Below are 144,179 nucleotides of genomic sequence, written 5' to 3' on the forward strand. Positions count from 1 at the left end.
TTTCTCTTGTTGGAAATGGCCATTGCCTGGCACTTGAGTGGCACGTCTGTTGCTTGCCATTGATCAGCCCAAGCCTGAATATGGTCCGGGTCTTTCTGCATTTGGACACGGATTGCATCAGTATCTGAAGAGTTGTGAATGGTGTTGAACATTTTGCAATTAATTGACCTTATGATGGAGGAAGGTCATTGATGAAGCAGCTGAAGATGTTTGGACCTTGGACACTACCCTGAGGAACTCCTGCAGTGATGCTCCAGGACTGAGATGATTGACCTCTACCAACCACAACCATCTTCCTTGTGCTAGGTATGACTACAGGTACTAGAGAGTTTTCACTCTGATTCCCATTGACTCCAGTTTTGATCGGGCTCCTTGATACCAAATTTTGCCTTGATGTCAAAGGCAGTCATTCTCACCTCACCTCCTGTGTTCAGCTCTTCTGTCCGCATTTGGACCAAGGCTGTAATGAGGTCAGGAACTGAGTGACCCTGGTGGAACTCAAACTGAGCAGGTTATTGTTGAGTAAGCACCGCTTGATGGCACTGTCAACAACCCCTTCCAACACTTTGCTAATGATCGAGAGTAGGCTGGTGGGGCTGTAATTGCCGGGTTGGAATTGTCTGAATTTTTGTGGACAGGACATACCTGGGCAATTTTCCACATTGCCGGGTAGATGCCAGCGTTGTAGCTGTAATGAAAAAGCTTGGCACGAGGCGCAACTCATTCTAGAGCACATCTTCAGCACTGTTGCCAGAATGGTGTCAGGCCCCATTACCTTTGCAGTATCCAGTGCCTTCAGCTGTTTCTTCTTCACATAGTGTGAATCAAAGTCTGGCACCTGTGATGCTGGGGACCTCAGGAGGAGGTTGAGATGGATCATCCAACTGGCACTTCTGACTGAAAGTGGTTGCAAAAGCTTCAGCCTTAGGCATGGATGAAACAAAGTGCAGGTAAAGGTACTACATGTTCCTCAAAGGGAGGGAAGCAAAATCAAAGAGAAGTCATTCATCCTAGGCCTGCCTTCTATTAGTCCTAGCAGTTTGCTTCAGAACTGAGTTGGTGGAAGTCTGGAAGTGAGGTCTCCCCAGAGCAATACACAACAATTAGAGACTCAGGAAAAGTAATTCCCGGAAAAAGGGGATGTCTCTTTCTAAATACACACGACAGGCTCTGTATAATGTCATTGCAGCAATTGCCACTTTGAGAGAGCACCTATCTAACCTAACATACAGGCCCATTTCATTGGATTGTAAAGTGGTCTATGTAGCTGATACTGCAGAAGTTTTCCTAACCCAAAATAAGGGCAAATAATTTCAAGTGAAAAAACCCTTCAGATTTCATCAGATATTCTCAGTACAACTAGCACTGAGTGCGACTTCAACAGAGTGTGAGTGTTTGTTGAGCTGAGGGGGTTTGGTGAGGAGGGGAGTGAGGTGCTCCTTTGTTTTTTCTTACTTTTTCACCCTGTAGGAACTGGTTCTTGCTCTACTACTAGGGGAAGAAGTTGGCTGTCTGGTGAGTATCTGGTAAATTATCAAGGTCTATTCGATTCCTAAGGTTTGAAATAGTACAGGAATTTATGATAAGATTAATAAATATATAAAATAATTGAATAAAATAATTATGCAATTAATTAAAGCAGATAAGTATGGAAGGACAGATGATGTGTCATGGCTGCAGCATGTGGGAGCTCCTGGATACCAGTGTTATCCAGGACAAGAATGTCTGCAGTAAGCGGCTTGAGGAGCTTCGGCTCAGAGTTACTGAGCTGGAGGCTGAGCTGCAGACACATCAGGGATGGCGAGAGCTACCTGGATGCTTTGTACTAGGAGGCGGTCACATCCTTTGGGATAGGGCCTTCTGATTTGGAAGGTGATCGGACAGGAGGGTGTGACTGCAGCTGAGGCAGGTAAGGGGACCCAGAGGGCAGGAGTGCAGGAATGCCAGCCACTGCAATTGTTCAACAGGTTTCAGGTTCTTTCAGCTTGTTTGGATGGGAGTGGGGGTTGCAGGGCGGATGAGCTGGGACAGAGAGTACAAGTCTAACACTAAACCAACAGATAAGGCTAGACGCTACAAAAATAATAAAAGGACAAAACTAAAGGCTCTGTATATAAACGCATGTAGCATTTGAAACAAAACAGATGAACTGATAGTGCAAATAGAAATAAATAAGTATGACCTGATAGTCATGAGAGACATGGCTAGAGGATGACATAGATTGGGACCTGAATATTGAAGGGTACGTGACATTTAGGAAGGACAGGAAGTTAGGAAAAGGTGGAGAGGTAGTTCTGTTAATTAATGATGGTATTAGCACATTAGAGAGGAATGACCTAAGTTCAGGAAACCAGGATGTAGAAGCAGTTTGGGTTGAGATGAGAAATGATAGAGTCAAGAAGTTGCTTGTGGGAGTGGTGTACAGGCTCCCTAATTGTAACTACATGGTAGGACAGAGTATAAAGGAAGAGATAAGGGGCCCTTGTCAGAAAGCTACAGTGATAATCATGGGGGATTTTAATCTACATATAAACCGGAAAAAATCAGATGGGCAAAGATAGCGGACATTGAGGAGCTCATAGAATGTTTTTGGGATAGCTTCTTAGAGCAACACATTCTGGAGCCAGACAGTAGGCTGTACAACACTTTAGATATCATGAGGTTAGGCTGTGGAAGGTGCTACATTAATATCAGTTCTTCCTTTCTTTGAAAGGCAACTGTGAATAAATCTCTTTGAACATGGTGCAGTTGCCTCCTTAAGAAATTTCCAGTGTAGCTTGTGTAAATTTAAAAGTTGAGTTCGGTCCTAACGAGGAATGTAATGTCATGACAACTAAACCAGCTGTAATATGGAAGTTACTTCCTCGCCTAATGAGCAATAGTATCTGAAATAAGCAGGGAAGGCTATAGAAGCGAAGAAAACAAAGTGAATCAAAGACAGTTACCAGCAAAAAGGAAAGAGATTATAGTCAATGGTGAGAATGCAGAACAGATGGGAGTCGATCCATGAAAAGGGGAGGATTTCTTAAACTGAAAGCCTGGTCCTAAAATCTCTTCCACACCTGAATGTTGGAAATAACTGCCTGGGAGTGAGATATTTGTCAGGTGTTGCCCTTCTGTACTGTCAGTGTGGTTCCGGAATGCAGGTACAGCCCAAGGATCCTTCACTGAGAAACATTCCAGTGTGGATGATGCAGTGAACCATGCAGTGACAAAAGGCAGGGCAAGTCTGACATTATGGATGCCTGACAACTTGAGGGCTAATCACCCTAGACAGAAATGCAATTAGGCTTTCAAAATATGCACATTTTCGAATTCTTCTGACCATGGTCATAAAAACATTCTCTGGATCAGCATTATTCACATGCTGATGAAAATGTACTTCAGGGGGGAAAAATGCATGGAATTTTGAAAGAATGGTTCATGTTGGATGCAGTAGTTCTGTAAAAGAAAGCAACAAAAGTGATTACAGGCTTTTGTTGTTTAAACTTAGCTTTGTGAATTGTGAAATGTTCAAACATCTATCAATAAACATTTTAGACTGCTATTGCAACATTATTCTGGAACATGCTCTGATAATAATATTAGTTAACAATATTGTGTGGCTTATTTATCTTCCAGCACAGAAAGGGTTTATGCCCATTAATATTCCCCCTCCATGCCCCCACCATCAGCCCACCCCCCCCCCGCCCCCAACCCAGTGGCTTAGATATATCTGCACCATCTAGTATGGCAATGAGAAGCATGGTCGACAAAAGATCCCAAGTCCTAACAACAGGCTGTGACAAGTTAGCTGACTTCCGTTGGGGTAGGATTTGGATGCTACAGTTACGTGCCTGGGGGCTGTTCTCACTCTTGGTTGCTGTTGCCAAGTGTCTACGTGTGAATATCATCAGATAGGTAAAGGAGTAGGCTCCTTGGTGAAATAGGCTATCAACATTCACCATTCTGGGTCTTGGAAAAGGTTGTCATTGCTCCTAGCAGGGTCATTACACTCCAGGAGATAATGGGAGAGAATACTGACTATGTTGGTGATTAGGGATCTAGTACTAGGAATCGTACAAATCTTTCTTCTAATCATATGGTAAACATGTTATCTTCAAAGGACTTTCTGAGAGTTACTCCTGTAGCTTCACTGAACTTCAGTCAAACATTAAAAAAAACTTAAATAATCTTTATTAAATAATCTTTATGAAACATGGGTTGCAGTGTTTATATTTGTTATACAACTGCTGTCTCTACTAATTTATTTTGTTGCAGCAAAAATATTTTAGTTAATCTTTAACAATAATATTTTAGTTAATCTTTAACATTAATATTTTAGTTAATCTTTAACAATAATGAAAGCCCATTTATTGACAACTCAAAGGTAACATTACAATCTCCTCTTTTACCTACTTACTTAATGCTAGTGACTGGTTTAGAGGCAGGTAAGTGAGTGTGACACTTAGCCAATGAAGAGTTAAGTGAAGAGACTTGATGAGTGATGGTAGTTTCATTGGCACTTCTTCATATGTTTTCTCTTGGAAAAAGTTGTTACTGCACCAGCTGAGGTTGTCATACTGCAGTAAGAGTCTGCTTTCAGTAGATGTGGGGAGGAAATAAGAAACGATAACAGTTCCATTTACACATCTATCTACGAAAGCATGCTTGTGTGAAAATTGTATGCATTTTTACAGTGCACAACTATGTTTAGTATATCGTAAACTGACCTAGTATCGACCTAGTATCTTTTGCATTGCTGCCAATGTTTTAAAGGGGAAATGCCCATTTATAAGGTACCCTCTAAAGATACTTCACTGATGTTTGTGAATAGAGATGGCTACAATGCCTGACGACACAGTGACATGACTGGTGCTGCAATGTGACTTTTTATTTTATTTATTCACTGGCTAGGCCAGAATTTATTGCCCATCCCTAATTGCCCTTGAGAAAATGATGGTGAGCTGCCTTCTTGAATCGCTGCAGTCCATATTTTGTAGGTACATCCACAGTGCTGTTAGGAAGGAAGTTCCAAGATTTTGACCCAGTGACAGTGAAGAAATGCCGATATAGTTCCAAGTCAGGATGGTGAGTGACTTGGAGGGGAACTTGCAGGCGGTGGTGTTCCCCTGCGTCTGCTGCCCTTGTCCTTCTAGGTGGTAAAGGTTGCGGGTTTGGAAGGTGCTATTGAAGGAGCCTTCGTGAGTTTCTGTAATGCACCTTGTAGATGGTACACACCGCTACCACTGTGCGTCGGTGGGGGATGGAATGCCAATCAAACGTGCTGCTTTGTCCTGGATTGTATCGAGCTTCTTGAGTGTTGTTGTAGCTGCACTCATCCAGGCAAGTGGGGAGTATTCCATCACACTCCTGACTTGTACCTTCTAGATGGTGGACAGACTTTGGGGAGTCAGAAGATGAGTTACTCTTTGCAAAGTTCCCAATCTTTGACTTGCTCTTGTATCCACAGTATTTATATGGCCAGTCCCGCTCAGTTTCTAATCAATGGTAACCCCCCAGCCTGTTAATGACCATTGATACAAGATATGACTGATAGTTCAGTGTTGTAACTGGTGGTATATTGGTATAACAGGGTGGCGTAATGATAGACTCAGCTGCTAAAGGAGGAATATTCCCTAATAACTAATAAACTGACACAGAAATATAGTTTTCACAGTGTCTGATTCTAGCTATCCAGGAATGTAGCCTCCCTAAATTCATATTCATTGAAATGACAAGATCCCTTTAATTATTGAAATATAATGTTATGTCACTTTGATAACTAGTCTGAGCAAAATTAAAATAAAACTGAAACATATGTTTCAAAATCACTTCACCACAACCACAGCTGAATGCATGTGTGTTACCAAGACTGGTGGGTGAAGAGATTCAGTCTGAAAATCTGTAATTATTATTCTTTACAATTCTGAGCCCGGTTTCGATAAACATTTATAATCTTTTAACCCCAAACAAAGTGCTGCATAAAAATAAATGTAGTCCACTTCAGGTATCTGTGTTTGGGAGGTGATGACATTCATTAATTCTTAACAGCAGTCTCAAACTGTAACATCACACCTAAAATTGAGAAACTTCAACAAACAGCTTACAGGAATAAAATTCCAGTGAATTCCAACTACAGAGGGAGTAGTTCCTCTGTAGAAGAAGTGGTTCAGCATAAAGGCCGAATAGCATGCTTAACCTAATGTACTTAGACTTACAGCAACCCCAATCTCCAGTACTCTGTACCTTAGCTTTTCTTGCTTCTGATTCAGAGGATTGATGTGTGGATTCATGCTCTGCAATAGAACATAACAACGAAACTAAGTTAATGTTCCATTGCAGAACTGAATTGACAGGAGCTCCTTCTTTCAAATGTGAAATTGAGACCCTGTTTGTTTTAACGGTAGGTGTTAAAGCTGAAGTTGGAGTACAATAAGGTCTGTGTTCTGGAACATACAAACATATGAATTAAGAGCAGGAGTAGGCCATTCAGCCCCTCAAGCCTGCCCTGCCATGAAATAAGATCTTGGCTGATCTGATTGTAACCTCAACCCCACATTCCTGCCTACCCCTAATAATATTTCATCCTCTTGTTAATCAAGAATCTATTTAACTCCGCCTTAAAAATATTCAAAGACTCTGCTTCCACTGCCTTTTGAAGAAGAGAGTTCCAAAACTCAAGATGCTCTGAAAGAAAAAATTCTCCTCATCTCGGTCTTAAATGAGCAACTCCTTATTTTTAATAAGTGACCCCTGGTTTTGGATTCTCCCCCAAGAGAAAATATCCTCTGCACATCCGCCCTGTCAGGACTGTTCTAAACTCCAGTGGATACAAGCCTAACCTGTTCAACCTTTCCTCAAAAGACAACCTGCTCATTCCTGGTATTAGTCTAGTAAACCTTCTCTGAACTGCTTCTAATGCATTTACATCTTTCCTACTGTGCAAATACTCCAGGTGTGGTCTCACCAGTGCCCTGTACAACTGAAGCATAACTTTTGCAATCAATTCCTCTCACAATATATTAGCTTTCCTAATTATTTGCTGTACTAGCTTTTTGTGATTCATGCACTAGACCCCCCCTGAATCTCAGATTTCTGCAATCTCTCACCAATTAGATAATAAGCTTCTTTTTTATTCTTCCTGCCAAAATGGACAATTCCACATTTGCCCACATTACACACCATTTGCCAGATCTTTGCCCATTCAATTAACCTACTGATGTCCCTTTGTAGTCCTGCTCTTCATCCTAAATCTCTTACATTTAACCATTTGTGTCTCTTTATTCTAGACCTCTAAAACGACACTGCCCCATCCTTTCATAATTATAAACATCTCTATCAAAACATATCTTAATCTTCTTTGTTCTGATGAAAACAGTCCCATTTCTTCATGTATTACCCATATATTAAATGCCATAAATTAAAGAAATGAACAATTCTGGAATGACATTAAAGAACCAGTGTACAATGTGCAGTGTTTTTTTTTGCAATTTAGTTTGTGATGTATAAGTTATTTTGCTGTGAGCTGTTTTAGTAATATTTAGATCTTGTAATATATGCCTTTCAGATTTGAGAATTGGAACAATATTTCCTCAGAACCTGCAGTGTAAATATTCCCTGACATAGAAGGTTTTGAAAAGTGTTCAAAACAATGTGATGTATCATTTATAATATATTAATCCAGTACATGTCAGCTTGATTCAGAAGAGTGTGCATTCAAACTCCAGACTATAACTAGGCAAGCACTGACGCCATGATGAAGGAGTGCTATATTGTTGATGGTGCTGTCTTTCAGTTAAATATAAAACTGAGGTGGTTTGAGTGGATGTCAAATATCCCCTAGCATTATGTTGCTTGTGGAAAATAGCAGCTGTGTTTGTCTGCCCAACAATTAATTATGTGAAACACCTTCTGATGTTTGAACTTGATAAGACACTGTATAAATACAAGTATTATTTTTCTTTTTATATGCCCTGTCATAGGTTGCTGTTACAACATTATTGAATCATATTTTATTTATTTGCAGCTTAACTAGAAGCAAACCACTCCTGTTTTTATATTGCCTTCATGGATTAATTAAGCAAGAGAATCAACACAGAATAAATAAAAACAGTCGTTTGGTCATCCAGAACTTGAGTATTGCTGAAAAAAGAGACTTGTTGAAGCTTTTCGTCTTGCACTCGTTAAGACACTCGCAAGAGTACCAATATTAGGGGAAAACAACAATTTATACTCTATGTGAAGAGAGTGCCAATTGGTTGGCAAGTGGACGCTGACTGGTCTGAGGAATGAGTCAGTGAACGGCTGTCACTTCCTTTGTTTAGCTGAAAGCTACATATTTTTAATACACAGGGCCCTGTACTTTGCAGACAGAAAGAACATTTATACACATTGTGCCTGTTTCAGCTAAGCAAAATAAGTGACAGCCATTCATTCCTTGGGGCAATGCCTTGACCAATCAGGGTTAAGCTGGGTTTAAATTTCAAACAATAGTTGGCAGTTAACTGTCAGTCAACATCACTGGTGCGTTCTCCATGGTAACGCCTCTACCAATCAGAGTCCACTTGCCAACCAATCAGCACTCTCTTGCATATAGTATAAATTGTTCTTTTCCCCAGATACTGGTATTCTTGCAAGTGTCCTGAAAACTTGGACATGTGTCTTTGTTCAGCAATAGTTACCAGTTAAACAAAATACAGATTATTTCAGAAATAATAAGGGTAAAAATGTAAAACAAATTAATTGGGAGAAGGGCAAGACCTCAGAAATATAATTTTAAGCATCATTCAAAGGTGTTATATAAATGTAATACATTCGTTATATTCATTAATTAGCTGGAGGCGAAACCACAATTTACTAGTGTTCATTAAAAATGCACAAGGTGAAAGGATGAATGAATTAACGAATAGCTTAATAAAATGTATGCAATTAAGTAATTAACTGAAATTAATTTTAAAAGCCTCAATAACATATCTTAACGCATTCCCAGCAACACATAATAAACAAAATTCACGAGTTAGTCGAATTAGTAATTGAAATAATAGATTGAACAGAGGAACAGCGAAATAAATAAATAGAACACTCTATTGAGGAACGGGTGTGAAATTAAACTTATAGGCGAGCAATGGAAGGAGAGAGGGAAGGAAGAATTAAGAGAGAGAGAGAGAGAGAGAATTGCGAGAAAGGAAGCAGAGGAAACGCTCCTTATTTATATTTTTGTCCCTGTTGCCTGTCCGTAGCTTTATCGGGGCTAAGGTGAAGGTTGTACTTTTGTTTTGCTTCTGGTCTGGGTTCGGGCTCGGGTCCGGGGTCCGTCCCTACCTGCGAACCCGGAGCTGCCGCCCCCTCCGCAGTGTGGGCTGGACGAGCTGCTGGGATTTTGGTACATGGAGCCACAGAAACTGAAACAACTCGAATTCCCAATGAGGGGATGAGGACTGAGTCAATGCTGTCAACCAGGAGAGGAGAGAGAGGGAGAATATTGACTGCACACTGTGTGGTGGAATAAAGACCCTTACAAACACCCTCGAGGGTGCAGTTTTGAAGGCTATTCAGGGAACGCCACATCTACCTGACTTGGGACCATATCACCATTCCTTCACTGTCGTTGGGGTCAACCCCCTAGGAGCACTGTGGGTGGACCTACGCCACATGGGCAGTGGTTCGAGGAGGTGGCCGCATTTAGGGAATGAGCCCCACAGACCAAGGGGATCCCAGCCAGCTCAGTCTCTCTTCCGGAACAAAAACAGAATTATCTGGAAAAACTCAGCAGGTCTGGCAGCATCGGCGGAGAAGAAAAGAGTTGACGTTTCGTGTCCTCATGACCCTTCGACAGAACTTGAGTTCGAGTCTCGAACTCAAGTTCTATCGAAGGGTCATGAGGACTCGAAACGTCAACTCTTTTCTTCTCCGCCGATGCTGCCAGACCTGCTGAGTTTTTCCAGGTAATTCTGTTTTTGTTTTGGATTTCCAGCATCCGCAGTTTTTTTGTTTTTATCCTTGTTTTTGTCTCTCTTCCGGATTGATTTCCACCAGAGCAGGCATTTTGGGTGCTATGTTTATGCTTGTTCATCCTTGGACCAGGGAGGGAGAAAAGAATGGAAGCTTGTGTGGATAGGGTTGAGGGATAGGAGGACACTCCCATGGGCTTGTTGCACCGAATGGCCTGATTTTTTTTTGTGCTGTATATTATGTGTAAGAGTATAATGTACGAGGCTCCCATTAGCCTATAGGTAAACTGTGATTGAACTTTGGGTAAACACAGTGCTGTGCCAGGTTGTGATGTCTCCACATTCAAATAGTTTGCTTGTGATTCACTGTCCAGATTTGCATATGGAAATATTTTAAGGTTTATTTTTGTTGAAATCATTAGAATTTTTTTTAACAAAGTGATGTTAACTACTTTGGACGGTAGTGAAAATAAGGCAAAAAAATGACTTCAGAGAGTTGGTTTGTATTTTGGGTTGTTAGAAATATGTCCTTACAGCAGCAAATGACTTCTTTCTTCATGTTGCAGAGATGTCAGCTGCTCAGTACCTCATGAGGCTGTCTTTACCTCGTTTGGCCTATCACAGAATTTCTGCGCAGAGCCCTGGAGTTGTGTATCTGTCAGGATTCAAGTCCAGTATGAATGGAGAGAAAGCACTGGCTTTGGAAGACTTCTGTCGTTCAGCTGGGTACTCCTTTGTCAGGTGCTGTCTCAAAGTTATAAACACACAAAGATGTTAAATAAAGACCACTTCTTGGAATGGGCTTCTGAATAGGGTGGTGAAGCAAAAGCTAATCATTGAAGTGGCAGTTAGATATTGTGCTGAGGGCTTTTATGGAAGGATCAGCTGGTGCATCAAACCTACCCCTACCCACTTTGAGACAGTTTGTAACCCCTTTGGCCTCTTGGGAGAGGCAGGAAACCAGGGGAAAAACCCAGGGCCAATATGGATCAAAAGAACTCTGGAAAGTTTCTTTGACTTGCTGAGCCATTTAAAGCAGTGTGAGAAATTACATGAAACATGGATGAAATAGATGGGCTGAATGGCATCCCTCATCAGTACTTTATTTTCATTTGTTTGTGGGATGATATAGGCATCACTGGCCAGGCCAGCATTTATAGCCCATCCCTAATTGCCCATGTTCAGAGGGCAATTTTAAGAGTCAAGCACATTGCTGTGGGTCACATGTAGACCAGGTGAGGACAGCAGATTTCCTTCCCCAAAGGACATTAGTGAACCAGATGGGTTTCTAATGACAGTCAACAATGGTTTCATGGTCATCGTTAGACTTTTCATTCCAGATATCCATTGAATTCAGAGTCCACTGTTTGCTGTGGTGGGATTCAAACCCAAGAGCATTACCCTGGGCCTCTGGATTACCAGTCCAGTGACAATACCACTACACCACCACCAAATCTATAATGAACAGATCAGGATTATAAAAATATAAATTATAGTGGAATTATTGGCCAAATGGAGGAACCTCCACTTCATTCCCATTCCCTCAGGGTGTAAGCTGCTATAATTGCTGTTTGCAATAGGAGCTTGATTTGTACTGTGAAATCACTGAAGTTTTAGACAGTATTTTTAACGACCAGATTACTTATTAAAAATTACTAGAAAAAATGATAAGTTGTATCTCAAAGTTTAGCTTCCAAATTCCCGTATGCAGCTGGTCACATCCTCTGGCCTCAGCTTCCCCCTCCGATGTTAAGCCCACCCACACAAGGTTGCAAATCTCTCCATTATCACCAGCGCAGTGAGAATGACCCCCATTGGCATTGCATTCCAATATCTGGGGCTGTAAGGCATGAAAGAGGCCTCGAGATACACGACTAACAAAATAGGTTTCCGATATATTTAATTGCTGGAAATGCAAAGCAAGGAAGAAAATAAATGACTTGAAATAGTGTAGAACGATAAAATCATTGGTGCAGCATATTGTTAACTCTGCTTGCTGAGCTGAAACGTTGACATTCAAATGTTGCAGCCGACTAACTTAGTTAATCAAAATGACCAATTATGTAAATAAAATAGAACAGCAAGGAGAGGGGCAGACAGTTCACATAATGTCCTGTTGACCTACTCTGCAAAATGTTCTGCATTTCAATAGTGGGCAATCTATTCAGCTGCTTTTCACTCATTGATCACAATATTTGGCCATTGGACTAAATGTGTTCTGTTGAATCTGTTACTAAGCACTCACAGAAAATACATTTGCCCAATAAATAATCCTAATTAGCATATGAATTTTTAAAGTGAAATTTATTCTCGATTGAAATTAATATCAGCTATTTCTTCAGATTTTAATTGGTTCCCTTTTATTTGTACAGTGAAATCACAATCACTTCATAAAGTGTGCAAACCTCACCTCAAAACATTCAACATTTTGAGATTCCAAAGCTGTTGCTGGTATCCACCGTGCTTGATGGCCCATTCCGCTGGTGTTGGAATGAAAGAAAGAATTTGCTTTGAAAGAGCTGTTCAAGGGCTGAGGACACTTCAAAGCACTTCACAGCCAATGATTTATAGTCACAATGATGTATTGTCCTAGAAGGACAATGGCAGCAGGTGTTAGGAACACCACTACCTGCAAGTCCCCCTTCAAGTCACACGCACCATCCTGATTTGGAAATATATCGGCTATTCCTTCATTGTCGCTGGGTCAAAATCCTGGAACTCCCTCCCTAACAGCACTGTGGGTATACCTACACCACATGGACTGCAGCGGTTCAAGAAGGCGGCTCCACCACCACCTTCGCAAGGGCAATTAGGAGTGGGCAATAAATGCTGGCCTAGCCAGCAACATGTACATCCCATGGGTGAATTAAAACAAAATACTGCAAAAATAATGAAATAATCTGTTTGTGATGGTGTTGGTTGAGAGATAAATATTGGTCAAGGACATCAGGAAAGCTCCCTCTGGATTTGAAGAATGACACTAGATCATTTATATCCACCTAATGGGGCATGGTCAGGACTTCAGTTTAAAGTCTCAATTAGAAGTGGGAATTTCCAACAGCGTATCAGTGAAGTGTCAGACGAGGTTAGGTAGTTAGGTCTCTGGAATAGGGCTAGAACTTACAGCTTTCTGAGCCAGAAGTAAGTGCTGCTACTGAGCTGAGGCTGACATTTTGTTTCACAGAGGATGGTTGCGTGGGTGGCTTTAAGTGTTTTTAAGGTTACGATGTTTCATATTTAAATACCACTATGTATTTGGTAGCTATGTTTACATTTAACTCTGATAAAGGGTTATTATATTTATACCATGCCCTATGCCTAGGTATGTGGGATTATTACGTTACCAAAGGGAGTACTTCACAGGAGGAATGCATTTTGAATTACATTTGCAATGTTCAAAGTATGGCCAAAGAAATTGATGAGGCTTGAAACATTTGTGAGAGTGCACTGCTCTATGAACTGAAGGACTAACTAGTGCTGAGTGATGAGTAGGAGAGGCTGACCTTTGCACTGCTTGACTGTTGGGTCTTCATTGTTCATCATTTCAACTCCTTGTGAGAGATACTTGAGACCTTGAAGAGTACGCAATTCCTCTTTTCAAGAAAAGCGGGGGTTTGTCTGTATTTCTCCCTGATTTCTAACATTCCTGTGCATGAAGAAGGACAGGAAGACAGGCTGGCCCATCTAGCCTGCCTTACTTTGCCCCAGTCAGACCCCCAATCATGGGAATGTCCAGGTTTGTAATTTGCACTTTGCAGGGATAGTGAACTTGCTAATTATGGGGTGAAATATACGCTGCAGGTTTTTTTGCTGTGAGGAACTTCACCCCCTTGTACTTGGGCTGCAGCCAAAGTTGATGCTTTCAAAACATGTAATTTGCATGTGCTTATAAAGACTTCAAATTAAAACAATGACATCTGCAAGCTTTATTAATACCAGACTCTTCTACATCTGTTTGTTTCCTTTTGTGATTTGAATGATTTACTACAATTTCCATGGGAACAAATAAATAACTGCTTAATAATAGTACAAAGCTGTCCCCACCATGCACTTAATCACATGTCTCATTAATTGATAAAACATGACAGAATTAATAGTTTGAGGGCTCTCACATGTAAAGAAGGAGTTTGACAGTCTTTCCAGGCAAAGTGCTGGAGTTTGAAATAATCAAAAATGCTGGAAAAGCTCAGGTCAGGCAGCATCTGTGGAGGGAAACAGAGTTAATCTGGAACCTTCTGCTCCCTCAGGGGATGAGGAAAGATGCGGGAGAGCTTGAAAATTTAGGTGGGTTGGCGTCGAGATCGATAACCGATGCCTTCCCACCTCTGGCAGAAGTAAGTTCCGGGCGGGAAGGCCCTTGGTTGACCTTCTAGTATTTTGTGTAATTATTGGAGATTTAAGGGGTGGTCAGACACAGGCTTGTGCTCACGATCTCTGCATGTTGTGTTTCCAAACGTAACCCAAGAGGGAAGCCAATAGTATTCAGGCATTTTCCCATCAAAGACAAGCAAGATCAGATGGTAAGTCACCCCAGGTCATTTTCTTACTCCTCTTGCCCATTTCAGGGAGCGTTTCTGTTCCCTTTTATTGTTTGTACAAACGTTACCTTGATGCTCACATGACTTGTCATGCTGGATTGAATTCATTATAGACTGAAATTCCTGACTTTTGCTTTCTGCCTACTGTCACGGTGATGTGACATGTGCATCTGTGATATTAATCTTTCATTTCATCAGCTGGTTAAGTATATGTTGAACTGCTTTTAAAGGGCTTTTAAAAAACAAGCGAAGACACGGACTTAAAATGGCTGCCACGAGTCACCTGACACTTGGTATTACAAGGTAACCAGTTTCTGGAAGGTTCCTATGTGAATTACAATTAAGACATGACAAGACAGCCTCTTATGGAATTTTGCACCTGCTGATGTTAAGAACTACTACAAAAGATGAACTTAAACTGTAGGGAACTACCATTTGCATTTCTAATAAGCTACCTTTCAAGTGGAGACAGAAAGTCTACTGGGACAATACTATATGGAAGGTGTCCTTCCTATCTCATCAAGCTAGAAGATGGATCATTCAAGAGTTAATGGCTGGAACATTACAGAATCTAATCACTTAAATCATAAAACAATAGTCACAGTCTGTTAGAAATGAGCTAATCAGTTACCTCCTGTAAACATTATGGGGAGATAAGTCATGTGACTAAAATAACCATTTTTGGATGTCTTTTATAACAACACCTAAGCTGGAGTCCAGAAGAAATCTGCCAATGGAGCAGTAATCATTTCTCTCCCCCTCCTCTCTCAAATTCAAGACCTTGTCTCTATTACAGCTTGAAATCCAACATAGAGAAAGATATCAATTTTCAAATCAAAGGAGCATCAGGTGCAAAAATCGTCAACTTTAGGAAAAGATAGATTAAGTTTAAAAAAAAAGACTGCCTTCAGAAAATGCACTTTACATTGGCTTTAACCGCATTGAAATTTCAAGACTGCTGTGGAAAAATTCTGCTCTGGCCACAGATGCCAGTGAAGGACTCAAACGGTGAACTCTTTTTTTTGTTTACCTTTTTGTCAGTGAATTTTAATCTGGCCAGAAAGTAACTTCCTGCCATATAACATAATTTTGTGTGTGTGCATCAAATGTCAAGACGCATTTTAAACATCTTTTATCTTTACCTGGGTGGGTTTTTAACTCAATAAAAAAAAGAGCCCCTTTTGTTTAAACTCAAGAAAGCCTTTCTTTGCATTCAATGGTTAAGCATAGCCATTGATTTATTACTTTCATGCCTAAGCTTCTCACCTGGCGTGGATCAGGACACCCACAAGAATACCAATATGAGGGGGAAAACAACAATTTATACTATATGTGAAGAGAGTGCTGATTGGTTGGCAAGTGGCATTGCCAACTCATGGCAACTGACAGTTAACTGCCAAGCATTGTTTGAAACTTAAACCAGGCAGCTTGACCCTGATTGGTCAAGGCATTGCCCTGAGGAATGAGTCAGCAAATGGCTATCACTTGTTTTGTTTAGCTGAAGCAGACATAGTGTATGTACGTGTTCTTTCTGTCTGCGAAGAACAGGGCCGTGTATTAATATTTGTAGCTTCCAGTACATACAAGCACCGCATTGTGAGCCCGACTGACAATCTTAAATTGGTTGTCAGCGTAATTCTTAGCACATTGGCCAACATTTGCTAAATATTCTTCAGTGTGCTAAGAATAGGCTGACAACCAATTTAAGATTGTAGTTGGGCTGGCAATGTGGCGCGTTTGTGGAAGCTACATATATTAATACACAGGGCCCTGTTCTTTGCAGACAAAGAATATGTACATATATTGTTCTGTTTCAGCTAAACAAAATAAGTGATAGCCATTCGCTGACTCATTCCTCAGGGCAATGCCTTGACCAATCAGGGTCAAGCTGCCTGGTTTAAGTTTCAAACAATGCTTGGCAGTTAACTGTCAGCCACAACCAGTGGTGCATTCCCCATGACATTCTCTTCACATACAGTATAAATTGTTGTTTTCCCCCTTATATAGGTATTCTTGCGAGTGTCCTGATGAGTGCAAGACTAAAAGCTTAGACAAGTCTATTTTTTTCAGCAATACTCAAGTTCTGTACTACCAAACAACACTTTAATACCTTCATCTTTATAAATTCACAAAAACACTATTATGATTAGAACTGGAGTGATAGAATAGCAGAGCCATTTCACCCCTTCTCATGTAGTCATAACACTAGCAGAATTAAGATAGCCTGGGTCTAACAATTAACACTGATTGCAAAGATTCTGACTATGTCTTGCTAGTCGGCAAATCCCAAAAATTTAAGCAGAATTACTAAACCCAGAAAAATCCTCTTTTTCGATGCCCTTCGTTCCTTTTGAATAAAGGACTATTAATTAAACATGGCTAAAGTAACAATATGTTTTCATATGTGACTGCTGATTTTTTTACTCTTTTCTTAAGCTTGTACCACGTATATCACAAAGAAATGCACAATGAACAAGTAAACACACGTTGCCTGAAACTTTAGCTTGTTCAACATTATCTCCAGACTGGGAATCATAACGTTAATTGCTTATATAATTTAAGATACATAATCTAATTCACACACAGAAGAAAGAGTTCTGTGCTTCTACAAAAGAAGTGTCTCTGAACAGTCATTTTATATTTCAGTAAAATGAGTGGAGATCTAAAGTTCCAGTGCTCCATAGCAGCCTTTACAAAGCCACAGTGATTTAAAATCACGGTGATATAACTGAACATTTGAAGCGAAGAGATATAGGCGCCCTTTGTTCTCCTGGGCTGATTTGGAAAAAAATGCCTTTGATGATTGATTTATCTATCTAGCTAAGATTAAAAACAACTTGACAATGGGAATTGCCAAGAGGCCAGGGAACCAGATTTGTGGTCTGTCCAAAGATGTTCCTTGATGTTATTCAAAGGCATTGATGAAACTATAAGTCCGGCACCCTCCCTCCTGCGCTGAAAGTCCAGTATTGTACTGTTATTGAACTGTTAGGCCACCCACACATTGTAACCTTAATACCATTACATATCTGATAAAGTAGAATAACTTATCACAGCTGCTTTGTAGTAACTCCCATATCTTTACTGATGGAAAATTAACACTTGGAGTGTAAAATGTAGAAGTTCTGAGGTCATGATGTAGATTATGCTCATAGAGTATTAATTTAGGTCGACATTTTTTTTGAATAGTTAATCTGGACTAGTCTATGCTTCTTTGTCTAGGTTCGATTACACAGGCTGTGGCAGCTCTGAAGGAAATTCCGACGATTGTATGTTAAGAGATTGGAAGAATGATGTGCTAACAGTTTTGGACAATCTCACCACAGGACCTCAGGTCAGCACTGGAAATCCATGTGCTATATCTAAATTATTATCTTTGCTCTTTTACCAAGTTGGATCTAATTTCCTTTTGCCTACGTTCATTGTGGTAAAGCAATCATTTGTTTATTCTTTACCACCCCCTCCACACCCTTTAGCTTCCCCTCTCTTTTCCCCTGAAGTGGTCATTCGTGGTCAGTTCCAAGAGTACTGACAGCTCTCTAATACTTGGCTAAAGCCTGAATAGTGAGCGTTAACATTCAACTGTAGGCTGTTGCGATTCTTATTCTTGTGTTCAAATCGTTCCATGGCCTCACTCCCCACCCCCATCCCAATCTCTGTAACCTATTCCAACCCTTCAAGAACTCTGCGTTCCTCCAATTCTTGGGCATCTCTGATTTTCCTTCATTGAACAATGGCGGCCAACCTTTCATCCATCTAAGTCCTAAGCTCTGCAATTCCCTTCCTAAACCTCACCACTTCTCTACTGCATGCTCCTGTTTTAGGATACCCCTTAAAACCTACCTCTTTGACCAAGGTTTTGGTCAGTTGTCCTAATAATTTTACGTGGTTCAGTGTCAAACCTTGCCTGATTACATTCCTGTGAAGCGACTCGGAGATATTTTACTACATTAAAGGTGCTATGTAAATGCGACTAGTTGGTGCTGTAGCAGCCCTACTGGCACCTCCACTGATATCAGACAACTCAGTAGTATCAAAGGGTTGAAACTGGGATCTTGCAACTCCGTGTGAACTCTGTAAGACATTAATGTTATTACCTGTAGAGTCATTATGGATGCTGATGGTTTGTTCAAAAGTCATCTGCTATCTAGATATGTACTTAACTCTATTTTCAAACTAAACTGCTGCCTACATTGGCATCGGAGAATAGGACACTGGATTACCAATGCATTGTGCCACGTCATGGGTGAATGACGCCCATGGTTCCCCATTATGGGACAATTAACCTTGGCTAGAGACTAAGCGCAGTGTTGTCATGAGAGAAACTTGGAGACCTTCCAGTAGTTATAGCTTGGAAGATTAACGAAAAAGGCCTTGCATTTGCTTTCAGATACAATCTGATCCATACAAAAAAGATGGTCATCTTTTATGTGTGAACCTTACCAGTGACCGTCGGCAGTGTTTTAACCACTGGCCTGTCAGAGCCAAGCATGCTCCAGCCCTCACCTGATGCCTGCGCCTGTACATTGCATGCGCTGACCTCTGCCACACAATCAGGCTTATCTTAACCCTCCCCCTAACTCAGAGGGGTATGTGGGCAATGAATAACAGCCCTGCCACAGACAGGAAGCATTTTTTTCTTAATTCTTTTCATGGAACGTGGGCCAGTATTTGTTGCCCATCCCTAATTGCCCTTGAAATGAGTGGCTTGCTAGGCAATTTCAGAGGGCAGTTAAGAGTCAACCACATTGCCCTGGGTCTGGAGTCACATGACCAGGCAAGGCCAGCAGATTTCCTTCACTGAAGGACATGAGTGAACCAGATGAGCTTTTTACAACAGTCAATGATAGCTTCATGGTCACCATTACTGAGACTAGCTTTCAATTCCAGATTTCTAATATTTTAATTTAAATTTCACCAGCTGCCGTGGTGGGATTTGAACCCATGCCCACAGGGCATATTGGCCTGGGCCTCAGGGTTACTAGTTCAGTGACATTAGCACTACACCACCTTCTTCCCTTAAAATCCATTGGTCTGTACTCTTCAGAAGTGGAGACTTAGAAAATAATACTTGTTATGCATTTGAAACATTTGTTTTATGGTGTACACTAATGGAAACAATTTTTAGACATTTCTCTATGTTGTTCATCCTCCTTTAGGCATCCACAACTATGTAGAGAGGCAAAGAGATTTTCTTTGGATACAGAAATTTTAGGTATTCCCTCCCCCATGCAAACCCATAACTCCAAAGCTGGGAGGGGTAAAAGATGGCTTGTTCCTTGGTGTCTAACAGTGTCATGCTATCAGAAAACAGCAAAGACCCTATCCCCGCTTCCCCCCAACCTACCAATGTTCACCTTGTCACCTCCTCCATAAGCCCATTCAAGATGCGTCGGGGTTGGGGGGAGGGGTGGGGAGGTGGCGAGGGAGGTGGCGGGTAGCGAGTTTACCAGACAAGAATGCTTCTTCACTAAGATATCCTGATATTACTTGTTAATAGCAGGCTGTACATTTGGCAGAAATATAATCCCAAAGGGGTGAAATGCAATTAGAGAAATAATATGAATAAAACTCATGAGGTGTTCGGAATCATGTGCAGTAGATAAGGTGCAACCGTTTCCCCTGGCAGGAGGTTCGATGACCAGAGGGAACAGATCTAAGGCAATTTGCAAAAGAGCAGAGGCGGTATTGGGAAAAGCATTCTTACACAGCGAGCTATTATGATCTAGAATGCACAACTGAAAGGATGGTGGAAGCATATTCAGTAAGAACTTTCAAAAGACAATTGGATTATTCATGAAAGTGATAAATTTTCAGGGCTATGGAGTAAAGTCAGGTTCACTCTTATTTTTGTATTCAGCCTATCAAATTTGAATAGGCATTTCAGCATAACAGTCACCTGTTTTGAGAACACGAGAATTTTTCACCATGCAGATTAAAGAACAACATTGCAGCGAAACCTCAGCTTCAGGTTCTGGCTCATAATTCACAGGGGCAGAAACGTCCCTTTACGAAATACAGATTCTGCAAACAGACAGGTCAAGATATTTTCGCAGAGTGACACAGCACAGAAGGAGGCCAGTTGGCCCATGGGAAAGATTGCAAAATAGCGATCAGGAGTAGGAGTAATGCCCTCTGAAATGGCTGAACAAGCCACTCTATCAGGAAAGCGGATCACCACCACCTTTTCAAGGGTAATTAGTGATGGGCAATAAACGTTGGTCTTGCCAATGACGAGGATGTGTCATTGGCAAGGCCAACCTTTATTGCCCATCACTAATTACCCTTGAAATGGTGCTGGTGATCCGCCTTCTTGATAGAGTGGCTTGTTCGGCCATTTCAGAGGGCTTCAAGAGTCAACCACATTGCTGTGGGTCTGGAGTCAAATGTAGACCAGACCAGGTAAGGATGGCAGATTTCCTTCCCTAAAGGACATTAGTGAACCGGATGGGTTTTTCCAACAAATGATGATCGTTTCATGATCATTACTGATGAGATTAGCTTTACATTCCAGATTTATTAACTAATTGAATTTAAATCCCGCCAGCAGTTGTGATTTTAGCCTGGAATTCTGGATTACTAGTCCAGTAACGTTACCAGCATGCTACTGCCTCTAATATGCAGAGCAAAAAGATCCCTGGTTGTACCTAATTCATGCTGAGTTAGCTGCTATCAGCTGGGGCAGCTCAGGCCCACTCCAACTGACTTCAATACACTTGTGCTAAAGTAAGGAGAAATCACCGTGGGCTCCTAGTCCGGGCTGCTATTCTGCAATCTTTCCCATAAAGTGCACTTGTCTGGATGTCATCTGGGACTGAATCAGGCTTGGTCACCTAGCTGGACAGCAACTAACTATTCGGGCTCTTGTGTGTAGAGGGCAACCTGAGTGATGTGCTGGAGGGCAACCAGCGTCTCCAGAATTAAAGGGATGGTGCTTTGAGGAGGAAAGGGTTTGGGGGTGGGTGTGTGGGCAGGTGGTGGGTGCAGTTGGCGGGGGATGCCGGAGGGGTGGGTGGGGGTTGTGCAGTTGTGGGGGTGCGGGAGGTGGGACATTAGCAAATGTCCAATCGCAACATTTTTTTTTTAAGAAATTGTCTTCATTGGATGTTGGAATTTGTCATCTAAAAAAGACCTTGTTAGATTTCGGGCAGCACTCAAGATTGTAAGGCCTCCATGTTTTCTCTTCTGCGTTGTGCACACCAGTGATCAGAAGGTTAATTTTTAATAGCTGCAGACTCCAGGACAATCCTGGAAGATTGACAACCCCGATAAGGAAGGCAATAGTGAGTGAATACATGTAACGAGATAGTCTAGATAGAATTGGCTGTACTAGGCTAGTGGTATTATTTGACCTTGTACACTTTCCTCCAAAATTGGCATATTTTAGAAAATGTAGAGATTACATTTGAGGGGGCCAACATAGCTATCCTTCATTTAACACTCCTGAAAAATAGCGTTAAACAAAAAGGTGCCAAATGAAAATCACTGTTCTGTAAGAAAGCGTGTTATAAGAGTGGGTTACATTCCTGACCTGCAATTTTTACATTAAAAACCTATTGACTGCCTCGAACTTAACTGGCTTACTAACTCTTACAACCTTACTAACTCTTACGAGCTTACTAACTCTTAAGACCTTACTAACTCTTGTTACTTACCTCACTCACCACTTCCCTCCCCCGACCCCCTCCCCGACTCACCATCCTCTTCTGTCTCGTGTTCTCTCCCTCCCACTCGTTCCCTCCCTTGCTCGCTTTCCTTTTCCTCGTCACTGCTCTTCCAAGCCCTCGCTCACGGGGAAGGGCCCTCGGTTACGGGGAGGGCTCAGGAGGGGTGTGGCGAGCAGGACAAAGCAGCGAAAGGGAGGGAAGTGGCAAACGTGAGTGTCGGGGGAAGGTCGCTGCAAGAGGGAGGGACAGAAGCAGCGAGCGGAATGGTCTGGGATGGGAAGTGGTGGTTTGTTTTTTAAAAGAAAATGACTGAACGCGTGCAGTAACCACGCTAAAAAGAAATTGGAGGCTGCGTTATTCAGAGAACTTCCCTAGTTTATAAATAAGGCTGAAACGAAAACAAATTTTTAGTATGCTCTTTAATCAGGGGATACCTGTATTGCTTTTCTCACTGTTCTATATACCATCCCCAAACTTGGAGATGTTAAGATGTTATGTTCATGCCTTGGCCGACTGACCCTCCTCCTTCTAACCTCAATATTTCAGATTCTTGTTGGCTCGAGCATGGGAGGTTGGCTCATGTTGTTGGCTTCCCTTGCGAGGCCAGAGAGAGTGGCTGGAATGGTTGGCGTAGCAACAGCAGCTGATGGCTTTGTATCTGCTTTCAAGCAGCTCCCCTCTGAGGTAGGAGATTGAAAATGCACGAACATTTAAATTGTTGAGTGAATAAAAATGGGGGAAAAATATTGCAAAGTGCCGTGTATCTGAAATAAAGGCAGAAATTGCTGAAATTATACAGTCTCTGTAAAGAGACAAGGCAGATGAACCTTTAGAATTTGTGACAAAGGCTACGTACTCAAACAGTGTCTTTTCTTTTCAAAGACACTATATTTGCTAACATTTCTGTTTATTTTTTACGGATAATTACATACCCAGTCTAAGTATAGATTGTCAGTGCACTGGCCCCATTCAGTCCCCCAACACTTTTTCTAGACGTACAATTTCAGTATATAATTCACATTATACACGCTCAAGGTATTAAGATTTTATGGCAGCTTACTTATTTACCAGGACTGAGCAGTGCAGAAGCATTCAAGCTTTGGCCTGAGCGTTACAGGATTCATTTTATATATTATGAAGTTTTTGACACTCCCTGCCATTTATTAAAACCTTGTACATTTATTGCAACTATAGTTTTGTTTGGATGTTCAAAAATGCCTTCCCAGTCTTCAGGAAGTTAAGATCACCCCACACCACATTTGCTCTCAGTTGCCAGGTGTTTTTATTCCAAGTACTGTACTCCCCAATTTATATTGGGGTGGGGGCGGGGAAGATGGGCATAAAAATGTATCATGCCCTGTTTTTATGCTGTCCCAGAGTTGCAGTATTAAGAGCAATGAATGCCAGGGCTGGCTAGTTTAAGCTAACGATACTCCCTCCTAAGCTATACTTTCCTTTAAGTTGTATTTAAGTGTTTCCACAGTGCTAGTGCACGTCAAGTGATGCAGGTGAATGGAATGTGTCACAAAGCCCTTGTAATGTTTGTAATAAATGGGAGAGATTACCAATGCTCCTCACTTCACGTATGTGCCCAATTTTGGTGTTTACTTTTCCTCCCTCCTTGCATTGTCAGCTGAGACTGGAAGCTGCGAAGACAGGCGAGTATAAGATGCCGTCTAAGTATAGTGCTAGCGGCTTCTACATGGTGAAGTATAACTTTATAAAGGAGGCAGAGGAGCACTGTGTGCTACAAAGCAGCATCGACATCTCCTGCCCGGTGAGGCTCATCCATGGCATGAAGGATGAGGTCGTCCCCTGGCAGAATTCCATCAAGGTCGCGGAAAGACTCACAAGTGACGACGTGGATGTCATCCTCCGAAGGACTGGTGACCACCGCATGTCGCAGAGTGATGACATCAAGCTGCTGATTACTGTTGTTAGTGACCTACTGCACAAATTAACCCAAAAAGATCTGAAATGAAAAATGTTGAGTTGGATCTATTGTTGGTTAGTATTAATTAAAATGATTAACCAGAGCTTCACCTGTGTTCTTGTTATATGTAGTTGGGGGGGGTGGTGGGGGATAAAATTAAACAGCTGCAGCTGGCAAATTAGATGTAACATTCTTAGATTACAGGAGATGCAGTTAGACAAAAGAACTGCAGCAAATAAGAACTTTGAATAACTGCCCATAAATCCTCACGTTAAAAACAGTTTTGCCACTGAACTACTTCACCAGTGGAAAGGCAACTTCAACCCGATTAGCAAGGATATAGAATATATACAGGGCTCTCAAAGTTCCCTGATTGATTTGTTTTATGGCACTTTCCAGGGAATTCTCTACCACGGTTTACCGCAAGCCTACCTTCACTGGTCAATATACGTGTTGAGATTCCTACAGTTCCACACACTATAAGATTGGTCTTATTGGCAACCTTGTAAATAGGGCCCGAGCCATTTGTTCACCATTCCAGCTTCATGCTGAAATAGGAGGCATTAAAGGCATCCTGCAGGATAGTGGCTACCCTGCTCAAATCGCTTTGCACTGTGTATCACGCCATCTCAGGAACTGGCCTTAGGCTGTCACTTTCAGCCCTGAAAAGCACCCAGTCTACCTCAGATTACGCTGGAAGACTAAGGTATCTCAAAAAATTTGAACTACAGGTGAAGCTAGCTGTTTCACGCTGCTACTATGCAGCAGCCACACAAGTGGCATTTTTTTAATATTCATTCACGGGATGTGGGTTTCGCTGGCTGGGCCAGCATTTATTGCCCATCCCAAGTTCCCCTTGAGAAGGGGATGGTGAGCTGCCTTCTTGAACCACTGCAGTCCATATGGTGTAGGTACACCCACAGTGCTGATAGGAAGGGAGTTCCAGGATTTTGACCCAGCAACAGTGAAGGAACGGCGATACATTTCCAAGTCAGGATGGTGAGTAGCTTGGAGGGGAACTTGCAGGGGGTAGTGCTCCCCATGTGTCTGCTGTCCTTGTCCTTCTAGATGGTAGTGGTCATAGGTTTGGAAGGTGCTATCGAAGGAGCCTTGGTGAATCCTGCAGTTCATTTTGTAAATGGTACACACCTCTGCCAGTGTTCGTTGATGGTGGAGGGAGTGAATGTTTGTGGATGTGGTGCCAATCAAGTGGGTTGCTTTGTCCTGGATGATGTCAAGCTTCTTGATGTTGTGGGAGCTGCACTCATCCAGGCAAGTGGGAAGTATTCCACCACTCTCCTGACTTGCACCTTGTAGATGATGGACAGGCTTTGGGGAGTCAGGAGGTGAGTTACTCATCACAGGATTCCTCGCCTCTGACTTGCTCTTGTAGCTGGTCTAGTCCAGTTCAGTTTCTGGTCAATGGTAACCCCCAGGATGTTGATAGTGGAGATTCAGTGATGATAATGCCATTGAACATCAAGGGGTGATGGTTGGATTCTATCTTGTTGGAGATGGTCATTGTCTGATATCTGTGTGGTGCAAATGTTACTTGCCACTTGTCAGCCCAAGCCTGGATATTGCCCAGGTCTTGCTGCGTTTGGACATGGACTGCTTCAGTACCTGAGGAGTTGCGAATGGTGCTGAACATTGTGCAATCATCAGCGAACATCCCCACTTCTGACCTTACGATGGAAGGTCATTGATGAAGCAGCTGAAGATGATTGGGCCTAGGACATTACCCTGAGGAACTCCTGCAGTGATGTCCTGGAACTGAGATGACTGACCTCCAAAAACCACAACCACCTTCCTTTGTGCTAGGTATGACTAATCAGTGGAGAGTTTTCCCCCTGATTCCTATTGAATCCAGTTTTGCTAGTGCTCCTTGATGCCACACTTGGTCAAATGTGGCCTTGATGTCAAGGGCAGTCACTCACACTTCACCTCGGGAGTTCAGCTCTTTTGTCCACGTTTGAACCAAGGCTGTAATAAGGTCAGGAGCTGACTGGCCCTGGCGGAATCCAAACTGGGCATCAGTGAGCAGGTTATTGCTAAGCAAGTGCCACTTGATAGCACTGCTGATGACCTCTTCCATTACTTTACTGACGGTCGGGAGTAGATTGATGGAGCAGTAATTGGCCGGGCTGGATTTGTCCTTTTTGTGGGCAGGACATACCTGGGCAATTTTCCACATAACTGGGTAGATGCAAGTGTTGTAGTTGTACTGGAACAGCTTGGCTAGGGACACGGCAAGTTCAGTACTATTGCCGGAAAATTGTCTGGGCCCATATCCAGTGCTTTAAACTGTTTGTTGATATCATGTGGAGTGAATCGAATTGGCTGAAGACTGGCACCTGTAGTGCTGGGGACCTCCGGAGGAGGCCGAGTTGGATCATCCACTCCGCACTTCTGGCTGAAGATTGTAGCAAATGCCTTATCTTTTGCACTAATATGCTGGGCTCCCCCATCATTGAAGACGGGGATGTTTGCGGAGCCTCCTCCTCCAGTGAGCTGTTTATTGTCCACCGCCGTTCGTGACTGGATGTGGCAGGACTGCAGAGTTTAGATCTGATGTGTTGGTTGTGGGATCGCTTAGCTCTATCACTTGCTGCTTAGCACGCAAGTAGTCCTGTGTTGTCGCTTCATCAAGTTAGCATCTCATTTTTAGATATGCCTGGTGCTGCTCCTGACATTCCCTCCTGCACTCTTCATTGATTCAGGGTTTCTAATTGCCCTTGAACTGAGTGGCTTGCCGGGTCAGTTAAGAGTCAACCACATTGCTGTGTGTCTGGAGTCACATGTGGGTCGACGGATTTCCTTCTCTAAAGGACATTATTGAGCCAGATGGGTTTTTACAACAATCGACAATGGTTTCATGGTCATCATAAGACTTTTTAATTCCAGGTTTTTTTTCCATTGAATTTAAATTCCACCATCTGCCGTGGATTTGAACCCAGGTGCCCTGAGCATTACCCTGGGTCTCTGGATTACTAGTCCAGCGACAATACCACCACGCCCTCGACACTTATTTGCCACTAACAGGATTCTGCCATCGAGCCAAAAAGGCTTTTTGCCTATCACACAAATGAGTAATGTGGTATACGAATTTCAGTGCCAGTGTGATGCTAGGTACGTAGGCCGTGGGTCATATCAAATAGCATGTCCCAGCCGCTGTTCGCAACGGGCAGGGTACAGACCATACTCAACCAGCTCGTGCTTGCAAAACTCAAAACACAGTGTCCAACGTTAGATGTTAAATTTCAAACAATGCTTGGCAGCTGTCAGCCACCATCAGTGGTGCATTCTCCATGGCAATACCACTTGCCAGCCAATCAGCACTCTTCACATACAATAAAAATAGTTGTTTTCCCCCTTATATTGGTATTCTTGGGAGTGTCCTGATAATTGCAAGACGAAATGCTTAGACAGATCTCTTTTTTTCAAACAATATTCAAGTTCTCTACCACCAAACGACCGCTTTCCACGTGTAATACTTTACAGCAGTGACATTTTAGAGTACTTAATTGGCCATCAAGTGCTTTGAGATTACCTGAGGTTCTGAAAGGTGCTATATAAATGCATGTTCTTCCATTCTGAGATGGATTTGAGTTCAATCCCTGCATCTACACTCTTAGCTGATCCCAGGCAGGGTAGAATGTGGGGGTAATTTGTTCATGAATATGTAGAGGATCATATGCCAGTGTTTTCTCTGAGGATCCTCCCAATCTCCTGCTGTATCTTCAGAAGTCTCAGCTGTCTCCTTGGAGCAAAGGCTAAGTGGGAATTTCAACCAAAGTTACAGAGATTGGGGACTGTTGCTGAAAGGCTACTCATAGAATTTTACAGGCTGTAAGATTCCTGTGCTCGGAAAGAAGGTAGTCCCATTCCCCATACCATTTAAGACTTTTCATTCGTAAATATCGATAATTTTCCTGTCAAAAACTATAAACAGTTATTTACAGAGCACTTGATAGTGATGGTCCACCGATATTCCCAATGTGTTATTCATGATTCCTCAGATACGACGTCCCCAATCACAAGCTGAGGCTGTTCTTACACTTGTCCCCTCCTTGGTGCCAGAGAACCTAGGTTAAAGAAAATGAATTGGGGTTTCTGCTCTTGATCACCGTCCAATAATCTGTCGATCAGGCGAGGGTGGGTTTGGGATCGGATGTGATTTCACTTCAAGATCAAGTTTCTTGCCAAAATTTACACTCCGTCTTCACAGATAAAGAATGATTACTTGGAGAGGACCCAGAAAGTGACCACTGCTTGTGGAGTTTTAACAGCAACACCCAGAAGAGGGGTGAAATTCAGAAAGCTAAAGATATAGTCTCATAGACACAAAGTAAGTAGGTTCTGGACTTTATTATATTTGAACGGTTTTCTGTTACAACAGAAACAAAGCTGTACAGTAAGTAATAAAATTACATAAAAGTAAACAAAACAATTTTTAATAAAGGCCCCGAAACTGTGAACCACTGCTACACAAACAAAGGCAGAATCTTCATTCTTTACGAGTTTTGTAAACATAAATGAACCCTTCAACCCTTTTGCATTCACAAAACTTTTTAAACAGAAAGTATGCGGAGGACAATTGGTTACAGACAGTCCTGGTATTTGGATGATGTGTACACACCAGATTGCTGACACAATTAACACAACTGAAGCCTGAAACCCATGCATGGACAATTCACAGAATCACATAAGCACAGAAGGAAGCCATTCACCCCACTGTGTCTGTGCTGGCTGTCTGAATGAGCAATGCACCTAGTGTCATTACCCTGCCTTCTCCCTGTAACCATGCACATTCTTCCTTTTCAGATGTGACAAATATCCAGTTCATGGTTTGGGTTAATATTTTAAGAGGTAATGTTCTGGGAAGACTATTGTTGCAAAACATTAAGGTAATCATTCCTTGGATACATTGGACATATAATTTTTTTGATTCGGAGTTAGTGACATGTTAAAATTGTTAAGATAAGTTTTCAGATGTCTGAATAAGGAGTAATCAAATACTAGCCTAGATCAACTCAAACCTATACCTTCTCCCACATTGCCACAATAATGGAGTTCTCTACTCGCACCACTGATATACCAGGCATACATTCCCTGCTGCAACAGACAACATTAGCAATAATCCACAAATTCACCCTAAAGTTCTCTAAATTACTTTGATCTGGTAAGCCAACTGACCGTTATAGAAATATGTAGAATATGAAGTACTCAGATGCAGCAATGGACTTACAATTCTTTGTCTTTGCTGAGGGATATTGGTCTTCAGCAACCGTCTCAAGCTGGGATTTCAATTCAAATCTTCGCCCAGTGTTTTACATATATATACATATATATATAAATTCAGACAGTCCTTCATGCTCAAGAACAGCGCCACAGAACAGAATTATCCAGTGACAATCTAAATTAAACTATTAAACTGATTAGACAATTAAACTAATTGTGTTGGTAAGACCTGAACTGCACTTTATCTTCAACCCAACAGAGGATTTGTAGTTCAGTAAGGTATAAGAGAAATGGAATAATAAGATACTAAAGGTTTTCATCTTCTAGTGTCCCTTTTGGTGATATCTGAATGAAGTTGAGCAATGGCCATTTGGCATATCCTTTGTGATGAAACGTTGGGAGTTAACCATCATTGGTACATTTGGCCCTGGCTTTCAGATGTTGCCACAAGATTAAAAAACTACAAGTCTTGGAGGGGGGGATTAAAGGGGAGAGGGGCTGTAGTTGCACTGCCACATCCACATTGATGCAGAGAGGTAGTAGGCGAATGCCAGTGCCAAAATGATATAGAATACATAACGGTATAGAATATATAACATAGAAACAGGCCATTCAGCCCATCCAGTCCCTGCCTGCATTTATGCTGGAGTCTCCTTCCACCGTTCTCATTTAACTTGGTCAGCATAACCCTCTATTCCCTTCTCCCTCATGTGCTTATCTGGATTTCCCTTAAGTGCATCAATATTGTTCATCTTAACTACACTGTGTGGTCACAAGTTCCACATTCTGACCACACTCTGGGTAAAGAAGATGTTTTTTTGAATCCCCCATTTGATTTGTCAAAACCTTTCATACTTTAAGACCTTTTCCTTTCAAGAAAGATAAAGTGACCCAGCCTCTTTGTCCTTTCCTGGTAGATATAACACTACAGTTCTGGTGTCATCTTTGATAGTCATTTTTGCATCCTCTCCAATGCCTCTATATCATTTTAACAACATGGCGAACTATACCCAGAGCTCCATGTGTTTCCGAATTAGATTTGGCTGCACCATGGAATCTAAATCTCCAACATTGCAATCCAAGGGGTGAAGGACAGTGCAGAAATTACTGAGGTCACAAGTAGTCAAAAGCTGGGAAATCAGTTTGGGCTATGATATACAGCACTATTTGGCCCCTGGTAAATCTCATGAAGGTGATAAGGGATAATCTTCATCTGGCAGTGGAACATTATAATGTGCAATCTAACAAAGGTCAGCATGCTGGGAGTGTTAGGAGGTCTGCAGCACTGCGTATGTGTGTTCTATCCCCTTTCAGTCTTCTAATAGAGCGCATTTCCATTGCAAACAAACCAGTACATTTTTTTTTGCCAGTTTCGTGCAGGTCCCTCAGCCGATCATCAAAGCGGGGAAAAAAAGCTTCATACTCAACCCTACAGCAGTTAAATGCTTCAAATGACCAAACAGTGTTAGGCAGAGAGTATTGCAACAAACAGTTCTATGGTTGCAAGATAAATATTGGGTGTATGCTAACACTTCGCTGGGTCAGATCATGGGATTTGTGCAAAATGGTTTGCCAAATAAAGCGTAAAGTTAGGTGGTGCTGTGTCAATGTTGTTTGTCATTTATTAACACAACAAATTATGGATTTCTCCCTGATGGTCAAAAGGAATTAGATGGCAAAAATTCAGCATATTAAACTATTATTACAACATTTGCTGTACAAACCGGACGAACTGCATTCCATGGATGGAAGTCCCATGGTCTTGGGTCAAATCCCAGCCAGGATCACTCAGTCTTCCTTCCTTTGAGCTGTGCAAAGTCAGCCCCATTGTTTAGGATGTGGAAATTGAGCAGGAGACTGAGTCCTGTACTTGCTTCACTGGCACAGTATCAGTTTTCCAATAGATCTGGCTGTTTCAACTATAACTGGAGATCGGTACCATAGCCCAAACGGTAACCTTTGAAGAGGAAATTTATCATTACCATTGCAGGGGCCATAAATATCACTTTGATAGGACAGCAATGTGCTGATTTGATATATAGAGACTAAAGGGAGAATAAACCTACATTCTAGTCACCATCACCAATATTGCTCAGTAGCTGGCCAACTACCATTCAATCTGGTTAATGTGACTAATCTGATGATGGAAGCATCTACCTTGATTTTTCTCCACTGCGTTTTGTAAATCAGTTTTCAACCATTTTAAAAGCAAACTCTAGATTAATATAGTTCTCATGTACTCCCAGACCTGAGCTTGCTTCATTGCAAACATCAGAAATAACACAACACACCAGTCTGCCAAAGGAATTCTGGCACTATCTGATGACTGGAGCCACGCCAAAACCCCAGTGCACACACCGGAACCTCAGAAGACATCGCCTTAAAGTAACTCATGGACCCACCCTCCCCCTGACCAGCTCTAGTTGCAACAAGTTACGACCCTCGCTCTGTCGACTCTCTGTATGTCGTGCTAACGAAATGAAGATTGCTTTGAAGATCCCCAGTGTGTCCCTGCAAATATCATCGACTAGTATCTATAAAATATTCCAAGGAATTGTTTAAATTTTACTGAAATCAAGAGGAAAAATTTTAAAAAGTTTATCAAAAATTTGTGCTGTCAAATTCCTTGAATCGACCTTATTGTTGAGCAGTTAGACACTTTACACTTTACAGCAGGATGGAGCAGTTAATACAGCAGCATTCAATTATAGCAGCATTTACCATTCATTTCTTTAAAAAGGCAAAGTCTAGCTATCTGATTTATGATTAGCCTTATTCTTCCCTTCTGGTAACAATATAGCAACTTTGTAAGAATCAGTCATTAACACTCTGAACCTTTGTGTTCTGTATATTATGAATGTACTATGTGACAATGGATAGAGCAAGCAAGCAAGAGATCCGAAAACTGATACAGGCATTTGCGTTGTCTTAGGGGCAGTTTCTGTAAACTTGCACCTTCGAACAATACATCATACGGCACTCGGTAAGTGTAGAAGTTTGTGGGATCTCGTGCCAAACCAGATTGCTTGCCCTACTTAGAGTGCAACAATAAAAGGATGTGTACATCCAAAACACTACTGGAGCCTTCAGTCACATTTCCTAGTGGGTGGGCTCCCTAAAGGGGCATTGTCATCACCATCAATACCTCTATTTGAAGTGGATATCCTCACTAAGCTGAGTAAACCCACTGATGCGGACTTGTTTCAAGTCTTTCTGAAAGCTGGACTCTGAGTTATGTGCCCATGCCTATAGTATACAACACATTATGAAACGATACCTGCCATTACAGAGAATTATGGATACTAAGCAGCTGCAGCAAGCACCTTATATACATGGATGCACAGATGTTGTGGGTCTAACATGTGTATGTACCTAACATATCCACTGCCTGTTACTATACTAATCTGTGAGGCCATCAGTATCTCTAGGTCAGGTTGTGGGGAGGTCAATCTCCCTTTGAGAACTAATCTGAGGATATTAAAGAGTGCACAGTGATGAGTCATGGATTAATAATGTGCTTGCTACAATGCAGATTGTGCCTCAGTATAAGTCATAATGGATCTTACAATGCAGAATGTACAGACCCTCCAGGGGGAACTTCCCCAACTAGACTACAGTATAACATTAAGATTAGTGAGGGAATATTTTCACATGTTACACCCAGCGATAGCACCAAATATTCCCATATCACACACAAATCGATATATTGTAAAGGAGCTTACAGGGTCTGCCAGCTGAACTTGGTGTTTCGATTACAGTGAACCCCAGTTTCAAACTTTATCTTCATGGCAGGACAGCACCAGTGAATGTTTTTTGCTTATTATGAATCATTGTTTCATTATTCCTTTTGGCAAGATTGAGAATTGATTTTGCATTAGAGTCTCGATTCAAGTGTTTCATTTTAGTTATGACCCTGTAACAACCAACAGAGAGGTAAAACTCATCGCCTCCGCCTGAGGCTATGTTTTTGTGAATTTACTTTCCTTAACATTAGTTTTCCACCTTCCACCCCTCATCCGTACCTAAACTAAACCTCAAAACCTCTGGGCCAAGGTACTGGCCACAGCTCCCTCCACCATTTCTAAAGCCAATGGTTCCCCACAGATTGGTTAACAGTAGGAGTTCAATGCTGACTGAGTTCCAATGAACAGGCCTGTCAATCTATCACCTGATGGATGCGCTCAACACAACAGCAGGGCGTAGTGCCAATCTACCATCAAGACAATGCCCGCAAACACAGGAACAGCTGTAACTTTCCAATACCGACTGTGCAGCAAAGCACAAAAAAACAATTTTGCTTTTGAAGCCAGGGATGCCTTCATTTTCTAGTACCGCACTCTTCCCCCATTAACAGTGTTGGTTAGGACTGGCAAAACGAAACAAGTGCGGATAAATGTTTTTCCACTGAAGGGTATCCATTTCCCCTTATCGCCAAGACCTGATTTTATTCCAAAAATTGTGCATAAAACGAATCTCTTCAAACACAAAAGCCACTTCTTAAGAGTAACCTGGAAAAGGAGATAGTGACGATGTTGTGTCCTGCAAAGTAAGAGACTGATCAACGCAAAAGAAGCCAGCGGTCATCATCACGTCAGCAGCACAATGTCTTAAGCTGAAGACCAGTGCAGTGGCACAATGATCTCCAACAAAAAACTTCGCTTTAAGTGCAAGAGCTGGCAGCTCAAGGGCTAGTGTAATGTGGCTGGCTCTTGAGATCCCGATCGCCTCCAAAGCTCACTCGCTGGCAGCTGCAATGTGAGCACCGTTTCTCCTCTTGTCGCTCCAGAGGAACAGGCCTCAGGTACGAAGGTAGAAAGTCTGCTGTGCAGTCGGTGTTTCTATGCCGGGGATTAGAATACGTAGATTTTGTCTCTTTGCACATGATCCAGGTCTTCATCCAGAGTCAGCAGGATCTGAAGAAGGAAGCGAGAGGCACTTGTTAAGATTAGCAAGAATGATGCCAGAACAGAGTGGTTATAAATACCTAGGGTTGCCAACTGCAACTAAATGCATCCCTGGAGATTTCATCACATGATTTTCCCCCACACTCCAGCCATTAGTCACATGGCCTACACATCCATCCTTGTGACATGTTGCCTTACCATGTCAATTGGAAAGCAAAAAGATTCATTACCCAGTTGGATGATATCGGACTGTCAGCCAAACAACTTTTTTTTTCCATTTTCAATATTTTTATATCTGGTAAAGAGAAATGTTCAAAGAAAATGAAAAAGAACAATCTTTTTTAATGCCCCGATGATTTTTCTCCAAGGTTGCACACAGCAGTGTCCTGGAGATTGATCTTCCATTGCTGGAGACTCCAGACTAAGCCTGGAGGGTTGGTAACCCTACAACCACTAGGAAAGGCTGAACAGGCTGAGCCACATTTGACTAAAAAAGAGAAAACCGGGAAGTGAACTGATATGAAAGGGTTTGATGGGCTGGATGTAGAGAAGATGTTTTCACTTGTGGGAGAGACCAGCACCAGGGGTCATAGTATAAGAAATACACAAAAAAAAACTCCAATAGGGCATTTAGGAGAAACTTCTTTGCCCAGAGACTGGCGAGAATGTGGAACGTGCTACTACAGAGATTAGCTTGAGGCGAATAACAAGAGATCCATTTAAGGGAAGCTGGATAAACACATGAGGGAGAAAGGAATAGATGGTCACGCCGATAAAGTTACAGTAAAAGTGGTGTGTCAAGGCTCTTGTGGAACATACGTAACAGCATGGACCAGTTTGGCCAAATGGCCTATTTCTGAGCTGTTCATTCTGTGTAAATAAAAGAGGAATTGAAGGCTAAATGATCTAAGTACAGGGCTAAAATCACCAATCCCACACTCTGACTGGAACTGTATTTAAGCAAAGCACAGGTTAGGGAACCTGAGCTTGTGTTCGATCTGTATTCCCTTTGAGCACAGCTCCCAACTAGTGAATGGGCGAGGAGTAATTTTGTTTTACAACTCCAAACACACCAAAGAGAAAATATCTAGCAACATTACAAATTGTCAGAGTCGGGCAGTCTCAGCTGAATAAGCCCTCTGATCCAACACTAATTACCAATCTCAGTTTGACAGGAGACAGGATGGTAGGGAGGGAAATAGGAAGTATCAGACTGGTGCAGTAAAGGGTGATCTTCTGGGCTGGGGTAGAACAGGAAGATTTTACAATGAAACCAGCCTATGTGGTGCCTGAACTGGGGATGCTTGATTTTGAGAGTGGTGCCAGAATTGAAAGGAGTTCCAGTGATCAGCACTATCATCCTTAAACTTGATGGGTTGGATAGCCACCTGGCGATAGAGAAGGCAACATGTCGCAAATCACAAACTCTTGATGAGGCGTTGCCTCTGAGTGACTGATGGTGATACAGGGGCTTGTTGGTAAAACCAAGTACTCTGTATCTCAACTTGCATCACTGCCCTGCTTTAGCGTGGCTGTTCCCTGATAATTTTCTCCTTTTTAATCGATGAGCTGCCTCACTCACTCAAACTTGGCTTTTTATATCTTCCTAGTTCTAGAATTAGCTTTGTTGCATTAACCAAAGTGGCTTCGCGCAGCTACCCAAACTGAAACAGTGACTGCAAAAGTAAAGAACTGGTTGGGAAACACTCAGGGACACTGGGACAAAAATAAGCGCTTTAAAAAGATGGATGAGAATCGGCTCTGAAACAGATCGCACCAAATAAGCATTGAGCTTAGTGCAATCCCGGAAGTCCATTTTTGGCTGTATCTGGGCAAGTAGCCAATTTACAACAACAACAACAAGCAATTAGATAGCGCCTTTAACGCAAATGTCCCTCAGGAGCTTTATCAAACAAGATTTGGTGCCAAGTCACACAAGCACATATTATTAACCATGCAAAATACTGCAGATTCTGAAACTCTGAAATAAAAACAGAAAATGCTGGAAATACTCAGCAGGTCAGGTAGCATCTGTGGAGAAAGGAACAGAGTTAAAATTTCAGGTCAATGATCTTTCATCAGGTCAGTTCGATCTGAAACGCTAACTCCGTTTTTCTCTCGCTACAGATGCTGCCTGAGCTGCTGAGTATATCCGACATTTTTTGTTTTGATTTGAGGAGGTAATTACAGGTGGACCTAAAGCTCCCCAAGGAGTTTCTTAAAGGAGAGAGGGGTAGAGAGGCGGAGTAGGTTACTCACCAGAAAAGAGCCGAATAGCGCTATGGAGGACAAAAAATGCCAAATGTCATGATCATCAAAGAAGTCAAGCAAGATACATTCTCTGTTGTGTTCTCTGGACTCGGCTGGAGTTTTCTGTAAAATGGTAAAGAAAACAAATATCTATTCCGCATGTTAAATTATATGCTCAGCCCTATTTAGCAGGGACTGCTAAAAAAAAAAGGGCAACGTTACATCATTGATCCGATAAATAATGCCAAATAATGACCCAGAAAATGCTGGAAACTCTCAGCAGGTCAAGTGGCTTCTGCAGAGGCTGAAAGGTGGTGCTAAAGCATCAGGTCAAAGACCTTTCCTCAGAATCGGGTTCCAACAACGTCCATGAGGAAGAACGGTTCCTGAGCACTAATAGGAAAATAAGCACACATTGAATCTCAACCTACTGGGTTAACGGAGGATGTGCTTACCTGCCACGTGCTGAGACCCTGAAAGAAGAAAAAGAGAGCGAAGGCCCAGACTACAGCTGTACAGATAATACAGATCAGGGGGATGGGTTTGATCTTTTCACCGCTCCGTAACTAGGGCAACAGAGAAAACAGCAGGCAGGTATAAAATGTTCAATAACACAGAAAAACAGCAGCCAATTAAATTTATTGTAATGCAACTCCACTTAAAAAAACAACTCTGTAATATTGTTTACTGACGTGCTCAGCCTCCACATTAGATACTTGATTACCAGGGAGGTAATCATCAACTGGAGGTCTTGTGGAGGAGTGAGCAGCGTCTCTGCCTCTGAGCTAGAAGCTCTGGGCTCAAGTCCCACCCCAGGACTTGATGGCCAAGGGCATCAATGCAGCCAAACAGGTTAAGTATCAATAAGATAGAAGCAAAATACCATGGATGCTGGAAGTGTTAAATAAAAATAGAAAATGCTGGAAAAACCCAGCAGGTCTGGCAGTATCTGTGCAGGCAGAAACCCCTCTTCGAACAGATTCGAAACATTAGCTCTGTTTCTCTCTCCACAGATCTTGCTGAACTTTTCCAGCATTTTCTGTTTTTATTTCAGGTTAAGTATCAACCTGCAAATCCTTCCAACACACGTCAATGGCAGGCTGTAAGAACAGGAGAGATTCCTGGTCAGTCATGTGATGAAAGGAATGTCAAAGCATCTACCATCACTATCCATAGCTCCAGACTAAAATATGCATATAAAAGCGCATATTGTCACTGCAACTCAGACTCCCTATACCACCACCAATCGTCAACTTTGATAGGAGGTGCCAGGTTGATAGACTGCCCATTATATCTCCCTATTGAAATGACCACTTTTGTTTTAAAAAACCCACGCTTCCTCCCAATCCTTAGGTTTTCCTGGGTCCTGAACCATTCCAATAGGCTCCTTGGCCTCTATCAAATCCTACTCGGTCTCTCACTGGTGTACCAAGGCAGTCAGGGGTGTTTCATGCACTGACCTTTCCTCCCCAGCTCTCTATAGAGACACATCTGGCATCTGCTTGGTGCCTCCCTTTCATGAAGAGGGTAAATGAGAAACCAATGGGTCACAGGCCTAAACTTTCTGCCTACCTATAGTTTCCAAGAGCAAGCAGGCTTGGGGCAGTTTTAACCCAGCAAGAAAATGGACAGGATGAGAAAAGCCTCATGATTTTATATCCCATTGACTTAGACGGCCTATCTGACCCCATCAGTTTCTCAACTGAATGGGTTGAGTCAGCATTACCCTCACTGCATCATTTCAGAACAAAAATTAACTTAGAATGGTAATCAGCAAAATATTAAAACTAAACAAATATAAACAAGTCATGAGTATAATTGTTTAATCTAATTGATTTGAAAAGTACAGCTAATGGTAGCACTAATTCTTATAAAGTAAAGGCTGTGACAGTCAAACACAGGGGCATTCAGTACAGGCATTGGATATATAATGGGAGAACATACTATCTCCCAAGCAGTCCATGTCCAAATGCAGCAAAATCTGGACAATATTCAGGCTTGGGCTGACCAGTGGCAAGTAAAATTCGTGCCACACAATTGCCAGGCAATGACCATCTCCAACAAGAGAGAATCTAACTATCGCCCCTTGACATTCAATGGCATTACCATCGCTGAATACCCCACTATCAACATCCTTGGGGTTACCATTGACCAGAAACTGAATTGGACTAGCCATATAAATACTGTGGCTACAAGAGCAGGTCAGAGGCTAGGACTTCCTGACTCCCCAAAGCTTGTCTGGGTCATAAGTGTAAGATAAACACTGTTATATCCAATAGCGAATTCAAGAGAAACTTCTTTATCAGAGGGTGGTTAGAATGTGAGACTCTCTGCCAAATATTTGGGGATGAATAGCATAGATACAGTTAAGGGGAAGCTAGATAAACACATGAAGGAAAAAGGAATAGGAGGAGATGTTGATGAGGTTAGTGAGAGGGCGGGAGAAGGTTCATGTGGAGCGTAAACATAGCATGGACCAGATGGGCTGAATGGCCTATCTCTGTGCTGTAAACACATTGTAATCCATCATTCGCTTACCTTCATGATGATGTAAAAAGCAAAGTAGAGTAACAAGTTGCAGATCCCTATTGCCAGCAGGTAGGATGCAAAATCTTTGGGTCTCAGGATAATCCCATACGCAGCTCTGAAAAGTAAAACGCAACTCAATTTTACACATACTCATGTTGGGTGATGAAAGCAGGCACTGTGATATAACACATACAACAGCCAGTGGCACAGAGTTTGTACAATTTCCTCACACAATCACATTCCTGGTACCAAGATGAAAATAGGGGCACCGTCCAGAGGCCAGAGGTTGACCCATGAGCTATCATCCACTATTCAGTAGGTGGCTACAGAACAGGACTGGCATGGGTGGTCAGAGAAGCGCTTCATTTCAAGTTCCCCGTTTTAGCTGCTGACCATGGCTCTCTCGGCTCAGAGTGACTAGTTCATGCATTAAAGTTGCGCTCCAGACACTTGAGCACAAAATCTAGGCTGCAACACAGAGAGGGCTGCACTGTCAGAGGTGCTGTTTTTCAGACATTGAGCCCTATCTGCCTCATCAGGTGGATGCAGGCAACCCCATAGCACTATTTTGGGAAAAAAGGGAGAAGTTTGCCCTTGGTATCCTGGACAGTTTTATCCCTCAAGCAACATCACTAAAACAGATCATCTGATTATCGATTTCTCAGTGTTTGAGAGAGTGCTGTGTGTAAAAGTGGCTGCTGTGTTTCCTACATGACAACAGTTACTACACTTCAAAAGAATTTACTTAGCTGTGAAATGCACTTCCAGAGGTTGTGAATGCACTTTATAAATCAATTCCTTCTTTTCTTTCTAAGTGTAATATTCACCCTTACTTCGGTTATCCTGTTCACAAATTGCCCTCCAGAGCCAACATGGGGCTTAGCTCTGAAGTAGAGTCATACGGACTCGAAACATTAGCTCTGTTTCTCTCTCCACAGATGCTGCCAGACCCGCTGAGTTTTACTATCATTTTCTGTTTAAAGTTCAGATCTCCAGCATCCGCAGTACTTTGTTTTTATCATTGGGTCAGGCGAGTTGCTCTAGAAGCCTCTGCTTGTATTGCTTACTAAGAAGCTGCAGGAGAGAATCTCACTTCCTTTCTGCGTCTCCCAACCATGATCAGTTTGAAATTGTAAAATCAACATTTAGAAAACCTGAGATGCAAGGCTCCCTCCTACCAATGAGAGGTTAAAAATATTCCAGATTTAAGTGAGACGTCCCTGTGTTTGCATGTAGACCCTGCCAATTTGGCAATATCACAGTAAACACTGCAATGAAACATCACAGAAAGGGTCCAAAGTCTGTATAAGACTAAAGGTCAACTGGTTTTGATATCCCACCAGTGTTTGTCACGTGCACTTTTAGAAAATAGTATGGATTCCATTTTAGAGTTTAGCACTCCCAGCAAGGGAACAGCAGAGCACGATTTCAGACAGTGATATCAGTGAACATGATTCATCACCGCAACAACTTCATTTATTCATTTGATTCGTGGGAGCTTGCTGTGCACAAATTGGCTACATCACAATGGTGATTACACTTCACAACTAATTCATTGTAAAGCACTTCAGGTCATCCTGAGGTCTTGGAAGATGGTATTTCTTTATCTGTTTATTTCTTTTTAGCTCTGAGCACCAATAGGTCAATGCTTATTGCACCCTCCCAATCAGCACCATCTGAGCTACTACAATGTTTATATTCAAATTAAACGTCAAACTGGAATCATTCCTATAAAACCTTTTGGAGTCCACTGGAATAATCACTAAGTGTAAAAGACAATTAAATTAACATTACCCCATCCCAAAAACACCCTGATTCAATCTGTTGCCCAAGGCCCCAATGAAAATTTCAAGCTAAACCTTAATGTGACAGAGGCCTGAATTCAATGTGTGCGACTCACCCATTGGTTGGAGAGCCTGTGGAAGAAACATGCAATGATGATGTTAAGTGCCAGCATAGGATTTAGGACTCTGGGGGCAGAAATCCCCTCCCCCAGGAGCTGCCGGTCCTCTGCATTCCCGGAAGTGCCACCCGGAGTGGTGGCTGCTGCTGGTAATCCTCAATGGATTCCACAGGGATTGGTTGCTGGATCCCTGGACCTTGGTGAGTGAGTGAGTGAGTGAGTGAGTGAGGGAGGGATGGGGGGTCATGGGGAAGGGTACATCAGAGAGGGAGGGACAGAGTGAGTGGCTTTCACTAGCCCCCACGCCCCCCCACCACCGACCCTCCTAATGCTGCCACCCTCTAATGGCCACTGAGTGCCTGTGAATGAGGGACACTTCCCCGCACCAGCCCCACCCCTATGGGGCCACAGGCAAAACTGACCGGGTTTTCTGGGCAGCAAGGGAGAACCGTGCGTCTCCCGTTTAATCCTTGAGCCACCACTAAATTCCATTGGGCTTAGACATAATTGGTGGCAAGTGGCTCATAGGTGAGCCTAATTGACATCCCACCATGAACAGGAAGTTGCACGTGTCAGCCCCTTCTGGCCTCTGACTTAATCATGGCAGGTTTCCCCACTGCCTGCTGACAGACTTGCTGCTTCCTGCCTGAAGTGGGCCCAGTTGTCATGCTCACTGCCACGATGAGCTGGATTACATTCTGCCGGTGGTATTTATAGCACAGAAACAGGCCATTCAGCCCAAAAGGTGCATGTTTAATCTCCGCATGAGTCTCCTCCTACCCTTCTTCATCTAACCCCATCAACACGTCCGTCTATTCCTTTCTCCTTTATGTGCTTATCTAGTTTCCCCTAAATGTATCTATGCAAGTTACCTCAACTATGCCTTGTGGTAGAGAGTTCCACATTTTAATCACTCTCTGGATTCCTCCTGAATTCTCTATTGCATTTATTGGTGAGTATCTCACATTGATGGCCCCTAGTTCTTCTCTCCCCTGCAATCTTCTCTACATCTACCCTTTCAAACCCTTTCCTATTTGTAAGTGCCTCTATTGAGTCACCCCCTCATTCTTCTCTTTTCTAGAGAAAAGAGTCCAAACTTGATCAGTTTTTCCTGATTGCTAGAAGCTCTCAGTCTGGTATCATTCCAGTAAATCTTCTTTGGTGAATATTTTCAAACCCAATAGAATATATTTAGAGATTCCAATGATAATAATGAGCAAGATGGACATTGATCAGGAGAGGCACAGAAGTCTATTACTTACAGTGACCAGTTCACGATATTCCCCATAATGAGTAATACCATCCGATCCTGAGAACAAAAGATAAGCGATTTTAGCAGGACGAACATGAGTCAAAATCGAGGATCAAAGCCTTTATGACTGGAATGGCTTAGAATATGCAAGATCTGCCTCTCACCAGCCACTGTGGTTGGGGACAGTGATTTTACCTCATCATTTCTGTTTCCCATTTGCTTCTGTAGCACCCCTCTCCCCTTTTACGCTGTTGTTGAATTCAAAGGCCGACTAAGGATGGAATCTTCTCAGCCCCACGGAGGTGGGAGCCAGGAGCAAACCTGCAGATTATGATGTCAGGTCAGTGGGCTGATTTCCCACCAACTGGCCGGTCTTGCTGGGAGCGGGTGAACAACGACAGCGTCTACCCACCCAGCAGTGGTGAGTAGCCATGAATTATCAATTTAGGATCTAATGAGGGGAGAATTCCACTGGTGTCTTTCTGGCATCGGAGTGGACTACGGCTGAGTGCGGAGTTAGGCAGCTCCTTAGAGGAAGCCCATAGCAGCCATCAGAGCTGAAGGCTCCACGCTCTAGTGATGGGGCCGCAGGAAGGAAAGACTGCACCCACGGAGAAACAAATCCTCCAGAGGGGGGGTTCCCCTCCTCTTCGATGGCCCTACTGGCTTCGTGCCTCTTTTTTAATGAAATTTTATGAATGCTTCCGCCTTCCAACTGAGCTGCACCCACTTTTCCCAGTGGGACTGCCGGTCTTCCAGAGTTGCAGGTCCTTGGATTGGGTCTGCAACCTCAGCCGTCCGTCTGCTGTCTTTAACTGGAGCCCATTTCTTGGCCCACAGAAACGAGAGGCCTCAATCTGGCAGTGCCCACTTCTCCATGGATTTACAATGTCATCAGTTCCCTGCAGATAATTTAGCAGTGGAGGCAGCCGGAGAAACCGGTGTCTGCCTTTGGTTGTACATTCTAGTGTAAAAGCATTTTTAATGTTTTGTATTTCATATACAAGATTGTATTTCACTGAATATCAGCAGCAGTCAGACATCAGGGTGGTAAGTGAGGTCCAAAGTGACTGCTAAATGAGCATTGTGAGTCTTGCTGGCTGATATGTCATTGAACTTTTTTTTTATTCATTCATGGAGTGCAGGCATCACTGGCTAGGCCAGCATTTATTGCCCATCCCTAATTGCCCTTGTTCAGAGGGCATTTTAAGAGGCAACCACATTACATGGGACTGGAATCACATGTAGATCAGGCCAGGTAAGGACAGCAGATTTCCTTCCCTAAAGGGCATTAGTGAACCAGATGGGTTTTTACAACAATCGACAATGGCTTCATGGTCATCATTAGATCTTTAATTCCACATTTTTATTGAATTCAAATTCCACCATCTGCCGTGGCAGGATTCGAACCCAGGTCCCCAGAGCATTACCCTGGGTCTCTGGATTACTAGTCTAGTGACAATATCACTACAGAATCACAGAATAGCACAGTGCAGAAAGAGGCCATTTGGCCCAACAAATCTACACTAGCTTTTTTGAAGAGAAATCTAGTCAGTCCCACTCTCTCTTCTATTTACATAGTCCTGCAACTTTTTTCTGCTTCAAGTATTTACCACTTTCCTTTTGAAGACCTCTGTTGTATCTGTATTCACCAACTGCATATGATTGAGAAGCTTCAGGACTTCATTCAAAGTGCTTGATGGGCTGTATTGTAATCTACATAGCCCAGCATTGTGATCAAGGCTTTGCCGAGCACAGAGCATCATTTGTGTCAACAGTTCTCTTTCATCACTTGCCGTCCAATTTTCTTCCTCCACTTTCTTGAAGTCATTGACTCATTGAGGCTCAGCTTCAAGAGAATCTCACTCAAGTGGCCTTGTAAGTTACTTCACCAAGTGTACATCACAGCCAAAAGAGAGAAATCCCTTTGCCTGCAATTGTGAATATAGAACATGTAATGGGCACTTACTATATAGGCAGGTCCACTACACTGTCTGATATGGTCAGTGTAAATCACATGAATTATCCTTCTGCAGATCCCAGTGTCTGAAAAAGTAAAAATCCAACATTTAATATGTTCCTTGACAATGGGACATAAATAGACAATACATACAGGAATATGGCCAATTACTGTTGAGTCAGGTGGTCCATGATAGTGACAACCTTGGGGGAATTATACCCATCCCTGGTTAACCCTTGTAACTCAACAATTTGCATCTATAGGCGTAAATGTTCCCAAGGTGACTGACAGAGGCAGAACAGAACGATAGAACAATTAGAGGCAAATGATCATATGGGGGAAAGAAGCTGTTTTTGAGAACGGTTTGAAGAGGGATTTAGGGAAGAGAGTTTTGGAATCTCAATGTTCACGGGTGGGATAGGGCGGAATTACCAGAGAGGTTTTTCCCACTCTGACATTAATTGTGGCAGAAATCCTGTTTGTGTGTGTAAATAGCATTTCCAATGAAGTTAACGTCAGTGGTGCGAGGAAAACCAGATGGAACTTCAGCCCTCTGGTGTGTTATACTTATGGGCAGGATTTTCTGCTTGGCGTGTGGGCACACGCCCGACATACCCGAGTGTGAAATAACGTGATGATGTCAGGTGAGCGTCCCGACGTCATTGCGCACTCTCGTGATATTTCGGTTAGCAGGCGCGCATGAGAGTCGGCAGCATGCTGGCTGAAAATTAAGGAGCCTATTAAGGCCATTAAAGTATTAATTAAGTGCTATTTTACGCTGCCCGTCCAACCTTATGGTTGGCTGGTGGACAAATCGGCCAGGCGTCCTTTGGATTCTTTCGGAAACCTCAACCACGGGAAGGACGAGGCTTCCGTAATTAAATTTAAAAAAATAAAAATTTTTGGGCAGCATTTTTCAAATATACACGTTAGGGTGAGTGAGTCCGCTGTGTGTACGTTTGTTCCGGATTTTTAAATACTTTATTCATTGGTTTAAAATTCTTCAGCTCCCTGCCTTCAGGGAGCTTTCAGTGCGCGCTCCCCCGAGCTTGCGCAGACTTTTGTGCTCGTTCTCCTCCCACCCACCCAGCTCAGCAGCAGTGAGCTTCTCAGCGCGTCTTTCATACTGGCTGCCCGTTAATCGGCCAGTGAGTGTGAAATCGCGGTCAGGGGCCGATCGCAGGTGGTGGGCCGTGTCCTGGCTGCTCCCGCCCGACAACCAGAAAATCCTGCCCTATGGAACACGTCATCCTTTCTGAGTGCCGGTTGGATAATTTCATGAGATGTTTTTTGGCCCATCACTGAACGATCTATGAGCTGGCACAGCCTTAAGTCGGGTTCATTTCTGTGAACCAGACACATTTCATACAAAGTCCATTTAATGCTGCACCTGGACCTTGCACAGGGCTCAGATTACACATGATTCTGCTGGGTCACATGTCCTTGGAACGAGAGATTACCAAAATACCAAAGTCCACAGCTCACTATCTCCTCGACTGAGTAGCACTCTAGTCAGTCTCAGTTGGTTGCACCCTCACCTCTGGCTCAGAGGTCTGAACTCCACAGCTAGACACCAATCCAGGCTGGCATTCCAATGCAGTGCCGTGGAAGTGACATGTTTAGGATGGGGTGTTAAAATAAAGTCCTCTTTGCCAATTTTGGTGGCTTAATGAATGTTAAAGGTCAGAAAGAATTCTTTAAAAAGCAGGGCGAATTCTGGCTCCTGACCAATGTTCCTCCTTCAACCAACACTATCAAACACTTATCGTCTGGGCAGGTCATTCTGTGGTGCCCTATAAGGCATTTCAAGTGGCAATAGCTTTTACATTTGTTTATGCAACATCAGTAACAGCATTTATAAAAGTAGTTCCTTGTGTTTTGAGGAAATTTGACAATGTTGTAAGATGTTAAATAACTGGAAGTATTTCTTTCTAAATAAAATCATTTTTTGTGCATAAAACGGTGTCATCCAGGTAACATGCTCTGCTCAGGAGCACTCGAGCTCAATGGGAGCCTGCGATTCCTGGCTTAGTCTGGAAAACTCGGGGGAACGATGGTGCCGTAGTGGTAATGTCACTAGACTAGTAACCCCGAGACCCAGGCTAATGCTCTAGGGACATGAGGTCAAATCGCCCCACAGCAGCTGGTGGTATTTTAATTCAATTAATAAAAAAACACTGCAGTTGAAACCCTGTCTCATTGATAGTGACCATGAAACTATCATTCATTGTTGTAAAAACCTATCTGCTTCACTAATTTCCTCCCTTACTAGGTCTGGCCTACACGTAATGCCAGATCTACCACAATATGGTTGACTCTTAACTGCCCTCTGAAATGGCGTAGTGAGCCACTCATTTCAAGGGCAGTTAGGGATGGGCAACAACTACTGGCCTTAAGAGCGATGCACACATCCCATGAAAGAATAAAAGAAATCAGTCTTGAACGGAAGTGCTGACTGGTTTAATGACAACCCAGCCATTTATTTTACACTCAAATCAATATTTTCCAGTTAAAATCCAATAGAAATAAAACTGATAGAGTGCAGAACAGGTGGTTGTGAAGGTTACTACACATGATAAGTTCATACCCCATGTGCTTACAATTCTCAGAGGACAGCTCAGGTTACAGCTCAGGTTAGGGTCTGACTCTGCCAAATAAGAGGCAGCGAGAACGGGCAGATAAAGAAAAGATTTATTTTTTGAACATTCCCAGAAAAATCCCAGGAGCTGAAGAGATAATAATTACCAAGTTTCCAGCGGCCCATATAGTAGAGTTGTATACTGAGCAAGAGGGTCGCCAAAATGTGAATAGAGGAGAAAATAGCCCAGAAAACGATGTAATCCTTCCCAAAGACCTGCACAGAAAGAAGCAAAAATAAAGAGAATACCTTAACATTAAAAACAAATCTCTTGACTTCTCCTTCTTGTCAATCTCTGACTCAAATGCACAGCTAGGATTGACTGCTCTTCCTCTGCCCCGGCTCCCCTGAACTAGAGGGAACCTGTCCCCAATCTGTTGGTGTTAGTCTGGACAAATCAAAGATCCTTCCACACACTCTTGCTGGATTGCTTCGTTAGCCATTGTACCTCTAAAGTTGGAAAGCCTGGTGCAATTGAGAGTTACTGGACTAGTAATCCAGAGACCAAGGCTAATGCACAGGGCACATGGGTTCAAATCCCACCATAGCAGGTAGTGGAATTGAAATTCAATTAATAAATCTGGAATTGAAAGCTAGTCTCAGTAATGATGGCCATGAAATTATATTGATTGTTGTAAAAACCCAACTGGTTCACTAATGTCCTTTAGGGAAGGAAATCTGCCATCCTTACCTGGTCTGACCTACTGTGACTTCAGTCCCACAGCAATGTAGCTGACTCCTAGCTGCCCCCTGAAATGGACTAGCAATCCACTTAGTTCACAGGCAATTAGAGATGTGCCACAAATGCTGGCCTTGCCAGTGATACCCATATCCCAAGGAAGAATAAAGAGAAAAAAAGGGTTAGCCTTGGGGATGTGTGGTGGGGAACCTACTGGCTTTTTAATCCAGTTTCAGTGCCCTGTTCTGCTATGTTACAATCATTACTTATCAGGGGGAGTGTGGAAAGATGGTGGTATAATAGTAATGACACAGGACTAGTAATCCAGGAGCCCAATACCCAGGGGACATGGGTTCAAATCCCAAATTGGCAGCTGGTGGAATTTGAATTAAATTGATAAAATCTGGAATTTTAAAGCTAGTCTCAGTAATGGTGACCATTAGGGAAGGAAATCTGCCATTCTTACCTGGTGTGACTCCAGATCCATGGCAATGTGATTGACCCTTAACTGCCCTCTGAAATGGCCAAGCAGCCCATTCAGCTCAAGGGCAATTAAGGATGGGCAACAAATGCTGGCCTTGCCAGCGATGCCCACATCCCATGAAAGAATAAAATAAAACAAAAACTTTTCCACCCAACATTCCCCCTCTCCTTACATCTACAACTTGCTCACAAGCCTCTGCCAATGTTTCACTTTAACCGGCCACAAGTAGGTGAGATTCCTCCCTCCCGGTTACTGCTCCGTAGGAAGTCCCTGCCTTTTGATTGGTGCCAACCCAAAATGACCCAGGTGGGGATGAGAATGTGTTTTGATAAGGAATTGCAGTGATTCCAGCACCATGGAGCCTCATAGTGTCATGCCCAGTAAAGGCTTGAGCTATCCATAACTTTAAACAAAGACAGTATTCAGTGTAGAATTTCTGGAACAGCCTTTTCATTTTAAAATGGACATTAAAAGGCTGCTAAGATGGTTACCCAGGGTCAGGTGACTTTTGAAATTTCTGCATTATCTCAGAACTACCTTAAATCTCTGGCAAATTCCTAATTGAGTGACCATGAGTGGGGTCCCCTCCTTGAATAGACATACCAAGACAAAACTATTTGTAGAATTGACACCTCCTACTGTTTGTGGACTTATCCAGAACCATAAACCTATGGACTCTTTGGCCTGGATTTTCACAGCGATGGAGAACCTCTTCGTCATCGCAAAAATGGCAGAAGAGGCTCGAATCCAGAAGTCCTGCCCCAAACCCAAACCTACCATTTTTGTGGGGACGGGAAAGGGTATAGGTCAGGATTCGATCATGCACATTTCACGGAAGTAGCTGCCCATAGGAATCTGCAGCTGCCTTCACTCATATGATTTTGGTTTGAGAGATGTCTGGAAATCCAATGTGTGCAGGTTAGACCTGGTAGGAGCAGGTCTGAACCTTGTGAATTTGTTTGGATAGCCAGGGTATTCTTTTAGAGAGAGCTAAGGTACCCCTCTGGATACCTGGGACACTTTTGGGGGAATGTCAGGTGCTCTCCAGGGGGCATCAGGTGCCCTTTGAGGGAGGTAAGGTGCCCTTTGGGATTTCTAAAATTAGGCATGAATGTGTGTAAGAAGTGCATAAACTCATTGGAACTGTCAAAAACAACTGTCAAAAGTGCCAATATGAAACATCAAAGGGAGCTATTAAGCTATCAAGGCCTTTAAAACTCCTGCTCTTTAACTCTTTGAAAAAAATCTGTCCGGAGTGTTAAAAAATGATTGCTTGCCATTTCACTTTGTTGCTGACATAAGCCTTAGATCTACCATTACTGCATTAGTGTGTGTGACTGATTTCACAATGGTGCATTTCACAGTTTGAATGACAGGTTATGGACTCTTTGAAGTGAGAATATGAATTCCAATGCTTGTTTCCATAAGGGATTATGCAATTGAATGAAGTGTTTGTTGTTATAAGGAATAATATAGTTGAAGGAATAGAAATACAGTAAATGATTTTTATGAATGAGAGTGTTTGTTTTAAATGAAGTCTGCAATAGACACTTTATTTAATCTCAGCATGGGTCCTGAGATCTGCCCATGATGGGTACAGGGTGAATTATCATGGTAAGTCTGGCAAATGGTGGTGGGTGGAGGGCATGGGTTGGCATGAGTAGATACTAAGTTGGCACCAGGGCTATAAAGAGACATGGCGTTGGCTAGAGGGCATAGTTGGCAGGAGGGTATGAGGGGACATGGGGTAGGTGGGGCATAGGTTGAAATGAAGTGTAACAGGGGTCTTCGGGGATTGGTGGGGGCATGAGGTGGCATGGATAGAGCATGCAGAGTGTATGTGGTGTGGGGGGGGGAGATGAGGGCTGTTTTATGTTTTTTTTAAACCAATACAGTGTTGGTGCTCAACCTGCCTCCACACCCGGCATCCTCCGCACTCGTTCTGGGGATGCCCGGCCCGACTACCAGGGATCCTCACTGTGAGTTAAGACACAGGCAGAGTTTTGGATGACCTCAGGTCAGAATCAGAAGTGCTTCTCAGTGAAAAGCTATACTCACCACCCCCAACACGGAGAAGAATATGACTAAGGCAAGACAGGCATAAGCAGAATAGGCACTGGCATTGATGTCCGGGTGACGCTTCTGGTATAGCTTCAGCATACAGAGACCTGCTATCATGTACATGAAAGATGTGTCTATGTGCCAAACAGAAACAAGCATCAGGACATAAGAAGTAACACATTCCTATCTCAATACTTATTCACTGTAAAATGAGCCTGCAGTGGTCATTGTTGTGTTTCATGCCTTGAAGATAAGCAGAGATGATACAGTAGCTTCTACGTGGTAACAAGAGTTTTATTCAATGCTTTAAAATGTCTGCTCACTCATGCTTACAGCAGCTTGCCTCCTTTTAGTTTCTTTTTTTCTAAGTGACCACATCCAGGCTTAAGTAATAACACACAGATATCAAACACACATAATCAAACACCAAACAATTGACCACTACAGTAATTAAACAGATTCTCTAAGAAAAGGTCCTTTTCTGAGCGAACAGCACTTTAACAGGTTAGGATGCTGCAACAATTCCTTTCGTGGGATAGTGGGGTGTGGAAAACATTAAGGCAAGAACCAAAATATTGGAAGCGTTTAATTAAAGGCTGTGTGCCTTGGAAATCACACATGGATTATGGTCCAAACAAGTAGAAGCCAGAGACAGTGTGGAAAGATTTTTAAATGCTTTACATGTGTCAGCCATTGCTCAGTTAGAAGCACTCTCACCTCTGAGTCAGAAGGTTGTTGGTTCAAATCCCAGTTCAGAGTTAAGCAAAACAATTCAGGCTGACACTCTGATGCAGTACTGAGGGAGTGCTGCACTGTCTTTTGCATAAAATGTTAAACCAAGGCCACATCTTCCCTCTCAAGTGGAGTTATCCCCAGTGTCCTGTCCTCAATTGGCATCACGAAAGCAGATCGCCTGCTCATTAATCAGATTGCTGTTTGCGGGAGCTTGCTGTGCGCAAATTAGCTGCCATATTTCCTAAAATACAACAATGACTACACTCCAAAAGAACTTAAGTGACTGTAAAGTGTTTTGTGATGTCTGGTGGTCATGAAGGCGCTACATAAACGAAAGTCTTTCTTTGCCTACTTTGAAAGATATGACAGACCTTTCCCTGGCTATTGCTTTGTTCGAATATATGGAGCCAGGGAAAGATCTGCTGTTATGCAGAGATCGTCAGGGTTAATTTCATACATTATTACTGAATTTTAATATCTTGTCCCTTTTCTTCTTTTATTTGGACCCTTTAATCTCTGGGTGGTGTTGTCTGTTCTGGGCCTCTTGCAGGACAGTTCTGTGACAGCTGAGGGAGTGACGAAGCAGCCCAGAGTGATTCATAGTCCAATTTTCCCTTTCTCACTCTGGAGAACTTGTCATCATTCCCTTCCCCCTCTCGGTGACACACTGCACTGTACTTCCAACGTATTTTGCCATGGAAACATGTTAAGATTGACATCTGAGTTTTAAAAAGGAGGTTCACTCACTTTTCCACTCATTTCTGAGTTGCATGCTGTGCAGTTGTTGGGTTATGATTACTCTTAAGGGACTTTCAGCATCAGCAAAGCAACAGCCTGAGCACAAGTCCAGATTCCCTCTTGCTCCAGGACCTATGATGACATGGCGATTCTTAGCTACATTAGAAGTAACAGCAAACTCACCAAACTGGAAGTTAGTGTAGTTTGGACACACATGGTAACAGGCGCTGAGCAGCCCTTCCATCATGAGAGCAGTCCCCATTGCATAAAACAAACCAAAATGCTTAGGGATTCCACATTCCTGCAAAGACAATCAGAGAGACAGACAGATCAAATATTGCTCAGTGTTATGTTAAGTGCAGCTACTGGATGCTTCTTCGTTTAAGTTTACACTGCAGGGCTGGTTGGATCAGGTGTCTCCTAGATGCACAGCCAGTCTCTGATTAGATCAATGAGATCAGGTTCAATCCCTTCAGGCCCAAATTAGCTTGGCTAGATCTAACAGTCAGCATCAGAAAGGGAGATGTAGGTTAACCTATGGGTGGGATGCTTCTTCATTAGTGATTAAGGGTCGCAGCCAAGACAATAACTCACCTTTCCAGAATATCAACCATGCCCCCTCAGTGGTGTCACTCTTGTCTCATAGTCAGATGGATGTGAAAGATTCCATTGTAGGGAAACTTCTGCGATTTCCTGACCAATACCTCTTTCTAAAATAAACCAGCTGGTCATTCATCTCATTGCTGTTCAGGAGTTTAAAATTCTCATCCTCACTTTCAAATCCCTCCATAGACTTGTACCCCTGTTTCCTATTTCTGTAATTTCCTCCAATCCCACAGCTCTGAGATATCTGTGCTACTCTAATTCTGGCCTCTTGATCATTCTCGATTTTAATTGCTCTACAATTGTTGGCCATGCCTTCAGCTGCCAAGGCCCTCAAATTCTCCCCTAAAACCTCCCCACATCTATATGTCTTTTTTTCTCTCTGAAGACGCTCCTTAAACCCTAGCTCTTTGGTCATCTGCTATACTGTCTCCTTATGTGACTCGGTGTCAAGTGTTCTTTTATCATACTGCTGTGAAAGACCTGATGATGTTTTATTATATGAAAGAAGCTATATAAACATAAGCTGCTGTTGCTGGGAGATTTTACTAAGAGCCTGTTGGTTGCTGTGTTCCTCTATATTACAACAGTGACAATTTGACAGTAATTCACTGGCTGTGAAATGCTTTGAGACACTCTGAGGTATGTAAGGTACCACACAAATGCCAGTTCTTTCTTTCCATTGTATTAAATCGTAACACCTTCATGAACTTCCTTGTCTATTAGTTTAAAAACAGGTGCTAACCTATGTAGTTTAAAATGACAGCCAAAATAATTTAGCACAAATACATGAAGCCTTTGCTTGATAATATCATACAGCATCATTTCATGGATTATTCCTTCATGCCTTAATTATTACTAGCTTTGACTGTTCCAACGCATTCCTGGCTGGTCTCCCACCATAAACACTGCATCCCATGTCTTAACTCGCAGCATGTCCTGTTCCCCTGTACCCATTGTACTCACTGACCTATATGGGGTCCCGGTCAAGCTATGCCTTCATTTTAAAATTCTCATCCTTGTTTTCAAATCCCTCCATGTCCTCACCCTCCCTATCTCTGTACTTTCCTCCAGCCCCTCAACCTTCTAACATACCCACGTTCCTCTAATTCTAGCCTTTTGATCATCCTGATTTTAAACTGCCCCACCATTGGTGGCCGCATCTTCAATTGCCTAGGCCCTAAGTTCTGGAATTCCATCCCTACACCTCCACCTCTCTACCTCACTTTCCTCCTTTAAGACAGTCCCTAAACCCTGCCTCTATGACACAGTTTTAGGTCATCTGACCTAATATCTCTTTGTCTGCATCAGTATCATACTTTGCTTTATAATGCCCCTGTGAAGCCCCCTGGTGACATTTTGTTACATTAAAGGTGCCATATAAGTTACTGTTATTAAAATTGATTTAATGCGTGTGATATGCCCTCGCCTGCCCCACCACCACTCCAACATGTTACAAACACTTTTAGCCATCTCCAATATCATTAATACAAACCCGATAGCTAAAGCAAACAGGAAGGAGGTTTGTACCAATGCACAGATGTCATTCCTCATTAGGGCCCGTTTGTGCAGAATCTCACGCTGCAAGACAATGAGCAGGAAAAGCAAGCCCAGCATCAGGTATCCAAGGTTACTCAGGATATTGTTAAATGCACTGTCAGAGGAAAAACACACAATTAATTCTGAATACTGTACCAGAAGAAAGCAATAAATAAACAGACTAAGGTCGGCTAACAGCCAGCTCCCATGCTGCATCAGATCGTGTTGTGCATGAAAACTTATAATGCTCCCAAACCCGCAACCCCCATCACCACCTGGAGGGGGAACTGTGGCAGGTACATGGGAACATCATCATCTCAAATTCCCCTTCAAGTTACACACCATTTCTTCTTGGAAATACATCACTAGTCCTTCAGCATCACTGGGTTAAAATCCTGGAACCCCCTACCTAACAGCTGTGGGAGCAGATTCACAAGGACTGCGGTGCGGTTTTGTAAGAAGTATCACCACCTCCTTCTGAAGGGCAGTTTAGGGGGAGGTAGTGGTGTTGTCACTGGATAATTAGTCAGAGACCCAGGGTAATGCTCTGGGGAACCGGGTTTGAATCCCACCATGGCAGATGGTGAAATTTGAATCTAATAAAAATCTGAAATTAAAAGTCTGATGATGACCATGAAACCATTGTCAACTGTTGTAAAAAAAACCCATCTGGTTCACTAATGCCCCTTAGGGAGGGAAATCTGCCGTCTTTACCTGGTCTGGCCTACATGTGACTCCAGACCCTTAGCAATGTCGTTGACTCTTAAATGCCCTCTGAACAAGAGTAATTAAGGATGAGCAATAAATGCTGGCCTAGCCAGCGACATCCATGTCCCATAAACGAATATAAAATAAATTAGGGATGGGCAATAATGGTTTTGCTAGCGATGCCCATAAGAGAGAATGAAAATAAAATATTGTACGCTATAAAGGTACTATTCCCTGCGACATGCAGCAGAACAAAGATCAGGGAGAACAGATTCAAACAGGAGAATATGTTTTTAGTCATCCATCTGCCTTAACACCATTATATCAGCATGATCACTACATTAATGATGTCTATGTAGCAGCACAGGCATGGTCACTGACCTGAGGACCCCCAGTGGGTGAGCACACATGAAATTGTAGTAACAAATGTCTTGATTTCCCGTGATATTGAAAACCTGTTGGACAAGAATGAGGAATAAATCTGTCAATAATTTCCTGTTGACAATGACATTGGGTCAACTGATATTTTGATTTTTTTTATGGTGAAGGCTCTTCTGCTTCCCAATCTTTTTTGGAGACTTTCACAGGTTTTGATGAGGCAAGGTCATTTATCAATTAAGCTCTTTGTAAATTATTTGGGTAACAATTCAGCATCTATTGGTGGAGTGTTGCCTGATTCAACTCTCTCTCCGCCAATTACATTTGCGTACAGTGCCCTTAATGTAATAAAATGTCTCCAGACATCTCACATTGGACAGTCTGGATATCAAGCAGGGGGTAGTAGGAGAGCTGACTAAAAGCAAGGTGAGGAAGATGGGTTTTCAGGAGACTCCTAAAGGCAGAGAGATGAAGAGGTCGAGGGAGTGCATTCTAGAGGGCAGGGCTGAGGTGGCTGAAGGGTAAGTGACTCTGGATGATCAGTGGGAGGGGAAGAGACACAAGAATCCAGAGCAGGCGGAGGTACAGCTAGAAGAATGGGGCACAAAGCATGGGAATAAAGGTGGATAAATGTGATGCAAAAGATGGAGCTTTGAACAGGTTGGAGTTGGCGAGAGCAATGGTGAAGAAGTTGAGTCTGGAGATGAAAGCATGGAGTCTACCAGATCCTTACTGAGTGAATAGTCAGTATGGTAGTGTAAAATTAATGCTGCAGGTCAGTGTGATACAGCTTTGCATCTTAGATATCAAATAGCAAACAGTAATAAGCCATTTCTAACACAGGCACCCTAATTGGCAGTGCTCTGTAGCACAATTGTGATGGAATCTCTTTAAGCTGACATTTCAGCCTGTAAATTTACAAGGCCTCTGTGCTAGTGCAGATGCATTCTGAGATTATCTGGACTGTGTGTAGCCAGCCTGGGCTGAGGCTTTGTTGAGCCATTCTAATTCCACAGTTTCTTGTTTCCTGCTCTTGTATTGATTCTGGACCAGCAAGAAGGACCCACAGTTGCAAAGCCCAGTCCATAGCTGTTGAATTCCTATCATTGAAAAACACAGTTTGTTCAGGCATGGAAATCCACAAAACCAATTCATTGTATTCCCAAATTTCTGGCCATTAAAACTGTTTGCTTTAAAAATTGCAGGAGGACCATTGTTGGGCACACTGACCTCCAAGACTAGTTCTCCTGGTTAAGCTTCTTTGCACTAGCACTGGGGTCTCGCAAATGTACAGGCTGAAATGTCAACTTTTAGTCTTACACTCCCAGAGTGATGCCACCAGACAGTCCTCAGTCAGTTGAGTGATGGACTTGGGATCAGAATTGTATACAATCAGTTTAAATCACAAAAGAATTCATTCAGACTTTCACCCTTCTGCATTGGATTAAGTGAAGTTAATTTCTGACTTTTTCTACATTGTGTGTGGAAAAAATCATGAGATTAAGCAAGCATTTTTCACACTGTGATTATAGCAGCATATATGATGGAAGTCAACGACAATTAATCCTTTCCCGACTCCTTTGGTAGCCTCTCCTGCCACAGCAGCTTCCAAACCTACGACCTCTATCATCTAGAAGAACAAGGGCAGCAGACACACGGGAACACCACCACATGCAAGTTCCCCTCTAAGTCACACACCATCCTGACTTGGAAATATGCCGCCGTTCCTTCACTGTCGTTGGGTCCAAATCCTGGAATTCCCTCCCTAACAGCACTGTGGGTGTACCTACACTACGTGTACTGCAGCGGTTCAAGAAGGCAGCTCACCACCACCTTCTCAGGGGCAATGAGGGATGGGCAACAGATGCTGGCCTAGTCAGCAATGTCCACATCCCATGAAATATAAAAAAAAAATGTTGAAACTGTGGCACTGCAATGCTCAACATCAGTGTATATTCAGCCCTTGTCTCAATGTCATTGAGCATGTTTCCGGTTCAGATGCAGGCACCGTGTACAAACACACCAGATTTGTCTGCTATTTCTCGCTGGTTGTTAACCATTTACAGAGGATTGTGACGTGACCTTCACCAATTGGCAAGTACATCTGGCACATTACCCACAGAGCATTGTTCAGACTCTTCAAATGTCCACAAACCCATGATTGTGCATGATTCATATGCTTGATTGTACGAATGTTCAAGTAGTGTGGAATCAGCGTGAATAATTCAACTTCTTACCGTCTGATATGTGATAACCAGCTGAATCACTGGCAGTGCGTAGAAAACTGCTATTGTCGCGATATTCCTGATAAATGAAAAAATTATAAAGTTAATTCTTAAATAACCAAAATATTCTTTAACCGCTGGAAATTTAACTGAGAAAAAAGGTTACACAAACGGGAGATGTTTGCTCTCAGACTTCCACATCCATCCCTAAAATATGCTCAGGGCTTGCAATCCCCCTGAGATATTTTGTGAAATAAACCTCAACAGAATGACACGTGGAATCACACAAAGATACAACATTGAAATAGGCCATTCAGCCCATTATGTCTGTCACAGCTCTGTGGTACAGCTATCCGATTAATCCCCCTTTCTTTCCCCATAGCCCTGCAAACATTTGCCCTTCAAGTATTTATCCAATTATCTTTTAAATGTTACAACTGAATCTGCTTCTACCACCCTTTCAGGCAGTGCTATCCAGGTCACAACAATTCACTGTGTAAAAAATTGTTTCCTTATGTCACCTCTGGTTGCTTTGCCAATCATCTTAAATCTGCCCCCTCTGGTTCCTGACCCTTGTGCCAGTGAAAACAGTTCCACCTTATTTACTCTGTCAAATTCCTTTATGATTTTAAATACCTCAATCAAATCTCCTCTTCACCTTTTCTGTTCTAAGCAGAACAATCCCAGCTTCTCCAGTCTTTCCACATAACTGAAGTCCCTCATCCCCAACACTATTCTAGTAACATGGTACAGGGTCACTAGAATGTATACATGGTACTCAATCCCTACATTATGAGTCATTTGGGCTAGCACAAGCCTCTAGCTACCCATTGAAAGGTGATATTTCTCACCAAGGTTTTGTAATATCAGAAACCCTTATTAGTAACATCAATAGGGAGTGTGCAAAGAGCCTGTGGTCCCTCTTATGAAGAGAAGGTTGTAACAGCCCTATTTCCCACCCCATGTGTCACTCATACTGTTCATTTAAAGTTCTGGTAATCAGTTAATGAATGCTCCAATCAGTTCAGAAATAATTTTTTTCATATTTGTTTTTAGGATGTGGGTGTCACAGGCAAGGTCAGCATTTATTGCCCATCCCTAATTACCTTTGAGAGGGCGGTAGTGAGCTACCGTCTTGAACCGCTGCAGTCCACATGTCGTAGGTAAACCCACAAGTGCTGTCAGGGAGGGAGTGCTAGGATTTTGACCCAGTGATGGTGAAGGAATGGCAATGTATTTCCAAGTCAGGATGGTGAGTGACTTGGAAGGGAACTTGCAGATGGTGGTGTTCCCATGTCTCTGAGAGGTGAAAGAGGTTGCAGGTTTGGAAGGTGCTGTCGAAGGAGCCTTAACATGTTGCCACAGTGCATCCTGTAGGTGGTACACGCTGTTGTCACAGTGCAGGGGTGGTGCAGGGAATGAATGTTTAAGATGGTGGATGGGCTGCCAATCAAGCAGACTGCTTTGCCCTGGATGGTGTCAAGTTTCTTGACTGTTGTTGACGCTGCATTCATCCAGGCTACTGGAGAGTATTCCATCACACTCCTGACTTGCACAAGATGGTGGACAGGCTTTGGGGAGTCAGGGGGTAAGTTACTTGTTGCAGAATTCTCAGCCTCAGACCTTGTAGCCACTGTATTTATATGGCTAATTCATTTGTTTGTGGTCAGTGGTAACCTCCAGGAAGCTGATGATGTTGATTCAGCAATGATAATACCATTGAACGTCAAGGGGAGATGGTTAGGTTCTCTCTTGTTGGAGATGGTCATTGCCTAGCACTTGTGTGGCGTGAATGCCATTTGCAACTTATTAGAATGTCACTTGCTACTTATTAGCCCAAATCTGAATGTTATCCCATGTCCTATTAGTACATCTTTAAATAGCCTGTCATCCACTTCCAATAAACAATTATGAAGCTAGGAACAGCACAAGTTCCACATCTGTTGTGCCATTTCGCTGTGTAGCATACATGTCTGTTCATGGCCAACTGGTTTTATTAACTCCCTGCACAAGGGTTTAATTGGTAAATTCAATGCACAGTGAAAACCCAAGCTCTATTCCAGTCTTTGCCAGTTATCTAATCTCAACCTGAGCTGTGTTAGGAGCAGCATAACTGGCACAGTCGAGCCAGGGAGCTCAGAGTCCTTAACTCTCATCACAGGAAATTCTACATCACTGGAAATTGCAGAGATATTGAGGCGCAGAAAGCTGGTGGGAAGATGGTAAAAACTGGTGCCATACAATGAAAATGAACAACTTCAAACAAACTCAGCAAGTCCCTTGTATTAGAAACTTGACTAACCAGAAATAGATTTTGTATTTTTTGCTGAGAACTCTCTTGTCCTTCCGGGCGAGGTCAGAGACATACAGAAACTTCTGCAAAGACAGAAAGAAAGAGGCTTTTAGAGAGGGTCTGCTGCTCTTTTCCTGCCAGTGGTGTTGTCCAGGGAATGGTGAGTGACAAATAGTCACCTGACAGTCTGAAAAATATAAAGCAAACACCATGAGGCACAAACCACTTTCCGTCAATTAGAAGTGGATTCGTTGTCCCACGACTTACCTTCCTGGTTTACACTGAGTTCTATTTGGAATGTTGTGGTACTTCAGGCAGGTGGGAGAGGAAATTTCCATGAAAACCTTTGCGAAGCGCGTGAGCGGGCATTATGATTTATGGAATTCCAGGTGATAGAACTGAAGAAATTAAATACTAGGCATGGCTGACTGGATAGCACACACTTTTCTGAGTTAGGTGGTCATGGGTTTAATCCAGAGATTTATGTGCCTCTATGCTGTTCTTCCAGGGCAGTTCTGAGGGGATGTCACGTAGTTGGAGATGCCGTCTTTCAGATGTGCTGTTAAACTGAGGCCCTATCTCAGGTGACTGTAATAGATCCTATGGCACTTTTTGCAATAGAGCAGATGAGTTCTCCCAATAACCTGGGCAACATTAACCCCTCAATCTACAAACAGATTATCTGGTCTTTCATCACATCGCTGCTTGTGGGAGCTTGCTGTGCACAAATTGGTTCTCTACATTGCAAGCAAGACCATACTTCAAAAAGTACTTAATTGACTTATTTGGGATGTCCTGAGGTCGTGAAAGGCACTAATTGCGAGTTGTTTCTTTAACTAAAGTTGTCAAGTGTTCTTAAAATCACTTTTACAGCACTTTATTTTAAATGGGTTAGCACCTCAGCTGAATAGTAAAGGACGGTGTTTCAGAGGAACGCAATAAGGCCTGGTATTTTCCTGTCTGATGTCATAGAACTTTGAGCACTAATAAACAAAAGTAATGTTTAGCACTATTTTGCTAATGGCTGAACACAGCACTAACATGATCTTGGCTCTAAATCCAAAGTCTGGAAATAAGGAAACCAACATTATACTGAGCACAACAACATTGGGGGGGTGCAGTAGTGTACAGGTTATGTTACCAGAGCAGTCACCCAAGACAATGGATTAATTATCTAATGTAGAATGTTAGTTCAAATGCCCACTGTGGCAATTTGAGACAGTAAAAAGAATCTCAAAATAAAAAACTGGTGCCAGTAAAAGTGTCAGATTGTTGTAAAAACCCAACTAGCTTACTCATGTCCTTAAGGAAGGAAACCAGTTACCAGCCGCATGCCAATGTGATTGACTATTAACTGCCTTCTGAAGCAGCCTAATAATTCACTCAGCTGTGTTATGGAGCGGGCAACATTGTCAGCCTTTCTAGTGATGGCCACATCTCAAGAATATTTTTAACAAAAAAAAAACTGTATCGTGAATTTAAGGACACGCACCTTGGTTCTGATGACATTTTTATCGGAATCGATGTCTGCCAGGGTATCGTATTCATCTTCCTCAATGGAGCTGAGGGAATCGAGACGTGGCCGGATCAAGTTTTCTAGTGGTCGCTCTGTGAAGGGGCACGGAAGGTTAACAAAAGGTTAGCTCAACAAGCCTTAGTCACAAAGTGCTCCAGTCACAAGGGAAGACAGAACAAACATCTTCAACAAAAACAATGTCCATAGCCACAGTGTGCTGAACATGCTTAGGTGAGGCAGTACCCTTGGAAAGCACAGAGTCTTGCCTGGGGTAATGTTCCAGGGATGCACCTAATCTCAAAAATCTCACCGTGAACAGTAATTCTTCATGCTCGATATTTGGTCAGCGAGTATTGGCAGGCTGCTTCTTTCTGGAAGGCATCACAATCGAGCAGATTTTGTCCTCACCCAATGTGAACTCTTTGAGCACCTGATCTGGAATCCTGGCTGATTTGAACCCACACCCCACCCCATCTCTTTTATTCTCCAGGGAACTGAGGCCAACTGCAGCTCACTAACTGCCACAGGTCAGTGAGCACAACCACGGATTTAAGGTTGGACCAGCGACCTTCCTGATCTGAAAGGATGTTACACATGCCTGAAGGAAACACTAAGGGCAGAATAATGATCTTGGCGGGCGGGCGCACACCCGACCTGGCCGAGCGTAAAATGATGGGCGATGACTTCGGGCGAGTGTCGCAATGTCATCGCGTAGTCCCACGATATTTCGTTTGGCGGCTGCGCCAGAGTTGGCAGCGCGCCCGCCAAAAATGAAAAGGCCTATTAAGGCCAGTAAAAAGGTGATAAAATTCAAATTTACGCTGCCCATCCAAACTTACAGTTGGCGGGCAGGCAAAAAACGCCAAGCGGCCTTTGCACTTTTGTTAGGAAACCTCAACCACGGACGGAATGAGGTTTCCTAAAGCAAATAAGAATAAAATAAAAATTTTACACTTGAATTAAAAAAACGTCCCTGCTCGTTTGACAGCAGGGACGTGCTTTACCACATTTTTATTTTGTTCATTAAGTATTTTTTAAACAGTGCTTCATCTCCCCGAGGCAGCTCCGTGCCTCAGGGAGACTGAAACGCTCTTTCGCGCGCATGCGTGAAGTTCGCATTAGGCCCACTCGCCCTCCTCTCCCCATCCGCACAGGCAGTGCTGAGCATTGTGGCTCGCGTTCCACGCTGGGCAGGCCTTAATTGGCCCGCCTGTGTAACATCGCAGTGCCGGTACCAATCGTGGGCAGCAGCTGGCTTCCCAACTGCCCCCACCTGCCCCTGCCGAGCACATAAGAACTAGAACAAAAACAGAATTACCTGGAAAAACTCAGCAAGTCTGGCAGCATCGGCGGAGAAGAAAAGAGTTGACGTTTCGAGTCCTCATGACCCTTGGGTCATGAGGACTCGAAACGTCAACTCTTTTCTTCTCCGCCGATGCTGCCAGATCTGCTGAGTTTTTCCAGGTAATTCTGTTTTTGTTTTGGATTTCCAGCATCCGCAGTTTTTTTGTCTTTACGTAAGAACTAGAAGCAGGAGTGGGCAATTCAACCCCTCAAGCCTGCCCCGCCACTCAATACGATCATGGCTGATCTCATTTCAGCCTCAATTCCAATTTCCCGCCCTCTCCCCATAACCTCTCAACCCGTTACTAATTAAAAATCTGTCTATCTCCTCCTTAAATTTATTCAGTGTCCCGGCATCCACTGCACTCTGAGCTAGTGAATTCCACTGCCCTGCCCTAAGTAATGTCCCTCTCCCCCATTAATATTCAGGAATATGTTGAGTCTGTATAACATATTAACATTCATGAGGTCAATGCTGTGCACATGCAATACATAATATTCATGTGTTTGTCTTAACTTCTCATGTAGATCTGAGACTGTTGTAATAATTAAAATCCAATGTTGTTCAGGGGTTAACTTGCTCTAATTCAGAACTGGCCAACAAGCGATTTGTTTACCATCTATTCTTATGCAGCTGTTAACCCAGTTAATTAAATGGGTTAACAAAATGTTGTGTTGAGCCTGGTTTGACCTTTGCTAATGAGATGCTACCTAATGCCCCAAACTGCACCCAGCTTCTCACTAAGATTTATTGCTGAATTGCTCGTCCAGAAATATCATGAATCAGCATGCTTTAAAATTTTCTCTTAGCCAATTATTGACAATAAGATGACATTTTAATTCTGTGTTATGATCGAGTGCCTCTGAAGTGTGAACCACAGGCTCGCTCTGTAACACATGTGCCTCATGGTTATCTCATGGCTGAGGTTACCCCAGTTCAGTCACTTGACTGGAGATCATAATATTCCTTTGAAGAAACTTATTTTCAAATTTGTATTTTGACTCCAACATTTGTAGAAGTTAGTTCACAATAGATATAAAGCATGATTGAAGTGGCATCAACATTGATTTGAGGCAAATTTAAGAATCAGTTGATCCTTGGAAAGACAGCAGACCCTCACTGTAATATTCTCAGGTGGACTGTGACCTCTAATATGTGATTTTATAATCTTTAAAATAAGAGTCTGAGGATTTTTAAAAACAAGATGAACCCATTTGTCCCAAGTCACGGCCTTTTGGATGCATCAGACCCATCTACCCAACTTCGTCATATGAAGGGATTTCAGAATATAGATACATTCAGCCTTAGCTTCCAAATCTGTTGTTATGATTAGAAGAGAATTAACACTTAGTTGAGTATGAAGGGATATGGAGAGGGAGAGAGAGAGAGATAGAGGGGGGAAGAGGGAGAGAGAGAGAGGCGAGAGAGAGAGAGAGAGGGAAAGAGAGAGAGGGGTGAAGAGAGAAAGAGAGAGGGGGCAAGAGAGAGAGGGAAAGAGAGAGAAGGGTGAAGAGAGAGAGAGAAAGAGAGAGAGAGAAAGAGAGAGGGAAAGAGAGAGAGGAAGGAAGAGAGAGGTGGGGGGGGAAAAAGAGAGAAAGAAAGGGGAAGAGAGAGAGAGAGAGAGAGAGAGAGAGAAAGGGAAAGAGAAAAGGAAAATGTCATTAAAATGATACGAGTTGTCCTGGCTAATAAAATGAAGGTGCATCCTCATTGGGTGGATAACTGCTTGTGTTCTTATGTTGTCACCATTTTTCTCAACTGCTTCCCTCTCTAGAAATCCAACTGCCACTTGAAAACTGCTTAAAGCGTACACGATAATGTTCTTATGCACGAGTACCTAAAGGGGAAAGCTCCAACTGACTTCTTCTTAAAACAACTTCCTCATTTTTACCTTGTGCCCTGGGATTTGGCTCTTTCAGTAGAGCCAGCAATTTTGTGAATTCTCTTCATAAAGCTTGAAGTTATTCTTAACATAACCTGCAAACGTACGTTCTCTAGAAATGCACCCTCACAAATTTAACCAGTTCCCAATGACAGCATTACATAGAGGGTCTGCTGGATTTACACTGTGGCATCTCTTTTCAATAAGGCACTTTGAAATCACAACAATCAGTATCTGGTACACAGACTTAGCAGGTTCAACTTTACATGCATCAGTGCAACTCCAACTCAGTTGGTACCTCACACTCCCATTCACACACCAGGCTAAGTTCATATGGCATTTATTTTAGCTTCTTCTGCTCCCATCACCGCTTCCATCACCAGCCCCCTCAAATTTTCTCCTCTCCTCTCCTGAAGGCACTGAGAGTTACTGGGTAGGGTTCCACTTGCAGGCAGAGGATACTTACCAGCGTCTGCATGCAGACTTTGAGCATTGACAAGCAATTCCTCTTTAAGTGAACGTCACATTTTAGCCCTTGCATGGTATCTGCACACATGCATGCTTTCTGTAGAAGGAGATGGGCCAACAATCAAGAGGAGGAACCCTGGCTGACTTTAACCTGCCCTAACCCTGGATTTCAAAGTCCAGTAAATCAGCTAACTCAGCACTATTTTAATCCAGCCTCAAACACAGAGAATTACATGGCTGAATGCAAAAAAAATATTTTCACATAAATCCCCGACTTGGTATAACTTTAAAATGAATAGATAGTTCCCCAATAAAAGTGCCGATCATGTGAATATTCCCCGCATGAAGCTGCTAAGTCTGTTTCACTAGATGGCAATGGCCAGCAGCAATTAAAAAATCTGGGACAATGTCAATCAGATCTTCACCGTACAGTGATTCTCTTGTGATTCTTTTTGTGGTAAAGACCTTTTAATTTCTTATAAAATTACACTACCAATATCGAAACCTCTCAGACGAATACAGAAGCTACGTTGCTGGTCTTGCCCTATTGAGGAAAAAGCAATTTATGGAAAGTTAAACAGTGCATTAAAATGAGAGTCACTTGGTGGGGAGCTGGGGGAGTGCGGAAAAACAATTTTGGCTATTGAAATGTTTTTGATACATCCTTGTAAACTGTCAAATCAATAACTTTACCATTAGTCAACTGGTTTTAAATCATCTCTCCATAAATGCTGCCAACGCCTACAATAATGCATCAGTGGCCTGAGTGTGGTTTCCAGACCCATTTCTTACTTTCTCTTCCTCTCTGCTTCATTATCTGATTTTTGAAAACTCATGAGATATACGCAATCCCCTCCCCTCATCACTTCTTCCTGTTCTAAGTCAGTCCTTGGGTTTGGCTCCTCAGTCAAAAACTAAACAGGGGACGTGAGCACTCTCATCTCCATTACGCTGGGGGCTAATGCCACAGTGAGAAAAGGAACTCATCCCATGAGTGATCAAACGGTTATGAATACAGACGAGAGAGTTTCCACCCTCCACAATGTTTTCCATTCAGCTGTGGATAATCTGATGATAAAAACACATTTTTCAAAATAATAAAAAAATTACAACAGACTTGGATCAAGTCTGGGTCCATTCTGGTCTCTACGATTGATGTGGCAAGATCTTTTATTGATCAACGTGCACGACACTCTACAATAACTTGACCTGTCAACAAGTGTGTCATCCTAGCTTGCCAACTCTGGTTGGATGTATTCCTCATATCTTCCAATTACATGACCACCTGCCCAGTCAAATGACCCTTTCCACCACCCCCCCACAACCCCATTTCCAATATTTTCATAAATAAGAATCCAAAGTGTTCAAAGAATAGGGAAAAACAAGAACTTTTTGAAGCCCTCATGATATTCCTTCAGTTTTGCTTGCAGCAGTGTCTGGGAAATTGAGAACATAAGAAATAAAAGCAGGAGTAGGTAATTCGGCCCCTTGAGTGCTGTTTCACAATTCAATGAGATCATGGATGATCTTTGCTGTCATCTCCATTCTCCCGCTCTGTCCCTACTTCCCTGGATTCTATTAGTGGCAAAAATATTAATTGATCTTTGATCCCTGGAGATACCTGGGCAATCCTGGAAAGGTGACAACCGGAACTGATAATGACTCAACTGATTTAGAATGCTCAAAGAAATGACCTGACCCAAGCTCGGAGGGCTGGATTGTGTACTGAGATGCTGTGATAAACAATCTGAGTTGACACCTTACCCATGTAACCATAGGTAGAATCTGACTCCATGCTGTCTGTGATTGCTTCAGATCCAAGAATGGAGCCATTCTCTGCAACAACCAATGAAGATAAGTCTGTTAGGTTTACAGGGCAGAAATTTGTGCTTGGCAGGCAGGCGCACCCTACCCTTACGAGCGTGAAATAATGCACGTTGATGTCGGCCGAGTGTGCCGATGCCAACGCACAGTCACGCGATAGTTCGGTCGGCGGGTATGCGTCGGAGCCAGCAGCACCCCTGCTGGCAATTCAAAGGCCTGTTAAGGCCATTAAGTAATCAATTAAATTAAAATTTTCACTGTCTGTCCAACCTAATGGAAAGAGCCAAGCAGCCTTTGCATTTTTTTTGGAAACCCCACCCACGGGAGGCAAATAAAAATAAAACGAAAACTTTAATTTTTTCATTACTAACATGCTCCTGCTCAAGGGACATGTTTCATTACATTTTTATTTAAATTTTTTTTTATATCATATCTCTTCACATAGCTCTATGCCTCAGGGAGATTATGTACTGGGCACTCATGCGCAAAGTTTGCACTCGGCCCCACCCGCCCTCCTCCCCTCCCCTACACAGGCAGCGCTCATGACTGCCACTCACATTCCATGCTGGGCGGGGCTTAGCTGGCCTGCCAGCGTGAAATCGTGGTCCGGTGCCGATCGCAGTCGGCTTCCTGACCACGCCCCACAAAATATTACAAATACTTACAACACTGAAACAGGCCAGTGACCCAACAGGTCCACGCAGAAGTTTGTGACCCACATGAGCCTTCTCCCACCATCTTCATCTAATCCCATCAAAATACTTGTCAATTTGTTTCTCCCTCCCTAATTACCCCTTACTCTTGACCTGAGTGCCACTGAGTGGAAAGGTACCAGAGTAGAGGCATTAGTATCTTTTTTTAAATTCTTTCACATGACATGTGCATTGCTGGCTGGGCCAGCATTTTTATTACCCAGCCTTAATTGCCCTTGAGAAGGTGGTCTTCTTGAACCGCTGCAGTCCATGTGGTGTAGGCACACCCACAGCGCTGTCAGGGAGGAAATTCTATCTATCTGTCTATCTATCCATATTTGTCAGCATGGCAGGAAAAAATTAGAAAGGATAGTTGTACCCCGACAGATCCTCACATCTTCTGGAGACAAGGGCAGTGGTAGTGGTCAAAGAGTTATCCACCCAACTTGCCAACATGATTTCAACAGAATAGGGCAGATGTTCAAAGTTGCTCAATGAAATTGGTAGCATTTAGGATAATGCGTGAATCTTATAATCGTGTTTTGGTGACTTTACTGGACTGGCAACCCAGAGGCCTGGACTAATAACCTGGACAGTGTGATTTCAAATCACATCATTTCAGTTTAAGAGGTTTAATTCAGCTTGGAAGTAAAGAGTTGGTAACAGTAAAAGTTACAACAAGGCTAACTGGTTCATTAACAACCTTTAGGGTAGGAAATCTGTTGTCCTTACCCTGTCCGGCCTCCAGTTCCACACATCAATGTGGTTGGCTCTTAGTTGCCCTCTGAATGGGTCCAATAAGCCGTGAAGCTGTAGCAAACCATTACTAACAATATGGTCCAAAAAGAAAGCCAGCCACTAACTTCTTAGGGCTATATAAGAGCAAAATTAACTTCTTAGGGCATTTGAGAAAGGCAAGATATGGTAGCCTTGCCAGTGAAGCTGAAAATGAATTTTTAAAAATGATCAATTATTGAAGACTGATTTCCATTGTGCACAGTACACCCGGTGGGAGCATGGATTAGAAAATCAGGTACAGAAATCACCAATTTCAGTAATTGGGAAACTGAATGCGCTTCAAAGATGTCACTATCCAATGACTGCTTCACACTGACATTAAGTGAGATACAGCAGCGGGAGTAGAGCCTCCAAAGTCAAACCCTAATTTTTTTTTTTAATTAATTCATGGGATGTGGCCAGCATTTATTGCCCATCCCTAATTGCCCTTGTTTAGGGGGCATTTATGAGTCAACCACATTGCTGTGGGTCTAGAGTCACATGTAGGCCAGACCAGGTAAGGACGGCAGATTTCCTTTCCTAAAGGACGTTAGTGAACCAGATGGGCTTTTGCAACAATTGGCAATGGTTTCATGGTCATCGTCACACTTTTAATTCCAGATTTTTATTGAATTTAACTCATCTGCTGTGGTGGGATTCGAACCCAGGTTCAAGCATTACCCTGGTGCTCTGGAATACTAGTCAGTGACAATGCCACACAGCCTCCCCCTAATATAGTTAACATTAGCCTTAATACATTATTAATAGCTGGCCTTACCAAAGGAGCCATAACTTTGACACGCTGAGCTTCCAGTGTAGAGATCAGGGCTCTGCGGAGTATAACTACCAGCTGAAACTGAACAGATACTGGGTTTTAATCAATGAATCATAAAATCATAGAAAGGTTACAACACAGAGGAGGCAATTTGACCTGACATGTCTTTGCTGGCCCTCTGAAGGAGCAAATCACCTAGTGCCGTTCCCTTGTCTTTTCCCCATAGTCTTGCAAACTTTTCCTTTTCAGATAATGATCCAATTCTCTTTTGAAAGCCTCAGTTGGACCTGCCTCCACCACACACTCAGGCTGTGCATTCTAGATCCTAATTGCTCGCTGTGTGAAATAGTTTTACCTCATGCCACCCCATTGCTTCTTTTGCCAATTAACTTAAATCAGTGCCCTCTGGTTCTCAATCCTTCCACCAATGGGAACAGTTTCTTCCTATCCATTCTGTCCGGACGTCTCATGATTTTGAATACCTCTATCAAATCACCACTCAACTGTCTCTTCTCCAAGAAGAACAGACCCAACTCCTCCATCTATCTATGCAGCTGAAATTCCTCATCCCTAGAACTATGCTCATGATATTTTTATGCACCCTCTCTAATGTCTCCACATCCTTCCTAAAGTGTGGTACCCAGAACTGGACATAATAGTCCAGTTGTGGCTGAACCTGTTATAAAGGGTTAACATCATAATTCTCCTGGTCTACTTCACCTGTTGCACACTCCTTCTGATCACAAAAGAAAGACATCATTCACCTCCAGGGCCAAGGTCCTAATCCAGCCCAAATCAATAATATGAAGGTCTCCTCTGTCTACTGACTGAAAAATGCCAGCAGCAAAATTGGTCTTCACCAGTGGCACCAACCAACAATAGTGAATTGACAGCCTCTCCAACACCATCTCAAGTTACCTTTCCAGTCACTTCAATAAAAAAAGAGATTAAATCATGGTGTGAGATGGGCTGCTGATTCACTATTGCTTGTTTTGCACCATTGGTGAAGGCTAATTTCACCATTTGAATTGAGGTTGGGGCATTCCTGATCCAATATGGAATGGACCCATAGAGCAAACTGCCCCTTAATGCGATGCTACCTTGGCAAGTGCATTTAGAGGAGCTACATTGTGGCTGGTTCAGGAAATGGAAATATCTCACTCTGGGAATGCTCTTTCAAGATTATGGCTGAGGCCCATCATTATGGCAGGGTTTCCTCTGCATTTAACCTGACCTAGAAGGACTTGAAGCTGGCACTGAGGGTCTGAAACAGGAAGCCCTCCAATCCCTGGTACTACCATTTCTCACCCTACTGGAGTGCAAAAAAAGTTGGACCAGAAAAAGCATAAATTTATCATTTATTAAAAAGAATTCCAAAGTTTAATTGCTAGGTTAATCATTAGCATATGACTTGCTTTGGCTGTGCATTAAGACAATGAATATCTTGTGATCTAATCGGCCAGTGAATGGGGCATTGAGGTTCTGCCAGGAAACATTAGATTAAGGAACATGTGCCAGGTCCATGTGGGGTTCATCAGGGCCATCAACAAATTCAATTACCTCCAATAAATTAATTACAAAGGCACAGCATGAATATACATAACTTCAGCAACAAGACACACAAGATTAGCTAACCATGTGTGACTGCAAGGTTGGGAAATCAAAATGGGCTTCTGTCCACAACAGTCTTGGTCAGTTTAAAACATAAGACAAGCATTTTTCCCCTAATATGTTCAACAAAGGAGGGAAGTCAGAAATTATCCATTGACTCCTAACTCAAATGGCTCAAGAATGAATTCTGATCCAAGTCAAGTCCATTCTACCAGGTGCCCAGAAAGAAGACTGAGGGGTGACCTGTCTGAGGTGTTTAAGATTTAGGAAGTGTTTGATTTGTAGATGTAGAGATATTTTCACTTGTGGGGAGTCCAAAACTCAGACCCATAAATATGAGATATGCACCTTAACACTAACAGGGATTTTAATGCTTCCTCCTCTGCCTTTACCCCATTAATGATGACCATGCCTCTGGCTGCCTAGGCCCCACACTCTGGAAGCCCTTCCTTGAACACTTTACCTCCCTCTCTTCCTTCAAGACCCTCCTTAAAAGCCATCACTTTGACAAAATTTTTGGGCACCCTTCCTAATCTCTCCTTAGCTGTCTTGGTATTCACGTCTGATTAGTCCTCTGTTAAAGACACTGTGTAAATATTAAAGCAGCTACTAGGAAGTAAAACGTTTCACTAATTTACTTAACGTAGAAATGGAGGATCCTGTATTCATTTGTTCCATGAAGTGTGATGAGTTTTAATAGCTACATTGCATATTATATTTCCACCAGCTTCCTAAAAAGGATGGTATATGAAATGCATGAATATTGTCACTAGGAACTTAAATGCCATCCAAAGAGTTTATTAATGCCTTCAAACTCTATTGGTATTGTTGCAGGATGGCTGCAGGTGGAATGCAGTCATCTCTCCAGAACTAGGCATTGTACACAGAGTGCCCTCTCTTCCTTGTACAAAACTTTGAAAAATCAACAACTGCTGAGTTTGTCAGTTCAATTTCCATGGAGGATCTGCAGCAGGAAGGGAGAAATGGGGTGAATACTACTGGCCAATCTGCATTTGGTAATGGCAAGGCGCAAAGCTTCAGTCTTTTTTTACTCATTCATGCATGTGGGCTTCACAGGCTGTGCCAGCATTTATTGCCCATCCCTAATTGCCCTTGAAAAGGTGGTGGTGAGCTGCCTTCTTGAATCGCTGCAGTCCATGCAGTGTAGGTACACCACAGTGCTGTTAGGGAGGGAGTTCCAGAATTTTGACCCAGCGACATTGAATGTACGGTGATATATTTCCAAGTCAGGATGGTGAGTGACTTGGAGGGGAACTTCCAGGTGTTGGTGTTCCCATCTATCTGCTGCCCTTGACCTTCTAGGTGGTGGTGGTCGTGGATTTGGGAGGTGCTGTATAAGGATCTTTGGTGAGTTCCTGCAGTGCATCTTGTAGATGATACACACTGCTGCCACTGTTCGTCGGTGGTGGAGGGAGTGAATGTTGGTGTATGGGGTGCCAATCAAGTGGACTGTTTTATCCTGGATAGTGTCGAGCTTCTTGAGTGTTGTTGGAGCTGCACTCATCCAGACAGGTGGGGAGTATTCCATCACACTCCTGAATTGTGCCTTGCAGATGGTGGACATGCTTTGGCGGGGTCAGGAGGTGAGTTATTCACCGCATGACTCTGAGTCTCAGACCTGCTCTTGTAGCCACAGTATTTACATGGCTAGTCCAGTTCAGTTTCTGGTCAATGGTAACCCCCAGGATTTTGACAGTGAGGGATTCAGTGATGGTAATGCAGCAATGAGTGAGAAGAGAAGCTACATGTTAAAGAACTTCAGGGTTCAGTATTTCAACTGGACAAGGATGATCTTTTGCCCTTTATGTAAAGCCAGTACTGGTGAGTGGAACATTTTTTTCTATATTTGCTACAAATGTGAGCATTAGCTGTCCCAACTGTTAAATCAAGCTCCTTTCACATTAGCTGAACAACGCATCCCAAACCCAGCCTCAGGAGAGTACTTATAGTGCATCAGTGAGAGTTGCTCCATTTCCTGAAACAGTCATTCTGGTTTTCCTCTTCGGCAGGTTTAATCAGTTTTTGCATCAGTTAGTGAAAAATTATCGGCAATTCTACCGTACTGAGTCTGAGACTGGCCTCCATTATTCCACTTAAAACCACTTACAGTCAACCAAAAAAAACGAGACGGAAACCACTCGTTCCACTACTGGCTGTTCTAACTGATTTTATGTCTTTGTTTCTGTTGGATGGAAGAACAGGGAATGTACAGAGAATATCCTGAAATAGACTGTTTGTTATCTTTGGAAGTACTTCAATAATTTCTAGTCTAGCAGTATTGACAAACACATGCTTAAAACATTCTTATAACTTCCCTTTCTCAATTATCTTGGTGGGGGTGTAAAATTAATGGGTCAATACCTCCACTAAAATAGGAGACAGAGGAAACTCATTGGAACAATTTAAATGCTCATCTGCTAATAGCATTGGTTGTCATTTCTGGGCTTTTATTTCACTTAATCTTGGAGTTATAGTTTGACACCCACTAACACAACAACAACTTGTTGCATTTATATAAGACCTTTAACATAATAAAATGTTCCAAAGCACTTAACCAGACCAATTGTCAAACAAAATTTGATGCCAAGCTCCATAAGGAGACATTAGAACAGATGACTGAAAGCTTGATCAAAGAGGTAGGTTTTTAAGGAGCATCTTAAAGGAGGAAAGGGAGACAGAGAGGTTTAGGGAGGGGTTTTCAGAGCTTACAGCCCTGGCAGCTGAAGGCACAGCCACCAATTGTGGAGTGGTAAAGATCAGGAATGCACAGTAAGCCAGAATTGGAAGAGCGCAGATTTATATTATATATATATTTTAAATATAATATATCGTATATATATATATATATATATGTGTGGTTGTATATATTATACATATATAAAAAACACACATGGTTTTAAATGCATGAAAGATTCCTGATTGATTGAAAATGAAATATGAGAGAGACATTAAGGTCCCAATATAACATGGTCACACTACAAGGAGGTTTTCTTAGAACTGACAGAATCGCCATTAGAGGCAGTGGAGGAGGCCAGATCTCAGCAAACTGAAACAGTAACATGCAGTGGAATTCAGTCCGAATAATCACTGCTTATAATGACCAATCCGTCCTTCACAACCTGTAATCTGAACATATCTGTACAGTTCCATTCATTTTTAATGATCAGCAAGGCTCAGAGGCATTGATCGGATTAACAGCACTGCACTTCTAATCATCCTTGTTTCCCTGTGAGGCAGGATTTTGTGTCTTATTGACACCCCATTCACCTCTAATCTGCAACAAGAAACAACAGTGGCTTTCCCTTCATGTTTCTCGGGGAGCGGGACTAGTTGTAACATAAAGAGACAGGTTGGCATCTGGCTCCATCATCCTATTGTTTCTACACAATGTTTCACTTTGTTCCACCATTATCTTGTGCCTCATGGGGCAGGGAGGAACCAGTTTGGAATTCATAATGATTGAATGTGAGCCTGCCTGAGTCAGTCACTATGACAATTTTCAAAAGCTTTTAAAATTCATTCATGGGATGTGGGCATCGCTGACTAGGCCTGCATTTATTGCCCACCCCTAATTGCCCTTGTTCAGAGGACATTTAAGAGTCAACCTCATTACTGTGGGTCTGGAGTCACATGTAGGCCAGACCAGGTAAGATCGGCAGATTTCCTTCCCCAAAGGACATTGGTGAACCAGATGGGCTTTTGCAACAATCGGCAATGGTTTCATGGCTTATTATGTAGGCTGTGTTAGATGACATAATATCAAGTCCTGTATTTAAGACTATTCTGATTAGACTTTTAATTCCAGATTTTCATTGAATTCAAACTCTACCATCTATCGTGGCAGGATTCAAACCCAGGTCCCCCAGAGCATTACCCTGGGTCTCTGGGTTACTACTCCAGCAACATAACCACTACACCATTGCCTCCCCAAGAGGAAAAAAATTCCACAGTGCGTTATTATCAAGCTATTGAGAGCTGGGCCTTACCTAATAATGGATCTGCATTTATATCAACCATAAGAGAACGGCAGCCAGAAAATAAAATGGAAAGGTTAAAGATTATTGTTGAGAATCACCAATGAGGAAGAGAGAGTGTAGAATTACCCAACACAGTAACACGCAGGAGCATTTCACCACCAGTTACCACAAAAGCAAATGGAAGGAAACCACAAATGATTTGAAAGTGCAAACAGCATTTGGTGGGGGGGTGCTTGGAAATTGTGTTTTAAATATTATATTTGCAACAGCTGATGTCACTTTGTCCCAGAGACCTGCCTCTGGGTGGGAGAAGGGGTTTTAGCAAGAGATTTCCCCATTGCTGCTGAGATTATTCCATTTCACTCAAAATTCCCAAAGATCCCAACCTTTGGCTTGGAAAAAAAGTTCTGATTCACATTGAATGGGCTACTTCAGTCTCCAATTCCTCATCGTGCTTACTATGGTCTATTCAAACAAATCACTCTGTTAAGTGCATCCATGATGTCAAAGCCATTAATGAGTGAGAATTGTCCAAACTCTGTAGTCAGGTCGGATGGCTGGACATTAGACTGGAATTTCCTTGGGGCTTTTCCATTTGGTGCACTGCAACTTCAGCAGGTCAGCGAAAATTCCACTTGCATATGTATCTGAAGTTTCTGCTAGTACTCTTTCAATGCAACGTATTAAAGCAAGGAAGCCTCGTTGAGATTATACAGAGCTTTGATGAGATCACACCTGAAGTACTATATACAATTTTGGTTTCTTTAACTAAGGAAGAATATACTTGCCTTGTAGTGGGTGCAATTAGAATCATTCCTGGGATGAGAGGGCTATCCCTTGAGGAGTGTTGAGTAAAATGGACCCTTGTTTTCATTAAAATTCTCAAGAGGGCTTGACTGGTCCTGAAAAGCTCTTTTCCTTAGCTAGAAAGTTTAGAATGAGGGGTGTCAGCTATTTAGCATTGAGATGAGGAGAAATGTATTCCCTCGGAAGGTTGTGAATCGTTGGAATTCTCTACCCCCAGGAGCTGTGGATGCTCAGTCGTTGAGTTATATTTAAGACTGTGATTGATAGATTTTTGGGTATGAAGGGAATTAAGGGATGTGGGATAGGGTGGGAAAATGGAATTGATATAGAAGATCAGCTGTGATTTTATTACATGGTGGAGCAGGATCAGGGCGGCCTCCTCCAGCTCCTATTATTTGGTTCCTATGTTCAGCCAAAGTCACAATTTGCTGATTAGGACACCATTCCCGCCCCCACCCCACCAACTCCCCTACCCTCGACAAGGAACATCAATGGGAAAAGGCACAATGCAGCCTGCCACTGTTTCACTGTCTAAAATAACACAGCCTCAGGATGAATCAGGCTGGGTTGGGCCCATTATACACATTCATAACCCACTGAAGCCCAGGCCAACAATGTACCCTGTACACACGTACATGAAGCAGCTAATTAGGTTGTTAAAGCTGTAACATTTCGATGCATCAGCTGTTAGCTGCACAGGGGAGTAAGGGCCCGTGGGAGAAGGAAATGGTCGCCTGGCAACAGGTGTGGAAAATTACAGCATGTCTCGCCGATTAACAAATGCAGGATGCAAACATACAGAAAACACAGGAGATAAAGTGCCTACTGTCATTTTCCAAACACAGTAAAAGTAGCTCCTTAGTTACCACACTGATCAGGAGATAGGATGCTTTTCCCCAGGAGTCTCTCTCTCTTCTTTTGCTGCCTGAAGTGATGGGAAAGAGAACAGTGAGTAAACACATCCTTTAGGCGTGGAACGCCCTTCTGTTAAAAGTGGAGGTAATGTTTACTCTGATCTTCACAGTGCTTCTGAGGCACATGACACTAGTGTGCTGAAGGCATTCCAGGCTCCCAGCACACTCTACCTGTTAATGGTTAATAATATAAAAACTAACAAACAGTCATTTGATAATCCACTCTGACAGGAGCAACAAACTGACTGGGGCAGACATTGCTCTTCAGTACCTGGGTATTAAGAGACAGATGTTCATATTATAAATTCGGGCACAACCTGATTTTCTGTTCCGTGAAACTATTGGTTGGACTTCTGCTCAAGTCAAACTCTTATCTTAAATAAAGAGAAAAATCTGCACCAATATCCTCCTGTGAAAGATATGAGACAATACCATTTATTCGTACATTCCAATGTCTTTTTGGTTCACCCTTTCCTCTCCCGAAAGCACTGACTCCTTGGCACGGTGTTCATACTTTACATGTGAGCACCAGTAGACTGTTCCACAACAGAGAGGGCTGCGTGAAGGCCTCCTGGGTGCACCCAAGCTGTTTGAAAGGCTTCCATAATCAGACAGCTGCTCTGCCTGTAGCAGGCCTCTGGTAAGAGCTTAAAGGGGAAGGTGTTTGAGAAAGAAAGGATGATTGGAAAGGGAATTGGAGGTGGCCATGTGGTGGGGTGGGGGGGCTTTCTGGTGTCGGCGAGTAGTGGCTTTGGTTTGAATGCGGTGTGGTTGCGAGAGGCACTCCTGTTCCTCCCAGCTCCACATACGGATAAGTATAATTTAAAAACTCACCTTTTTGCAGGTGACCTGCAGCAATCCCTTTAAGGAATGCTGGTTGGGCCACGTGTATATTTAGTTTACTGGACTGCCAGTGTTAAGGGCAAAGCAATAATAGGGTCAAACATCTGTTTCAGGTGTGGGCCCTGAACGTCTATTTCCTTGCCTGCACCAATATGGTGGAGAGAACCTTGAAGCTCCTAATGACCTTGAGCTTCCCACTCACTGTATTGCAGGTTTAGGTGCAAGTTTGGTGCTGATAAATGGGTCAACTCATCAAATTTCTAGGCGAGGTCCAGGCTAAACCCAATGTTGCCCTTACCCAGTCAACAGCAAACACACTCTTTCCAATAGGGACCACTGCCTGACAATGGATTTCCTTTTTGCATTCTTGGGGAGTGGGGAATGGGGAGACTGAGGAAGTGGAAAGGAACAGAAAAGATCTTGAATGGGTGCAGTGTTATTCTTAATGATTCTTGATTCTCAGCCTGGCGTAATCCTTAGAGCAACTGCGTAAAAAAATGCATGCTTGTGTAGTTCTCTAAACAGTCAAAGAAGCTCTCAACACACTTACCGATTGTGCTCCCAACATGCGATGAACAACGTGAGCAGGTAAAATGCCAGGAAAATCCCCAGGCTGAATAGCATCCCTTTTACGTAGGCCACAGCTATCAAAGAGGAAACAGAAAGGAGGAATGTTCAATGAACAAGAGCCTTGTTGTTACAGGCTGATATGACATTCCTTAAAATTGTTGTACAACGTCATTCTGATAAATGAAAAGAAAAAATATTGGGGTTGCATTTATATAGAGTATTTTAAGGCCACTGGACATTGCAAATTGCTTTAAATAGGAAACACAGCAGCCAAACTGTGCACAGCAAGCTCCCACAAACAGCAATGTGACAATGACTAGAAAATTTGTTTTGTGGTGTTGATTGAGGGATAAGTATTGGTCAGGACACCAGGGATAAATCTCCTGCTCGTCTTCAAAGTGGCATCTTTTACATTCACTTGAGGGTGGCAGATGAGGTCTCAGCTTAACGTCCCATCCAAAAGACAGCACCTCTGGCAGTGCAGCACTCCCTCAGTACTGCATTAGTGTGTCAGACTTGATTTTTGGACTCAAGTTCTGGACTAAGATTTGAACCCACAAACTTCTAACTCAGAATTCACAGTTAATGCAAAAGGGCATTGAACTCAGTACAACCATCTGAAAGATGTACAGGCATAAACGAAAGAGGAACTGAAAGAGAAAATGAAATCAAAGGGACCCTGGTGCCTATTCATTAACTTTTCACATAAGGGCACAATCCAAGCCAACACTTTTGCCAATGCAATGCTCTAACATGTCGCATCTCACAGTGATGGGCACGGATGAGCCTCCAGACAGTGACACCCTGGTTTTAATAGTTGTCAACTGGAGGGATCCAGGTACTTTGCCACATGAAGAGTAAACAAAAACCTGTTAAGTAATTCTTATCTTCACTTGCTGTATGGTAGCTGGAATACAGCACTCTCCTGCCTTCACCTGCTGGGCAGTGACACAGCAGTGAATTCCACATTGCCAAGCTTCTCACCGTCAGACGGACAATGACCAAAGGCTCAGAGACACAAGGATCACAGGTGAAGGGAAAACCAGCTGCAAATTGCTGACAGCCTACATTGCCAGTCCCATTCCATTACATGGACGACAAAGAGCTGGTCCATTATGAATCCACTGACAGTTAAAGCATTCCTGGGAAACGGTTACAGAACCTTTGTACTCCTGATTAAGCATTCCAAGCTAAACTGCTTACAATTCACAGCAGGCACCACGGTCACACTCAGGGTTTTACTCCGGTTCCCCCGATCTACGGGATCATCTGAAGAGGGACAAAAAGAAAGGGTACACACACTCAGATCTAAGTATCCGCAAGAATTACAATGGCAGAAAATCTAGGAGTTCAGAAATGGATTGGCCATAATATAGAGGAGGGCAAAACAGGCCTGAGGGGCTGAATGGCCTGTTCATAGCTCAATATATCAGAGTGCAGTTTTTATTCATTCATGGGATGTGGGCGTCATTGATGAGCTACCTTCTTGAACCTCTGCAGGCGTGTGGTGTAGGTACACGCAAAGCGATTTCTCCTGGCAAATTGGCAGAACTGAGTAACCTGCTAGGCCATTGCAGAGGATATAGGAGTATAAGAAATAGGAGCAGGAATACACCATTCAGCCCTGCTCCACCACTCAATACGATCATATACCTGATCTTCTACCTCAACTCCACCTTTCCACACTATCCCCAGATCCCTTAGGGGAGTAATGGATCAACTACGTTGCTGTGGGTCTGGAGCCACATGTAGACCAGACCAGGTATGGGAGAGTTTCTTCCCTAAAGGGCATTAGTGAACAAGATGGATTTTCACAACAATCTGGCAGTTGCACGGTCACCATGACTGAAACTAGATCTCTCTTCCATTTCCATTTAATTAACTGGATTTAAATTTCCCAGCTGCCATGGGGCAATATGAATTCACTGATTCCAGATCATTGGTCTTGGCCAATGGATTACTGGTCCACTAACAATACCCCTGCGCTGGCATACTGAAGGTCTGAGCCCTCTTGGATAGCACCCTTGTTAAATCAGTAGGCCTATCTCATATCTCATCCTGATAGGTTGAAATACTGTGTGCTCTCCTCTGCCTTCTTTTAGGAGAGTGGTGAGTCTCCATACTTCTTATCAATATTAGCACATCACTGCACCTTTGACCTTTGATGGGGGAAAAGGACCCCTTGTTCATACCTTGTTTTAATGGGTAAAAGGGCAATGCTCCACCACACGCCTCATCCTCAGTCTTCACCACCACCACCACATAAAAACTGCTGTTTGGGAAGTCTTTTTTCTGTCAGGAAGTTGAAAACAGAATAATAAATGCCTAATCATGAGGAATGGAGCTGCGAAGTGTTAACAGGATCCAAGCAGGTTGGGGAAGCCAAAACCAAGACACAGAGCTTTTCTTTATTGAGTTTATTGACTTGTTCAGCCTCAGAGCTCTCCTCCCACACTACCCAGTGTCCCAGCTGTCCCCCATTTATAGACTCTTTTGAAAAACAAAATCAATAAATTAAACTAAAAATCAAAGGGGGGTGGGGTGGTGACAGCTTCTGGTGGGGCACTATAACTAAAACAAAAATGTGAAAGGAAACTTACAAAATCAAATCAAAATGTCATTTGCAGATCCCCTATTTATATGTGCTCAAAAACAATTAATAACCCTCACCTTTTTCTCTTAACCTTAACAATGTAATTGACAAGACATTAACACATAATACACATTCTACTATATTAGACAACTCAACAGAAACATCAGATTAGCTCTTTAAAATATTTTTTCTTTCTTCTTTCACATTTGGTAATATACCCTTTCCCTGCTGATTACTGAGATCTCATTCTCTTTCTCTCCATCTCCTCTCTGCTGTCTAAAGGACTGGAGGGGTGGTGGGGATGGGAGGTGGATGACAGGAGCCCACAGCTCACGTCCCTTCCTGCTCTGCTCACTCCCTGTGTGAACATGTTCAGTCTCCACTCTCTGCCCCCACCTTGATGGCTGAACCCTGATCAGGAACTAGTATGTAGATCCCAGAACTCTGCAACTATATCAGCCCCCCCGCCACACATTGACCCACCCTACACATTAGTGCTTTCTGAGGTACAATTGGATGATTCTCTTGGGATGTGTAGGATGTACCTCTTAACCTGTTGAACGGGTGAAATTTGGTTGGTGCTTAGCAAGGGGGTGTGGTTTTGTGCAAAGCTTGCAAACCCGCTGATTTTGCCACTGTGTTCAGCAACACTTTATTGCTGGGCATCCAATTAAAACCAAACAGATGAGATATATTACATAACTGGAGATCATCAAAAACTCATAACACAGAGCCTTGAACACAGCTCTATTGATGGCTGCTAATGATAGGCTTTATTAAAAGACACATACTCTCACGCATTGCTTTGACTTATGAAAATTGTCTTTATATAGTACCTCATCAAAAGCCCGAAATACAGAGTGATTCACAGCATTTGAAATGCGGTCACTGCCGTTACATAAGCCAAGGCGGCAGCCAATTTGCACACAGCAAGATCCCACACACAGCAAATGAGATGAATGGTGTGTTGGGAGATGAATTAACCTGTTTTTGATAGTGTTGGTTGAGAGAACAATATCGTCAGGACACTGGGAGAACTCTTTGCTCTTCCTTGAATAGTGCCATGGGATCTTATACGTCCATCCTGACAGACAGTCAGATCACTAGTTTAACATCTCACCCAAAAGATGGCATTTCTGACAGTGCAGCAGTTCCTTCAGTCATGTTAGTCTAGGCCGTGTGCTCAGAGGCAAGGGAATTATCAAGCTGACATAGACACTAATGGAAGACACACTGGTTAACTCAACCAATAGAGCACACTTATTCTTACACATGTAATACTTAGCTTACCTGTACAGTAATTGCTGCTTTTTTAGTCATAGTTTGATAGGTGCCAATAAATGCAACATTATTGTCCAAATCATTGACTGGACACTGAAATAATATAGAAAGAAAGGAAGATTAATAAATAAGGCCCCAGCACTAATGAAGTTCAGGTTTCTACAGAAGATCCACACCTCTTGGCAATCTCCTCATATTAAGGGGTTTCTAGCTTCCTCTAGATTTTCCCTAGTTTACACTAGGATCCCCAATTGTTCAAAATGGCAGCAACTATAACCAGCTGCCCAACAACAAAGCATTTGATTCCAAGTTCTGGCAAGAGATCAACATACTTCTGGGAATTGGACAGGACAACTTATAATAGTGAGTCACTCCACCTTCAGGAGTTAAACAAAAATGAGTTAAATAGCCAGTGCTCGATGGCTACTATCTTCTTCAGGCTGGTTTTACATAAGATTCAATGAAGTTGACCTTGGTGGCTATCAAAGCTCAAAGTGCTTCACATCACCACGTGCGGAGATTGTAGGATGGTAGCATAGTGGTAATATTACTAGACTAATACTCTGGAGACATGAGTTCATAATCCGACCTCAGCAAATGGAGGGATTAAAATTCAGTTGACTAATAAATGTGGAATAAAATGCTAGTCTCATTAATAATGACCATGAAACTACTGGATTGTCATAAAAATCCATTTGTTTCACTAATGTGCTTTAAGGAAGGAAATCTGTTGTCCTTACCTGGTCTGGCCTATATGTGATTTCAGACATACACCATTGTGGTTGACTCTGAAATGGCCTAGCAAGCCACTCAATTATATCAAACCATCACAGTGGGTGTACCTGCACCAGTTCAAGAAGGCTTGCCCACCATATTCTAAAAGGAAATTGGGGATGGGTAATAAATGCTGGCCTTGCCTGCAATGCTCATATCCCAAGAATGAATAAAAAAGCTGAAATGCATGAGAAAAGGCAACAGGAAAACACGGTAAAAGATTGTTATTTGTCATATTTCCTTGCACTTTAGTTGCTGCCTCTTTCCTGAAGCAATTTCTTTGTTTGCAAGGGGCCTCAGATACCTGAGAAGGGCCTCTTGGTCCATTGTAACCCATCCATCAAGGCCATATTATATGATTCATTTGCATTTTGAAACGCCACTAATGTGCTTTAGGGAAGGAAATCTCAATTCCAACATCAAAACTTCTGTTGGGAAATCGCACACATAGAGCTCACCAATTTTTTTTTTTATTTGTTCATGAGATGTGGGCGTCACTGGCCAGGTCAGCATTTATTACTCACCCTGATTGCCCTAGTTCAGAGGGCATTTAAGAGTCAACCACATTGCTGTAGGTCTGGAGTCACATGTAGGTAAGGACAGTAGATTTCCTTCCCTAAAGGACATTCATTAGTGAAGCAGATGAGTTTTTACAACAATCGACAATAGTTTCATGGTCATCGTTTAGATTTTTAATTCCAGATTTTTATTGAATTCAAATTTCACCATTCACTGTGGTGGGATTTGAACCCGAGTCCCCAGAGCATCACACTGGGTCTCTGAATTACTAATCCAGCAACAACACTACTACACCATCACCTCCCCTGTTCACTTACCAGGACATCCTGTATAGAGATTACAGAACAGGGGAATGCTGTATCTGATGTCACCTTCACAATTACTGAGTCTTCACCATCAGGAAACTTGTACTTAAAGTACTACAAACAAAGAACAGAAATAGAGGGTGAGCCAACAGAGTTATGCGGTAGATCATCTCAAGTTCCCATGCAACCCAACACTTGGGCACGCGTTACCATTATCATAGAAAGTGCTCTGGGATAAAAAGGCCAGCATAAGGACATTGCAATAGCTTTCAGTGTCCTGGATTAGGAAAGGGAAAACTGGCTAGGTTTTCTGCTCCAATATCTGTCCAGTGATCTCCTTTGTGGACACTTAACTGCTAACTGCACAGTGTAACAACCATAACAAATATTACTCACATTTATACAGGGCAATTAACACAAAGAAATGTCCCAAGTTCCTTCTGAAAGATGAGTAAGGTAACAGTGTAGTCACTGGATGAAGCCAAAATTGGAATGGCTGTGAGGCCCTCCTCAGCCAGATTGCTTGTCCATCAGTCCTCGTTATCTAAGCTCGTACGTGAATAACAGCCACTTGAGCTTGAACCCAAGCCCAGAAAGGGCATCAAAACCTTTAGGACAGGACAGGGGAAAGTTCTCACAATCCAAGATATCTTTTTCTGTTTCTCAAAAAGGATGCCGATCCCTTTGATCTATCTTGACATGTAACTGAGGAAATCTGGGCAACACACCTTGCCCTCTCTCCCCCACTTCAATGCCCCTTCTATCTCTTCCATCTGCAGATTTGCCACCTCACTGAATGAGATTGTTCAGTAATAAGTGAGACATGCTGCCGCCTGCCCTCTGAGAATAGCCTGTTCACCCCCACCTTCATGAATGAACACCCAAATGTCCCCTGATACTTTGAAAAGATGGTGGATCCTCCATTCAGAAAAGGAACTTCCTTAGACTGAGCAGCAATTTGAAGTATCAGCCGTTACCTGAGGTTGAGATGGTGTCGCGTTGAATCGGAATGGTGCCGCAGTTCTGTGATAAAAATAAAATGTTTTAAACGATTATCATATAATTAAAACTCAAGAACCTGTTGTAACAAAATGGAAGATTCAAGGTTCTTGCTGCCAATTGGGCTTTTTCTGACTTTAAAAAAATATATACTTGCATGGGATGTGAGCTGGTCATTGTTAGCATTTTTAACATGGCTAGTATTTATTGCCCATCCCTAATTGCCATTGAAAGCAGTTAAGAGTCACCCACATTGCTATGGATCTGGAGTCACATGTAGGTCAGACAAGGTAAGGACAGCAGGTTATTTCATATCCTCATGACATGGTTGCTGGTTTCTGATATGTGTGGCCAGAGGGTACTCTTACTTGTTTGTTATCACTTGATATAAGATCAGTTACAGAGTAGTATGTCTCTCATGAGTACAGTCTGTTCCATTCTCTCTCCTAAGAGTCTAGCACATGATTACTGATGTCACTGATACATCATGGTCTACATCACTCATTACCATAGCTATTCTATTAACCCATTACGCGACACCTCCCCCCCAAGTATTCTATCAACTTCTTAACAATGTGAAACCATATTTAAAACTATTTACGTTGCATTTCTGTAACTCCCTTTTACTACTACAGATTCTACCCAATTCCTATTCCTACTCTTGCCCCCTCAAGTCACTATTATGAGGGATTCAGTCTCCTACAGTGTTCTCAGCTCTTTGGGAAGATGTCTTGGAGACATGCAGGCATTCCTTTTTTTCTTGGAGGAAGTCATCAACAGCTTAGTGGGGCAGCAGCATTGCAAGGCTGCTGGTAATTGGGGTTTAGACTTCAGGACAGCTGAACTATAAAGGACCATGGATCTTTTTCAAAGAAAGACTGATCCAAAGGAGATAAGGCTGAAGGACATCAACATCTGGCCTCTCTTGAACTAGAAGAGAAGAAATTAGGATTCTCTCAGGAATCTTCTGCTCCCTTGAACCACACTGGGGAAAGACCTGAGAAGAGGAAGGATCTTTAACTTCTATGAAGATTTTCCCAGCCGTATCATTCACTGCTGCATTGGCAATGAGAAAGGTATTGATGACCTGAGATTCTAATGAATCTGGACATCGAGAAGAAGAACGACAAAATTCTTGTAGGCGTTGCAGGAAATGAAGAAGAGATGATGACCCGATGGCAGTTCAGAAAGGACGCTCACTTTCTGTGGGCTGTGGTAACATTGCCACAATTTTCTCTGTGTGAGGCTACTCCACCGTGGGCAATTGGAAGAATTTTTGGGGATAAGAGGATAAGACATCACCATTTTCTGCAATGGGATGGATCTCTAAGACGATATGAAGACAAATTTCCTGTACAGGATTCTGAAGATGTAGGAGCACTGAAGATGTTGCCTCAGCTTCTGTGCTGAAGGACAGCCCTAGTGGGAAGAAGATTTTCAGCTGGGGTTGAAAGTGGACGTCAATTGACTTTCCCCCATGGAAACAGGCGTTACCAACTCTCTGGCAGTGTGATCCTCTATTAACTCAAGCATGGAGTCAAGCACACTGTTCTCCCTGGACAACACTTCATGGTTATCCAGCAATATACAAGACATTGCATTGGAGGTTCAGTGAAATAAAGATCAAAATGCTGCTCTGCTGCAGTAAACATAGCTGACTCCTTAAAAAAAAACAAGAGACTTCATATGGTTCAGCTGTAGAGTTGATCAGCTGCTGTAGGCTGAAAATCCACTGGTTCTACATAAATTCATTGGAAATTCTTCCATGAAAGGCATTGAGTTGTCCAGCTGCAGGTTATCATCAGTATTTCCAGAGTAACCAGTAGTACGCCAACATCTCCACTCAATAAGGATGCGCATTAGGTGTGAACAACATAGAGAGAATCAATGATCTGTTGCCCCTTGTAACAAAGACCCTACCTTTTATTGGAGAGTTTGTGCCACCTGGATCTTGCAATTTAATATCTGAAGGAAGAAGGGGAGTTGGCTGAATGTCCAGATGATCAGCAAATATGTTAACACCAATTCCAGTATCAATCTTAAAGTTGGTGTCAAAGTCTTTAACTTGCACTGTAACTGACCAATTGTCTTTATTAAGACCATTTAATTCCCCTAGAAACTGTAATTTTGTCTCTGTCATGATTTCCAATTTCTTGTATGGGATGCATTTCATAAATACTCTCTCGTCTTCCTCCTCTATTAAAGTTGTTGGACTTACAGAAGCACTTGAAGTGTCCAGTCTTCCCACATTAGAAGCATTCTGCACCTCTTGCTGGGCAATCTTGGCGTCAGTGTTGTTTTCTTGCGCCACAATGTAAGCATCTCAAAATGGCTGCTGCCGGTTTTCCTGCCCTTTCGCCCATTTTGGCAGGCTTTTGAGTGTGTGGGGCCACTGCCCTTGGGCCTAGTCCCCCAGTAATGGGATCACCTAGCGCCTCGGTGTCATGACGGACTATAGTCCAATTTATCTCTGAGTTCGGCCTGCCTCACCATATTGAACTGCTAAAGTGAGGATGTCCATGGCCTGTAAAAAAAACTGAGAGCTTTTCATCCAGGACCCTGATGACAATGCGGTTGTGAATGTGTTCATCTTTCAATGCCCCATATCCGCAAGAGCTAGCTAGACGATATAAGAAATAATTAGACTGATTCCCCTGGTCTTTCGATTATGAGGTTTCGTCTTAGGCTAAAATATGTGTTGAAGACTTTGAGGACAGGGTTGAAGTCTGCAGGTGTTCCTTTCACCCCGCTGTCACAAGAGGACATCATCGGCTACCGGTCCTACAGCATAAAGGAATGAACTAACCTGGCATTTCTGATCTTTAGCTTTAAGGCCCGATGCTTCTCGATACCAGAGGAAGTGTTTCTTACAGAACTCTCACTTTTGGCCCTCGAGACTTTCGAACAGGCAGGGTACAGGCAGTGACTGCTCACCGGGTATGGACATCGTTACTACTTTCCAGTTTGCCTTCTCCTTCGGTAGGTTTGTACAGGCTTCCTTCTACCAGGTTTTCCTGCACTTTCTTGCCATGGTCCCATCAATGGCACCAATTGTCACCACTGCTGCTACCATGTTTCATATATTCGTGGTGTGGTTGCTGGCTTCTATTATGTGTAGCCTTTTTTATCTAGAGAGACTGAAGCCTTATTCTGGTACTTACTCCAAACTAGTTTATTAACAATTAACACCAAAATAAGATAGGTTATAGAGTAGGTATGTCTCTCATGAGTACCGAGTGTTACACACTCTGTCCTGAGAATCTAGCACATGACTGCTGATGTCACTGTTACATCCTGGTCTACATCACTCATTACCATACCTATTCTATTAACCCATTACACTACACAGATTTCCTTCCCTAAAAAGCATTATTGAACCAGATGGGTTTTCACAATATCAATGATAGTTTATGGTCACTATTACTGAAACTATTTCAATTTCAGAGTTTTTTTTATTAATGAAGTTTTTTTAAAACTTAATTGAATTTAAATTCTACCAGCTGCCGTGGTGGGATTTGAACCCATATCTGCTAAACCTGGGCTTCTGACTTATGAGCCCAGTGACATTACCACTATGCCACCCTCTCCCCATCTGAATGGGTTGGTGAAAGGGCAGAAGCAGTGAATCAGGAACATCAGGTCAGAGCTGAGCTCTCGACTTTCTACCAGACAGTGGCTGTTACAGTGCCAGTGATTTCTGTCACCACATTGAGCACCCTATGAGTTTGCTGTTTAAAACATGAGTTATTATTTTCTGATGTTTCCACAGAAAGCTAATTAGAAGGGGAACTCTAATTAATTTTTTGCTAACACGTGATAACCTTAAGCTTCATGAGACAATTTTGTTCGAAACAGTCATTCAGCCAATTCCATCTTATTCTACTGATGAGGTCATTCCTCTTCATTTACCCCAATCTAATACAATGGAAGCACAGTGAATCATAGGGTGGAGCCCCTAATGCATCTCCTTTGCTCCAAAGATCAATTTAGTTAGATGTTAATCTGATAACAACAGATGCTACACTTAGAGGAGGAGCCAAGAATGTTTTCAGTAGTATTGGAAGGGAAAATGGCCTTCTGGCAGACCTCAGTGGTGAGTCAAAAGGAACTCCTAGGAACACCATCTACCCACCGATCGCAATATTATCCAAGGATCTTCCATCATCTCCACCTCTTTCTCTCATCTCATCCAACTGTCCTCTTCCCTCTTCCTCCCCTCTGTCATTCATCTTGGCTTCACCATCTTCGCCTCCCATGCTCCTTGTTATTCCCTCATAATGCTCATTCTTCCCCACATTCTCCTCATTTTCTCCTCTCTCCCTTTCCTTCTTTACATCCATCATCCCCTTCATCTCCTCTGTTCCTCATTTCTCCATCTCCTTATCATCTTGCCACCTCCCCATGTTCCTCCGCCTTTGCCTCTGCCCCGCCACTCTTCCCCTCACTCCACCTCCCTCATCTCTCTCCCCAATCTTCTTCCTTCTCTCTCCCTCCCCTCATTTCTCTCCCTCCGTGTTCCGCTCCCCTCTCTCCCTCCCCCCATGTGCCTCATCTCTTTCCCATCTCAGTCAAGTTATCTCCACTACCTCTAACCCTGCGTGGTCTTGATTAGTTTAAAGAAATTACACAATTAAATTAACAAATGGAAATTAAATTAACAGATGGACAAGGTTAAAACTTTCAGTATTTAACTGAGAAAAGTACCATTCCAAGGTTGATTTGCAATAGCCTTTTTCTGTACAGAGACCATCGACATGATAAGAACCTGCTGGTGAAAGGGCATCAAAACCTTACATGTGGAACCACAACCTGGTAAGGATGAAGCAGCCTAACGTATCACTGTGCTATTTCACCTACCTTAGGACAAAATGCTCTATGCGTTTCACATACAGTTGGACTGAGGCATTTTTTTCAGACAGTGTCGAAACATCCACATAAAAGTATTGCATCTGCGATTCACTCTTTATCTCTGGTTGACAAAGCGTACGACTCACATCCTGATAGATATATTTCCTCTGGTAACTACAGGAGGAAGAAGGAGGTTATATTGGGCTTTAACTGCATGGTAAAATCTGTAGTGCTCAGCAGGGTGGTCCAAGAGAAAGGTTCAGTATGTGAGCTTCACTGACCCAACCAACCAAACAGAGCACTGGAAACCTTGTTTAGCTTTCTTCTTTCCTGGACATTTCAACAGGCACTGGGCACATTCTGCTATCTCACCCAAGCCGCCATTCTTCATGTGTGGGTCCATATCATGAACGTTGCCAAACTATTGGACTGCAGGAACCATCACCACTGAGCCCAATCCTGACCTTACCCAGAAACAGTTCCCAACAGAATTCAAGGATTGCAATCAGGAGGGAGCTCGTTGGCTGATTTCCGGCCATCCTTCATTAACCCAGGAATTTAATGCCAATTCTAACACTCTTGTCGGCTGAGTATCCTGGATTACTGTTTGCCAGAAAAGAGAAGGCTGAGGGGTGACCTAATATTTAAGGGTTTTGATAGAGTAAGCGTAGGAAAGATATTTTCACCTGCGGGGGAGACCAAAACTAAGGGCAATGAACATAAGATAATCACTGATAAATCCAAAGGGTATTCAAGAGAAACTTCTTTCCTCAGAGAGAATGATTAAAATGTGAAACTTGCTACCACAAGCATTAATTGAGGAGAACAGCATGGATGCATTTAAGGAGAAACTGGGTCATCACATAAGGAATAGAAGGTTATGCTGATTGGGTTAGATGAAGTAGATTGGGAGGAGGCTCGTGTACAGCATAGCTACAGGTGCGGACTAGCTGGGCTGAATGTCTTGTTTTCCTGCTGCACATTGTGTACAATTCCATGTCACCCATGAGACTTGTACACTCCACACAGACTAGGAACTGAACTCTGGACTTTAATGGGCTGTGTGGTGCCCTTACCAAATGATTAATTGCAGAAGCATTTCGAGTAGAGTTAAGGGCTTTATGTGAGGTTAACGCTTAAACTACTCAGAATCCATTCTTTGTGAAATTTGCTGAAGATGTTCGTGATGCTCATTCACACTTGATCTGACAGGCAGGACTGAACATACACACTTTGTGGGGCACTAGCCAACAGCATATGCACAGGTTATTTATAAACTAGAAGCATACTGCACCAACAGGACTAATAGCTGAATGGGTTTAGGTAAAGACTAAGGAGAAGGAGAGGGCCATTAATCTGATAATACACCCATAAAATTCAAATTACAATTAAAAGACATAACTGCACAGAGAAATAAAAGAAAATGTAATTAAACACATTTAGTCAGACAAGCGGCTCAACTGGAGTCAATGTTGGTAAATTTGATTGTACAGGTTTTCAAACAATGCTTACAGGACACTCAGAGGTCCCTGAAAGCATCCTGGGGGGGTCCCTGAAGTCCTTTGGATTTCTGTATTGACTGAGTTAACAATATTTCTGCTTCCTGCAATGATAACACTGCTTTCTTGTTTTGGTAGCTGACTGGGGTTTAGAAGAGTGAGGAGTGATTTTATTGAAGTAAATAAGATCCTGAACGGCCTTGACAAGGTGAATGTGGAAAGGATGCTTCCTTTTGTGGGTGAGTCCAGAACTAGGGGGCATTGTTTTAAGATTAGGGGTCGTCCTTTTTAGGACAGAGATGAGGAGAATTTTTTTCTCTCAGAGGGTTGTGCGACTTTGGAACTCTCTGCCTGAGAAGATGGTGGAGCCAGAGTCATTGAATATTTTTAAGGCAGAGGTTAATAGATTCTTGTTAGGCAAAGGAATCAAAGCTCATTGGGGGTAGGTGGGAATGTGGAGCTTGAAACACAAACAGGTCAGCCATGATCTTAATGAATGGCAGCGCAGGCTTGAGGGGTCGAATGGACTACTTCTGCTCCTATTTCATATGTTCAACTTACAGGGAGTCCTCTACGGCGATACAATAGAAATTCACTGCTGTAAGAAGGCAACAACAACATGCATTTATATAGCATCTTTAATGTAGTAAAGAGTCCCAAGGCACTTCATAGGGGCATTATCAGACAAGGCACAAAAAAGACAGAACGCTGTCTCATTGGTAGAATTCATCAGGACCTCTTCATGACTAGCTATGCGTTGTGAATTGCAGCCAGCTGTTGCTTCCCATTCACTGACTTCAACTCAGTCATCCTGGCCTTCCAACTCCCTCCACACTGTTGCCACCTTTTATCCAAAAGATTTTCTTCTCAGACATCACGGCCCACACTCTCCTCTGCTCCAATTCAGGCCCATTGCTCAAACTCCACACCTTGATCTCCACAATCAGAGGTCAGTCTTTCAATCGCTGGCCGCCCTGCTTTCTCTGTAACTCCCTCCATGAACCGCTTGGCTTTGTGCGGGTTTAACCTCCCTTTAAAAATATCAAAAAAAGCAAATCCTTTCTCTGAACATTTTTTTAATCCATTCACAAGATGTGGGGGTCCCTGGCAATTACTCCCCATCGCCAGTTTCCCTTGAGAAGGTGGTGGTGAGCTGCCTCCTTGAATACAACTGATTGGCTTCCTAGGCCATTTCAGAGGGCAGCTAATTGTCAACCACACTGCTGAGGGCCGGAGTCACAAATAAACTAGATCGGGTAAGGATGGCAGATTTCCTTCTCTGAAGGATATTAGTGAACCAGATGGGTTTTTACAAAAATCCAAGGGTTTCATGGCCACCATTACTGATATGAGTTTTTTATTCCAGATTTTATTTAATGAATTGTGTTTAGATTCTACACCTGCTGTGGTAAGGTCTGAACTCATGTCTCCGAATCATTGTGTTCACCTCTCCACCTTAATTTTTCTCAACTCATCCTCTCCTCCTTGGAAAGCACTCAAGACGCTTCTGTGCGTTAAGGGGTACTACAATATGGATGCTGACAGTGAAGCAGCTGAAACTACTTCAGTTAGTCAATATAGAAATCTGAAGGAACTCAAAGACCCCTAGAATACTTTCAGAGACCACCTCCATCCCAAAGCGAGCCCTGTTTGAAAACCTGTACCATCAATTTTACCAACATTGCCTCCAGCTGAGTGTCTACATCTAACTAAATGATCTTATGTGCTCAAGCAGAGACAGATATTTCAACACCTGGCTACCAAGTTCAAAAGTTGTTAAATTTTAACAGAATAGCAATTACTGGCCATGTTGTCAGGGTCCAATTCTGAGGAAATGTTATCGGCCTGAAATGCTAACTCCGTTTTTCTCTCTCACCGATGCTGTCTGACCCTTAAAGAGTATTTCCAGCATTTCCTGTTTTTACTTCACAATCCAGTCTGCTTAGGATTTAACTAACTAGTAGACTTGTGACACGGAGGAGTTGTTGATCTGTTTTTGAAGTTACATTCCCTTTTATTTCTGGTATTACAAGCCTGGTTCTATGATGTCTTTATCTGGACAGACAGGTCAACTACAGGTCAAGTTCTGTGGCAGAATTAGACTAACCCAGTTATACACAAACATTGCTGTGTTACCTTGTGGGTAGGGAATATAGCCGGAGTTATCTGTGCACATATTAAGCAAGCTAAATAGCAATCCGGGGCTTCTTTAACCAGGTTTTCTTGTCACATGTCCTAATATCTTTTAGCATGCCTTGGTGTCAAATTTTGCCTGGTAATGCTCCTGTGAAGCACCCTGGGACATTAATACTATATTAAGGGCGTTAGGTAAAGGCAGGTAGATGTTGAGGGGAACGCAAGGAGTTCAGAATTCTGGGGGAAAGTCCTCATTCTGTCATGCCTTGTCCAACAGAACACATCTCTCAGCTCAAAAGACAAAAAGAACAGCAATGTTTCAGTGTAAAACTTTCTCAAGCACAAACAGTGTGGGAATGGTTTGTTGCATTCTGCCAATGCATGGACTCACTCGTGGATCAAAATTGAGGGTGCCCTACTTGTTGCTTAACTGTCAATTGAGAATTTATGCACTTATTGAAAAGTGACAGCTAGCCAACAAAAGACAGGTTCAAACCACAAAGAAGTATAATTCTGGATTGCTGACAGGAACTCGAGCTTCACATTAAGGAAAGTCAACACCTAGAACAAACTCTCTGGGTAGGATAATGGAGGGCAGTCTCTTTGAGGACCCCTGATGAAGCCAGACACAGACCTGGTCAGCTGCATTTAGGGCAGACAAACTGCGCAAAGGGAACCCCAAGCAGATCTTAGGATGCCAATTTTCATAAGTAAAGGGCAATACTCCTGTTCCGGAGCATGGGACCTGGACACCTCCTTTCCTGCCTTTACCAATATCTGCATATCTGCATATCTGGTGTGGAATGTTGTCCGCCATATTGGATGTTTCGGTGCCTGTTTACAACTGAGAAATAGGGACACCACCAATGAATTTCTAGGCTATTTGATTCTGCTAAGAATACGATCAGTAGCATTGCTGCATAGACAAATAACTCAAGAGGTTTCCTAGTCAAGAGATCGGCAAAAACCACTGATTTGCAATTTTCACAGAAGAATAGACTTAATTGCAAATCTGCTGCTCAAAACGCGGTAAAAATCCCCAAACCTGTGTATATAGATTTGACCAATTCTGTCACTGTGAACCAGCGATCCAGAGGATCTTTTAACCTGGTCTGGGGTTAAGGATATCTTACTATTTGCAAAGTGACCCTTTCATAGGAAGCCACTTAATCGTGAGGAGAATGGGAAGATGACAGGAGAGAATTGAAAGCTTAAGGGGTGGGCACAGTTATGGTGAATAAATAGGTTTTTAAAGAGGTTTCACAAGAAAATGGGAAGACAAAGTAGTTGAAGGAGAGTTGCGGAGGAAGGGTCATGGTGGTTTGAACCCCTGGTGTATCTCAGACAGCCAGCATGGTCAGCATAGGGGCTGGGTTATGAGTTCATGCTTCATGTAGGAAGCCTTCCCCACAGGGAAAACATTGGTCAGAAAATTGTAGACAGTGAATCCCTACTTTCCTGATATTCCTCCCAGTGGGTGAGGCTTCATGCTGGGAGCGTACACTTAGCAATTTACCCCTTGGATCACTGTAAATTTAATTTTAATCCCAGATAAAAACAGACAATGACAAACTGTGACAAAGCAGATTGCTTGATCAACACCTCATCCATTGGCTCAAATATCCACACTCTCCACTATTGGTGTAACCTGGCTTGCCTAGAGCACTATAGATATATATTTGTCAAAGCACCTTCAGCAGAACCTCTCAAACCAGTAACTTCCACCATCCAGCAGGACAAGGGCAGCAGATGCACAGAAATACCACCGTCTCCAAGTTCCCCTTCAAGCCACACAACAGCCTGACTTGGGCATATAGCAGCCATTCCTTCATCATCACTGGGTAAAAATCCTCAAACTCCCTTCCTAACAATAGTAACTACAGCACATGGGCTACAAGAGCCCAATCAGTGACTGCAATGTTTACAGTAGTTATAAACTTGTTGAATAGATGGCATAATGCACATCATCTGACTTTACACAACAGGAGGTGACAGCGAAATATTGATCTTTGCTGTTGATTTCTTCGTGCCTTGAGTTAGACTGTCGTGTGGATGATATTCTGTTTCATGAGAGCAAAGGGCATGACAACTCACCACTGCAAGGGCAATTAGGGATGGGCAATGAATGTTAGTGACCCGCATACCCCTGCAAATTAATAATAAAAGAAAAACAAACAGGAATGTATGACAAAAATAGCTTGGCTGTGATCCAAATATCTGCAGCCAGAAGTTTGACCCAACTACTGGTTCTCACCTCTTCATCAGTACACACCAAGCTGTTACACAAAACGTTGGCAGAGATCATTCATCTATCCTGGGATCATTTATGTCTCTCCCAGAAATGGCTGATTTTTTTTTGTAAATTGGCTATTTTGGGGTTTCTATTTGCGACTCCAGTTAGTAACTCAAACCAATCCTTGTTTAAGGATTGCTGCATCACAATTTTCTTCCAAAATAGCATTTAAACAAATGCACTATTGCGTAAATATTATATCTTAATGTACAGTATGGGAATTTTGATTTATTTATATCAAAACTTATATCAAGGCATCTTTTCTTTCTCTATGTGTTTATGATAATATTCGGAGGAAATCTTTTCTGCTGGTGCTTCAAAATGGCAAATCTTTAATGACTGAGCACAGCTTTTTTTTTATTATTCTTTCATAGGATGTGGGCGTTACTGGCAAGGCCAGTATTTGCTGCCCATCCCTAATTGCCCTTTAGAAGGTGGTGGTGAGCTGCCATGCCCTTTGATCTCATGAAACAGAATGCCAGACGCACAATGACATTCTAACTCATGGCACAAAGAAATCAACAGCAAAGATCAACAGCTCCTTGTAATATTTCACTGACACCTCCCTGTTTTGTAACCTGGTGATGTGCATATGCCACACATTCAACAAATACCCATGGGTTCACAACTACTGTAAATGTTGCACTCAGATTCCAGCTGGAAACATTATGCCACATATTCTGTACTTTATCAGCAGGGCACATCCAGGAGTTATGTATTGTACCATCACACCAACATTAACTGCAAGCTTGATCGGAACAATGCTTTACTTTCTAAGCTGGAGGTGAATTTCTCAAACGGCTTGATAATTAATAAATAAGAAAGAATATCCTCAGCTTTACAGCTGTTGCTTCCAGCAGGTAACTTGCACACACACAGTAAGGTCCCACAAACTGCAATGAGATAGCAGCTGGTCAATCTGCTTTGGTGCTGTTTGATCGAGGGATGGGTGTTGGCCAGGATAACCCTCCTGCTCTTCTCTGAATGGTGCCATGTAACCTTTTACATCTAAACAGGAAATGTGACCTAGGTTTCACACCTCATCCGAAGGACGGTGTGTCTGATAATGTAACACCTCCTCAGTGCTACACTGAATCATCAGTCTAGATTAAGTGCCCAAGTCCTGGGGTAGAGGTTGATTACACAGCCTTCTGATCAAGGTAACAGTGCTACCAATGAGTCAAGCTAACAACTAAAAATATCTTTGTATTTCTAAAGACAGATGATGTTCATTTTCTTTCCTTTTTCTCTTGAACATGCTGATTCAAGCCGGAATATATTTGCACATTGCACACGCCATCTATAGACTCACCCAAGGGCCTGTTCTTCATGTGTGACCATGAACAATATTTACCTTAATGTTATTTGACCACAGAATGCAACATATACCATTTATCCTGCAACATTCAATTCCAGCAAAACTCACTGATCAGAAGCCAGGATTTCCCCTTCTCTCCATCCTGGGAGTTGTTGGTCAATTGGTTCACCTCTACTGCTGCCTGGGCCAGGTTCAGCTGCCTTGACACAGTCAGGAATTGTACCAGGAATTGCCCCCCTGCTCCAAATGGGTTCACTGCTCACTGAATAAAATCACTGGCAGCACTTTATCCACAGAGTCAGAAAGTTGTGGGTTCAAAGCTTTAGCAGATAACCTGGGATGATGCTTCAATTCAATACTGATAAGGTGCTGTTATGTTGGATATGTCATTCTTTCAGATGAGGTGCTGAACTGATACTGATACACTGCTTGCCTGTTCATGTGGATGTAAAAGATCCCATAGCGATGTTTGGAGAAGAGAAGTTGAGTTCACCTGGTGCTATTGGTTAGACTTCCATCCTCAACCAAAACAAACTAATTTGTCATTCATGTCACTGTTTGTTTGTGGAATCTTGCTGTGTGTCTAACAGTAGTGACTGCTTCAAATAGTGCCATGGGATTTTTCACACCCGTATGAGGGGCTATGAGCTTTGGGCAAATGCTCATCCAAAAGACAGCACCAGCAACAATGTAGCACTTCTTCAATATTCCATCTAAGTGTCAGTCTAGATGATGTACCTAAATCCTGGGGTGAGGGTGTACCTGTGTGGCGTGAAATTTGGCTCAGTTGATAGCACTCTAATCTTTGAATCAGAAGGATGTGGATTTCAGCCCCATTCTGAAGACCTGAGCGTCTAATCTAGATTAGAGCTTCAATGTAGCGCTGAAGGAGTGCTGCATTGTGAGAGGTGTCAACTTTTCAACACAACATTAAACCAAAACCCCATCTGTCCTCTCAGATGCATGTAAGACATTCCAAGCTACTAAGAAAATCAGCAACCTATTCTCTGCAAACAAAAGGAATATGTTCAAGCCCTTTTTTCGAATTACCCTGGAGCTTGGGAAGCCTGTAGTTCACTAGTACTTTCTTCATGGCAATGCCTCGGCCAATCAGATTCAACTTGCCAACCCATTAGCACCCTCTTCTCCCGTAGTGTAAATTGTTGTGATCATTTTAAATTTGGTATTCTTGCATTTGTCTTGATGAATGCAAGATGAAAGGCTTTGACAGTATGTATCTCTCTTCAGCAATATTCAAAAACTGGGGTATTCTCCTAGTATCCTGGCTAAGATTTATCTCTGAACTAACAGCTGGTTATTTACACAGATAGGATATAGAGCACAGAAACAGGTCCATGTTGGTGTTCATGCTCAACACGAGCCTCCTCCTACCCCTCTTCATCCAACTCTAGCAGATATCCTTCTATTCCTTTCTGCATCATGTACGTATCTAGTTTCTCTTTAAATACATCGTACTAATCGACTTCTTGTAGTCACCAAGTTCCATTCTAACCATTCTTTACAACAGGCTATTAGCTTTATGGGCAATTTTCTGATACCAGCTTTTCATTGCCAGATCTGTTGAATGAATTCTAATTCTCAAATTGGCAAGGTGGGTAGTTGAACTCTCATTCTCTAATTGTGGGAGTTTTTGGATGCAAATTGGCTGCTGTATTTCCTACATTACAACAGTTACCTCAGTTCAAAAAATATTTCACTGGCTGCAAAGCACTTCAGCACATCCTGAGGTTGTGATAGGCACTATGTAAATGCAAGTTTTTTTTCTCTGATTGGGCAGTGAGAGAATGATTATTACTGAGCCAAGACAGGCACTTAGGAAACAGCAGAAGGAGATACTGGGATTGCAAGCACCAAAGGGCTACTAGTACAGGTTGGTGTGACAATCAGAAGGTCTAGCGATACTCACAGCCCCCGGAGGATCAATGGCACCTGGAAGGAAAGTACTGCTTTCTGTTGTCGGATCACAAAAAGCACTGGGCTTTTGGATTGTTCGGACAGAACATTCACATAGACACGGACACCCTCCGTCTGCAGAAAGAACAGAAAACAGTTAATAGATTGGAAGAATATTTATGTTTTGCGGAGGAGGGGTTTTGTGTAGCAACCAGAAGAGGGCCAGAATATTTCCTCTAATACAGAATATACCATCCTGCCTTTATCTCCTTTGAACACCACCAGAATCCAAGACCTCTGCTTGATTAAGCACGAAGCACTGGTCCATTTTAACAACAGGAAGTCTAAAAGGTGCCGGACAAGTTTCGCAATCATTCACACAGTTAACTTTCAAATGAATTTCTTCAGTTGCATGCTTCTTCAGAACAGCAATAGCCACTCTTCAAAAGAGTTTCATTCAGTCACCTGGATCCTCCAAACAATCAATTGGGGTGAGGTCCTCTATTATCTGAATTTCTTCAAAGCAGCTGTGGGAGTTTGTCATTGAGACCTAATGGCCCACTGAGTCCATGCTGGCTCTCTGGGAAATCCAGTTAGTCTCATTCCCCCCGGTCTATCCTCATAGTTCTGCAAGTTTATTTCCCTCATATGTTCATCCAGTTTCCTTTTGAAACCATTCATCATTTCCACTGTACTACCCTCCGAATTCCAGGTCATTACCATTCACTGTGTAAAAAGATCTTCCTCACATCTTCTCCCTGTATCTCTTGCTCAAAACTTTAAATCTGTGTCCCCAGTCCTTGTACCATTAACTAATGGGAACGGCTTTTCTTTGTCAACCTTAATTAAATCTGTCACAGTCTTGTACGCTTTTATCAAATCTCCCCTCAATATCCTTTACTCCAAGGAAAACAACCCTTGCTTCTCCAGCCTAACCTTGTAGCTAAAATCCCTCATCCCTGGAACGATTCTGGTAAATCTCCTCTCGAGGACATTCACATCCTCCCTAAAGTGTGCTGGCCAGAACTGGTTGCAATACTATAGTTGTGGCCTAACCTGGGCTTTACGCAGCATCAGCATAATTTCCCAGCTTTTGTACTCAATCCCTCTATTTAAGAAACCAAGATCCCACATGCTTTGCTAGCCATTCTCAATATGCCCTGCCACCTTCAGAGATCGATGCCCATTGCCTGTGGAGAAAATTTAAAATCAGTTTAAGCAGAAATCAAACCCCAGTGTTTGAAGACCTTATTTTGGACACTCTTGTCTTTTTAAATGGGAGACCACTTGTTTAATGAGACAATTCATACTTAAGATGGCTCTCTTGCACTTTCCAATCAACAAAACATAACATTGTCTATGAGACACATAAAGAACCTCCCTCCCTTCCCCCCCACATCAGTTATCTCTGTTTTCTGGAGAGGAGAAATTATCTCTGTTCAATGTGGTACACGCAGTTCCATAACAGAATAAAAAAAAAGACTTGCATCGTTATAGCACTTTGCACAACTACCGGATATCTCAGATAAAAGCAAAAATCCGCAGATGCTGGAAATCCAAAACAAAAATACCTGGAAAAACTCAGATGCTGCCAGACCTGCTGAGTTTTTCCAGGTGTTTTTGTTTTTGTACTGGATAACTCAAATCGCTTCACAGCCCATGAACCTATTTTAATTTTGAAGTGTAGTCACTGTTGTAATGTAAGAAATACATTATTTGTATTTCTTAATTAATTTGTGCACAGCAAGCTCCCAATAACATCAATGCGATCATGTGACTAATGACCACATCATCTCTTTTTTGTGATGTTGATTGTGGGATAGATATTGGCCAAGACACCAGGATAATTCCCCTGCTCTTCTTCGAAATAGTTACATCCACCTGAGTAGGCAGATGGAGCCTCGGTTTAATATCCCATCTGGAAGATGGCACCTCCAATGGTGCACTGGAGTGTCAGCCTTGATTTTTGTGCTCAAGCCCTGGAGTGGGACTTGAACCTAGAACCTTGTGATTCAAAGGCAAGCATGCTGCCAACTCACACACAAGGAGGAAGCAGGAGACCAGGAGCTGGAAAGAGTGGGATTTCAGCCTAGAAATTGGGGAGAGGAATACAGAAAGAGGGAACAGACTGGATTTGGGCAGGAGGGAGCTGGACAGAGGGGAATTAGAGAGAAAGGGAGCTGAGGGTGCGGAGCTGGAGGCTTGAAACAGGAAAGATGTGAACCAGGAACCAGGGGCTTGATTTTGCGATTTAGGTAGGGACCCTGACGTTGAACGAGGTCAAATGGAGGTCTCAACCCTGACTGCCTACAGCAGTCAACCAATGGTGATTTTGCCTGATAGGCCAATTAGTGGCCTGAGGGCACATCCCAATAGGAGAGAGGCAAATTATACTCGAAAACCTAGGATTGGTAGGAAGTTGGGAGCAAACCAACTTCTATCAAATAAGCTTTTTTTTTTGCCTCACTTTTAGGTTCTCTTTAGTGTTCATGAGTTTACCCTCAAGATTCACTCACAGGCTTTGATCGAGGGGCTGGCTGGTTCACCACTTTATATCACTTTATCACCAGGCTGGAGCTTTCCTGTTTCCTTCGATCCTCCGGATGAACCGACTACAATAGCCACAAATTCACAAGGATATTTGCCAAATCGTTTGCATTTTTTTGAGATCAGCAGTTTGAAGATATGAAAAGACCCTCACAGTTCTTAACCAAATAGTTTTATATTCAATTAAAATGTAGATCAGGCTTCAAGAGGGCAAATAAAACACATATAAATGTCCTTCCAAGGCACCTGGTACATAAAGTTTTAGGGTGCATTGGACTGTGGCTTTATAGAACGTTAAAACTAGCTTCTGGGCGGATTGCTTTGTGGTTTCAAGCTGTTTTAAACTATGGTTTCATGGTGTACTATATTGCAGTCAAAGGATATTGCAGCCCTATGTGGTATAGAGGCTGCAGCTAGTATATTTCTTACCAAATAGCTCACCCTGTTCAAATGTTGTGGGTCTGCATATTTGGAAAGGCTATTGTCAGCATTGCTGTCACATTATTGGATAAAGCTTAATTAGTCAATAAGATCCATTCGTACCTACAGCTGGAGTTACATATAAATTAAGGGAATGCACATTTAAACTTCATCTGTGAGTCCATGTAAGACTCTATGATATGTACCTAACTGGCTTGTTGAAAAAAAACTTGGAATCTTCCCATATTCTACCTATATTCTACAGCTGCCTATCACACCCTTTTACTAAATTATGTATGTTCCACTTGCTTGTGATGGAGGTCTTGTGGCACAGTGGGTTACATACTTTCTCTGAGCCAGGAGCTCCGGGATCGAGTCTCACCCCTAGGGCTTGATGGCCAAGGAGGACATGTGCATAACGTGGCCAAACAGGTTGATTACAAACCTGCAAATCCTTCCAACACATGCAAGCGGCAGGGCAGTAAGAGCAGGGAGAGATTCCTGGTCAGCCATGTGCTGAAAGGAAAGTTGCAGCATCTACCATAGCTCCAGGCTACAACATGTATGTAAAAGTGCATGTTACCACAGCAACTTAGACTCCCCCAGTGAACTGTAACACACACACACACCCACACCACTTGCCTTGTGAAACTATGACCAATCAGGTCTGGAGAGAGATGCAGAGGTTACTGTCGAGGTTCATCCCGAGCAGTTCTGTGACATAGGACTCTGTGCTCAGGGCTGTTCTCAGGGACACACACCGAGACAAATATCAGCTGCAGCTGGAGGATCATCAACTCGGTGAAAGATGCTCTCTGGTCTGCCTGAAACTTGTTGGTCTTCCAGCGGAAAGAGTTATCCCCGACTAATTGTTGCAGACTGGCACATTCCAAAATCCAGGACTACGTGCTGAGGGACGCACTAAAGCTTGGGGCAGCTGCCACAAAGGCGCAATGGGGAAAGGTCGCTGTCTAAGACCTTTCTGCCATAGTGCACCGAGGGGCTGGGAACTGTGTAGAGCCCCTCAGGATGTACAGCTCAAAATGAATGTCTGCTAATGATTGTAATATTCATTGTTTGTACTGATACACCTTGTGATTCATGTTATAAAAGTTGAACCTGATTGTATTTTTGATGATTTTGTATTTTTGGTGATTTTGAAATGGTTTGAAATGTAGTTGAAGATTTTTTATGAATAAAGTATATTTTTGCAAAAAAAAAAAAAATTATGACCAATCAGCGGGGGCACTTGCTTCTATTATCCCATGAAGCATTGGATGCAACTTTCAAAATATAAGATTCGAACTTCAGCTTTTTAAAAAAAAAATCCATTAAATCTTCAATGTCAAATTAGTGACTTGTGGGAAAAAAAAACCACATTTATAATGTTCTGCAATTTAACTTTCAGAGCGCTGAGAATTAGGACAGTAACCATAGGGAGGTGCAGGAATTTGGAGAGAAGCAACAATTTAATTCAGCAGGGTTTGGAAATCAATTGAGTGAAGCAATGAGAGGGAACCAATCCAGGTTGCAGGAGATTGGCCCCTTGGCAGTCTCTGGACGGTGTCTATTGATAGCATGTGGAGGAATTTATGCCTTTCTTAATGAAAAATAGGAAAAACAGGAATCTCCCCCTGCTCTTACTGCCCTTTTTCCCCACATTTAACATCCCAAATACAAAGCAGACTTTGAGACTTCCAATTTCCAAGAATGTGGTTTTCTTTAACCAGACTAATGTCTCCATGGTGTAAAATGCAAAATTGAGTGGAGGGGAAAAAAAATTCAATTTTTAAAAGGAGGTGTTTCTTGCCAACACAACCACTAGATGGCACACTACCCACACGCGCGCAAATGCAACGTCATCCCTGATACGTCGCTGCCAGCGCCCTCTCAGGCCGCTGCCTGTAATAAAGATGGCGCTGCTCAATCATACACAGAATTCACAGGACTTTGGGGCTGATTTTTTAGGCTCTGATGGAGGCGAGGACAGAGTGGCGCAGAGGGGGTGGCGCAAAAAGACTAAGGCCACTGTTCACTGGCACCATCTGCCCCCGGAATGTTTTCTCAGAGGCGGGACAGCCGGGGTGGTGGGGCAGGGCAAGGCAACCCACCCACAAGTGACAGGTAGTCAACTAATGTCGTAAAAGGCCTATTAAGGCCCATTGCCAGAGGCCCATGCAGGCAGCCAAGGGGCAGCGCGGAACAGCGTAGCGACCTGGAAGTGACCTTCTGGCGGAATAAGATGGGAGGAGGGAGGAAGATGGAAGGGGCCAGCTCTCCAGGCCAGCATGGAATCCCTCCCCACCTGCCTGACTTCAGCTGCCACCAGAGGCCATGCTGTGGAAGCCCCCCACTCCTTCACAACCGTGGCCCAGCTGCTATGGGGACTTTAAGCTTTTACTTCCACCTTGGGTCCCCCTATTTCTCGCTTACCTTGAGAAGCTAGCTTCTGTTTCTTCTGAGCTGATATGCCTCCCATTGGCCCTTCCACTTCAAGAGGTCACCAGTGGTCCTTAATTCTGCCGTGAGCCCTCCCTCTGGCCACTAATTGGCCAATTTAGGGCAAATCACAACTGGGGAACTGATCCCCGCACTGCACAGGCTTCTGACCAGCACCCCTCCCCCCACCCCCATCTTTTGACCATGTTGGCAGGGTTCAAAGACCCGCAGGCAAAATCCTGTCCCTGGTGTCTGGGCTTATATTCCAGTTTTATGAAGCCATGTTCACATTTTTAATCTTCATCAAAGTGAACTCAGAATAGCTGGACCTGAAATCAGTGAACATGCCCCCTCCCCACCCCCACCCCCACCCCGCTACTTTCCAGTTGAGCAGTTTCATCACCAGGTTTCAAAGTAAGGGTGCTACATGGAATCACACAACTACATTGAATTTACAGCACAGAAAAAGGTAGTTGACTCAACTGGTCTATGTCAGTATGTCAGTTCAACACGAGCCTCTTCCCACCCAATCCCTGGGTCCCTTGAATCCCTCCTCCCACATGTTTAAAGCAAGCCTCTCCTTAAGGGTATTCATGCTTGGAAGGGAAATGGAATTGGAAATAGTCAATTAATATTGTACCAATGTTGTATTTGATGCACCCAAGCTCTTATGTGATCTTAACACAATAACAGAAGTCAGCCATTCAGTCACTCAAGCCTGCTCTCCCATTCAATGAGGAGACCATTGCCAATCTAACTCCTAACTCCTTCTGCTCACCTTATCTCCATATCCCTTAATACCCTTGTCTGGTCTGCTTTTCCCCTTCATACTGACCAAGTGCACGTTCAGCACTTACTATTTTCAATCCTGATTCACTACCTTTTATTCTTTTGCCAATTCAGCTGTCCCCTTGCCTCATTTCTATTGAATTCCCAGCCCTGAACAACATAACTGCTTGATTTTGTGCTGTGTGATGGCAGATCAGTTGAATCAGTAATAAATCACTTTGCAATTCATTGGGTGAGTTGGATGTTTTAGCATGTGCAGAGTGACTAAATATCTTCCTCCTCCTCCTCCAGGTACTGTGCCCTAAGAGGGCGTTGTGATCAAGGACTTCAATTGGATTGGTCCATGATTATGCTTAGTAAAGTACTGCGGTGGTTTGCCATTGCCTTGTGCATTATGGCTGACCAGGAAATGCTCCCATTCTTTAATGCCTGCTATTGGTGGATTGGGTGGATTTACAGGCTGATAATCAACCTGTTGGCCAAACATCGGGGATTGGAATTCCCTCTTGGTTGCAGCTGAAGGTTGTGACTAAAGGTGCGGCAATTATGCTCAATAACATCAAGTTACACCCAAGTATCTTTCTGATCACATTAGTGTACACCCAAACTTAAAATGGGTGCGATAATTGTAAACAATCAGGGCCCAAGTAAGTGCCCAAAAACTTAAATAGCATTTTTAACCCAGTAAAACTCCCAAGCCCCTTCACACAAATATTATCAAACAAAATTTGACATCCAACCACATAAGGAGATATTAGGTCAGGTGACCAAAAACTTGGTCAAAGAGGTGACCCACATCAATATATTTTTTCCACATCCTAAAATTAAAAAATTCAACTCATTCACCACCATTCATTTACATCAGGCACAGTATGTTCAGGAACCTGCAAGCGGGAAGTTTTCAATATTTCATGTGACTTATTCTTTCCTATGAAAAAGAATCCAAAGAAACAGACAAAACAAAGCAGCATCGTCTTGACCAATCAAAGTCAAGCTGCCTGGTTTAAATTTCAAGCAATGCTTGGCAGTTAACTATCAGTCACCATTAACTGGTGCATTCACCATGGCAATGCCTCTACCAATGAGTCCACTTGCCAAACAAACAGCACTCTCTTCTCATACAGTATTAAGTAGTTGCTTCCCCTGACATTGTTATTCTTGTGATTGTCCTGATGAGTGCAAGATGAAAAGCTTCGACAAAAGGTCTTTTTCAGCAACATTCAAGTTCTGTACTACCAAACGACTATATAAAAAAAACTCAAAGAATTGCAATTAAAAGACCTGGAAAAAGAAAGGTTTCCGAAGGCACCTGAAAATCTGGCAGCAAAGTTGTGATCCCTCAAACAAATTAGAGGGCAATTTGCATTTGGTAGTGAAGTGCATGGGTAGTTTTGTGACCCAAGATTTGTTTGGATAGAGGGTTTGAAGGATGCATAACTCACTTATGTCTAAAATTTCATAACCTTTTTAAGCTGCCTAATTGGTTTGCGCCACATTGTATGGGTGTCCCTGGGCGCAAATACAGAGGAGACTCCAAGCCCAGAAGTGGCCAAGTTTGGAGCTATACTGCATAGTGTGAGGGCAGCCTCCTGGAAAGGAGTCTCCCATTCTCAGGGCTCTACTATGCTCATTGAGTGATAGCTGTGGTTTGGTCATTATCATTCTTGCCTCTGAGTCTCCAGGTGCAACTCACACTCCAGGGCTTATGCACAAAAATCACGACTAATATTCCAGTGCAGTGCTGAGGGAGTGCTATCTGGTCACTATCACATTGCTGTTCGTGGGAGTTGCTGTGTTTCCTGCATTAAATGCTCTTCCTTGACTGGAAAGCACTTTTGAGACAGCTGGTGGTCATGAGAGGCGCTACATAAATGAAAGTCTTTTTTAAACTGTTCTTTTTTAGTTACATGGCTGCTTTTACCTAAAGTGCATGGATACCCACAACCTCTATGTGTTGACATGGAAGTGACACCCCGAAGAGGAAACGAGCAGCTACCGCATGGAAAATATCACAACTATAAAATGCTGGCCAGCATTTCCAAACGCGGCAACAGTGCAGCTTTGATTTACTATTTCAAACACTTGGACGGCCTGAGTATTCCCCGCCCTCTCAAAAATAATGGGGGAAATCAACATGCAGAGGAATTATTTTGCAATGCTCTGCAGTTGACTGGCTTTGAACTGTGCAAGATCCGGGTGGCTGCCCTGGAATCCGGCTGCCTAGCTGCTTCTGCTGTCACAATATAACATCGGTCCGTGTCTTATGACTTCACCAAACCGTGGGGGGGGGGGGGGGGGGGGGGGGGGTGATGGGCTGCACAAACTTTCTTACAAAATGGCATTAGAAATTGAAACAACAGAACCATTGATGTCTTTTTTCTTTACCTTGTTCCGTGAAACGGTGTGATTGAAAGCGAATATATTCTGGACGTTATTATTGACAACCACTAGATACGCGTGGTCGAATACACCGTCCACTTGGATAATATCTTGGGCCTCAGCTCCCCTTCCATTTTCCAAAGGCAGGAAGCAGCCCAGGAGAAAGACATTCATTAGAAACGTCCAGTACGACTGTGTCTGACTCCAGATCCGCCGCATAGTCCTGCCCTCCGATCTGGGAAAATCCGCCAGCATTGCCAAAATAAAACAGAGACAGTGGGATCCGTGTCGCGTTGTGTGGGGAGCAATTTCCCCTTCCCCAGTCCGCACAAGGGGAGAGATTTCTGAACCTTCCTGGCCTAGCGAGAAGCCATGTCATCAACAATCAGGAGAGATAAAATCCTGAGGTCAGCGAAAGAAAATGTTTCCAAGGGGGGAAACCTTTGAAATTCGCTACATCGGCCGAAGAATGTTACATGTTATCCCCTGTCCAATCCTGATCAGCCTCTGATTGGAAACAATGGTCCTCGCGCTGTAACCAGGTAGTGAATTAATCTGATCAGTTTCATGTCTGCCTCGTCAATTGCAGCCTTGCTCGCGTCTTCTCTCTCTCTGTGGAGTGTATTTCCCCTTCCTGGTCTCTCTCTCTCTGTGGAGTGTATTTCCCCCTTCTGGTCTCTCTCTCCCTCTCTGTATAAATGGAGTCTTGTTTGATCACACTGCCGGATCTCTGAGCTGCTGCAGCAACAAGCGTCCCCCTCTGTAAACAAATACTGACTGGGCATAGGTTGACGTCAGCCATCAGCCAGCCTGTCCTTCCTTCTCTCAGTTCCAACCATCAGCCTTCACCTCTTCATTGGTCCATTTTGAGGAGTACAAGCTTTTTCCGAGAGCAATTCTAGTGCTTTTATTTATTTTTTTTGCACCCAGCGCAAGGGTTATTCCCAGCAGAAATATTCAGCTGAGCTGTTAAATTGTTGTGGCTCCTATGTGACCCTGAAAAATACTGGATTTTTTACATCAAAAAGTTGCTGTGTGATTAATTTTATGTCCTTTTTTTTCTAGAATTCTTTTCAGGTTAAAAATCTATGAAGTAAAAATCCAAGTGGGAGATATGGGTTTCTCCATATTGAGCAGATCAACTTTTCTGAGTTTACATTAGCACTCTCTCACTCCTTTTTATGAAGGGAGTCCCTTAACTCTGCAACGAGACAACTACTCCAACCTTCCACAGTTCACCCACCCACTCCCTAAGTTCTAATTCTTGATATCCTTACTATTGGTCCTAGGCACAGATCCTATCTGAATGGTCCAATCTCCATTGCCTGCACCCTCTCTATCTTTGCAATTCCTTCCACACTCATATCCCTCTGAGGTATCTGCCTTTTTGAACCTCCCTGATTTTAATCCCTCCACCAATGGCAGCTGTGCCTTCAGCTCTGAAATTCCCTCCCCAAACCTCTGACTCACTACCTCTCTCTCCTCCTTTAAGACGCTCTTTAAAATCTATCTCTTTGTCCAGACCTTTCATCTGTCTTTGTACCTCCTTCTGGTGCTCTGTGAGAATTTTTGTTTAGTAACGCACTTGTAAAGTGCCTTGGGACATTTTACTATGATAAAGATGCTATATAAATGCAAGTTGCTTTGTTGTTGTTGAAGGGGAGGGCTCAGGAATCAAGCAGGTGGATTCAATTAGGACGCAGATAAACCATGATCTTGCTAAATGGTGGAGGGGCTGAATGGCCTGATCCGGTTTCTATGGACAGAATTTTGCCCTTGGCGTGTGGGATCAGCGAGGGTGGGCGGGACTGGTCAGGAAGCTGACCGCCATCCGCATTCGGCAGCGCACCACGATTTTATGCTGGCGGGCTAATTAAGGCTTGCCCAGCGTGATACGCAGCTTGGGAATGAGCGAGAAGGGGCGGGCGGCAGCAAGATGTCCGCTGGGCCCAATGGCGACCCGGCGGCCAATTCAAAAGCGGCCCCGGCAGCCCCTGGAAGGCCGCCACGGAAGGATGCTGATGTCTGGCCAATGGAACCCATTGCGGGTGGACACAGCAGGGGGGAGGGCAGGTCGACGGGACAGTCAGCCCCGTGTTTTTTGGACGAGTGCCTCGCAGCCCTCCTGGAGGAGGCAGCAGCGGGAAGAGAAACACTTGTCCCCAGGGACGGGAGGAAGAGCCCCACCACCCCCCACCCATCTCACCAAAAAGGCCTGGGAGGAGGTGGTATCTGGGGTCAGCAGCTGCACATGGATGCAGTGCCGGTAGCTCTTTAACCATCTCCTACCATCAGGAAGGGTGTGTACCGTGTTGGCCTGGGTCAATTTGCAGAACAGTTAGGAGCTGCCCATCCCCACCATGGACCTCAGAGGTGTTAGGGTGTGAGTGGCAACTGTCAGTGAGGCAGGATCTGGCCAAGGGGATGAACCCTGGCCGCTTGGATGGAGTGCCTTGCTGCTGCAGGGTCATGAATCGGCTGAGCCCTGCGAGGTGCTCCTCAGGTGGGATTGGTCAGGCTGTAATGGCGCTGCAGGTAGAGAGTGGACTCATCAATGCTCCTCTGTCCTTTCAGGAGAAGACATCCCAAAATAATATTGAGAGGTCACAGACTCGCAGGGGACCCCCACACCTCCTCATCCTCATGTGGATGAGCAGGAGGCTCTAGAGCTGGAGAAGCACCATGCACCAAGTGGCCACGGTGAGGTTGAGGTGCCAGAGAGAGGTAAGGATGCAGTGCACTGAGGTGAGAACCTCAATTATTGCAACCATTTTAGTGTAGTCTCTATATTGATGTGACCCTCCAACCTGGAATCTCCATTGATAATCGAAAGGCGAGGGCACCTTGATGCATATCTCTGTCTCACCAGAGTGCCTGACAGTGTCATGACTTAAACTAATAACATGTCATTCTTCTCCCTTTTAGGCTCACCAGCAGACGGTCGCTATGAGGAGCCTGAAGGCCCACCCCTGACCCCTGAGGACCACCATGCTCAGCAAGCACCTGCATCACACCCTCTCTATCAAGCAGGCACCAGCGCAGATACCAGCACCTCGGTGGGCATAACATCACCATGTACATTGGTGAGAGCACTTCACACTCGCTTGAGGTGTAGGTGGAGGCAGAGAGTGCCCAGGGCGCTAACGGTTGGAGGACTGCTGGGGACCAGGGCAATGCTCAGTCGATGGCAGATGATGGGCCTCTGGAGTCATCCATGAGGCAGCTGCTGGATGTCCAACAGGGTGTGCGGGAGGATCTAGCGGAGATACATGAGGGAATGTGTGCCATGGTGTCCATTGTGGAGGATTCTCTGCAGAGCATAAGCACCGTGTTGTCCCTCATGGCCAAGCACAATGCCTCCTCCATGGAAAGAGTGGAAACTCTCATGGAGAGGCTCCTCCATGGACTCAATCAGGAGTTCTTGGGGATGCACTCAGACCTGTAAGCACTCACACCAGCAATGACATCAGCTGGTCAGTGTCAGTGTGGGGGCTGGATTGGGCACCCAGTATCCAAGCTAGGTGCCCGTCCATCAGTAGTGAGCAGGGAGGTCCAATGTGACCTCACATTGGTGCACGAGCTGCCTGTTGTCTCTGCGGGCTCCTCTCAGGGTGTTCTGGATGTTGGAAGCAGTTCCTCTGCCCCTCTGCCAGAGACCGTGGCATCTGATGAGGCTGCGGCGACTGGGGAGATGCCAGTCATGGCACTAGCGGCTCCCTCCCAGGCGGGGCCAGCACAGGCTCCACGAGCCAGAGGACGCCCAACAAAGTCATCAAGGCCAACAAGACAGCAGAGTCGGCAGGCTGTCTACAATGCCGGTGCCAGAGAGGTGGGTGCACGTAGACAGAGCACCCACAAACGAAAACTTAAAGCACTTTAAGCAAAACACAGCCTGATCACGGGTGATATTTTGTTCCCTCTTTTTTCTTTACATTTTTTCATGGTGTGATTGAAAACACCGGTTAATGTTAATTTCAGCAAGTTTCACATTCACAAGTAAATGAGATGTTATTTTGTGCAACTGGCATCTGTATGCTTCATTTGTTCTGTAGGTGCAGGGTAGATCGTGATGTTATGATGAATGTATGTCTCCTGAAACTTTATTGCAAAGACACAGAGTGTATGTTGTTGGCAAAGGAAATGGTCCTGTCAGGGGTTGGGTATGGAGCCTGCAGCCCTGGCATGTGGTGATGGTTCCTATTTGGTAGGCTAGCTGAAGGAGCGTTGGATAAAAGTGTCCCGGGTGTCCCTGCCTCCCTGGAGGTTACCCAGGTTAACGTCTATGCTCTCAGCATTCTCCTCACTGTGCTCGTCCTCGGATTCACTACTGGACTCATCACCTGTCACTTGTACAGCTGTGTCAAGATCTTCTTCCTCCACTGTGTCTCCCCTTGCCAGTGCCAGATTGTGGAGAGTGCAGCATGCAACCACTATCAGTGACACACGATCTAGGGGGGTATTGGAGTGCGCCCCCTGAATCCAGGTATCGGAAGCGCATCTTGAGAAGACCTATGGTTCTCTCTACCACCGCTCTTGTGGAGGCATGGCTCCTGTTGTATCGCTGCTCTGCCAATGTTCTTGGGTAGCGAAGAGGTGTCATGAGCCACCTTTTGAGGGGATAGCCCTCGTCACTCAGCAGCCATCCATCCAGCCGGGCTGGAGCACTGAAGGGCCTCAGCACCTGGGAGTGTCTGAGGATGTAAGTGTCATGGAAGCTGCCAGGGTATGTGCACACACTTGCAGAATCTGTATCTTGTGATCACCCATTATCTGCACATTCATGGAGTGGAAGCCCTTCCTGTTGACAAAGGCACCCAGCTCACTCGCTGGCGCCTTGATGGCCACATGTGTACAGTCGATTACACCCTGGATGTGGGGGAACCCAGCAATCGCTGCAAAGCCTCTGGCTCACCCTGTCTGGCTGGCTTCGTCTGTACGGTAATGAATGAAAGTCAATACCCACCTGAACAGAGCTTCTGTCACCAGCTTGACACAACTGTGGACAGCTGATTGAGAGACTCCACAGAGATCACCCACCGAGCCCTGGAAAGAGCTGAAGGCATAGAAGTTGAGGGCCACTATGACCTTCAGAGCCACTGGCATGGGGTGTCCACTCACACAGTCGGAGCTGATCTCAGGCCCGATCCTCTGACAGATGGAGGCCACTGTCTCTCTTGAGACACGGAGCCTCCTTCAGCATTGCACCTCAGACATATTGAGGTAACTGCATCGCTGCCTGTAAACCCTGGCAGCAGGATAGTAGCGTCTTATGCAGCCCCTTCCACCTTGGACTACCTGCTGGCCCTGTGCCCCTTGTGCCTGCGCCTCTCCTCCCAAAGGTCGCTCCCCTGAAACCTGCACTGGGACACCTGGCCTTCTCTCCCTTCTGGCCCTCACTTCCTTCTCAGAGGAGATGCCTCCAGTGGAGACCACAATCGCCATTACCAGGGTAAGGGAAGGCTGTCTGATACCTGGAAGGGCCCACATGGTGTGAATCCTCCGGGGGCCTGGAAGACAACACTGCGTCCTGAACTGAAGCCTCAAAGTTCTCTGAATGCAGCTCTGAAACAAGATAAAGCTGTCCTGTTCACAATATCAACCAGCAGCAAGTGATATCCTGCACTCCTCACTAATTGCTTTGACAAGGCCACTGGCCTCTCTTATCCAGCCCGTGGATGAGGTTTTGGAAATTGTGGCCTGCCCGCCTGCCTGTTTTGCCTGTGTGACGGCCTAAAAAAATCACAAGGGGTACATAAAGTCGGAGGCAATTGGTGTCTCAAAGGCCTTAACTGGCCAGTTAATTTTATGGCGGGCGCATCTCCATCTCCATCATGCGCCCGCCTAGCGAAATATCAGGAGAGTGCGCGTTGGTGTCGGCATGCTCAGCGAACGTCAACACTCTTTACGCACCCACCCGCTGAGCTAAAAATTCTGCCCTATGTTCCTATGAGGAAACCCCTGTCATGGGCAGTGGCATAAGGCATTAGGAGATTGTGACTTTCAAGGGGAGGTGGCGGTATTGTCACTGGACTGGTATTCCAGAGACCCAGGGGACCTGGGTTCAAATCCCAACATGGCAGATGGTGGAATTTGAATTCAGTAAATATCTGGTGATGACCATGAAACCATTGTCGATTGTTGTAAAAATCCATCTGGTTCACTAATGTCCTTTAGGGAAGGAAATCTGCCATCCTTACCTGGTCTGGCCTACATGTGACTCCAGGCCCAAGCAATGTGATTGACTCTTAAAATGCCCTCTGAACAAGGGCAATTAGGGATGGGCAATAAATTGACACCCACATCCCATGAATGAATAAAAAAGCAGGCTGTGTTAAGAAAGCTGATTAGAATAGACTGTTGCTTGCATGTTATTTATTTTTGATGATTGAATGTTAATTGAAGTTACACTGATTGCACCAATTTATCTGATCTTACTCAGTGCTTGATGAGTTTTTGCTCATGTGGAATCAAACAGCTTACAAGTCAATCCACCATCTGAGAGATTGAAGGAATACATGTGCACAAGACACAGAGATTCAATCTAAAGCGTAAGGTTCTGCTACCACATGAGTAGATACAGTGGGAGTGGTTGTCTGGAAGAAGCAAGTGCTTTGACTTTTAAGGGAATGGCTGGTGTCACACGACCTGACTAGGAATCAGTGGTAGACCCCAATTCATTATTGTTGCCGACACAAGTAATTCATTCTACCTGAAGTACTTTGAGGCAGTTCTGAGAAATGTGAAAAGGCACAAGATGCAGAAAAGTCTTTAAGTGATGTATTTTTTTGTAGTTACATTATTCAGAAGGCATGCAGATGTTCAGGATAATGGGATGATGCCACATTACAGAAAGTAAAACCTCTATTTGTCATGATTTTAACATGTCAAACACTTTTGAGATTGAGGAATGTTTAGGTGATGGACACATGATCTTGTGATAATCCATAAATATGGAAACAATAGACACAAGGTTCCTTTTAGTGGAGCAGGTGCTAAACAATGGAGTGTACCATCTCAACTGCAATTCCTCACAGTCCTCCCAGTTTCACATACACTGTCTGCTGAGATAGGATTTTCTTGACATTTATTATAGTCACTTTTATAATGTAGGAAATGCAGCAGCCAATTTGAGCACAGGCAGCTCGCACAAACACTAGTATGATTATGGAATAAAAACAAAAATGCTGGAAATACTCAGTAGGTCTGACAGCATCTGCAGAGAGAAAAACCACAGATGTTACCAGACCTGCTGAGTACTTCTAGAATTTTATGTTTAGATTTCACATTTCCAGCAGCTGCAATATTTTGCCTCTGTACCAAGTTTAAGCTTCTCAAAGCATTGGAGTTTCTGACTGCCATTTGTGGTGCCTAATGTTGAACCACGAGGAGGATAGAGAGGGAAAAGAACAGTTCTTTTGAATTTTGGTAATTATGACCAGATAGTCTGTTTTTGTGATGTTGATTAAAGAATAAATATTGGTCAGGACACTGAGGATAACTCCCTAACTCTTCTTCAACATAGTGCCATGGAACCTTCTACATCCACCTGAGAGCACAGATGGAGCATCATCTTAACTGAAAGATGTTGCCTCCAACAGTGCAGCATTCCCTCAGTGTTGCACTGTAATTGCTTCATTTTGAACTGCTTATAATTTATATTTTCAAATTAAAAAGTTAGACCCTGGTCCCTCTTTTGCTTTTGTAGCTCGCCTTCCCTTCAGATATTTCCTCATTTAGTTTATGTTTCATTCCATTACAATGAGCTTCAATAGTATTTTACTGGCATGAGTGATGAGGGAGATGGTCCCATTGTTTCTACATTCATCCAAATGCCCCTTCTCTGGTAATGATATGAATATTAATTTTACCCATAGTCTTCAGGACATTCTATGCTTGTTGATGGTGAGCACATAGAAGTAGTCACCGCCTTTAAAGTAATGTGAATGATTAATTAAATAATAATAAAGAAATTTGATGCAGAATTGGAATGGCCAAATGGTTTGATTGAACAAACTAACGTTTAGAAAGATAAATCTATCAGGAAAACAAATAACACAGGAATGGGCAGCTTTTCTTATGAGGAAAGGTTGGACAGTCTAGGCTTGTATCCACTGAAGTTTAGAAGAGTAAGGGGTGACCTAATTGAAACCTTTAAGATCCTGAGGGGTCTTGACAGGGTGGATGTGGAGAGGATGTTTCCTCTTGTAGAAGAATCTAGAACTAGGGGTCACTGTTTAAAAATAAGGAGTCACCCATTTAAGACAGAGATGAGGAAACATTTTTTTGTCTCAGAGGGTTGTGAGTCTTTCAAACTCCCTTGCTCAAAAGGTGGTGGAAGCAGAGTCTTTGAATATTTTTAAGGCAGAGGTAGATAGATTCTTGATAAACAAGGGGGTGAAAGATTATCGAGGGTAAGCAAGAGGTTACAATCAGATCAACCAAGATCTCATTGAATGCGGAACAGGCTGAAGAGGCTGAATGGCTTACTCCCGCTCCTAACTCGTATGTCCGTATGTTCACACAGGCATGTTCGTATGACTGGACATAAGTTTCTTAAAGAATTATTGTTTCCTATTTCTACTTATGGTGCAGGATGTTGGTCCATGAAGAAGATAAACAGGAAACAGGTCAGTCCTTTTGACCTTTGGTGTTTCTGAAGGATGCTTAGGGTGAAATGGACTAATATACAAAAGATCAAGTAGGTATTCCAACAGGTGGGATTTAACAACATAGACCGATTGTTATCAGTGGTGGACAGACAGAAGTTGAAATACTTTGGGCATGTGCCATGAAGAAATGGTATAGAAAAAGATGCTGGAAGGCCTGGTAAAGGGAAAGCATAGTTCGTTAGGCAGAAGACAAGACAGAGAGATAACACCATGGAACTAACAGGCTTTGAGTTTCTTTTACTCTTACATGGGATGTGGGCATCACAGGCAATTTCAGCATGTGTTGACTATCCCTTTGAGGGCAGTTAAGAGTCAACCACATTGCTGTGAGTCTGGAGTCATATGTAGGCCAGACCAGGTAAGGACAGCAGATTTCCTTCCCTGAATCATGATGGTTTCATGGTCACTATTACTGAGACTAGCTTTCAATTCCAGAATTTTTTTTGACTAATTAGTTGAACTTATTAATTGAATTGAAATTCCACCAGCTGCCATGGTGGGGTTTGAGCCTATGTTCCAGGCATTAGCCTGGGTCTCTGGGCTACTAGTCCAGTGACGTTACCACTACCCACCATCTCCCACAAGATCAATGCAGCTGGAGGAGGAGAGTGCACATTGCTACAGCATCCTTGCTTCCCTGAGATATCTGCACTGCCACAAACACACACAGACACACACACACGCATAATTTATGTAACCCAATGTTAGCTGTGATTGGGATCAGGTTGATGGTATGACCAAGAGCAAAAGTTTCCCAGTGCAGAAATGCTCCCGTACCTGACCTTTCCCCATCACATGATCTGCTTTATGGCTGTGATGGAAACTAGCTCCATAACTGCATTAGAGTTGGAAAAACAATCCAATTATATAAAGCATCAGCTGAGCTGCAGGCTGTACTAAGATCACCTGTTACACCATCTGAATCCCTCGTGTTACATTCAGTTCCTCAAATTTTCTTTACAATTAGACATTAACAAAATCTATACTGGTTCATATTTTGCAATGTTAACAAGAATGGCCTGGGTTCACTTGTGTAGTGGTTGTTACTGGACAAGTGATCCAGGAGCTTGGACTAATAATCTATCAGGACATAAATGCAAGTTCCACCACCACAACTTGAGAATTTGAAATCAATTTTATGAAAAACTGGTTTCAATAAAAGTGACCATGTATCTGTTGGATTGTTGGAAAAACCCAATTTACAAATGGAAACCTGCAGTCCTTCTCAGAGTTTTGTCTATTCATGACTCTAGTCTACAGCAATATGGTTGATGCCTAACTACATTAAGAAATGGTCTCACAAGCTTCGGAGCTGTATTAGATTGCTACAAAGCACCATGTGGACTGCACCGTGTCACCAACTTCTGAGGGAACCGAATGCCAGCCTTTCCACTAATGTCCAGTTCCTGAGAATGAATTAAAAAAATGCACAAATGCCAGTGGCAAAACTGGGTTTTTCAATCCAAACAGGTTGTTTACCCCTGGGGAAAGAGCAAGCTGAATGGGATGAGAGGAGGCAGCTCTGTTGGCAGCGACAGAGGATGGGCACGATGTAAAATGTGTTTGTCTCCTGCAGTCAAATCAATTTATTACCATTTACTCCTTCCTTCCCCAGAAGGTAGTCACCCACTGTGTAACGTGGCTGTCAGCTGGTCTCTAAACCACTGTTATGACTGGGTGAGGAGGGGAGAACTGGCTCCACTTTATTCAGCCTCCTCGGTTGGTCACAACAATGGTTTTTAAATTTCTTCCCCCACCCCCCCCCCCCCCCCCCACTCCGTAGATGCCTTTTCCAACCCAAATGTATTTACTTTTTAGTAAGGAGGTAATGAAACCAGGTTTTCTTGAGTCACAGAAAGCATAAGTTTATCTGCTACTAAACCCAAGGAAAAATAATAAAAGTTGCGATGACACACAGATATCAGAAGTAAGAAAAGTTAGAGTCCAAATAAAAATTAAAAGAGTGATTGATTAAGTCCTTTGCTTGTCCTTGAGGTGTAGGTAGTTGAATGTTGCGGCCATCTGAAGTTAGCTGATCCCCTTTAAAATCCTGGAGTTGAAGTCCAGATAACTGCACTTTGCTAGAGACAATTTCCTTGCTTTTAATCCTGTGATCTGTCTCCCAGAAATCAATGGGTTTCTCCCGAGGTTTTTTCCAATGGACAGTCACTATCTGTTGGGTTGGATTTTTATACTCTCGAGATAGGGCTTTTCTTATCTTAAGAAGAGAGAGAGAGAGAGAGAGAGAGAGATTCCTTACTGCTTCCTTCAGCAGTTTTTCCAGATGACTTTGATGACTTCTCTCTGTGTCTGGCTTGACAAAACCAGTTCTGATAAAGCTCCTGTCTGTATATTCCCAAAAAGGAATTTGATTAACATATCTTGCAGTCATTGTTGTAGAACAAGTAATTACATTTGATCTTTTATCTCAAAAACTTTTGACACATTTCAAGATAGTAAAAACAACAGGAGATGGGGTTATTTCATCCACACTCCGGAGGGGAGGTGGTGGGAGAAGGAAGGCTCGAGTGTCTGTTGGGTGTATCTGGCCGGTTAGCAGTTCCCAAATCCCTTTACTGTTGATTAAAATTCAGCGCTTTGCATTTTTAATCTCTTCCTTAGTTACAGTGTTAGGTTTGTTCCTCTCCGCAGATGCTGCCAGACCTGCTGAGTTTTTCCAGGTATTTTTATTTTTGTTAGGTTTTGATGTCTGTAGGTTTCCTTTGAAATGTCTCTCTCTTCACACTTCCTTTCAGAGGAGATTCTTGTTTGCTTTTCTCACCCTCATTTTGGAAGGTGGCCTCATGTTTTAAAGCAGTTTGTTGTCTCATTTTGTTAAAATGCTACATTTCCAGTCAGTTGAAAGTTTTTTGAAAATCATTTTTTCTTCAAGAATAAAGAGGCATTTTTGTCTCACACAAAAACCCCCAAGACCTCAAGTGTGAGCACTGGTGATCATTGTGAACATCTACAGGCAGGGGCAATCACAGTTAACGCCTATCCTATTCACGGGTGAATACTTTGCACTCGAGGTAACTGAATAACAATCAGCATCAGGAACTCTGGCCCATTTTTCTTGGATAGGGATCAAGGCCGTATGTGGTCTTTTTCCATCTTCTTGCTGCCTGAGAATAACTCAGCACGCACTCAGGAATCTCCCTGATTTTAACATCCCAGTAGTGCTCTTACATTGTGCAGTCACTCACTAATCCAGAAAAAAGCCGCACTTTTTAAAGTTTCATGAAATTTATGGTGCTTTACTTTTTTAAAAAAGAACCCATTGTACCAAAGGGTTACAGGAAAAATGTTCCTTTTTTTTAAAAAATCCCTTGAGTACTTGTGGGTTTAAAGTATTAAGAGAGCTGCTCCTAGTTCTCCATTGCAGCTATTCTAAACGTAGTCACACAATACTAGGAGAAGGGACAATATAGGAGGCTATTTATTGTGCGATTATTGTGCAACAGGACTGGGAATGACCATTACTAGTTCTTTGTTGGAATGGGTTTGATTTCCACCCAAACCCTTCCTCACATCAGTGTGGTTAACATCAGTGGATCCTGAGACAGTGCACTAACAGCCTTAGCAAAACTTTAAATTGCAGCAATCACTTTTTTTTAAAAGAAATTGTGCTTCAAGTCTTCGGGCTTTATCTAGCTCCAAATTTTTAACTTGGATCTCCTGACATTTGAACAGTATCTTTCAGTGAACAAAAGGAAGTTCTGTGGATGCTGGAAATCTGAACCAGAAGCTGTGAAAGCTGAGCAGGTCAGGCAACATTTCTTCACAATTCAGATATTAACTCTGTTCCTCACTCCACAGATGCTGACTCATCCCCTGTGCTTACAGCGATTTCTGTTATTTCAAGTGAACAGATTTCTTGGATCAATTTTGAGAGTTTTCTCCACAATCTTGGGACACTTCAGTTAGGGTGACCACCAAATAGAAGCTGATTCAACAATGCTCAGCACTTGTACAAAGTTTACATTCCCTAGCTACTGATGGCACCCCTCTGAGATTAAGCCAATCTGTTTGCAATCTTGGTGTCACATTTGATCCTGAGATAAACTTCCAACCTCATATGCCTGCCTATGACCGCCTATTTCTATCTCCTTAACATTGCTCGACTTCACCTGTCTCAGCTCATTTGCTGCCGAAACACTCATCCATGCTTTAGTTACCTCTAGACTTGACTATTCCACCACACTGCAGGCTGGACTCATATTCTATCCTCCATTAACTTGAGGTTATCCAAAATCTCTGCTGTCCGTGACTTAACTTGCAGCAAATCCTATTACCCTATCCAGACTGTGATCACCGACATCCATTGGCTCCCGGCAAAGCGACATCTTGGTCTTAAAATTCTCATCCTTGTTTTCAAATCCCTCCATGGTCTGGCCCCTCTCTATCTCTGTAATCTCCCCCAACCCCACAATGTTCCAAGATATCTGCACTCCTCCAATTTTGGCTTCTTCTGCGTTCCCATTTATAATCACTGCTCGTTGATGACCATGCCCTCAGTTGCCTGGACCCCAAGCTCTGAAATTCCCTCCCTAGACCTCTCTGCCTCACTTCCCATGTTTAAGATACTTAAAGCCTACCACTTTAACCAAGCTTTTGGTCATCTTGACGTGGCTCAGTGTTGTATTTGTTTATAGTACTCCTGTGAAGCACCTTGAGGATTGGAGGGGGGGGGGGGGGGGGGGGGGCACCGTTAGATTGCATTAAAGCAACATTCTGGTTCTGCTGATTGCAGAGTACTGAATGTGAATCATGTTGAGTTAAATACAAGATTATTCAGCATCACTACAAAATGCTGAGAATTTCCTTTTGCAAATGGGAGTTTTGCACCCGAAAAAATGCAAAGTTTTAACTTTTCTTATTTTTAATATTACAGTACATTAAAGCATAAATTACAGTACATTTAAGCACAACACACCACTGCTGTCAGATGTCTGATAACAGCTACACATTCTTGTTTTTTTTTAAATAGCATATATACTACCATTCAGCAAGTCATCCAAACAAGTAAACAGTACTGTATGCTTTCTTCAATCTTACATGTAACAGACAAGTGTTTGGCTACTGCACAGAGTTTTATCAAGCATTACTATACAATGTGTTTCCGGAAGCATAATCTTACACTGAGATCATACATGCCAATATCTGAATAGCAAAATATGAGACTGAAGGAAACATTTTCAAAAAAAGCCTTTTGATTTTTTTTTTTCCAATACATGTAGTGTGCCTACAGTCAACACATTGTGGTTCCGTGTTCCAGAAACCCCTCTATAACATATCTATTTTAAAAAAAATGAATGAAACTTCAATAATAGGGTGTGAGGGGGAATAGGAAGATACCTTTTGGAATACAGAACTGCTTAATGAAATGAGCAGAGTAGAAACATAGCCTTTACACAATAAGTTTTTTTAAAAAACGGAGAATCATACTTTCATCCATATATTGAGCATAGAGTTATATGCCGCATCAACTTAACCTGACCAGGACAAGCATTTCACACACTGTGTCTTGGGTACTGTTCCACTGTGCTACATTGAGGACAGGCAGCTGAATCAGTCACAGGTAGGAAGCTCTAATAATTTGACTGGAGAATTTTAGGTGGGTAGAGAGGCAGATTTTCAGCTGCTTCTGTAAAGTCATAGTTCCCCCACAGCTAACATGGCAAACAAAGCAGAAGTAGTATATATGTTTTAAAGTGTTGTCAGGTACATTCGATGCAGAAGGTGTGCATAAGATACAGGCAGCCACTACATTAAATACCACCCACCCATGCTTAACTTACAACACGCAAGAATTCACTCAATGCATATGTCAGTCCTTCAGAGGACTGTATGCCTGAAAACCTGGGACTTCAGCCATTCTGAAAAATAAATCTAATCAGGAACATAACTCCTTTCACCGAAATTACCTTCTCTTGTTCTTTAATGCCTTGTAACTGGTCAGTTGAAACTTTCGCAGTTTATTTATTTAGGCAAGCAAGTTGTTACAAGATTTTCTCCTTAGAATAAATGTCACTGCAGACCATAATTCCAATGTAAAACCCTCTCCATGGTGTAGAAATGTCAAGTAATACAAGATAACATTTGAAGTTGTAGTGCTAGTGTAGGTCTTACACGCAAAAGGAAAAATGAGCTCACTTGAGTTAAAAGATGTCCAAGTGGTTCAGGCCATTGAAATATGGTGCACAGTTACTGGCCCCAGGAAATTCACGGGGCTTATCTAGCCAAAGTGTTATTTATTGAAAGGGATTGTTTACTAGGGGTTATGTTCCTGATTAAGTACAGCACCAACTTTATTTCTATTGTTGAACTAGAGTTTTTTTTAAATATATAAATTTGCTGCAGTGTGTGTAGGATTCTAACTATGCATATCCCAATCACAGAATCTAAATGTGTTGTTCCCATCCAATGCTATTATGTATAAACCCTGATCCACTGTAAAACATTGTGGACAAACTGTGTTTGGATTTGACTAGTTTTACACACTATTTTCCAATAGAAATTCCCTTTCGATCATCTCAGGCACATAGCCCAGCTTGCAGTATAGTCACTTACCACCCAGTCATCGTTGTGTTGGGTTTAGTCCCATGCACTCCACCTCTGCCAGTCTGCAAATATCTCCAGAGGGGTGAAACAAACAGGCTTGCGATTAACTCCACCGTGACTACCCATTAGTAGATGATGGCACTGATCTACTGATTGCACCACCTTCGTTATTGTAACTCACAATATTAGGCCAAACAAGTCAACCTACGAACTGAAAAAGGGGTTGGAAACTCCAAAACATTTACAAAAAAATTAAAGTATTAAAAATGCTCCCGTGCAGTGCAGTGTGTCAGATCCAGGCGGCTGGGTTAACAGATCAATTCAGCATATCATTACTGCAGGCATTTCAGAATGCAGACAGGTATCTATTTGTGCAGCATTAAATGGAGTAAACAGCCAGTGCTAATACTTGATGATGCGTACATTTCAATATGGAACAATGTAGCTACATTTCTGTCGAGTGGCATCACTGTAGCAGCATATAGAATCCTACAATTCACTCCGTGCAACATATTAGGGTTAGGGTTTCTCTGTCAAGTTCCGAACAGCTGTTGTTTTTGTTCAAAGGATAATACCCAAATCAGGATTTAAATGGAAAATTCAAGAAATTTCTCAAAATTTATCTAAAAAGAAATAACTGACGTGAATCACATTTTTCACACAACTCCAGTCTGATTGTATTTACACAGGGAAAGCTCCACTACTTTGGCCAATAGTTACTCCTCTCTTACAATTTTGTTCTAAGACCGAATTGCTTTCATGTTCCCCACATTACGATCCCCGTCCTGGTTCTTTAATCATATTAAGTGTGGGTGTTGTTGGGTTCCATTCTGCTTAATATCAAGGGCAAGCACTGAGCTAAATACAGCCAAGAGGGACTCATCTAAATCACTGTGAGACAAGTCATTAAATGGTACAGAATTAGTGTTCGAAGCTGATGACAAACTAGTGGCTAAGAGATTAATAAAAGGTACATCACAGTGAAGAGCAATACAATGGTTACTTCAGACTCTGCTGGCTGTCTATGTTATTCTCCAGCTACCTGTGAATGAGATGATGTGGCTGCTGCCATGTGTATGGTCCAATGTTCATTAAAGGCACAATTGAGGGAACAAGAAGGGAGTTCAAACAGAGGAGGTCACTTGTATAACTTGTTAAAAGTTCTTGGAAAGTAAAATTTGGGTGCAGTAATAATCCTGTGTTAGGGCCATTGGTATGGAACAAGACGACATGGGTTCAACTCTTGCTCACTCATCTCTACTCAAATGCCGATCAGTGTAGTGATTCCTCTCCCTCCCTTCCCTTCACGTACTGCCATTACTTGCCCTTTGGCTAACGCTAAAAAAGTGCGGTGCAGATGGTAATCTGGGTACAAGGCACCCACTTTGCCTGCTTTAAATACACATTTCCTGGCAGAATTGAGATAAATGATTTCAAGTTATAAACTTAAAAAATCTTCAAAACCGGTACAAATAAAAGATAAGCTGCTCCTGCAAGTACGCGAGTTGTAGAAGCAGGTTTTACAGATTTATTAAAACAGACTATATGAAATGTCCTCACGCAGAATTTTCCCTCATTGACCTATTTTTAAGCTTCCCTCAGCAGGGAACGTCACAGAAACAATCTCACACAGACAGCGGTACTTTATATCTGGCAGGATGTTAATAAACTATGTCCCTTTCCTTGTGACACTGGTTTCACAGTGAACCTGGTCACAAGCCAGGCAAGGCTGGTCCTATTCAGCAGCAGGTGTCATGACCCGCAGTCCAGGTTCAGTAGAGGATGCAACACAAATGCTTCCATTCAGCAGAAAAGTAAACATCAATGGCCAAGTCCAACCTCCCTTCTAATTACTGGAAATGTTTTTCATTTCTTTGGTGTACTGTTGAATGCTTAAATAATTGACTGCACGGAGTTGCTGTAACAAAGTTATATGACGCTAAAGGACAGGCGGATGTTATCAGGAATCTCTACCCTGTGTAAGCCGGGCCTCCGTGATGTGGCAGTTAAAGAAATGTCATAGGAGGAGAGTGGGAAATTTTACATAAGGAATGGCAGCCCTTAACTGCAAAGCTGTACATGCAATTCTGATCCTGTGGTAAATAACATTATGAAGGTACAGTCATGTCACAAAGGCAGCAAGACAGATACAGTTCGTTTGCTCACCCACCCAATTCTTCCAAACATTGTAAGTTCAGTGAAACAAAGCATAGAAAAAGGTGGAAAGAGATCAAATGAAACAACAATCAAAACTGAATGAAGACTCCCCTTTGTGTTGCACTCTAGAAGCACTTTGTGCTAGGTTACTGAATCTAGTTGAAGAAAACGGTGGCAAAACAGCTTTAACATGGTGATGGGCAACCATGGGAACAGTTTGCCTTTCTAATTCAAACATAGCAAGTTATACTAAAGATTTCCAAAGTCATGTAAAGCTATAGAATGGAGGCAACATGTCAACCACATTCACCAATAGTGAACCCAAAATGGTGAAAAGACAACACGTACTACACTCCCACTACCACTAGAGGTCTCCACAGCTCCCCAATGCAGTATTTACAAAGTACTGGAGAAGAACTCCAAGTGGTGGAAACATCTGTACATGCATCATATTTTGTAAAAAGAATATCTGTACCGTATAACTAGCAATATTCTAATTTCTGTGGCTGCTATATCTATGCTTAAAAGTGAGTTGGTGTAAATAGGGATTCCCATTACTCCAAATCAGCTATAAAATCAATGGGAGACTTTTTTTCTCTAATATATGGAGACCACTGGCTAATTATCGCAGACACACACAATTATGTTTAATATGAATGACTTCATTATGCCCAATAACAGGAACAGAACAATGTATATTAGCTGCACTGTGTACTTCAGGTGTAGCCTAATGCTTGGACTGCATCGCTATGGAACATACAGCGTCCACTTCACAGATAACCCTGCATTTCAAATATTGAAAGAAATCAAGGTGCCTTTACTCAAGACATTCCAGGCAGGAGTGTTGCAGGATTCTATATGCAGCGCTGGTCAGATCCCAGTTGAAAGAGGTGGTGATGACATGTTAAGGGTTTGGATCCAATCATGCCAGGGTGGCTTGTTTATCCTCGGGTGTCTCCTCCAGTAGCTGGACAAGCAGTTCATAGACAGGTTTGCAGACTTTGGCGTAGCCAATTTGAGTGAGGTGCAAGTAGTCGAACATGTCGTGATGGGAGATGGTGCCATCAGAATGTACGAACTCTGCGTCGACATTCAGGAACTGCATATTTGGGAACTTCAGGAGGGACCTCTTCAACAGCAGGTTTACCTCCGCATTCTTCTCTCGCAAAGGATTCGGCTTCTCACCACGAGGCAGGAGACCCTGAGAGTGAAGCATCACAAGGTAAAACACAAGATAAACAGGGATTATCCCCCTTTGAGAGAAAAACAAGGACAGCGCCTATGGAATGTTTGCTTTTGCAGACCTTATGCTCATTGGTTGGGATATGGCCCAGGTTAGAAATAGAGTAAAACTCAGTCTATTTGGCAATTGTACCTTTGTGGGAAGTGTGTGGGGGTTGGGCGGGGGGGGGGGGGGGAAGGCGGAGGGTGTGTGTGATGCGGAGAATGAACTAATTCAATGCTATGGGTCTGTGGCAATGGTGATGCCCCCTCAGGTTAATGGTTTACTCTCTGCCCTACATATCACCTCAGTCAAACAAGCAGGCAACAAAATTGATCAGAGAGCTCAGCTGATGCTGCTCTGGATCCAGTGTAGCCCAGGATGATGTTTCTTCTGCCTTCCTCTCCCTTCCCTGTGGGCTGGTGCCAGGCATCATGTGGCACAGCTGGGTTTGCATGGATGATTGTGGGTCCACACCCTTCTAGAGGCAATACACTGGCGGTTCTGCAACACCTCACACTGTGTTTCTCATTTAATTCCCTGTGAACCACAAGCAATCACCATGCAGAGAGCACATGAAGATTATCTGGTTCCCAAGGCTCTTATTCTATAACCAGCTACCAGGTGATGTGAGACACTGGTCTAAGGTGACTGATCCACCTCCAAGGCAGGAGCAGTTATGTTTAGGTCAGTGCCTTCCCCAGGTAATCTGGAAATTCAATTTGAGGAAATACTTCAGTCACAAACTCAAGCCCTGCTATTCTGGTGGTTGGTTAACCAATGATAGTTCTACCATCTTGTGGACCAACCCACTGCCCCATCAGCCTTCAGAGCAAGACAGTTCTGCAGCAAACTAATGTGTTACTCTCACAGAAAATAAACTAAAGAAAAGAGCAATTTACATTCAGAAACAAAATAAGCATTCCACTCTTACCAAAACCACGACTTTAGCCTGAGGTTGCTGTACGTTAATGAGCTGTACAATAGCCTCGATCCCACCAACTACTTCCTCAGCTGTATGTTCATGATTGTTGGTCCCCACCCAGAGGACAATTACCTGCAAACAGTTGCATATTTACTAGATCCTAACATTTAAATTCGTCTTTATTATATAAATAATCACACTAACCAAAAGACTTTGCATCCATTAATTATTTCAATCTGATAGCAGATGTACAGCTTCAGTGATATAATTTTTATAGATAAATACATCTCAAAATGGATCTAAGCTCTTCAATACTAGTCCATGCCTATGTGGATGGTTTTGAAGCATTGCTCTCCCTCTACCTTGGGTTTGATGTTTTCTAGTTCTCCATTCTCGAGCCTCCATAAGACATGTCTTGTGGTATCTCCTCCAATCCCAAAGTTAAGTGCATGCAGTGGTGAGAACAAGTCCCTCCAGATCTATCCAATTAAACAAAATTGCACACAGTTACTCTGCTGGCCCCGCAATCAACTTAAATCAACATCAGATTACACAAGATCACTCCAGTGCAGGATTAAGCTTGACATGACGTTCTATGAAATAATTGGGGATGGATATTAAAACAAATAAAAGAGTTCAGTATTAAAATTATACTAGTAGCTATCATTAGGATCTTCTTTATTCATCAGTCATTAAGAGGAAAATTAAGTTACCCCCAAAATAAGGAGTGTCTAATTTAGGATGGAGATAAGGATGAACTTCTTCTCTCAGAGGATCATTAGTGTGTCGAATTCTGTTTTACAGAGAGCACTGGAGGCTGGGTCATTGAATATATTCAAGACTGAGTTAGACAGATTTTTGATTGGCAAAGGAGTCAGGCCTAATTCTGCTCCTATTTCTTCTGTTCTTATGCTTATGCTTTAACTTTGACGGAGCACATCCATGAAAATAGAAATATTGGAGTTTGCTTGGGAGGGGACAAATTTTCAAATACTCTGGTGCCAGATCATTCTTCAGTATCTATCGGGAGACATATTTCCTCTTGTTTAAAAACATAGCTCAGATCGCATCTCCCCTGTTTTCTCTCTCTCAGAGATTGCTATCAATCTCCAGCTGTCGGATGGTGCCTGAGAGGGTGCCCAAATGGAGGAATGTCAGTATTTGGAGAAGGGAACACCCTTTTCTTTGTACCCAGCATCAGCAATGAATAAGTCCTATTCAGGTGCATCGTCCAACATTCTGGAAGTCTTACCCCAAGGTCAGAACATCATTCCTCCTGAACCTATGTGGCACTTTATGTCCCTGAATCTATCAATCCAGTGCAAAACTATTGGCAGCTTTGAATAGTGGGGTAGAAAATAGACTAAGATTGCTTAAACTCATGGCACTTACAATCGTTAAAGAAGAGAGGCTCATCTAATTAATTTTCGCTCAGCCGTTAAAGACCAAGGTTCTAACCCTGAGTCACTCACTCCTGTGGGGATTTTAAAAAATCCTTGGATTTTGCCAATCTTTCCTGCCTGTCTAGCAAAATTAAAAATTTAAATTTGCTTGAATGGGCAAACTTCATCAGGCCCCTTTGAACTAGTACTCTGAATTTTTAAACAATTAAAACATAAGCCCCTTATAATCTACAACCTGAAGAAATGTCACACGCCTGCAGCATTAACTCTGATTCTCTCACTATAGATGCTGCCTGACCTGCTGAGTATTTGCATTTTCAGTTTTTATTCCGGATTTCCAGCATCGGCAGTATTTTAGGATGTTAGGAACATGGGGCAGGAGTAGGACATTTGACCCTTTGAGCCTGCTTCACCATTCAATAAAATCATGGATGACCTGGTTGTGGTGTCAGCTCCGCTTTCCTGTCTGGCCCCATAATCCTCGAATCCCTTGCCTCACATAAATCTGTCTAATTCTGCCTTGAATAAATTCAAAGACCCAGTCTTCACTACCTTCTGGGGAAGAGAATTCAACACACAACTTTACTTTTGTCTCTCCTAATCTATGGTCCATCCCAATACATAGTCCCTCCTAATTGCTTTAACTAGCCATATCAAATTTTAAACAAAAGCTCTCTCAAACAAAACCATTTGCAGTGTCGCATGCTTTTAGATTCACGTCAAACTTTCAGCTTGAGTATCTGCAATACCTTGTCTAAGTCATGGACAATCCCTCCAGTTTTCTGGGGGCCTCTCTGATGAAGTTAAATTTCCAATAACATGCCTGTGACACTAATGGACAGCATGAGGGAGGTAGAAGTGGATAGAGTGAACAACACCACTAGCTTTAGTATTGCTGAGAAAAGAGACAAGCTGTCCAAACTTTCCATCTGGCACTCATCAGGACAGAATTATAGGGATACCAGATTTCAAAGAGAGAACAATTTGTACAGCGTAAGAAAAGGGCGTTGATCGGTTGACAAATGGACTCTGATTGGTAGAGGCGTTGCCAATCAGCGTCCACTTGCTAACCAATCAGCACCCTTTTCTCATGCAGTATTACTTGCTGTTCCCTTTGAAATTTGGTATTCTTGTGATTCTGTCCTGATGAGTGCAAGTCGAAAAGCTTTGACGGCATGTTTCTTGCAATCCTCAATGCGATACTCAAGTCCTGTACTAACAAGTGACTATTTGAACACTAGTTTTTAAGAGCACGTGGAATTGAGGTCATAAATGGTCACTGTGTGCAGTAGGACTTGTACAGGGATTAGTAATAAGCTCTATTCATACGTCGATGACATCCTTGACCCTGGTAGTAATGGAACAGTAGTGGTCATGTGGGTGTATGTCACTGGACTAGTAATTCAGAAGGCGGGGCTAATAAACCAGGAGAATTCAAGAGCAATCGGCACCATGGAAGTTTGAGAATTTGAATGGTTTAAAAAGAAATTCTGGAAATAAAAAGGTTAGTTCCAGTAAAAGTGCCCACGAAGCTGTAGAATTAGTGTAAAAACGCTACTGGGTCACCAATGTCCTTTAGGGAACATTCTGCCATCTTTACCCTGTAGTGATCCTGGTCCCACAACAATGCGGATAACTCTTAACTGCCCTCTGAAGTGGCCTAGCAAGTCACTCAATTGTACAGCTACCTTCTGAGGGGAACCAAAGGTGGGGCAGCCAATGACACCCTTGCCAGCCACGCCACATCCCAACAGTTAAATGGAAACAAATAATAACAGAATTGCGGGCATTAAACAGGTAAAGGATAATCAAGAGCTCACTTACCTCGTACTGCTGCAGAAGTTGCACCATGGAGTCCCCTACGAAAAGGACATCGGGCTCTTTGTCCTTGCAGTCCAGGACAAATCGGTTGTGCTGCAGGTGTAAAAAAAATCTCACTGAAACCTGCACCATTCTGCTCAACACCGCATCAAAACAACTTCAGGTAAATGCACTGGGCATTTATTTCTTCAAAAATTGATTGTCATTTCAATTTCAATCTATGCGGGATGCAGTGGCTGTGGAGGAGGGTGGTGTTCAACATGATTACTGGCTTTTAGAGAAGGTCAAATATCTGTACACTATCTTGTGTGTTGATTATGGACAAAAGAATATCCTAGGCTAAATCAAATCAATACAGACATCACAAGATAGGTTGAAACAAAGAAGTTCCTTTATCCTGTCAAATCTCATCCTTCCTATTACAGCCTCCCTCTTGCTATTCCTGAAATAAGCTCAATGTTCTAATTTTGATCAGTATTTTTAGGATAGACAATGATTAGTTGTGAAATAAATAGCTACAACAGGATACAAAGGATTAGGGTGAGAACAGAGAAGGAATAATTGGTCGGACACATAAATACAGATATTACATGTACGCTAATATATAGCTTTGTACTTCAACACCACGGAGTTGATGGAACTGAGATTATTCAAGGAAGGGAATTTCTTTGCACAGTTAAAGCCTATAGTTTCAAAATAGCTTCTCAAACTTCTACAACACTACCTCCTTATAAACCTCTGGATTACAATTGACATATTACAATTGACATTAGGGAAGTTTTATACCGTATTCATACCCAAAGAAAAGTGAACCTAGGCAAACCACATCCATTTCATCCTAAACCCTCTGTGATCAAAGATGAAGGTACCTGTCCACCACCTCCTACCCCCCTCAACTTTAAACCAGCTTATATTTTACCAGAGGAATGACATTACATCAGAAAGAAGTTGTATTTATATAGAACCGTTCACATCCTCAGGATGTCCCAAAATATTATTTATATTTTACTTAGTTCTATTGAAGAATCGTACGGACTCGACACATTAACTGTGTTCCTCTCCGCATATGCTGCCAGACCTGCTAAGTTTTTCCAGGTATTTTTATTATTGTTTTGGATTTCCAGCATCCGCAGTTTTTTGCTTTTACCTATATGAAGGTATAATGTCCTGACTCACTGCAGTGGCCACTGTCAGGGTAGAAGGTGGCTTTCAACATCATATCTCAAATGGCGTAGGCAAGGGTGTGCCAAATTAGTAGGACGCTATAGTTTTCTACTTGTTGGTGAAGTCGGAGGGTGCCGCTTCATAATGACTATTGCAGACTCTCAGACTGCTGAGTCACCTAACAGGATTGACTCAGAATGCCACCTCTGAACCAACCTTTTGTTTCTTTATTGCTCCATTACCATTACATTTTGTCTTGCATCATCATCCCTTCCATCACGAAATCACTCCTGCCCTCCAGCATAGAGGAGGTCCTCCCTAAATGTACTTTGCTAAGTCTTTCTTTGGACAGCCCCATCGTCTTCTTCAGTTTGGTGGTGTCTTTGAGGAGCTTCACCCATGAAAACAATGAAGAATTATTCTCTGAAGATCAGAAATCTTGCTACAGTAGGACCTACACAGGGAGCTGGGCCCAGTCATAAACAATTTATGGCATTTTCTCATTAGACCTGCAGCAGAAACTCCATTCTACCACAGGAATGACATTACATCAGAAAGAAATTGTATTTATTTAGCACCGTTTACATCCTCAGGATGTCCCAAAGTGCTTTACAGTCAATGAAGCTCAACCTGTTGCTCCTAAATCTTTGGCTTTTCACAGCAAATATAAAAATAACTTCATTTTGAACATGGGAATGTTCAAGTCCAGTGTCCTGCTGCATATTGATCCTTGGGAGAGATTTAAGGAGCTCAAAATCCAAACCTCCAAGCTGTTTAGTTTGCACATCTCAGCTGTGACAAAGGCAGTGAACAGAGACTGAACATCTCACTAAAGGGAGGAGGGGAAAAAAATAGCAGGTCAAAACAGGCTACTATTACCTCCCAGCAAGCAGTATAATCATTTATCAGACAGAGGCCTGGAAGCAAGAGGTGCCTTACCCAGTGGTTTTCAAATAGTCGTTATTTTTGGTTTGGATGCTGAGGGTGGGGTGGAGGTAAATTTAATGCTAGGAGAAATCCTGAAGACCTAAGCATTTGAAAGTCTTGTTACTATTAGTGGGTCGCAAACTAATTCACCTTCATATGAGTACCACCTACTCACTGAAACAGCCGGGCATTCTTACCAGCGACTTCCATCGGCCATCTCCCTGGACATCCTCGGCACAGAGTGGGACTGCAGCGGAGTTAAAACCCTCTTGGCTCATCGTTTCCCCAGAGGCGCTTTCCAAAATTGAACACCAGGAATAAAGTAGGGAGCAGTGGCTCAGACGTGGAACCAGTGCTCAAAGCTGATGTGCAGTGTTCCTTGGTTAAAAACAGATCTAGAAAGAAAGACGACAACAAATAAGTGACAAAGGCAACTTCCCGACTTCAACATTAAACAAAATAACTTTAGATTATACCAACTGCTCCCATTTTCCTCCAAGAGCAGGTGTGGGTAATGGTTCTGCTGTTGCCATTTACACCTCCTCTGAACCAATCTTTTGTTTCTTTATTGCCCCATTACCATTATATTTTGTCTTGCATCATCATCCTTTTCCATCATGAAATCACTCCTGCCCTCCATCACAGAAGAGGTCCTCCTTAAATGTACTTTGCTAGGTCTTTCTTTGGACAGCCCCATTGTCTTCTTCAGTCTGGTGGTGTCCATTCCAGTCTGGCAGGGCACATGTCCAGGAGGCAAAATAAGTGTCCTGCCAGCCTCAGTTGTCTCTCTATTACATGTCCCGTGGAAGCTCTGTAGCATTTCTTCATTAGTGATGCTGATTCTCCATGTGATGCCCAGGATCTTACTTAGCAGCGCTGGTGAAAGATGTCCAGCTTACGTGACACTTTTGCTGTTCGTTTCCATGACTTGCTGGCGTAGACTGCAGTTGGCATTACTATGGACATGCAGAGTCGCAGCTTCATGGCCGTGTCGATGGTGTTGGATGCCCAGACCGTGTGGAGCCGCTGGAGGACAGATGGTGCTTTGACGATTCTTGCGTGGATGTTAACCTCTACATCACCCTCCCTAGAGATGTTGGTTGGGGAAGTGGTAAACATCCTCGATGTCCTGTTGCCCGATGGTGATGGGAGGGGCGGGGGGAAATCTTGCTGCCGTTGTCTTGGTCTTCTCACAGCTGACCTGTAGACCAACTTTGGTGCCTATATTAAAAGGCACTATAAAAATACAGGTTGGTGTTGCTGTTAATCGCAAAGACAAAGTATATTTAGCAGCAGCAGAGACATTTTTATTCACCATACTAGCCATCCCTTTTCTCTAAGCAAGATTGTATATCTGGTGTCTCAGTTCCACTATCCACTAGGAACCTGGAGAAGCTCATCTGAACCAATTTTTGGAGGCAATTAAAAGGAGTCTCCCATCCCATCAATTAGGGTGTACTGAACCCAACTCCAGGAGGTGAACTGATTGTACCCATTCTTACCCATTGTACCAGTGATCCCGATTCCTCAGGGCTTATTTCAGATTTTATGCAACCCATAACCTAAATATACACCCAAACCTTGGATCAGAAACACTTAAAACAGTCTAGAGATCTCAGCCTATGCTGCACTGGCTAATAACCATCAGGGAAAATAAAATTTTATCTCTGATCTTATTCCACTGGTGATTTCTTGAATACCATTATTGCAGACGTATTCAGACATCATTCATGAATTTACTCCTTGTATCAATCACAGCAGCAGTTGAGAGCGAATTGGGGTGGGAAGAAAAAAAGGATTCACCCAGTATTAATCTTTCCAGTGACCCATGCGCTAAAAGGCACACGAAAACAAAAAAAAGCTGGAAAAACTCAGCAGATGATAGCATCTGCTGAGAGAGAGAGACAGAGATAACGTTGAGTCCGTATGACTCTTCTATCTGAATCATACAGACTCGGTCTCTGTTATCTCTGTCTCTCTCTCTCCACAGGTGCTGTCAGACCTGCTGAGTTTTTCCAGCATTTTTGGTTTCGTTTCAGATTTCCAGCATCCACAGTATTTTGCCTTTATTATGCTAAAAGACACATGTCGATATCCAGTAAGCAGAGCGCGGGCCTGGGTTATAATGCACCTAACAGCTGAATAGCCCATCAATATGCATTGTCTTGACCCACGTGAAGAATGGAGACTTGGGGAAGTTGTGGAGATGGGCCAGCATCTGTTGAACTGTGTCATTGTGCATTTAGGAATGTAGGCAGGTTTCCCAACTGTCTATCCCTCCTGAAAATTTACAGTTGTCTCCTTGAGCCTCAGAATCAAGCACTATGTCAGCATTCCAGTTACTCCAGGCTCTTTCTTGGTCGTAAATCAACTTCAGAAGGCAGGTCAATAAATAATGGCTTAGGCTATTAAACTAGATTTAAACAGTGCGCAAGTGTCACTATGAACAGTGACATACTGGAGACTTGCACTCTTCCCTCTTAGGTCAGAATGTTGTGGTTTGAGTCCCACTCCAGAGACTTGAGCACAAGTTCTAGACCAACACTCCAGTGCAGGACTGAAGGAGTGCTGCACAGTTAGAGGTCCTGTCTTTTGGATGAGATGGTAAACTGAGGTCTCATTTGCCCTCTTAGAAGAAGAGGAGGTGAGATCTCCCAGGGAGACCCAGCCTATAGTTATTCCTTGATCAACTTCAGTGAAACAGATCACATGATCATATTGCTGTTTGTGGGAGCTTGCTGTGTACAAATTAGCTTCTGCCTTTCCAAGAATACAACAGCGGTTATCCTTCAAAAAAAAAATTTAGGCTGTAAATTCCACCCCCCCAAAAAAAATATAGGCTGTAAATTCCTTTAGGATGTCCCAAGGTCATAAAGGACTATATATAGATGAAAGACTTGCTTTCTACCTTCTGAGTAAAGAATGGTTAAGGTTGTAAAGAAAAAAACAGTTGTTGCTGTTAAAATAAACTTCAATGTGAACTCTTTTCATTGAGCCTACATATCCATTACTTATTTCGAAATGTATTGCTTCACATTTAACTGCAATATCTGCCATTCAGCTAACCTATCTCAGTCTTCCTGAAACCATTTACAGTTCTCCTGGATCATCAACAAATTCCGAGATCGTGCCTGTGCCGGCATGAAGATCATTCATGTACGCGGAGAATAAAAGCACTGACCTTGGAATTGCGCCACTTGCAATCCTACACAAGTCCGAGCAGCATCTAACTGCCCCAACTCAGTCTCCTGTTGGTGAACCAGCTTTCCTTCCATGCTGTTACCGTATCTCAGAAATACTCCAATAGCCTTTTGTGAAACATCTCAAACGCCTTCTGCCAATCATTGAAAGTCTCAGAATTTCCAAAAGGCCATTATTGGAAATGTCCAACTTAGCAGGAGGTCGTCCCTGGTGCCTTGTTATCTGATGCCTGCTATAAGGCTACTCATTATCCTCCTCCTTGCACTTTTACTGAACAAACGAGGACACTAGGACCCAAGGGAAGCTCAAGGAGATTCACTATCATTGGCATTCAGCCTCAGTCAAGGTCTCAGGTTTGCCTGTCAGAACTACCACTGTCTGCAATAAATTCCTGCCATAAGAAAGTCCAGATGTAATAAAAAGGAAAAATAAAAACGAAGGATACAGAAGTTAGGGGAAGAAGGAGATGAAATAACCAAGAGAATAAATGAAGGGAAAATTTGACGGAGAGGGTGGGAGGAAGATTAAAAAAAGGATGAAGGTGAAACCAGTCACAAAAAAAAAGCAGAAAGACACTCAGTCCCTCCTCCACGCATCCACGATGTATTTGGTCACACTGGTGAGTCAAATTCAGGTACTTTCTACCATGGTGTTGCACTGAATGAAAAAACCAGCACACCAGAATTGAAGAATGGCAGGGACTATAAATCATGAAGGGGAGACTAGCTGCTGCACTGCAGTACTGAAAGGGGTCCAGAGGCAGAGCACAAATATATAGCCAGATGCTGAGCTGTTAGTGCCTTGGTTGTCGGGTCAGGGTAGTATCATTTGCACAAGTACCCTGCCACACCTCCACAGAACTGGGCAATCAGCACTTGGCTAAACGCACAACGGGGCAGATCAAAACATGGCTTGGAGATACACCAATGACTGCTAACATCACAGCACGGTGACAAAATCCTTCACCAAGCCTGCTGCCGAGACTTTAGAACAGGAATTCCACTGCCTGTCAGTGAATTAGTCTTTAAGCTTTCACAAAATCTAAACAGCTAGCTGCCATTTTATACATTCCACTATCTTAACAACTCTAGATTTTGTTTAAGCAATGCAGTAGATAAAACCCAAGACCAAAAATATATATCCTTCTGTACTCAAAACATTCCACGTCTGTCTCCATTAAAGATTTTAATAACTATTGTAGCGATTGTGACAAGCTAGAACAACGTTCTGTGTTGGCACTAAGCTTATACAAAGTTTTGGATCATTAGACTACTCACACTTACTCCAATAAGCTTAATAGTGATTATGTTGGTGCAGTTGTTACTTATGAAAGGACTGGAATACTTGAGCTGGGAAATAAAATACTCCCATTTTAGGTACCTGGTTAGATACAGAGTAAAGTTCTACCCTGCCCCAGTCATGTGTCTGCTCAGGACAGGGCCCTTTACTGCTCCTGTCTAACTTTTTCTGTTTGTGGCCTTTGGCAGGAGATGCTAAATTAGGGCCAGTTTTGTTCTGTGGGCTCATGGCCTCTAGAGCTGGGCTGAGACTGTTAAACTCATTTCACGCCAAGTCCTTCAGCCAGCAGGCAGAGGGGCCTTCCATCCTGTCAATCCAGCTTAGATTTGATCTCAGGTCTCAGAGATGAAAGACCAGTCCCTGACTCACGGTGGTATCCAGACCAGTCTGTTTTTGGTGAGCTACCCTAAACTCATTGCTTAAAATTGGATCCCCCACCGGGAGGGACAGCGCTGCAACTAACAGTATTTCACCCATAACTCAAAATGCAATCCAGAGACACAGCCCAAGTTTAGAAGGACAAAACATGTACTGTCACAAGTTCAAAAGTATCAAAACATCATATATCCACCAATGGGTTTTAGAAAAACCCAAGTGCCAACTCTGTTACTGATGCCCCATTACCACACTGGAAGCTGCAAGAGATCCAAACACCCCTTAAAGAGGATAGTTAATGGCTTAGTGACATTCTGCATGGAATTTAAGGCTCTCCTAATAGAAGCTTTATTTTAAACAGTTATCAGTAGGATGCTCGGTCTACTATCTGCCTCTTGCTTTTGTCTGACAGTTGGCTTTATTGTTGGGTTACATAACTCAAGGATCACTGTAACTTTCCATCAGAAGGGCAGGCGAATTGCATTAGCTCTACAGTGGAGCGATAGGACACAAGTCATCACAAGTAACTCCCTCACACAGTCAGTTTACACCATGGTAAGGCTCCCTGGAGATGTCACCTCCCCATCAATTGAGGAGGGAGAGTGAAAAGGAAACAAAGCGGCGCAGGCATCACTCTCAGAAACCGCCCAATGGGGCAGATAGAGCACAGCGCTTGTCTCCCCATTGCTCACTCCATCCTCACCCCAATTTGCCTGACATCAACTAAGCAACACAAGGAAAATCAGGAATTAGGTGACAAAAGGTACCACTGCACCAGAAGAACTGAAAAATAATACATAAGAAAAAGACCTGGGTTAAGCGGTTCTGATTGAGCTGCTAAAGGCACAATGAATGTGACTCCATACAATATTTTAAACAGACAGAGCCTGAGCTTCATCAACTCCTTCTTCCCAGTGGCATCTCCAATCCATAATGGAGGAAATCAAAAAGCCTGAAACTGCATCCCCAATTACTTAATGACATGCTGATTTCATGCTTTTTAATGTTTATACTCATCAGAAAATTCTCCACATCCCCACAAATGTTTCCTTAAATATACATGCACTTTTCATATCAGGCAACGGTAGTGACAACAGTCTTTTTTTTGTTGGTGTCTTTTACTGAATGTGGAGTCCCAATCTTCAAAGATCTACAAAACATCGAGAGTCACTTCACATTAATGAGCTGTACTGTACAGTAGCTTCAAACCTTGAACACCATCCAACTACACTACATTCCACCATCTTGCCAACCCTCCCATGCTGCAGCATCTGCACTGATGCACATATTGACAGAGGATTTACAATTAAAATGTTATGCTGGAAAAGTTACCATCTGTTCATGTGCATTAACGAACAAATTCACACTCATTTTTGCACCATCAGTCCTGAACAAGATGTGAGATGATTCTTCTACTTCACTTTCATGAAAAATATCCTAACATTAAAATCTGAGCACTGTGCACAGTTCTGGTCCTTAAAAAAATATACATACACTGGGGAAACTGCAAAAAAGCTGTACAAGGATGATGTCAGACTGAGACATTGCAGATATCAATAAAGATAGAACAGTCTTCTCTTGGCACTCCCTGCCTAACAGCACTGTGGAAGTACCTTCACCCCAAAGACTGCAGCGGTTTAAGGCAGCAGATCACCATTATCTTCTCAAGAGCTATTAAAGATGGGCAATAAATGCTGGCCATGCCAATGACACCCACACTACATGACAACATTAAAAAAACGGAAGAACGGTCATGTGGAGCATAACACTGGCATTGACCAGTTGGGCCCAATAGTCTTTTTCTGTGCTGTAAATTCTATTAAATGCTCAATTTTGCTGAATTGAGTTATTCACACACTGAAGAATAGAAATTAAGAGATAAGTGGAATCATTTTCAGTTCCATTGTTTAGGCAGATATTTAGGTCATTGGTTTATTGTCCGGGGAATGAAGTTAAAAATGGCCCTCATGATCTCCATCTTCACTGTGTTGGAAATACTCATCTCGCAGGCTCTTCCTCAAACACATTCTTTTGCAGGACCTCAAAGTTGAGGACTATCTCGTCTCCCTCAGTCCCACCTTCCACCTACAGTCTTCAGACTTGTCAAAATTAAGCTTGGCATCGTCCACCCATCATTCCCCGATTTACTGGGGTTTTCTCACTGACACTTTTCAACCTTGGTGCTGTCCTGCATTCTGGGCCTTCCTTTAGGGCTCCAGATTAAAAAACTAAACCAGATACTGGCTGCCAGCATGCCCTCATATGTGACGGACATTCTGAATCCCCCCCCCATCTCAAGCAGAACATTCGCTTTACTCTCTGTCATATTTTGATTTATAATGTTCCTGTGAAGCGCCTTGGGACGTTTCATTATGTTAAACAATGAAATAAGTTGTTGTTGTATGAGAATGAATCATCCCTGGAACCCAACCAATGACTTCAGAAAAAGAATATTTCACTTAATTTTTGAATGGGGTAAAGATAAGTTAGAAAGGACCATTACTCCTTTATTTTTGGCAGTCTGTTAGTTTTATTCAGGCCATTAATGCCCCTGATCACAAGGGAATAGCTTTAGAGAAGTTGCTTATGTGTTGAAGCTGAATTGAAGTGACACAGACTACTGAATTACCCTAGGGTTAACGGTGATCTGTGTTAATGATAATCCAGCCCTGTCACTCAACCCCCTCCTGATGATACCACCTTTTAAAGAAGAGTAATGAAATAGGGAAAAAAAATATGGGTTCTATTAAAAAGTTTCACATTTAATTGGAGTCCTATCGGTAAGACAAATGTTTTAAATTTCAAGGCCAAACATCCAAATTAACAGTATCAGTGAACACATTATCCAATCCTGTCAGATTTTGAAAGAGGTAGAAAAAATGTATTCCCAAATAAAACTAATATACCGCCACCATTTTTAATTTTCACAGCGACCTATAAAATTATTTTTTAGTTACCTATATTTGCTTCATAAAAAATATCAGTGATGAATGAATACCTTTCCATTGCAAACATTCAGAATCAATGCCAAACACTCTCAGATGACAGCACAGATAGCTGCAAAGTTTCCTCTAGCCTACCCAATGTCCAAGATCCAACGGTGATATTTTGTAATGCCCCCACACCAACCATATTATGGCTATTCCTGAGCAAGGTGGATTATTGCCCAAAATATAGTCATGTTCAGCAAATTCCATTTCATAGTTAAAAACCAAGGCCTGCTGGCTAGAAGGAAACAATAAGAAACCCCAAAGAAGAGGCGTTTATTTGAGTGGCTGCTCCTGTGACTGGCTGTACCTGCAGATCTGTTACACTGCATCCTCCTCACCCAGCAAGAATTTTTATTTCTGAAATGTTTCCCACCCCCCTTCCTCCCCTCCCCTCCTCCCCTCAGAATCCAGCGACAGATCAGAGCTGGAGCTACTGATGCTCAAACGCCGGCAGATCCGTCTAGTTTCGAAAGGAGAGTTCTGATTTCTGTTAATTTAACAAAAAAAATATATATAATAAAATATTTTTAAAAAAGACATAACAATGCCACAGAATTGGAATGTGCATCCTGCATTTGCAGGCCGCCAACATCAGGTATTGGGCCAGAATTAGAAAGAGCGGCTTCGTTATTCAGAAGAAAGGGAAAGGAGGCCCACACAACTCACAAGGTGCATGGAGAGATGATACCTGTACTGGAGGGAAGGCAGAGGGAGCTGAGACTGCTGGTTCCCTCTGTATCCACTTGAATCTCCTCTTTTCCTGGGGTTTTCCTTGCTCTGCAACAAATGTATCCAAGCTCCCTGGAACCACAGCATTCCACCGACTTCCGCCTGCGCCCGTCAATCAACCAGCAGAAGTCCCGCCCCCTTCCTGCTTCCCCATTGGCTGCAAGCGCCCCACCCGGCTCACCAATCAGCTCACTCTCCACTCCCCACCAACCATCCACCACCACCACCACCTCCGCCTCCGCGCACCGGTCTAACGCGCGATTGGTTGGCCGGGGCTGTCAATCACGCGGTGGCATCGCCCTGTCCCACTGCGCATCCACCCACACCCCCACCCCCCCTCTCGCAGCGCCCTCTGGCGGGGCTCCTGCGGAATGAGCCCGTCCCTCAGTGACTGGGGAAGGGTGGTGAACGTCGCGTTAAGATCAGCTGCTATTGCAGCCTTTGCACCTCAGTCACTTTCGTTCAAAAATAGTGCTGCGTGTTTTGAACATGCAGTGCAGATCCGTGTGCTGGGGGAGATATTTAAACCCTGAGTTGGAAAAGGACAGAGTAACTTTGTGAGTGGTTTTCATTGCCAGTCCATGCCTACATAGAAACCATTCTATGACCATTCGGCCCTTCGACCCTGCTGCACCATTCATTATGATCATGGCCGATCATCCAACTCAATAGCCTGCTCCCCGCCTTCTCCCCATACCCTCTGATCCCTTTTGCCCCAAGAGCTGCCAAGGCCCCTAAACTCTGGGAAATGCCTCTCTGGACCTCTCTGCCTTTCTCACTTTCTTTACACTTATTAACACCTACCTCTCTTACCACATTCTGAAACATTTTTGATTGAAGGATCCTTTTCCAAATAGATTAGAGATCACCCCCCACACCGATCTAAAATTATAAATGCTCAAATCTGGGTGAACCTACCTACCATCCCAACATTTTTTTAAAAAAACTTCTTGAGCAAGGATAAACTCATCTGGCATCCGTCACCTGCCTTGGTAACTATGGGTCTTACCTAATAGAGTCACTGTGGCACAGAAGGAGGCTATTCAGCTCTTCGAGTCCGTGCATGGTGATCTTTCTGGCACTCCCCCCCACCACCCCCCCGCCCCCATCCCCCATCGACAGGCTCACACCAAGACTGCCATCCGGCTGTTGCTCATTTGCATTGCAAATCGCTTGATTATTTTGTGGATCAGCCAGAACAGTTCTGTCGAAGGGTCATGAGGACTCGAAAAGTCAACTCTTTTCTTCTCCGCCGATGCTGCCAGACCTGCTGAGTTTTTCCAGGTAATTCTGTTTTTGTTTTGGATTTCCAGCATCCGCAGATTTTTGTTTTTATTTAGGCAAATGGAATGTTGGTCTTCCTTCCAAAGGGAATGGAGTATAAAAATAGGGAAGTCTTGATAAAACTATACAAGGCACTAGTTAGACCACATGTAGAATACTGTGAACAATTTTGGTCCCTTAATCTAAGGAAAGATATACTGACATTGGAGGCAGTCCAGAGAAGGTTCACTAGGTTGATCCTGAATTTGGAGGGATTTTCTTATGAGGAGAGGTTGAGTAGGTTGGGCCTGTACTCATTGGCGTTTAGAAAAATGAGAGGCAACCTTAATGAAACATATAAGATTCTTATGGGGCTTGACAGGGTAGATGCTGAGAGGTTGTTTCTCCTTGTGGGAGAGTCTAGGACCAGACGGCATAATTTCAGAGTAAGGGGTCGCTCATTTAAGACAGAGGTGAGGAGGAATTTCTTCTCTTGGAGGGTAGTCAATCTGTGGAATTCTTTACCGCAGAGGGCTGTACAGGCTGGGTTGTTAAGTATATTCAAGGCTGAGATAGATAGATTTTAATCAGTAAGGGAATCAAAGGTTATGGGGAAAAGGCAGGAAAGTGGAATTGAGGATTATCAGATCAGCCATGAGCTCATCGATGAGCTGAATCACCTACTTCTGCTCCTACGTCTTATGGTCTTACGAGGTCCCATCCGCCCTCTTAGGTAAATATAAAAGATCCCATGACACTATCTCAGAGAAGAGCAGAGGTGCTATCTTCAGTGGCCTGGCCAATATTTATTCCTCAATTAACATCCAAAAACAGATTAGCTGGTCGTTATCAGATTGATGTTTGTGGGAGCTTGCTGTGCACAAATTGGCCATGACATTTCCTACATTGCAACAGCGACTGCGCTTCAAAGGTACTTTATTGACTTTAAAGAACTTTGGGGGTGTCAGGGGTCGTGAACGGGGGCTGTACAAACGCAGGCTTCTGTGTTCTTTCAACAAGTAACCATTTCAGTCTTTTCCAACAACTGAAGGACAATGAGGTCCCAGCATTGTGTCCATGATGCTCTGGATCAGCTGCTTTCTGTTCCCAACCTTATCCAGTACGCTTCTACTGCTGTTGATTACAGAATCTTTAACTGGAGGATTGACCATTCATTGGTGGATTTCAACCAATGAGGAGGTGGCCTTTTTCCACCATTCAAGGAGAAGGTAATTGGGTTTGATGAAGAAGGGGCTCAGGAAGCTCAGGTGGGACTTAAACCCCGGCACGGACTGTTGGGTGGAATGGTGCTGTAACTATGATATAATTTTATGTAGGCAGCCGGAATGGATTACTGTAGTGGAAGCTGCAGCAACTATTATTTTAAACATAGCAATTAGAGGAAAATGTACAAAGTGGTAGCATAAGAGGAGTTTAATTTTTATAAACCAGCAAATATTACACAGTAGCTTTTTTTTTACGTTATGTCATTTTATTTGACAGTTCTAACAAATAACTCAATACCAGCAAGAGGGTCCAAAAACAATAAACAAAAAACAAAAGCTCATCCAGCAGATGAGCAAGTCTGAATTCAGGTCACTGACACCCTCCCTCCTTCCCCCAGTTCCATCTCTCCCATGCCGCCATCCAGATCCCAAGGAAGTGAATCAGTGTCCCTCAGCCAGACTCCAGGAGCCCGGCTGTGCGAGGTCTCACCCATCCTCAAATGCCAACTTTCATTTTTAGTGCTGCTTTCTTCTGAAGGAACAGCCTTCTGTTAACCTGGTCTTTCCTCCGGTGGGCTGGCAGAGTACGGTGGAGCATCCGACACACAGCACTACAGTCTGTGCATGGCTGAACACAGTAGTGATTTTGTAGCAACCAGGGCACTTGACATCCATGAAGTAGGAGTTGGGACTTTGCACCAGACGCTTCTTCTTGTGTTTCCTCTTCTCCTCCTCGGGAGATGGATGCAACAATCATCAAGAGTTTAATTGGGTTTAATTGACTCCACTAACTTACTGATTAACAAGCCTGTGTCAAATTTCTTTGCAGGCTTTCTAAATGCAACTACTAATCTGGTTAAACACTTGGCCTAAATAGCCAAGTGGTTATGGTACTGGGTTTATAACCCCAAGATCAAGAGTTCAAATCTCACAATGGCAAACTATGGAACAATGTGACTTCATCTGAAACAGATGGAAACAGGTTTGTACTCGAAAGAGTATCAAGAGTTCAAATCTCACCATGGCAAACTATGAAACAATGTAATTTCATCTGAATAGGAACAGATGGAAACGTGTTTGTACTCAAAAGAGTTACTAATCTGGTTAAACGCTTGGCCTAAATAGCCAAGTGGTTATGGTACTGGGATTGTAACATCAAGATCAAGAGTTCAAAGCTCACAATGGCAAACTAGGAAACAATGTAACTTCATCTGAAACAGATGGAAATGGGTTTGTACTCAAAAGAGTTACTAATCTGGTTAAACACTTGGCCTAAATAGCCAAGTGGTTATGGTACTGGGCTTGTAACCCCAAGATCAAGAGTTCAAATCTCACCATGGCAAACTATGAAACAATGTAACTTCATCTGAAACAGATGGAAACAGGTTTACTCAAAAGAGTATCAAGAGTTCAAATCCCATAGGCTTGGCCTAAATAGCCAAGTGGTTATGGTACTGGGTTTGTAACCCCACGATCAAGAGTTCAAATCTCACAATGGCAAACTATGAAACAATGTAACTTCATCTGAATAGGAACAGATGGAAACGTGTTTGTACTCAAAAGAGTTACTAATCTGGTTAAACGCTTGGCCTAAATAGCCAAGTGGTTATGGTACTGGGATTGTAACATCAAGATCAAGAGTTCAAAGCTCACAATGGCAAACTAGGAAACAATGTAACTTCATCTGAAAAGGGGCTTGGCCTAACTAGCCAAGTGGTTATGGTACTGGGTTTGTAACCTCAAGATCAAGAGTTCAAATCTCACAATGGCAAACTATGAAACAATCTGGCACTGATTTAAAAGATTTAAAAGATTATCAAGAGTTCAAATCTCACCATGGCAAACTATGAAACAATGTAATTTCATCTGAATAGGAACAGATGGAAAATGTGCTTGTATCAAGAGTTCAAATCTCACAATGGAAGGCTTGGCCTAAATAGCCAAGTGGTTATGGTACTGGGTTTGTAACCCCAAGATCA

General features: G+C 43.0%; 3 protein-coding genes across 8 annotated transcripts; 1 reads left to right on the forward strand and 2 right to left on the reverse strand.

Annotated features, from left to right (window-relative positions):
• The first annotated feature begins 9,157 nt into the window (after window positions 1–9,157).
• Window positions 9,158–24,173, forward strand: LOC121269524 (palmitoyl-protein thioesterase ABHD10, mitochondrial-like). Of its 3 annotated transcripts, none has more exons than XM_041174151.1 (5): window positions 9,158–9,364; window positions 10,499–10,673; window positions 17,693–17,804; window positions 22,684–22,821; window positions 23,771–24,173. In XM_041174151.1, exons 2-5 carry the CDS (start codon window positions 10,501–10,503, stop codon window positions 24,116–24,118), a joined length of 771 nt encoding a protein of 256 aa, XP_041030085.1. In that variant the 5' UTR covers window positions 9,158–9,364; window positions 10,499–10,500; the 3' UTR covers window positions 24,119–24,173. The 3 variants fall into 3 exon arrangements, with proteins under 3 accessions (XP_041030085.1, XP_041030086.1, XP_041030087.1); XM_041174152.1 differs by having other exon boundaries at window positions 9,214–9,243; XM_041174153.1 differs by lacking the exon at window positions 9,158–9,364 and adding an exon at window positions 9,903–9,926.
• Window positions 24,174–28,419: 4,246 nt separating this feature from the next.
• On the reverse strand, window positions 28,420–107,062 carry sidt2 (SID1 transmembrane family, member 2). 3 transcript variants are annotated; one of them, XM_041174303.1, is made up of 26 exons: window positions 106,272–107,062; window positions 97,705–97,826; window positions 88,541–88,705; window positions 83,662–83,707; window positions 82,697–82,798; window positions 81,096–81,179; window positions 79,405–79,504; window positions 78,416–78,481; window positions 77,193–77,286; window positions 75,752–75,810; window positions 68,473–68,550; window positions 66,166–66,237; window positions 60,683–60,798; window positions 59,200–59,273; window positions 56,910–56,976; window positions 54,676–54,749; window positions 53,578–53,701; window positions 51,628–51,745; window positions 49,969–50,105; window positions 46,855–46,963; window positions 44,119–44,195; window positions 42,160–42,206; window positions 39,004–39,109; window positions 36,921–37,031; window positions 36,475–36,588; window positions 28,420–34,224 (listed from the first exon to the last, which is right to left on the reverse strand). In XM_041174303.1, exons 1-26 carry the CDS (start codon window positions 106,518–106,520, stop codon window positions 34,162–34,164), a joined length of 2,574 nt encoding a protein of 857 aa, XP_041030237.1. In that variant the 5' UTR covers window positions 106,521–107,062; the 3' UTR covers window positions 28,420–34,161. The 3 variants fall into 3 exon arrangements, with proteins under 3 accessions (XP_041030237.1, XP_041030239.1, XP_041030238.1); XM_041174305.1 differs by lacking the exons at window positions 75,752–75,810; window positions 77,193–77,286; window positions 78,416–78,481; ... (5 more) ...; window positions 97,705–97,826; window positions 106,272–107,062 and adding an exon at window positions 75,712–75,744; XM_041174304.1 differs by lacking the exons at window positions 75,752–75,810; window positions 77,193–77,286; window positions 78,416–78,481; ... (5 more) ...; window positions 97,705–97,826; window positions 106,272–107,062 and adding an exon at window positions 74,088–74,137.
• A 12,736-nt stretch (window positions 107,063–119,798) lies between these two features.
• On the reverse strand, window positions 119,799–139,819 carry LOC121269640 (platelet-activating factor acetylhydrolase IB subunit alpha2-like). Of its 2 annotated transcripts, none has more exons than XM_041174396.1 (6): window positions 139,671–139,819; window positions 131,315–131,512; window positions 129,030–129,119; window positions 126,165–126,281; window positions 125,812–125,934; window positions 119,799–124,856 (listed from the first exon to the last, which is right to left on the reverse strand). In XM_041174396.1, the coding sequence occupies exons 2-6, from the start codon at window positions 131,393–131,395 to the stop codon at window positions 124,578–124,580; spliced, it is 690 nt and encodes a 229-aa protein (XP_041030330.1). In that variant the 5' UTR covers window positions 131,396–131,512; window positions 139,671–139,819; the 3' UTR covers window positions 119,799–124,577. The 2 variants fall into 2 exon arrangements, with proteins under 2 accessions (XP_041030330.1, XP_041030331.1); XM_041174397.1 differs by having other exon boundaries at window positions 139,649–139,819.
• Window positions 139,820–144,179: the final 4,360 nt, after the last annotated feature.

This window comes from Carcharodon carcharias, chromosome 25 (genome assembly GCF_017639515.1).
Source record: "Carcharodon carcharias isolate sCarCar2 chromosome 25, sCarCar2.pri, whole genome shotgun sequence".
In the NCBI taxonomy this organism is placed as follows: Eukaryota; Metazoa; Chordata; class Chondrichthyes; order Lamniformes; family Lamnidae; genus Carcharodon; species Carcharodon carcharias.

Coding starts and splice junctions, on each gene's coding strand:
- LOC121269524 (XM_041174151.1), top strand. CDS start 10,501: ATGTCAGCTGCTCAGTACCTCATGAGGCTGTCTTTACCTCGTTTGGCC. Junction 10,674..17,692: donor GCTGGGTACTCCTTTGTCAG/GTGCTGTCTCAA, acceptor TTCTTTGTCTAG/GTTCGATTACACAGGCTGTG. Junction 22,822..23,770: donor TCAAGCAGCTCCCCTCTGAG/GTAGGAGATTGA, acceptor TTGCATTGTCAG/CTGAGACTGGAAGCTGCGAA.
- sidt2 (XM_041174303.1), bottom strand. CDS start 106,520: ATGCTGGCGGATTTTCCCAGATCGGAGGGCAGGACTATGCGGCGGATC. Junction 82,799..83,661: donor CGACACCATCTCAACCTCAG/GTAACGGCTGAT, acceptor CTTTGTTTGTAG/TACTTTAAGTACAAGTTTCC. Junction 59,274..60,682: donor AAAATGTCATCAGAACCAAG/GTGCGTGTCCTT, acceptor CTGTCTTTGCAG/AAGTTTCTGTATGTCTCTGA.
- LOC121269640 (XM_041174396.1), bottom strand. CDS start 131,395: ATGAGCCAAGAGGGTTTTAACTCCGCTGCAGTCCCACTCTGTGCCGAG. Junction 125,935..126,164: donor TAGAAAACATCAAACCCAAG/GTAGAGGGAGAG, acceptor AACTGTTTGCAG/GTAATTGTCCTCTGGGTGGG. Junction 124,857..125,811: donor AGGCTAAAGTCGTGGTTTTG/GTAAGAGTGGAA, acceptor CTTCACTCTCAG/GGTCTCCTGCCTCGTGGTGA.